This window comes from Nicotiana tomentosiformis, chromosome 2 (assembly GCF_000390325.3).
Source record: "Nicotiana tomentosiformis chromosome 2, ASM39032v3, whole genome shotgun sequence".
Classification (NCBI taxonomy): Eukaryota; Viridiplantae; Streptophyta; class Magnoliopsida; order Solanales; family Solanaceae; genus Nicotiana; species Nicotiana tomentosiformis.
This window is the reverse complement of record NC_090813.1, coordinates 127,486,057-127,630,235: the sequence shown is the minus strand read 5'-3', so window position 1 is coordinate 127,630,235 and position 144,179 is coordinate 127,486,057. Positions and strand designations below refer to the sequence as shown.

Below are 144,179 nucleotides of genomic sequence, written 5' to 3'. Positions count from 1 at the left end.
ATTAAGGAACTTTTTGGAAGAAAACCTATAATTGGTATTTTTAGATTTTGACCACGAAATTAGACATGGAATTAGGAATAAATTATATATTGACTTAGTGGTATTATGAGTAATGTTTATCTTCGAATATTTTCGGAATCTCAGCACGTGGGCCCGAGGGGTGACTTGGTTGACTTTTTGAGCGGAGTTAAAAATTATTATAAATTGATTAATTATGAGTAAGGGAGTATATTTTTATTGGTTTGTACATTGTTTGACTAGTTTCGGATTGGTGGGCATTGGTTTGAGGTGTTAGAGAGGCGTTAGAGCCGGTTATAGAACTTCGTTGAGAGGTAAGTCTCCTATCTAACTTTGTGAGCGGGAATTTGCTCCATAGGTATTAAAATTGTTATTTGCTACTCGTTGTGGGCACTATGTACGTACGAAGTGACGAGAGACCATACGTAGCTAAAAGTATGTTTATGTCCGATTAGACTTAGGACTTTATTCTGTAATATTTGAATTATTTAAACTCATTTTACCAGCTTAATTAACTGAATTTATAATTAAAATTGATTTTGGAATATATTAGGACGAGCTTTATTACCTTGAGTTGTTTTGATGAGATATTTGATAAACGGTAAAAGTCATATTTACTTTATGCTCCTGCATTTCTGTTGTAAGCACGTGACCCGTAATTCGATAAGTTTCTTTCTTTCTGGTGGATTGGGCCGAACGCCTCGGCAGTATGTTGAGATGCACCCCTGGTTCGCGCTGGTCGACTCTCGGCAGTGTACACACCACTCTGGATCGGGCCGTACGACCTCGGCATAATCATGTGTTATACCGCTAGCAGTCCGATCATTCACGAGATCCCCTTTCTATTGAGGCCTGGCATTTTATATGGTATTCCTTATCCGTTTGAGATTGCACTTGATATTTCAGATCTGTTGAGATGGCACATGAGATTTGAGAGATTTATATCGTTAAAAGAAAGTTTTGGAGGATTATGTTAGTTACAGTTTTTATCTCACTACTACTATTGTGCTTCATATCTGTTATGAGTTATCATATTGGTTTATAGGACTACTAGTAAGTGTCGACGTCGACCCTTCGTCATTACTTTTCTGGAGTTAGGCTAGATACTTACTGGGTATACGTTAATTTATGTACTCATGCTACACTTCTGCACTAAATGTGTATGATCTGACAGGTTCATTTGGTGGCCATCTTGGCGCGTAGGCGCAATTGCTGAGGAGATATTATGGTGAGCTAGTTTCTATGCTACGCACCGAAGCTCACAGAGTCTCCATCTTATTTATTTATATATTTATCCTGTCTATTTTATATTCCAGACATATGTTGTATTATTTTTTCACTCTTTAATAGACGCTCATGCATTTGTGATACCGGATTTTGGGATGTTCTAGAAGTTGTTTGTGGTTTTGCTTAGCATTTACACACTTTTATTATGTATTCTATTTAAATTCTAAGCTTCCATGATTTTATTGCGTTGATTTCTTTATCTAATAAAATTCACGATTTTAAAAATAATAAAAGGCGTAATTAAGTTGGTAGTTCACCGTTGGCTTGTCTAATAGTGACGTTGGGCGCCATCACAACCTATAATGAGTTTTGGGTCGTGACAACTCAAGTGTGGTCGGCCTAAACATCCTACTAGCAAATAATATGATAAAATAAAATAAATTAAAGAGAACTAACTAAAAGGAATATTCAGTTCATGCCCATGTTCTTTTACCTTTCCATTCATGTATTTGACCAAACCCAATTTCTAAAGCATGTGAGAAATATTTAATTACTAATGGGCTTTCCCCAACTCCCCATAAACGATCTTCGCACGACTCGAGCTCAAAACAACTCCCAACTTAAAACAGACTACATAGTTTTGAAGTAGGAAAATCGAGAAATGAATGGAAGAAAATAGATTTTTCATTTTTATTTTCGGTTTTCTGAAATTTAAAAGAAATTTAAAAATCTGAAAATGGAAACCAAATAAGAATTCTTTCTCCTTGAACTCTCGCTTCTCTTCTCTATTTTTTCCGTGTGTAAATTATTTTTTGAAAAACCCTAATCCCTCTTTATATAGGCCGAACAGTACAAATAAAGGGTGGAGATTCATCCTCAATCAATCTCACGCCTTTCATTTATCATACACTGCCTTGGAGAGAAAGGAACACATATTTGCTTTTGGAGAATTCGATTTGGATATGGAATATTCGATGTTAGAGTTTGTTAGGGCTATGTGGCAAAAAGAGAGGAAAGGGGGACCGAGGAAGGGACCACGTGAAGCGCGTCACTGGGAAAGTACTTTCATGCGAGGAGTAGTGGCGGCAGGGAGTGGGAGGTTGGGTAGTGCGACTGTTAGGTTTAGGAAATAGGATTAGGGTTTGGGATTAAAAATGATTATATAAGACACGAAGAAAAAGTCTTGGCTATTGAATTTAAAAAGGATGGAAGGTCAAGATTTAATCCTTTATTCTGATGGGTCAAATAGGTCTCATGGGCGCGGATCGGGGGTCCGATAGGCTGGTGGGTTTAAGGGGATGATGGGTCAGTTATTTTTTAGCTCAAATACTATGGGCTGAACGAATTTAGACTGAAAATGGACTCCTTAAATTAAAATGAGACAAAACCAACCCAAAATTTACTCTCCTTTCCAATGATAAAGTAACATAAATAGCAAAGTATTACTAGAACACTAATTGTCTTTAACTAAAATAAAATTTATATTAAAATAAAACCACTATTGTTTGAAGATTATATTAAAATAAATAAAAGTAGATAAAAAGTTGATCAAAATGATAGCAGAATTAGAATAATATCACTACAACAAGACTAACGGCCTTAACTTAAATAAAAATATATAATAAGATTAAAAAAATTATATTTTTTTGTATTTTTCATTTATGCCTTAAAATTAAAAATAAAAGTAGACTAAAATCCTATTAAAATAACTCAAGTAAATGTTTTAAAATATTAAGAATACTAAAAATAATTTTTAAAAATTATGCGGGTAAAAAATTATAGGCTTATAATTTTTAACTGCCCTATTTGTTAACCCAACTTCTTCCTCCTTCAAATTCCTAATTTACTTGTCATCTTCACCATTTCCTTATAGACTCCAATTTGTTGCACTTCCTCCTCATCCCGGGTACTTCTTCTCTTGTCCATTTTCTATCTCTTCAATCCATCATATTATTCATTTCAATATCCAATTCTCTATCGCTAATCAAGTTTCTTGATGAATGTCTCGGTTGTCCCTACAAAAATGCAAGCCTCCTCCATAGACTCACTTTTGATTCTTCGAACTCTTTCTGTATTTCACCCATATGCTCCTATGATGATAAGATTGACTTTGCATTCCAAGTTATATATATAACTTTCAGCACAAGGTCAAACAAATTATAATAGCTATAGTAGCTAATCTAGTATGGATCTTTCAGATGATATCATAGAAAGCATTATTGAGAAGACATTTGAACAACAAACACCAAATGTGATGGCAAGATCGACGAAGATGAGTGGAGGAGCCTTGTTCTGCGGCAGCCAATTCTCTTGAAGAGATGAATGGCCCTTCAATCCTCAAACGAGGAGGAAATTTGAGAAGAAAAAAATTGAATTGCCCTTATATGACGAAGAAGACGACTAAAATGAAAGGGCTACCACAATATACAGATTATATTGGAGTTGGGTTAGAATGAAATTTGGGGCGGGTTTAACAAATGGGGCGAATATAAATTAATCTGGACTTGGGTGCCACATGACCTAATAAAAGTATGCCAGCAGATTAAAGGACCCATACAATATTGTTAAATCTGACATTGAGGATGAGCTTGAAGCTCGATCTAGAGCTCCAATGGAGTCCTTCTAGAGGATTCTATGAGAGAGAGTTTGTGAGAGATAAAAGTAGAAATTGGAAAGTGAAAATCTGACCCCTTTCTCATTACTACACCGAGTATATACATGTGTGGATACAGCTAATGCTGAGCTGGCCACTAACTACACAACTAACTCTACTCAATTACAGTTAACTAACATCACCAACTATACAATTAACATATAATAATATAATTATACAAGTCTTAACACCCCCCTCATGTTGGAGGTGTTGTGTACACTGCCAACTTGCTCAAAATTGCTGAGTGCTTCACTCCTGTTAGAACCTTGGTAAGGACATCAACCAACTGATTGTCTGTTGCTACATGCTGAAGTGAGATAAGTCCCTCTTGTAGCTTGCTTCTGACAAAGTGACAATCCACTTCTATGTGTTTTGTCCGCTCATGAAACACAGGATTTCTTGCTATATGTAGAGCTGATTGGCTATCATAAAAGACTTCTACTGGTTTACCAAAGGACACATTGAGCTCTTCAAGTAATCTGCACAGTCATATCAATTCCCCTACTACTTTTCTGAGTGCCCTGTACTCTGCCTCTGCTGATGACAATGAAATGGTCTCTTGTTTCTTAGATTTCCAACATATAGGACTGTTCCCTAATAGAATTAAGTAACCACTCATTGATTTTCTTGTGTCTGGGCAAGCAGCCCAATCAGAATCACAATAGGCTCTAACATTATAGTTTGGATCATGTGACATGAATATTCCTATGGAGGGGTCACCCTTCAAGTATCTAAGCAGGTGAAAGGCTGCTTTCAAGTGGGGTTCTCTTGGATCTTGCATGAATTGGCTAAGATGTTGTACACTGTAGGCTATGTCTATTCTTGTGTTGGTGAGAAAGTTCAATTTTCTAACCAGCTTTCTGTAATAGGTGGGATCAGTTAATGCAGTCCCCTCTTTAGCTTTCAACTTCACTGTTGGATCAAGTGGAGAGGCTAGGCTACTATAATCTATGCAGTTGTACTCTTTTAGCAAATCAAGCACAAACTTTCTTTGTGAAATTACAACTCCATCAGCTTTATAGAATATTTCCAGCCCCAGTAAATAGTGGAGCTTACCCAAGTCTTTAATCTTGAAACTTTCATGTAGGAATGCCTTCAGTTCCTCTATCTCCTCCTTGTTTGTTCCTGTCAGTATTACATCATCTACATATACTGCCACATATATTGTTGATTCAGTTGTCTTCTTGCAGAAAAGTGAATAATCATACATAGAATGGGTATATCCCTTACAGCACAATGCTTCACTCAATTTTGCATACCACTGTCTGCTTACCTATTTGAGGCCATACAAGGACTTCTTGAGTTTGCATACTAGATGTCCATTGTCTACTACCAAACCTTGTGGCACTTCTATATATACCTCTTCATGGAGGTCTCCGTGAAGAAAGGCATTGTTCACATCTAGCTGAAATATATCCCAGTCTTTCTTGACTGCTGTAGCTGTGAGAGCTCTTACTGTTGTAATTTTCACCACAGGACTGAATGTTTCTGTGTAATCAATTCCAGCTTGCTGGGTATACCCCTTTACCACTAACCTGGTCTTGAACCTTTCTACACTTCCATCTACCTTATGCTTCACTTTATACACCCATTTACATCATATGGCTTATTTCTCAACTGGTAATGATACTAGCTCCCAAGTGTTATTGGCATGCAATGCCTCAAACTCTTGTGTCATTGCTGCTTGCCAGGCAGGATACATAACTGCTTCCTCATATGAGTTAGGCTCTTTGTCACTGTAAGTGCTTCTCATAGGCCACTGATTATCCTGATTTAGATTCTCAGTAGATATGTGAATGTGAGGAGAGGATAAGGCATTAACAGAAAGAGATGCATTGGTGTTTTTGGCATTTGGTTTCAGCTGGGGTAGTTTGTGAACATAATCCCTCTAATATGTGGGAACTTTATGTGTTCTATAAGATTTCCTTGGTGCGAAGACATGTTCAGGTGAGGTATTCCCTACATATCTTACTGGTGAGTCATTTTGTGGATCTTCTGGAGTATGTGAATCAAGTGAATCTATGTTATTGGGGGAAAGGGATGAAGGATCAGATGACAAATCTGAATGTGTGACATTTGAAACCCCTTGATCGTTTGACTCACTAGTTTAACTTTGCTCATTCTCACTAGACATATGATCAATGAAAGGAATGGATTTAAGGATATAGGGAAATGAAGCAGTATCCTTAGACATACTAAAAGGGAAGATATTTTCATTAAAAATTACATCTCTAGATACATGTGTTTTCCTGGTGGCCAGACTGAGCACTTTGTATCCCTTTACCCCAAAGGGATATCCAATAAAAACATGTGGTGTGGTTCTAGGTTCAAATTTATCTCTGTGGACCTTGGGTACTGTAGGATAGCACAAGCACCCAAAACTCCTCATGTGAGAGTAGGTAGGTTTTCTGTTATGTAATAGTTCATATGGTGACTTGCCCTTGAAGTGAGAAGAAGGCAGTCTATTTATTATATAGGTTGCATATAGGATACATTCACCCCAATATCTTAGAGGTAATTTTGACTGGAATAAGAGGGCTCTGGCTGTTTTCAATAGGTACCTATGCTTTCTTTCCACTATGCCATTTTGTTGTGGTGTATAAGGACATGTCTTTTGGTGGATAATCCCTGTAGAAAGGAAGAACCGATTTGCTTCTGTATTATTAAACTCTAGGCCATTGTCTGACCTTATATATTGGATAGTGGTATTGAATTGGTTTTCAATCATTGACACAAAGTTTTTGATGACTTGTAGGGCATTACTTTTGTTGGTTAGTAGGTGAGTCCAGGTGGATCTACTGTAATCATCCACCATGGTGATGAAATATCTGAAATTGTCATAAGTTGGCATATGGTAAGGACCCTAGAGATCAACATGAAGAAGTTGGAAGATCTTGGTAGAATTAGTGGATTGTTTTGGAAATGGTAATCTCCCCTGTCTTGCCATTGGAAAGACAGAGTAGGTAAATGGTTGTTTTGGTGAGAAAGATGCTGGAATACTGGATATTCCCTTCATCTTGATAAATGGCACATGACCCAGTCTGTTATGACACAACACATTTATGTCATTACTTGAAGGAAAGGAAGGATTGATACTATTCACAATGGGGAGTTGCACTTTATTATTTGGGGAACATGTATTTACAGCTGAATGAGATGTGCAATTATCCCTAGACAATGAGCTATTTACAGTGGAATGATGAAAACAATGTGAGTTGTGTGTGCAACAATTGGAAGAAACAGAACTAGCAATTGAACTATTTACAATTGATTCTGAATGGGTGTTTCTGAGACACCTTGGGCAGAGGAGATAGAGTCCATCACTGACTTTACCAATTTCCAGAGGCCTCTTCATTGAAGGGGCCTGCAGAATACATATGTTATCAGTAAAGGCAACTATGCTATGAGGAGTTGAACTAGTTAATGAATGAATTGATATGAGTTTGTATTTGAAGGAAGGTATCTACATAACCTCATGCAAAATGATCTTAGGAAACAATGTCATACTTCTATTTTGTGTTACTCTTACCTTATATCCGTTTGGAAGAACTACCAATAAGGGATATGGTAAGGTTACAATGTTGGTTAATAAGGACATATTGAAGATCATGTGATTAGATGCTCCTGAATCTAATATCCAAGAGTCTGCCTTGTTTTTGAAGCACTCACAGGACAATTTGCTAAAATCAATAGAGGAAGTGCATACTATTATACCTGCAAAGTTCACAGCACCATTGACATAGTTTGTGCAACTGGAGCTTTCTTATCCTGTTCCAATTTGAAAATGTTACAGCAAGTTTAGGATCTGTCCATACTGTTCCTTAGAGAGGTTGACTTGCCCGACCTTATTTCCATCTTCTGATCCATCTTTTCCAGTTGGCATTGCCTCATAAGGAGTCCCCTGCACACTAGCTACTATTCTCCTTCCTTTGCTGAACCTTTCAGCTTGGTTCATGTTCTGTCCTCTATTTGGATTCTGAGTGTGTGGATTTCCAAAGTTCTGAGGGTACCCATGTAACTTGTAGCATTTGTCCTTAGTATGTCCTAGCTTCTTGCAGTAGTCACAAAATGAACGGGGCCTACTGCCTCCAATTGAACTGTTATTGGCAGCATAATTTGTTCTGTAAGAACCAGGTTTTGATGTGTTGACACTTAGGGAAGCAGACTCAAATAGCATTTGATTATTTGATCTCTCTCTGTTTCTCATCCTGAATGAGTAGTGAGAAGGCTTGTGCAAGATTTGGTAGCGGATTCATCATGAGAATGCTTCCACATACGACAGTGTAGACTTCATTAAGTCCCATAAGAAATTGTATCAATCTTCTGTCCTGCTCGGCCTTGTGCATATTCTCCTTGGCACCACACGTACAGATACAACTGTAATGAGTCTTTTTGCTCAAAGTATTTAGTTCTTCCCACAGCTTCTTCAGCTTAGTATAATAACCTGTAATATCCAGCACACCTTGAGACAAGTCGTTTATCTCCTTTTGGATCTGGTATAGCCTAGCACCATTAGTCTGCTCATATCGATCCTCCAATTCTCTCCACAACACAATAGCATTATTAGCATATTCCACACTGTCCGCGATGTCTTTAGAGAGTGAATTTAGAATCCAAGATGTTACCATATCGTCGCATCGCTCCCATTGTCGGAATCTCTGAGATTGAGGCTCTGGTGGTTTACATTCTCCACTTATAAACCCAAGATTAATTTTGACGGACAGACCACGCATAACACTGCGTCTCCAAGACCTATATCCAATTCCACTAAAAGGAACCGAGACGAGCATCGCTCCAGGATTATCTGACTGATGTAGATAAAGAGGATCGCTTGGATCTATTCCAAAGTTTGTCGCAGCGGCGACACCAACAGATGTGTCTTCCTGATCTAATGTGGCCATGAGTGTAAGATTTTATTGAGTTACACACTAATTCCAGTAGAAATTTGAAGAATAGACTGTCAATTTGCGATTTGAAGAAATTAGGGCAAAAAAATAGAAAAAATTGATCAGACCAGAAAAGCAGAATTATGGGAAGGAAAAAATGGGAAAAATTGATGGAGATGATGACGGATAGTCGAGCATGAGCATCCCTTGCTCTGATACCATGTTAAATATGACATTGAGGATGAGCTTGAAGCTCGATCTAGAGCTCCAATGGAGTCCTTCTAGAGGATTCTATGAGAGAGAGTTTGTGAGAGATAAAATTAGAAATTGGAAAGTGAAAATCTGACCCCTTTCTCATTACTACACCGAGTATATACATGTGTGGATACATCTAATACTGAGCTGGCCACTAACTACACAACTAACTCTACTCAATTACAGTTAACTAACATCACCAACTATACAATTAACATATAACAATATAATTATACAAGTCTTAACAAATATTTTGTTAGTTGCTCGGGTAGTTTTAGACCGAATGATAACATTGTGTACATTTTTTGGATCAAAGGGTAGACGGAGGATAATTTTAAACTATTTACCAAATAGTATGGATATATTTGGCTTTCTGAAAATTCAAAATCAGCCAGCAATTCATGAAGATTGAAATCAATTTTCAAAAGCATCTAATTAGGCTAATCCAAGTCAATAATTTTCAATGATCACATGTTAGTCGTTTTTGAGTTTTTACCTTCAATAAGCCCGTCAAGAAGCAATTTTTTGTAACAAAGAAAAAGATCAAATTATTCAAGAGAATAGAATAAAGCCTTTTAACAAGAGATGATTCTAACTCCTAATAAACTAACATAATCTACTAATCCGACGCATCTGATGGAGTAGCATCTGATGGAACATAAAACTCCCCCGAAGACTGAGCATTGTACTCTCTTGAAGACTGAGACTCAGCGTCAGGCAGCACCTTATGAGATCTGGGGAGCCTAACTCCCCATTGAGTCACAACAGGAACTGGAGCTTCGACCTTAGCAGGAATTTTGTAACGATCCGATCAGGCGTTTTATGTAATTGCACCTTGTTACCCTTTTTTTATTGCTTCACACTTGTGTCTTTATGTCTTTATGACTTGCGGGGTTGAATAGAAGTTTAAATTTGAAAATGCTTACCCAACTTTAACTTTTGTAAAAATGATCCCGGAACTGTATTTTTATGAGTCCGATAGCTTCGTATCGTGATTTCGGACTTGGGCGTAAGCTCGGAATTGATTTTGGAAGTCCGTAGGTTGATTTGTGTTGATTTGCCGAAATTTTGCAATTTTAAGTTGAAAAGTTTGACCGTATGTTGACTTTTAGCTGTTGAGCTCGGAATTTGATTTTGGGACTTGGAATAGGTCCGTTATGGAATTTAAAACTTGGTTTGCGCAATTTGGCGTTGTTCGAAGTTGATTTGATAGAATTCGGACGCTTAGTTAAAATTTTAGAAGTTCTTGAAAATCTCTTTGAAAATTATGCGTTTTAGAGTTCAATTCGTAGCTTTAGATGTTATTTTTGTGTTTTGATCACGCGAGTGAGTTCGTATGATATTTCTAGATTTGTGTGGATGTTTGGTTTGCAGCCCCGAGGGATCGGGTGAGTTTCGGACGCTTAGCGGAGTGTTGTAAGAATTGAATTGCTGGTTTTCTGCAACAGGCCCTCAGATCTCGCATTTGCGAGATTCTTGATCGCAATTACGAAGGTAGGCCAAGTCTGCTGGGTTCGCAATTGCGAACCTAGTGTTCGCATTTGCGAAGGTCTTCTAGGATGGGCTAGGTTCGCAATTACGATGATCTTGTCGCAATTTCGAGGGCAACAGGAGTCGCAAATGCGATCCCATCTTTGCATTTGCGGAGAGTTTCCCCAAGCCTTCAGTGCCGTGCCGCAATTGCGAGGCTTTATTCGCGATTGCGAGGGTTTGCAATTACGAACCCATGTCGCAATTGCCACATCTGCAATTGGTCAAATAGCTGAGGGACGGGAGTTTTGAGTTCATTCTCTCATTTTTGAACCCTAGACTCGGTAGGAGGCGATTTGGAGAGGAGATTTTCACCTACGAACCTTGGGTAAGTGATTCTAATCTATTTCTAATCTTATTCCATCAACATATCTTTGATCTTAACATAAAAATCATGTGAATCAAAGTAGAAATTAGTGAAACTTTGTTACGTTTTTGAAATATAAAAAATTGAGTTTTGAGAGTTGATTTGGACTCGAATTTTGAAACAAATTACATATATGAACTCGCGGGGGCATGAGTAGACAGAATCTACCATTGAACCCAGGTTTTAACCGGGCGGGCCCCAGGTTGTCTTTTGTTGACTTTTTGAGAAAAGTGTAAAAATCTTAACTTTATCTATTGCAATTGAATTCCCTAGCATTGTTTGATGCTATTGAGTCGCTTTTGGTTAGATTTGAGTTGTGTGGAGTGGATTTTAAGGGAAAAGCTATTCTCGAGTGTTGAATTGGCCTAGTTGAGGTAAGTGTCTTGCCTAACTTCGTGTATGGGAACTATCCCTTAGGATTTGTATTGTTTGATTCAATTGTGCTAAGTGAAATCCGTGTACGCAAGGTGACGAGTGGGTACACGGGCTGTACGTAGTATTTGACCGGTTTAGGCTACTTAGACTCTTTCCATGCTTTAATTGAAATGCCATATTATGTTCTAAATTCTCATAGTCAAATTATCCTTAGTTGTGTTAGACTATCCTTAAATGCCTTAGTTGACTTGTTTAGTATTTGTTCTACATCCTACTTGCTAAATTGCTGCTATGCTTTTGTTGAACTTGTTGTCCCCTTTATTATTACATGTTATCTCTTCATTGTTAATTATTGTTGTTTGAATTAATTATTCGTATTACCCCTTTACTTGTTGACTCCCATTATTTGAGACTCATTGTTAAATATTATTTTCTTTATTGTGAGTTAGTCTTATCTAATATCGTGGTTATACATTATTTTCTTATTGCTGATTTATTTTGTGTTGAAGTTGTGAAAGCCGTTAATACGCTGAGGCGATGTTGGTTATTGTTGAAACATCTATCTTATTGAGCATTTTTCATCCATTATTGTTGTTGATATTCTTGTATACGTTGTGGTGGAGCCATGAGCTATTGTTATGGAAATATTGATATTGTTGTTGTTAGGAAGTTGTGATATCTGGGCATTTGTGGTGCGAGTTTTTATTGTGATATAATATTGATGCGCATGTGGTGGTATAAGGCTTGGGTTGATGTGCATGCGGCAGTATAAGGCGGGACTTATGTGCGTGATTGCTTGTAGGGGAACTACATGAATCCGCGCGACATCATAAGGTGGGATAAAATTCGTGTAGCTATTTCGGGAAACCTGTTTTCAAAACCTATTTTCAAATGTAAGGCTCACGCGGCAGCATAAGGAAAGATTGTGATTGAAATTGAGAAATGTGAATACGAGGCGAAACCTCGGTTATGATTCTTGATTATACGAGGCTGTACCTCAGTTAGATTTAATCGTATACGAGGCAGTACCTCATTGTGTTTGTTGCTGTTTGTTTCATGTTGTAAGAGTTATGGGTGGAATATTTATTGTTGCTTCATTCTTTATTATTCTAGCAGTTGTGGTCCGTACATGATCATTGTAGCACTTTAGTAGTTTCTTTTATGCTATCTTTATTATTAACTTCTAGTACAAGTTCTTGCTATTTTTTTGTTCCGTATCAGTTATTCTTCACTTTCCATTTCCTATCTATATTATATTTTTATTCTGTCTATTTCATATCCCAGTAGGTGTCTTGACCTGACCTCGTCACTACTCTACTGAGGTTAGTCTTGATACTTATTGGATACCATTGTGGTGTACTCATATTATTCTTTTGCGCATCTTTTTGTGCAGATCCAAGTACGTCCGCTCGTGCTGGTCGATAGAGATTTCCTACTAGCTGCTTTTACTAGAGACTTCAAGGTATGCCTGCTCGGCGTCCGCAGGCCTCAGAGTCACCTTCTCTTATTTTCATTACTGTTGTATTTCCTTTCGTACAGTAATGTAGTAATACTCAAGTTGCATTCTATAGAGCTTATGACTCAGTTCCACCAGCCTTGGGGTGTGTATTTGAGAGATTTTATTTTTAAAAGGTTTTATCTATTACTCAGTCATTTTTAGTAACTTGTTATTATATATCTGTTCCGTTGTTGTTATTTGTTAGGCTTACCTAGCTGTAGAGACTGGGTGCCATCATGACATCTTTCGGAGGGAAATTGGGGGTCATGAAAAATTTCAGCTTCGACAACAACCACTTCATCATCAGCATGAATTTAAACACCAACACGAAATGCAGTAGCCAAGTCAATCAAACCAGAAGCAACATCCACATGAGGAGAAGAAGCAACCATAGGAGCAGGAGAAGTGACATCCACAGGAGCAGGAGCCTTCTCCTTAAGCTCAACTTTTAGGCTTCCTTTAAGTCCCTCAATTTCCAATTGTTTTCCTGAACTTCTTCCTCAAGAGATTTGATCTTGTCTCTCAAAGATTGATTTTTATAAAGGTTCTCAATCTAGAGTTTAGTACCCTTACGACCCAAAGAATAATGAATATCATCCAATCTCTCTATTATATAAGCAAAACCATAAGATGCAACCCAGCTGACAAATCTCTCCACATCGCCAAGTTCAGCTGAGTATTGATAACGCATCCTTCACAGATATCACCTTCTTTAAAATTTATGCATATCAGACAACTAGGAGGAGGTGTGAGATTAGTCATTGTTTGAGAAAATTGTGGAGCTAGTTTTTATGAAAAAAATATTTGTATCCCAAACTATTGGGAAAAGATAATACTTGTTCACCTAATTGAAGATATGTGATCCTTTAGCCCCAAAACTATCATAAATCCATATTTAATTTGGGGTCACGGGTGACCCGAGACCGTTTCGATGCTTCTATTTGAACGCTATAAAATTGAGTTTATGAACACTGAAATATTTGAATTTTGATGCTTGATTCTTGATTTTTGGTGTTGTTTTGGTGATTTAAGCTTACGAACGAGTTCATATGAGGTTTACATACTTTTTTGGAATGGGGACCGAATGGATTAGGGGAGTTTCAAATTGGTTTCAACTGTTTTGGCAAGTATCAGAATTGCTGGTGTTGCAGTAATCGCAATTTCGGTGAGCTGCTCACAAATATGAGGTTCGTATTTGCGAACAATACCTCACATTTGTGAAGTCTAGGAATGGGATGCCAGCTTCGCAACTGTGAAACTGGAATCACATTTGCGATGCTCGCAATTGCAAAGCGGGTGTTGAATTTGCAACTTTTGTGGCTCAAGAGCCTCTTTACAATTACGACCACTGGTTTTCATTTACAAGTTTCACAATTGCAGTATTTGCAATTGGGATAAAAATAAGAAATTTGGGGATTAGATTATTTTATTCTATGTTTTAGACATAGACTTCGTAGGAGGTAATTTTTGGAGAGGATTTTCTTCCCAACTTCAAGGGTCAGTAACTTTAACTTATTTTTGCCATATCTGCTTTGCCATAACTCCTCTATTGCGATCATAGGTCCAAAATTGCTGTCTTTCTATCTAAAACTACTCTGCGACAACCGAAATATTATGTGGTCCCTTTTTCACTGTGCTTGCATTATTTCATTGGGACACATGGCACCCCAATCATGATTGATTTCTACCCGTCCCAGATTTAGACCCGCCCCAATTCTTGGGACCAAACTTGTTCTTTAATTCACTTTCCCTCAGAATAAACTTTCTTCTTCGTATAATGATTATTCCACAGAACCCAGACGTTTTTCTCTCTCACGCTCTTTTCTGAGTTCACTGTTGTGATAGGTTTCGATTCGAAATCATAAGGACGTCCATTAAAATCTGAGTTTGAGTATATGATAGAGCTGGAAATCGGAGCAATTACTGTTACCCATTGTTGAAATTTGTTGTTTGAGCTTAGAAGCATATCTTCTCTTCTTATGCTCCATCAGGTTAGATTGGATAATTGATAACATAACCAGTGAAACTTCTCATACCATAGAAACAACCAAAGAATACGAGAGATTAACTCACTTAGACCTTTAATGCACCAAAATAAGATATAGATGAACTTACTTGGAGGCATAAAATATTCAGAATGTACCCAAGAGTGTTGGGAACTTTAGCAAGGGCCTTTCCATCTGGGATGTAAAACAAAAATATAGAATCAATACAAAAATACCACAAGAGCAGACTGGAATAAATATGGTTCCACTGCTGTTAAAGTAGCTACATATTAAGAATATCTTCTACAACAACTATATATAAAACATAATTCAAATACCAAAAGAGCAGACTGAAATAAACACAGTTCCACTGCTGCTAGAGTACCTACATATTAAGAATATCCTCTCCAACAACTATATATAAAACATAATCCAAATAACTGTCTTCTTTGTATAATGATTATTCCACAAAACCAAGACAATTTTCTCTCTCACGCTCTATTTTTCATGCTCTTTCATGAATTCACTATTGTGTCTGGTTTCGATTCGAAATCAAAAGGACGTCCATTAAAATCTGAGTTTGGGTGTATGATAGAGCTGGAAATCGGAGCAATTACTGTTACTCTTTGTTGAAATTTGTTGTTTGAGCTTAGAAGTAAATAACTAAGCTACTGGCCTTCACAAACTCAACATCACAGTCCACTAAAATTCAAAGTGTTAATTTTTGGCTATAGATATCAGTTGGGTATTAATTCTTAGACTTCAAAATATGGTTTAAAAATAGTTTTGGTACTTGGGTATGAAGATTAAATTAAGGATCTCCTGAAGAGCTCTTCGAAGACCCACTAGGAGTGAATTTGTTTTAAAATCTGAAAGTTCGTAATTTGTTGTTTGAATCAGTTGGTTAATGTACTTTGAGCCTAAATACATCTATGCAAACTGATTTGAGAATGATAACCTTGAAGAAGGAGCTGTAATACATTTGAACTCTTTTGAAACCTTGGTTCGAAATTGGGGTGTAATTAGATTTTGAAATTTTATTTTATTTTAAACGGGTGTTATTAGATTTTGTTGGGGATATTAATAGGATCTTAAATTTGAAATTTGAGGGGGTTTGGAATAGATTTGAGATGGATTTGGTTGGATTCTCATAGCAAATTCAAAGGTTGAAGAGCATGTTTGGTCCAAAAATTGGGGCGGGTAGAAAACAATCTGGATTAGGGTGCCACATGTCCCAATAAAATCATGCCAACACATTAAAAAGGGATCACACAATATTCTGTTAGTCGCGAGGGTAATTTCAGACCGAAAGATAACGTTGTATGTAATTTTGGATAAAAAAGTGCACGGAGGGTAAAAGTAAACTATTTGCCAAACCATATGGATATTTTTAGCTTTTTTCCGTATATACACACACAATGCACATACCCAAATAGTCATGTAAAGTAGAAGAATTTCACCTTTCAATGAGAAAGAACCACTAGAGCGATCCAACCTCCTAAATATTATTAACATTTATGTTTCATTTTGGAACTTATAATTTTTATTAATTCTTTTATAATATAAATACATCTCTAATTTAAATTTTATTTATGTTATTTCTAAAAAATGTATTCCCACCGGAAAAGATACACGCGCAACAAACATATACTAAGAGCCTGTTTGGCCAAGTTACCAAAAACTACTTATTTTTAAAAGTACTTTCCCTTAAAAGTTGTCATGATCCAAAATCCAACTAATCGTGATGACACCTAACCCAACCCGCTAAGTAAGCCAATTAGCAAGAAACCAATTCAAATGAGATTTATTGAGAAAATAAATAATGAAATAACTGAACTTTTATACACTTCCCAAGGACTGGTAGTATAAATCATGAGTTTATAAGATTTAGTGTTTACAAAGCTGGTATGAAATAAATACATCATAAGTTTGAAATATACATGAATAGATTAATTATTCTAAAGCTACCAGGAACAATTGGTAGCTATGATCGGAATACAGGTACGTCTTCAATGCCAACTCCCGCCATACACATCAACATCAACATTCAAAATCTGCACTCAAGGTGCAGAAGTGTAGTATGAGTACAACCGACTCCATGTACTCAATAAGTAACAAACCTAAACTTAGGTTGAACGCAGTGACAATCTTGGATAATGGTCGGAGTCCAACACCAATAGCTAATAATAACTCACAACAATATAATAAAAGTAGCACAAGAAACAACTCAAAGATATGATGCTCACCTCGTTCACAATTACGGAAAAATAGGCATGTTTTTCAAGTATAACAGTAAAACCCAAATCTTTCACCGAAATCACTAAAATATGAGTAAGTCGGAAATCTGTGATTTTTCTCAAAAACTTTCAACAACAGATAAGATATTCCAATCTTAGATAGCATGAGGAAAGTACATCTCTATTCCTACATGTCAATGTGCATGTGAAGTCATAAATGTCACAATACCGTGTAGCATGAGAAAATGCATCTCTATACATGGTGTCAAATATACATGTCAATGCAATGCATCACAGTGATGAACTCACGCACTCATACTCTCAAAGTACTCAATCTATCTTTCTCGCACTCCCACTCATCATGCTCAATCCCTCAGTACACTCAGTCACTTAGCATTGTACGGTACTTGCTGTGTCGCAGAGCTCAATCCTATGATAAATCAATAAATACTGCGCTCACTGCTGGTATGTAAAACTCCAGAGGGGCAGATCATGCCCAAGTGCTAATAAAACCTGATGCGGCGCGCAACCCGATCGGATCATAAATCAATAATACCTGTTGTTGCATGCATCCCAATCCCATTATGAGTCAATAATACCCGTTGCGATGTGCAGCCCGATCCTATCATGAGTCAATAGTACCCCTGCGGCGCGCAACCTGATCCCATCAATATCACTCACAAATAGGCCATCAGTCTCACTCATCCATCAATATCTCTAGTCTCTCGGGCTCACAAATCTCATGCCAATCAGCCCAAACAATGCTAACATGATGTGACAACAAATGATAACAGAGACTAAGATATGATATGCAAATGAATGAATATGACTGAGCATGTAATTACAATTTAAGCAAATAACTCAACAACATAAATGACCTCAGTGGGTCCTGACAGAATAAGTACATGGTCGAAACATGATTTCTAACATGGATCACAGTTCAATTACTCGAACACGTAGGAATTTCATAGATAGAAACAAGATAGATAGCTACACAGTACCAGAGAATCAACCGAGTCATAATTCACACGGCGCACGCCCACACGTCCATCACCTAGCATGTGCGTCACCTCAACACCAAACACATAACACGTATATTCAGGGGTTCATACCCGGAGCACCAAGTTCAGAAGTGTTACTCCTCGAACAAGTCGAATCCAATATCGAACAAGCCAAACAATACTCTAGAAATGCCATCCTGCGCGTATCAACCTCTGAACGGCTCGAAACTAGCTAAAAGAAACTCAAAACATCAAATAATACCAAAGGAAACAATCCCAATCGATAAAGGATGAATATTTAATCAAAAGCCCGAATTCAACCAAAAGGTCAAACTTGGGCTCGCACCTCGGTACCCGACAAAGATCACAAAATCTGACAACCCATTCAATTACGAGTCCAACCATACTAGTTTCACTCAAATCCGACTCCGAATCGATGTTCAAATCTCAAACATTTACTCTATGAAATTTTAGACAAACCCCCCCAAATTTTCTTTTGAAATCATCAACCGAATACCACAAACGAGGATAGATTCATGAAACATAATCAAAATCGAGTACAAAACACTTACCCCAATATATATAGTGATAATTGATTCAAAAAGCGTCTCAATCCGAGCTCCACAGCTCCAAATATGACAAAATGACTCTAACCCTCGAAATGGGATTTAATAGAGTCTACCCAGTTATTATACTTCGCGAACACGGAAAAACCCTCGTGTTCGCGTAGAACAAATCCCACCAGTTGCAATTCCTTTGATGCGAACGCAACATCTTAGTAGCGAACATGGTGGTCAATTCCCTTAGAGCTATACGACCGCGTTCCACATTTCGCGACCGCGAAGAACAAACGTCTGACATCCTCATGCCCTTCTTCCTTCTATGCGAATGCGTCGCTAGACACGCGAATGCGCTGAACATTTTCCTCAACGTTCATGAACGTGTATCTGAACTCACGAACGCGATGAACAATTTTCCCCCTCCATCAAACAACTCTCCACAATCGCGAACAAGGAAACCATATGCCCAGCAATCAGCAGAAACCAGCAATGCCAAAATGAAGAAAAATGGTGCGAAAACCATCTAAATCACGCCCGAGTCTCTCGGGACCCCGTTCGAACATTTCAAAAAGTCCCATAACATAATATGGACCTACTCGAGGCCTCAAATCAGCCGTAACAAAATTAAAACCACGAATCACGCCTCAAATCAAATTTAATGAACTTTAAATCTTGCAACTTCCAAAATCGTGCCGAACCTCATCAAATCAACTCGGAATGAACTCAAATTTTGCGCACAAGTCCCAAATGACATAGCGAAGCTATTAAAATTCCCGGAACCACAATCCAAACCCTATATCCTCAAAGTCAACTCACAATCAAACCAATGAACGTTGAAAACCTTCAAATTACCATTTTTCACCAAATAGCGCCGAAACCTTCTAGAAATATCCAAATGCAAATCCGGGCATATGCCCGAGTCCAAAATCGCCATCCTGACCTAACATAACCATAAAAACTCCGAACCGAGGTAAAATACTCAAAATTTAAACTTGGTCAACTCTTCCAACTAAGCATGAAATTCATTCTTCCAAACAAATTTCGAAACACCTGAAAACCAAATCCAACGATTCACACAATTCATAATACATCATACAAAGCTACTCAACACTTCAAATGGCTGAAAAAAATGCATATGCTCAAAAGGATCGGCAGGGTCATTACATTCTCCCTCACTTAAACATACGTTCATTCTTGAACGTGCCTAGAGTCGTTCCAAAGCCATCAAACCACCGTGTAACCTTATCATGCACATACCCGGGGGTGATCCCACGTCACCCCAATCCATGTAAGCCTGACAACACAACATAATTGAAGATCATTACTTTAACCTTAGTCTGTAAGCCTTACAACCCAATCTCCAACATCCGAAATTCCTTACAAGACCCGAATCTTGCATCTACACACTGTATAAGTCTGAACAAGCTATATCAAGCCATAACCATAAATCAAGACGTAATCACTTGATATACCACATGACTCGCATACTTGTAGCAATAATTCTTGATCAAAGTAGCTGCTCAAAATAGACCAATACCGGTAATAAATCTCATATCAAATACAACCTCATTCAAAACATTTATACACAGTCGATGATGAAGGAAACATAACGAAACTCATAACCACCCATCATATTAATAAGTCGTGGAGCTCACCCTTCTTCGACAAGAATTATAGCCAATTTCTAAGCCGATCAGTGACATTATCCTTCCAAATATACCGCAATCAAATCTGATAGCATCCATTCCAGGTCCAACGACCTTATCTCATCAAATACAGCCACTCTACTGATACGCCATACCAATACAACCTTAAGTCTTCAAACCATGCAATCCGTGTACCAATACGCAACAATTCTAATGCACCCAAAAATGAAAAAATGATTCAAATGAGAGAACTGTCTCGCAAGCTCAACAAGTACCACCATAACCGCAATGCTATGAACCCATCATCATACATAGTAGAACCAAGACACGCGAATCTAACACAAAGGATCATATCCCAACATAACACTGTTGCAATGCGTGACCCTATCCAAACACCGGTCATATGAATTATCTCAAGCCACAATGCTCAAAATCAACAACCACATGCAATTCGACCTCAAGTGCACGAAGTGCATGACCACAACCATGGAAAAACAAATAACACAATATACCACGGCCTAGAAAGAACGTAACCAAGGCACAATCAACCATTCAACGCCCCAATCACCATCTCGCTTATATTCCGCTACAAGGCCCAAACAGAATCGCACCATGTGTGCACATAACCCACGAATCACAAACCCTCGTAGGATAGAAGAGGAACGCATAGAACATATCAGAACATGAACAAGCTCAACTCTAATCGAGTGACTCACCCCTCAACACTAACTGTGCTGAGCCAACAAGTCCGACCGGGTATAGAATACACATCATCATTGGGCCTACCAATGGACCCCAAAATGAACCCGGTCATTCCCAGATAGATAAATAACCATCCAAAAGTCCACAATGACCTAACCATAATACACACTACCAATTGGCTAACTTTGGCCACATCTTCACAGTCCACAACCACAAAACAATCTGCTTTTGAGAGCTCCCAATCTCCAATTCCATATAACACATGAATCACCATAATTGATCCCAACTTCACCACTCGAATGGCTAACACATCTCTCACACATAATCATCTCCACGAGAAATACTTCTATAATTCTTACATGATATATATAGCAAAATCTGAACATCAGCAGTCGATCAACTAGGCGAGTACCGCAATACCAATGAAGCATCCATAAGTCAAAACAAAGTGTGCCGTCTAAAATGCGCACCATTCTTAGAATACCAAGTAGTAATAGCCTTCATCTAGTCATCTGAAACCGTCCATGTCGTCTAAGAATTCATGACCATTTTTTCAAAACTGAACCGTGGCCTTGCACATGCAAATCTCAATCCTACATAATACACCGCATTTATCATGCCATCATATGAAAATCACAAAAAATTCATAATCAACTCTGAGTGACCTGCAGAATACATACTCGATCAGTTAGAAACCTTCCATTTTATCCCATCTAGGAGAAAATTGCAATTCACAACATGCTCCTCATGCCGGTAGGAAATATCCAACTCAAGCCGTGGTAGAAACCATCGGGATCTCTTCGAAACCCACTTGTACATAACCAAGCCATCAGAACTGAATCTTTCTAACTCAACCAAGCAACGCAGGTCGCCAAACTCAAGAGTATTGCCACCAAATCACCTATAGAAACTCACCACATCGTAAGTACCACAAAGAACCGATCATATCCATTACCGTGCAGATCCAATTTACTACTAGGTTGTCCTATTTCTACGAGTTCCTTATGAATTACCCTCAAGTTGACACTTCTCCTTGCCAGAACACCACAGTCATTACCCAAAGCTCACCACAAGAGATCCTAGCATAAAACCACTCCACCCTAAGGCCCATAAGCCGTTGTATTTCCTCTTAAGGACCTCAAAAGTACCACAACAGAGACACCCACTCTGAAGAGACCTTTTATGAATCTAAAGTCATTTCCTTCGCTTTACTGATACTGAAATGTAGAATCCATAACGATATAGAAATACCGCGAGTCTCGACACCATCCAATGTAAATCTCAGATTCTTGCCATATACAAATCCGAAAAATTATCAATTGCTACATTTAAATCTCGAACCCATTAGAACTTTCTCGAGAGTCATCTACTCTGCTCAAATCTCAATTGCACCGCCCAACCGGACCGAACGACATGTGCACCATTAGAACGACAACACCTAAAGAAGTAATTCACACCCCTAATCAACCGAGTAAATTCCTACTCCATGCGCACTACATCCTTCACGAATAAAAATTCAAATCATTCCCTGATTTCCATATACCCATAAAGTGTAATACACCATGCATCCAGAAATTTCTTTGCTTAAGTCATCCTCAAAACCAACCTCTACAGGTCATAGCCGATCCACAAGTATGACTCAGAATGAAACGCATACAACACATAACTATGCAATCAAATCATCGATAGCAAACTCCCCCACTTGGATCAAAGCCATAGATCAAAATACTCGATAACTCACAATTCCCATACTCTTTTACTGCCATAATACTACAGTTCAAATTCAACTAAATCCTTCCTTAGCTCATCTAACACAAACCATATAATACCTCAAATCATCTGCTAAGCTCACATTCATCCTCGTGTGGGTCAGGTCAACTTTCTCAACCAATCAAAACTCAAATCGAAACACTTATACTCACTGGTAGAAAAGAAAGCCTTCACACAACATCATAGGGATCGCACATCAGTAGATTGTCCCCAGATGATAACCCACCTGCTTAGATTCAAACTGCCATCTCTCTATACACTCTCACAGCCATAACTATGATGCAATCACTTAATCTTTCTGAGTCTAAACTTATCAACACGACTTGAGAATATACTTCGTTCCACAAATAAATAACATGAAAGACTTCCTCAATACGATCATAACTCGAGACTATACAACACATCAAGACAGAAATCAAACACCTAATAGTCCTTTTTTTAACATCCCAAGCAAACTCTTCTCGTCACATTCAAACCATCTGAACGCATACCGCAATCACGTCAAACTCATCACATAGCCATCCAACCACTCACCGAGCCATAAATTCCACTCATAGGGATACTATCACACATAGAAGTCCTAAAACACATGCTCATACAACTGAAACCTGGGCTCAAGTCCTCCAGACTGTATGGTGGGAGTTGGCAATGAAGATGTGCCTGCGTTTCAGTCATAGCTGCCACTTATTCCTTGTAGCTTTAGAATAATTAATCTGTTGATGTATATTTCAAACAGATGAAGTATTTATTTCATACCGGCTTTGTAAACGCTAAATCTTAGAAGCTCGTGATTTGTACTATCAGTCCTTGGGAAGTTTATAAAAGTTCAGTTATTTCATCATTTAGTTTCTCAGTAAATCTCTGAATTGGATTCTTGCTAGTTAGCTTACCTAGCGGGTTGGGTTAGGTGCCATCACGACTAGTTGAATTTTGGGTCGTGACAAGTTGGTATCAGACCTCTAGGTTCATAACTTCTACGAGTCATGAGCATATGTCTAGTAGAGTTTTACTGATCGGTATGATGGCATCCATACCTATTTTCGAGAGGCTGCAAGGCATTTAGGATAAACTTCCCATCTTTCTTTCCTTATCGTGCGACATTGATTCAGCTTGAAGCGTATCTCTTGAATTCCTTTCACCCATTCGTATGCGCATATGAGTGCTCGGTATCATCTGTGCATCGATATATCGTGGTTTCCATGGATGAGACGCGAGATGTGTTGCTATGTTTTGGAACATCAACATCAGCATCCAAAATCTGCACGCAAGGTGTAGAAGTGTAGTATGAGTAAAACCGACTCCATGTACTCAATTAGTAACAAACCTACCCTTAAGTTAAACGCAGTGACGAGCTTGGACAATAGTCGGAGTCCAACACCAATAGCCAACAACTCATAACAATATAATAAAAGCAGTACAAGAAACAACTCAAAGATATGATGCTCAGCTCGTTCACAGTTACAAAAAAAAAGGCATGTTTTTCAAGTATAACAATAAAACCCAAATTTTTCACCGCAGTCACCAAAATATAAGTTAGAAATCTGTGATTTTTCTCAAAAACGTTCAACAAAAGATAAGAAAGTTCAATCTCAGATAGCATGAGGAAAGTACATCTCTAGGCCTACATGTCAATGTGCAAGTGAAGTCATGAATGTCACAATATCGTGTAGCATAAGGAAATGCATCTTTATGCCTGTATGTCAAATATACATGTCAATGCAATGCATCACAGTGATGAACTCATGTACTCGTACTCTCAGAGAACTCAATCTCACTGTCTCGCACTCCCACTCATCATGATCAATCCCTCAACACACTCAGTCATTCAGCATTGTACGGTACCTGCTGCAACGCGTAACCCGATTCCATCATGAATCAATAAATATTGTGCTCACTGCTGGTATATCAGACTCCTGAGGGGCGGATCCTGCCCAAGCCCTATTAAAACCTGTTGCGGCACGCATACCGATCCCATCATGAGTCAATAGTACTCGCTGCGGCACGTAACCCGATCCCATCAATTTCACTCACAAATAGGCCCTTAGCCTCATTCAGTCATCAATCTTTCTAGTCTCTCGGGCTCGCAAATCTCATGCCAATCAACCCAAATAATGGTAACATGATGTGACAACAAATGATAACAGAGACTGAGATTTGATATGCAAATGAATGAATATAACTAAACATGTAATTGTAATTTAAGCAAATAACTCAATAACAGAAATGACCTCAGTGGGTCCCGACATAATAAGTACATGGCCTAAACATGATTTCTAACACGGATCTCAGCTCAATTACTCTAACACATAGGAATGTCTTGGGTAGAAACAAGATAGATAGCTACATAGTACCACAAAATCAACCGAGTCATAATTCACACACTGCACGCCCATACGTCCGTCACCTAGCATGTGCTTCACCTCAACACCAAACACATAACATGTATATCCAGGGGTTTGTACCCTCAGCACCAGGTTTAGAAGTGTTACTTACCTCGAACAAGTCAAATCCAATACCGAGCAAGCTAAACAATACTCTAGAAACACTATCCCGCGCGTATCAACCTCCGAACGGCTTGAAACTAGCCAAAAGAAACTCAAAACATCAAATAATTCCAAAGGAAACAAGACCAATCCATAAAGGTTTAATATTTAATCAAAAGCCCAAAGTCAACCAAAAATTTAAACTCGGGCCCGCACCCTGGAACCCGATAAAACTTATAAAATCCGACAACCCATTCAATTACGAGTCCAACCATACTAGTTTCACTCAAATTCGGGCATACGTCCGAGTCCAAAATCACCATCCGGACCTAACGGAACCATCAAAACTCCGAACCGAGGTCAAATACTCAAAAGTCAAACTTAGTCAACTCTTCTAACTTAAAGCTTCAAACATGAAATTCCTTCTTCCAAACAAAATATGAAACACCTGAAAACAACAACTGACGATTCACACAAGTCATAATACATCATACGAAGCTACTCAACACTTCAAATGGCCGAACGAAATGCATATGCTCAAAACGACCGGTCGGGTCGTTACATTCTCCCCCACTTAAACATACGTTCGTCCTCCAACGTGCCTAGAGTCGTTCCAAAGCCATCAAACTGCCGTGTAAACTTACCATGCACATTCCCGAGGGTGATCCCATGCCACCCCAATCAATGTAAGCCTAACAACACAACATAACTGAAGATTATTACTTTAACCTTATTCTGTAAGTCTTACAACCCAATCTCCAACATCCGGAATTCCTTACAAGACCCGAATCTTGCATCTACACATTGTATAAGTTTGAACAAGCTATATCAAGCCATAACAATAACTCAAGACGTAATTACATGATATACCACATGACTCGCATACTCGTAGCAATAATTCTTGATCAAAGTAGCTGCTCAAAATAGACCAATACCAATAATAAATCTCATATCAAATAAAACCTCATTCAAAACCTTCGTACACTGCCGATGATGAAGGAAACATACCGAAACTCATAACCACCCATCAGATTAATAAGTCGTGGAGCTCACCCTTCTTCGACAAGAACTATAGCCAATTTCTAAGCCGATCAGTGACATTATCCTTCCAAATATACCGCAATCAAATCTGATAGCATCCATTCTAGGTCCAACGACCTCATCTCATCAAATACAACCACTCTACTGATATGCCACACCAATACAACCTTAAGTCACAAACCGTGCAATCCGTGCACCACTACGCAACAATTCAAATGCACCCAAAAATAGAAAAAATGATTCAAATGAGAGAACTGTATCGCAAACTCAATCAGTTCCACCATTACCGAAATGCTATGAACCTATCATCATACATAGTAGAACCAAGACACACGACTCTAACACAAAGGATCATATCCTAACATAACTCCGCTGCAATGCGTGACCCCATCCAAACACCAGTCCTATGAATTACCTCAAGCCACAATGCTCAAAATCAACAACCATAATTCGACATTAACTGCATGAAGTGCATGACCACAACCATGGAAAAACAAATAACACAATATACCACGGCCTAGAAAGAACGTAACCAAGGCACAATCAACCATTCAATGCCCCAATCACCATCTCGCTTATATTCCGCAACAAGGCCCAAACAGAACCGCACCACGTGTGCACATAACCCACGAATCACAAACCCTCGTAGGATAGAAGAAGAACGCATAGAACATATCAGAACATGAACAAGCTCAACTTTAATTGAGTGACTCACCCCTCAACACTAACCGTGCTGTGCCAATAAGTCCGACCCGGTGTAGAATACACATCATCATTGGGCCTACCAATGGATCCCAGATAGATAAATAACCCTCCAAAAGTCCCCAATGACCTAACCATAATACACAAAACCAATTGGCTAACTTTGGCCACATCTTCACAGTCCACAACCACAAAACAATCTGCTTCTGAGAACTCCCAATCTCTAATTCCATATAACACATGAATCACCATAATTGATCCCAACTTCACCACTCGAATGGCTAACACATCTCTCACACATAATCATCTCCACGAGAAATACATCTATAATTCTTACATGATATAAATAGCAAAATCTGAACATCAGCAGTCGATCAACCAGACGAGTACCGCAATACCATGAAGCATCCATAAGTCAAAACGCAGTGTGCCTTCTTAAATACGCACCATTCTTAGGCAATACCAAGTAGTAATAGCCTTCATCTAGTCATCTGAAACCATCCATGTCGTCCAAAAATTCATGACCCTTTTTTCGAAACTGAACCGTGGCCTTGAACATGCAAATCTCAATCCCACATAATACACCGCATCTATCATGCCATCATGTTAAAATCACAAAAGTTTCATAATCAACTCTGAGTGACTTGCAGAATACATACTTGATCAGTTAGAAACCTTCCATTTTATCCCATCTAGGAGAAAATTGCAATACACAACATGCTCCTCATGCCGGTAAGAAATATCCAACTCAAGTCGTGGTAGAAACCATCGGGATCTCTTCGATACCCACTTGTGCATAACCAAGCTATCAGAACGGAACCTCTCTAACTCAACCAAGCAACGCAGGTTGCCAAACCCAAGAGTATTGCCACCAAATCACCTATAAAGACTCACCACATCGTAAGTACCCCAAAGAAACGATCATATCCATTACCGTGCTGATCCAATTTACTACTAGGTTGTCCTATTTCTCCGAGTTCCTTATGAATTACCCTCAAGTTGACACTTCTCCTTGCCAGAACACCACTGTCATTACCCAAAGCTCACCATAAGAGATCCTAGCATAAAACCACTCCTCCCTAAGGGCCATAAGCCGCTGTATTTCCTCTTAAGCACTGCAAAAATACCATAACGGAGACACCCACTCTAAAGAGACCTTCTATGAATCTAAAGTCATTTCCTTCACCTTACTGATACTGAAATGTAGAATCCATAATGATATAGAAATACCGCGAGTCTCGACACCATCCAATGTAAATCTCAGATTCTAGCCATATACAAATTCAAAAAATTCTCAATTGCTACATTTAAATCTCGAATCCATTAGAACTTTCTTGAGAGTCATCTACTCTGCTCAAATCTCAATTGCGCCGTCCAACCAGACCGAACTACATGTGCCCCATTAGCATGACAACACCCAAAGAAGTAATTCACACCCCTAATCAATCGAGTAAAATCCTACTCCATGCGCACTACATCCTTCACGAATAATAATTCAAACTATTCCTTTATTTCCATATACCCATAAAGTGTAATACACCACGCATCCAAAAATTTCTTTGCTTAAGTCATCCTCAAAACCAGCCTCTGTAGGTCATAGCCGATCCACAAGTATGACTCAGACTGAAACGAATATAACACATAACCATGCAATCAAATCATCGATAGCAGACTCCCCTACTTGGCTCAAAGCCATTGATCAAAACACTCGATAACTCACAATTCCCATACTCTATTACTGCCATAATACCACAGTGAGAATCAACTAAATCCTTCCTAAGCTCATGTAACACAGACCATATAATACCTCAAATCATCTGCTAAGCTCGCATTCATCCTCGTGTCAGTCAGGTAAACTTTCTCAACCAATAAAAACTCAAATCGAAACACCTATACTCACTGGTAGAAAAGAAAGTCTTTACACAACATCATAGGGATCACATAGCAGTAGATTGTCCCCAGGTGATGACCCACCTGCTTAGCTTCAAACTGTTATCTCTCTATACACTTTCACAGCCATAACTATGACACAATCACTTAATCCTCCTTAGTCTGAACTTATCAACAAGACTTGAGAATCTACTTCGTACCACAAATAAATAACATGAAAGACTTCCTCAATATGATCATAACTCGAGACTATAAAACACACCAAGATAGAAAACCAATAGTCTTTTTTAACATCCCAAGCAAACTTTTCTCGTCACATTTAAACCATATGAACGCATACCGCAATCACGTCAAACTCATCACATAGCCATTCAACCACTCACCGAGCCATAAATTCTACTCATAGGGATACTATTAGACATAGAAGTCCTAAAGCACATGCTCATACAACTGAAACATGGCCTCAAGTCCTCCAGACTGGCCCAACTCCAAAACATAGCAATACATCTCGCGTCTCATCCATGGAAACCACAAGCCATAGATGCACAGATGATACCGAGCACTCACATGAACATACGAATGAGTGGAAGGAATTCAAGAGATACGCTTCAAGCTGAATCAATACCGCACGATAAGGAAAGAAAGATGGGAAGTTTATCCTAAATGCCTTGTAGCCTCTCGAAAATAGGTATCTATGTCATCATACGGATCAGTAAGACTCTACTAGACATATGCTCATGACTAGTAGAAGCTATGAACCTAGAGCTCTGATACCAACTTGTCACGACCCAAAATTTAACTAGTCGTGATGGCACCTAACCCAACCCGCTAGGTAAGCTAACTAGCAAGAATCCAATTCAGAGATTTACTGAGAAACTAAATGATGAAATAACTGAACTTTTATAAACTTCCCAAGGACTGGTAGTACAAATCACGAGCTTCTAAGATTTAGCGTTTACAAAGCTGGTATGAAATAAATACATCATCTGTTTGAAATATACATGAATAGATTAATTATTCTAAAGCTACCAGGAACAAGTAGCAGCTATGACACGAACGCAGGCACATCTTCATTGCTAACTCCTACCATACATAGCAACATCATCATCCAAAATCTGCACGTAAGGTGCAGAAGTGTAGTATGAGTACAACCGACCCCATGTACTCAATAAGTAACAAACCTAGCCTTAGGTTGAACGCAGTGATGAGGTTGGACAATAGTAGGAGTCCAACACCAATAGCCAACAACTCATAAAAACATAATAAAAGTAGTACAAGAAATAACTCAAAGATAAGATGCTCAGTTCGTTCACAGTTACAAAAAGAATAGGCATGCTTTTCAAGTATAACAATAAAACCCAAATCTTTCATCGCAGTCACCAAAATATAAGTTAGAAATCTGTGATTGTTCTCAAAAACTTTCAACAAAAGATAAGAAAGTTCAATCTCAGATAGTATGAGGAAAGTACATCTCTAGGCCTACATGTCAATGTGCAAGTGAAGTCATGAATGTCATAATATAGTGTAGCATAAGGAAACACATCTTTATGCATGTATGTCAAATATACATGTCAATGCAATGCATCACAGTGATGAACTCACGTACTCATACTCTCAGAGAACTCAATCTCACTATCTCGCACTATCACTCGTTATGCTCAATCCCTCAACACACTCAGTCATTCAGTACTGTACGGTACCTACTGCAGCGCGCAACCCGATTCCATCATGAATCAATAAATATTGTGCTCACTGCTGGTATGTCAGACTCTGGAGGGGCGGATCCTGCCCAAGCCCTAATAAAACCTGTTACGGCGTGCATCTCGATCCCATCATGAGTCAATAGTACTCGCTGCGGAGCGCAACCCGATCCCATCAATATCACTCACAAATAGGCCCTTGGCCTCATCAGTAATCAATCTTTGTAGTCTCTCGGGCTCACAAATCCCATGCCAATCAACCCAAATAATAGTAACATGATGTGACAATAAATGATAACAGAGACTGAGATTTGATATACAAATGAATGAATATGACTGAGCATGTAATTGTAATTTAAGCAAATAACTCAATAGCAAAAATGACCTCAGTGGGTCCCGACAGAATAAGTACATGGCCTAAACATGATTTTGTAACGACCTGGCCGGTCGTTTCGGGAGTTATAGCCCTGTTTCCCCCATTTATATTTCCTTTATGCACTTAAGCTATATTATGATATACCAGGTTATGTGTAAACAATCTCGGATTTGAATTCTGATGGTTCCATTAGCTCTGTTAGGTTATTTTGGACTTAGGAGTGCAGACAAAATGTGATTTGGAGGTCCGTGGTGGAATTAGGCTTGAATTGGCAAAATTTGGCGATTTCGGTCGGCAGTGAAAAATTTGATATCGGGGTCAGAATGGAATTCTGGAAGTTGGAGTAGGTTCGTAGTGTCATTTGTGACGTGAGTGCAAAATTTAAGGTCATTCGGACATTGTTTGGTTGGTTTCGGCATCGGTTGCCGAATTTGAAAATTTAGAAGTTCTTAGGCTTGAATCCGAGAGTAATTTGATGATTTGATGTTGTTTTGAGTGATTCGAAGGTTCGACTAAGTTTGTATGTTGATATATGACTTGTTGGTATTTTTAGTTGAGGTTCCGAGGGCCTTGGGGTAATTCCGGGTGGTTAACGGATTTGTCGAAGTTGGAAAATGCAGCTGAAGCTACTGCTACTGCTATTTTCGCACATGCGGAAGAAAGAGTCGCAGGTGCAAGGACGTTGGAGCGCGTGCGGAGTGCACAGGTGCGGGAAAGACTGGGCTAGGCAAGATGTGCAGGTGCGAGTTGGAGGTCGCATCTGCGAGCCCGCAGGTGCCAAACCTTGGGCACAGATGCAGAGAAGGGAGATGCTAGGCAGGCTTCGCAGAAGCGGAAGAAACGCGCAGGTGCGATGGGTTTGTCGTAGATGCAAAGTCTTGGTGCGTAAGTGAGTTGCGCAGGTGCGGCTCCTTGGACCGCAGGTGCAGTCACGCGGGTGCGAGAAATGGCCGCAGGTGCGGGGAGCCTGGGCAGAGGGTACATATTGCACCCTTCACGAATTTTGGTGCATTCTTCACCATTTCTATTCGATTTTTGGACCTTTTGGGAGAGATTTGAAGAGGGAATCAAGGGTGTTTCATTGAGATTTGGAGCATTTGGAGGCCGAGTCCAGAGGCAAGAACATTGCGGGGTAGAGATTTGACCGGTTTGAGGTAAGTAACGATTGTAAATCTAGTCCTGAGGGTACGAAACCCCGGATTTTGTATTATTCTACTATTTTTAGTGACGCACATGCTAGGTGATGGGCATGTGGGCATGCACTGTTAGGGATTATGACTTGATCCGTCCCGTAGAAACTGTAAAGTTGCATACTTTGTTGGAACTATATGATACTTATATGTTTTAGAAAGAATTTCTGTAAATTGGACTGAATGCCATGTTTGGGCCTTGCGCCAATACTGTTTGGACCCTTAGGGGCTTCCTCTTACTATCCTCTCATTGTTTTCGATTGAAAATTTATACTCAGTCATGTTTATACTTGTTTACTGCATAACTCAGTTTTATGACTCTATTTTGATGCATATAAATGTTTTGGGCTGAATGCCCTGTTTTTCTGAAATGCCCGAGTGGCTTGAGAGGTTTATGAGTGAGTGAGGTCGAGGGCCTGATTTGTGAGGATATATATGGGATCGGGTTGCACGCCGCAACATGTTGATATCGGCCGAGGGCCTGATTGTGAGGATGAGTGTGGATCGGGGCTGCCCGCCTGCTGCATACTTTATTATTATAGCACGTGAGTTGTCCGTGCAGCACGTGAGTTGTCCGTGCAGATTATAGCGCTTGGGCTGAAGGAGCCCCTCCGAAGTCTGCACACTCCCCCAGTGAGCGCAAGTACCTACTGAGTGCGAGTGCCGAGTGCCGAGTGCTGAGTGACTGGGAGGTATAAGTGATTGCGAGGTATGCCCGAGTGACAAGAGTGATGGTGAGGTATGCCCGAGTGGCACGAGTGACTGTGAGGTTTGCCCGAGGGGCTGTATATGAGTGATGTTTTGGCTGATGGGCTGTTTATGATCTCATCATTTTTGCTCACCTTTGCATTTTTTTCTGTTTGAAAACTGTTGAAAAATATCTTTAAATGATTTTTACTGGAATTGGGTTTAAACGAGATATTTTGATTCAAACCCTGATTTTAAAAGCATGTGGTATTTTACTGAGATTTCCTGATGTGAACGTTATATGCTTTATTGCTCGTCACTACTGCTCAGTCTTTATTTATTGTTGTTACTTAATGAGTTGGCGTACTCACGTTACTCCCTGCACCTTGTGTGCTGATCCAGGTGTAGCAGGATACGGTAGTGGTTGTTGATTATTTTGGTTGCAGATTTTCTCGGGGATAGCAAGGTAGCTGCTTGGCGACCGCAGCCCCTGCTCTTCTCCCTCTTATCTTCCTCTAGTTGTATTTAGCTATTTTCCAGGCTGAGTTAGCCTTGATATTGTTAGACAGATTGTAGTAGATGCTCATGACTAGTGACACCCCGATGTCGGGCTTTTCCTTCCGCACTTTTGTTTTGATTTGAACTCCTTTGCGAAGGTTTTTATGTTAAATAGCACTGAAATTATCTTTGAAATGAAAATATCGGTTTGTTTTGGAAATGAGTCGGCTTGCCTAGTTCCACGATAGGCGCCATCACGACAGGGGTTTGTTTGGGTCGTGACATATTTCTAACATAGATCTCAGCTCAATTACTCTAACACATAGGAATGTCTTGGGTAGAAACAAGATAGATAGCTACACAGTACCACAAAATCAACCGAGTCATAATTCACACGCTGCACGCCCATACGTCCGTCACCTAGCATGTGCGTCACCTCAACACCAAACACATAACACGTATGTCCAGGGGTTCATACCCTCAACACCAGGTTTAGAAGTGTTACTTACCTCGAACAAGTCTAATCCAATACCGAGCAAGCTAAACAATACTCTAGAAACACCATCCCACGCGTATCAACCTCCGAACGACTCGAAACTAGCCAAAAGCAACTCAAAACATCAAATAATTCCAAAGGAAACAAGATCAATCCATAAAGGTTGAATATTTAATCAAAAGCCCAAAGTCAACCAAAAATTTAAACTCGGGCCCGCACCCCGGAACCCGACAAAACTTATAAAATCCGACAACCCATTCAATTACGAGTCCAACCATACTAGTTTCACTCAAATTCGGGCATACGTCCGAGTCCAAAATCACCATACGGACCTAACGGAACCATCAAAACTCCGAACCGAGGTCAAATACTCAAAAGTCAAACTTAGTCAACTCTTCCAACTTAAAGCTTCAAACATGAAATTCATTCTTCCAAACAAAATATGAAACACCTGAAAACAAAAACTGACGATTCACACAAGTCATAATACATCATACGAAGCTATTCAACACTTCAAATGGCCGAACGAAATGCATATGCTCAAAACGACCGGTCGGGTCGTTACATTCTCCCCCACTTAAACATACGTTCGTCCTCCAACGTGCCTAGAGTCGTTCCAAAGCCAACAAACCGCCGTGTAACCTTACAATGCACATTCCCGGGGGTGATCCCACGTCACCCCAATCAATGTAAGCCTGACAACACAACATAACTGAAGATTATTACTTTAACCTTAGTCTGTAAGTCTTACAAACCAATTTCCAACATCCGGAATTCCTTACAAGACCTGAATCTCGCATCTACACATTGTATTAGTCTGAACAAGCTATATCAAGCCATAACCAAAACTCAAGACGTAATCACCTGATATAGCACACGACTTGCATACTCGTAGCAATAATTCTCAATTACAGTAGCTGCTCAAAATAGCCCAATACCGGTAATAAACCTCATATAAAATAAAACCTCGTTCAGAACCTTCATACATTGCCGATGATGAAGGAAACATACAGAAACTCATAATCACCCATTAGATTAACAAGTCACAGAGCTCTCCCTTCTTCGACAAGAACCATAGCCAATTTCTTAGCCAATTAGTGACATTATCCTTCCAAATATACCGCGATCAATTCCGATAGCGCCCATTCTAGGTTCAATGACCTCATCTCATCAAATACAGACACTCTACTGATATGCCACACCAATACAACCTTAAGTCACAAACTGTGCAATCCATGCACCAATACGCAACAATTCAAATGCCCCAAAAAATGGAGAAATGATTCAAATGAGAGAACCGTCTCGCAAGCTCAACAAGTACCACCATAACCGAAATGCTATGAACCCATCATACATAGTAGAATCCAGTTACACGAAACTAACACAAAGGACCATATCCCAACATAACTCCACTGCAATGCGTGACCCCATCCAAACACCAGTCCTATGAAATACCTCAAGCCACAATGCTCAAAATCAACAACTACACGCAATTCGACATCAAGTGCACGAAGTGCATGAACACAACCATGGAGAAACAAATAACACGATATACCACGGCCTAGAAAAAACGTAACCAAGACTCAATCAACCATTCAGAACCCTAATTACCATCTCGCTCGAATTTCGCTAAAAGTCCCAAACAGAACAGCAGCATGTGTGCACATAACTGTCACGACTCAAAATTCAACTAGTCGTGATGGCTCCAAACCCAACACACTAGGTAAGCCAATTAACAACTATCCAATCCCAATGAGATTGATAAGACAATTAAGTAAAAGAAAATATCTAAATCCTATATATTTCCCAAAGACTGGTAGTACATATAATGAGCTTCTAAGAATAGAGGTTACAAAGCTGGAATGAAATAAATACATTATATGTTCGAAAAGTACATAAACAGATTTATACATTCTAAGGCTACCATGAACAAGAGGCAGCTACAACCGGAGCATAGGTACATCTTCAAATCCAGCTCCGACAGTCTCAGCAACATCAGCAACCAACATTTGCACACAAGGTGTAGAAGTGTAGTATGAGTACAACTGACCCCATGTACTCAGTAAGTAACAAACCTAACCTTAGGTTAAAAGTAGTGACGAGCTAGAACAAAGGTCGGGTCCAATACCAATATCCCACAACAATTCATAACAGCACAGTACAAGTAATAAAAGAAGTATCTCAGAAATAAAATGCTCAGCTCGTTCACAGTTCCCGAAAATAGGCATCCTTTTCAAGTATCTAAGTGAAAACCCAAATCTTTTACCGAAATTGCCAAAAATATGAGTAAGTTTGAAAACTGTGATTTTTACCAAAAATCCTTTCAACAATCAATAAGATATTTCATTTTCCTTTCAGATAGCAAGTGTAAGATGTCTCTCTATGCCCATATGTCAAAATGTATGAGAAGTCATAAATGACGTGATACTATACATCATGAGGAACAATTCATCTCTATGCCTGTATGTCAAATGTACATGCCAAATGCGATGCAAATCAGTGATAAGGACCATATGCATACTCTCAGAGTATCAATTCACTCATTCCTCCCAATCACTCAGTCCTCCCAATCAATCAGTCCTCACAGTCACTCAGTCCTCCCAATCACTTGGCACTCGCACTCAGTAGCTACCTGCGCTCACTAAGGGTGTGTACAGATTTTGGAGGGGCTCCTTCATCCCAAGCGCTATATCAAGCCAATCATGGCATATAAAAATAAAACATGATGCGGCGCGCAGCTAGATCCCATAAATATTCTCACAATTAGGCCCTCGGCCTCACTCAATCATCATCCTCTCCAGTCTCTCGGGCTCAAGATGTCATGAAAATCAGCCCAAAAGTGATAATATGATGTATCAATAAATAGCAACAAAGACTGAGATATGATATGAAATGAATGAACATGACTGAGTGTGAAATTACAATTTGAGCATATAATTCAACCACAGAAATGACCCCAGTGGGTACCAACAATAACAAAATATGTCTAAGTATGATTTTTAATACGAGTCTCAACTCAATTTTCTCTAACACATAAAGAATGTACGGATATCAATAGATTATTCAACTATACAACTCCATGGAATTTGACCAAGTCACAATTCCTACGATGCACGCCCGCACGCCCGTCACCTAGCATGTGCATCACCTCAAAAGCAATCACATAACACATAATCCGGGGTTTCATACCCTCAACACCAAGTTTAGAAGTGTTACTTACCTCGAACAAGACGAATCCAAATACCGAGCAAGCAAAGTGATGCTCCAAAAATGCCATCCCACACGTTCTGACCTCCAAACGGCTCGAAAGTAACCAAAAATGACTCAAGTACATCAAACAATGCCAAAGGAACCAATCCCGATCGAAAAGGATCAAATCTTAAATCAAAACCCCAAAATCTGCCAAAAGCCCAACACCAGCTCGCACCTCGGAACCCGACAAAAATTACAAAATCCAACAACCCATTCAATTACGAGTCCAACCATACTCGTTTCACTCAAATCCGACTGCAAATCGATGTTTAAAACTCAAAAATTCATATTATGAAACTTTAGGCTAAAACCTCCAATTTCTCTTTAAATTTCATCAACCAATATCCAAAAATGAAGATAGATTCATGGAATAAGATCAAAACCAAGTGTAGAACACTTACTCCAATCCTTGTAATGAAAATTACTCCAAAAGGCGTTTGGAAACGTTTAATTCTGCCCAACACTTTCGCATATGCGGTTAAAATGTCGCATGTGCGACCTTCGCTTTTGCGAAAAAACTTTGCTTCTGCGAAAAATAGCCTTGCCCAACAACTCCCTCACCTGCGGTATTAAACGTTGCATCTGCGAAGACCCTCGCACCTGCGCTTCCACTCGACGCACCTGCGCCCTTTTCTAAGCTCCCGCGGGCCTCATCATCCAGCTCTCATCCCGCTTCTGCGACTGCATTGTCGCTTCTGCGACCATCACACCTGCACAAACCAACCGCAGGTGCGGTCACACCATAACCAGCAGCAACCAGCAATGAAAACATGAAGCAAATGATCCGAAATCGATCCAAAACACGCCTGAGCACCTCGGGACCTCGACCAAGTATACCAACAAGTCCCATAACATAACACGGACCTACTTGAGGCCTCAACATATACATAATAACATCGAAATGACGAATCACACCTCAATTCGAAATCAATGAACTTGAAACTTGAAACTTCCACAACCGATCCCGAAACCTCTCAAATCACGTCTGATCGACCTCAACTTTTGCGCACAAGTCCCAAATGACATAACGAAGCTATTACAACTCTCAGAACTACAATCCGATCACGATATCCACAAAGTCAACTCTCAATCAAACTTTTGAACTTTCCAAACCTTCAAATTTCTAATTTTCGCTAATTTGTACCGAAACCTTCTAGAAACATCCAAATGCAAATCCGAGCATACGCCCGGGTCCAAAATCACCATACGGGCCTACTGGATCCATCAAAACTCCGTTCCGATTTCAAATTCACAAAAAGTCAAACTTGGTCAACTCTCCTAATTTAAAGCTTCAACAATGAAATCCATTCTTCCAATTCGATTCCGAATAACCTTAAAACCATAACCGACGATTCACATAAGTCATAATACATCATACAGAGCTACTCATGCCCGACTATCGAGCGAAGTGAAAATGCTCAAAACGACCGGTTGGGTCGTTACATTCTCCCCCACTTAAACATACGTTCGTCCTCGAACATGTCCAGAGTTTTTCTCAAAGTCATCAAACCGCCGTGTAACCTTACCATAAACATACCCGGGGGTGATCCCACATCACCCTATCCCATATAGGTCTGATAACATAACATAACTGAAATTCTTAATTCAACCTAGCCCATAACCTGTAGAATCCAATTTCCAACATTCGGAACTTTCTATAAGATTAGAATCTCGCATCAACACTTTGTATAAGTCTGAACAAGTTGTATCAAGTCATAACCATAACCCAAGATGTAATCACATGATGTACCGCATAACTCAAATACTCATAGAAATGATTTCTAATTACAGCAGCTGTCCAAAACTACCCAATTCCGGTAATAAACCTCATGTCAAACCAAACCTCATCCTAAAACCTTCGTACCCTACCGATGATGAAAGAAACACACAAAAACTCATAACCATTCATCAGACCAACAAGTCATGGAGCTCCCCCTACTTCAACAGGAACTATAGCCAATTCCTAAGCCGACTTCCGATATTATCCTTCAAAATATACCGCAATTAAATATGATAGCACCCATCCTAGATTCAACGACTTCATCTTATCAAATGCCAACTACTCTACTGACACGCACCACCAATACTACTTAGAGCCACAAACCGTGCAATCCATGAACCCATACGTAATAATTCAAATGTACTCAAACATGGAAAATGACTCAAACGAGAGAACCGTCCCGCAAGCTCAACAAATACCGCCACAACGCAATGCTAAAAGCCCATCACACACCGGAGAACCATAAAACACGATTCTAAAACAAGGTTCATACCTTAACATAACTCCGCTGCAACGTGTGACCCCATCCAAAACCCCATCCAAACACTAGTCCATATTATATACCTCAAGCCACCCAGCTTAAAATCAATATCCATGGGTAGGCAAATGACACAATGCCACACAAAACCTGAAAGAACATAACTATTACGCAATCGATCATGCAATACCCAAATACTCATCTCGCTCAAATTCTGCTATAAGGCCCCAATAGAACCACACCATGTGTGCCTAAAACCAACGAATCACAACTCCTCGTGGCATAGAAGAGTAACTCATAGATAATTTTAAAACATGACTAAGTTCAACACTAACCGAATGGCACATCCCTCAACAGTAGCAGTATGGAGTCAACCAATCCGACCCGGCGTAGAATACACATCCTCATTAGCCTACCAACGGGCCCTAAATCAACCCTGGTCATCTACAAATAGATAAATAACCATCAGAAGGTCCACAATGACTGAATCATAACACTTACTATCATTTGGCTAGCTCTGGCCACAACTTCACAGTCCACAACCACGAAACAATCTGCTTCTAAGAACTCCCAGTCTCCAAATCCATAGAACACATGAATCACCATATCCGATCCTAACTCCACCGCCCGAATGTCTAACACATCTCTCATACACGATCATCCCACGAGGAATACTTCTATAATTCTTCTGTGCCACATAGCACAAATCCGAATATCAGCAGTAGATCAACCCGGCGAGCACTGCAATACCAATGAAGCATCCTTAAGACAAAACACAATGCGCCTTCTGAAATATCATTCACCTAGTCATCTGAAACCGTCCAGGTTGTCTAAGAATTTATGACCTTCCCTTCAAACCTGAACTGTGATCTCGCTCATGTAAATCTCAATCCCACAAAACACACCGCATATTCATGCCATCATATGAAAAATATGAGAACTTCATAGTCCACTCCGAGTCACAAGCAACTACATACTCAATTAGGCAAGGACCTTCCATTTGATTTCATCCAGAAGAAAATCACTATACACCACATGCTCCTCAGGCCAGTAGGAAATATACTCCTCGAACCGTGGTAGAAACCATTGAGAACACTTTGAAACCCATATGCACTTGACCAAGTCATTAAAACTGAATCTCTCTAACTCCTCCAAGCCACGCAGGTCGCCAAAACCCAAGAGCATTGCCACAAAACACCTGTAGAGACTCACCACATCATAAGTACCCAAAGAACTGATTATATCCATTAATGTGCTGATCCAACCTACTACCAAGTTGTCCTAACTCTCCTAGTTCTTTCCGAATTACCTTCAAATTGATAGTTCTCCTCGCCATAATACCATGATCCTCAACCAAAATTCACAACACAAGAGACCCTAGTATAAAACCACAACGCCCTAAGGCCCATAAGCCGCTGACTTCCCTCTTAAGCACCCCAAAGCACCACAACTGAGACACCCATTCCAAAGAGACCTTATGTGAACCTAAAACTATTTCCTTCACATTCTTGATACTAAAATGCATAATGCACAATGATATAAAAATGCCACAAGTCTCGATACCATCCAATGCAAATATCAGATCCTAGCCATATACCAATCCAAAATTCTCAATTGCTACATATAATTCTTGAATCCATTAGAACCATTCTCGAGAGTCATCCACTCTGCTCATATCTCGATTGTACTGCCCCAAACGGGCCAAACGACTGGTGCCCCATTGGCATGACGATGCCTAAAGGAGTAACCCCACCTTAACGCGACCAAGAAAATTCCTACTCCATGCACACTACATCCTTCACGAATAACCACTTAATCAATTTTGTGATTCCCATATACCCATAGAGTGTAATACAACCCGTATCTAAAAATCTCCTTACTCGAGTCATCCTCAATCTCAACCCCTGCAGTCATAACTGATTCACCAGTATACCTCAAACCGAAACCAATACAACACATAATCGTGCAATCAAATCGTGGATAGCAGACTCCCCTACTTGGCTCAAAGCCATAGAACAAAACAATCGATAATATTACGATACCCATACTCTATTACTGCCAAAATTCCACACTGAAATTCAACTAAATCCTTCGTAAGCTCATGTAACACAAACCATATAATACCTCAAATTGTCTGCAAATCTCACATTCATCCTCGTGATAGTCAGGTCAACTGTTACAACCTATCCAAACTCAAATCGCAGAAATATACCCTGCTGGTAGAAAAGAAAGCCTCCACACAACATTATAAAAATCACACATATGTAGATTGCCTCGTAGGTTATAACCCACATGCTTAGACTCAACTAACATATCTTTGTACCCTCTCACAGCCACAACTACTACGCAATCACTTAATCTTCCTGAGTCCGAACTCACCAACAAGGCATGCGAAACTACTTCACTCCACAATTAAACAACATGAAAGGTGCCCTCAACACCCCCATAACTCGAGCCAATACGTCAGATCAAGACAGAAATCAAACAACTAATGGTCCTTTCTAAATCTCAAACAAAATCTTCTCGTCACACTCAAACCATATGAACACATCTGGCAGTCACATCATACTTATCATGTAGCCATCCAACCACTCATCGAGCCACGTGTTTCCCTCATAAGGACACTACCGGACGTATAAGTCCAAAAGCACGTGCTCACACAATCAAAATCTCTGTGCTCAAGCTACAGTCAAAATCTGGCCACAAGTCCTCCAAACTGGCCCATCATTAGCACACAGATTTCACATCTTGCACCTCATCCATGGAATCACAAGCCGTCGATGCACAGCTGATACCGAGCGCTCACATGCACATGCGAATGCCTGGAAGGAATTCAAAGAGTTATGTCTCAAGCTGAATCAATTCGGCATGATAAGGAAAGAAAGATGAGAAGTATATAACCTAAATGCCCTGTAGCCTCTCGAAGATAGGTATGGACGTCATCATACTGATCCGCAAGACTCTACTAGACACTTGCTCGTGACTTGTAGAACCTATGAACCTAGAGCTCTGATACAACTTGTCACGACCCAAAATTCAACTAGTCGTGATGACACCTAACCCAACCCACTAGGTAAGCCAATTAACAACTATACAATCCCAATGAGATTTAATAAGACAATTAAGTAAAAGAAAATATCTAAATCTTATACATTTCCCAAGAACTGGTAGTAGAAATCATGTGTTTCTAAGAATAGAGTTTACAAAGCTGGTATGAAATAAATACATTATCTGTTCGAAAAGTACATAAATAGATTTATACATTCTAACGCTACCATGAACAAGAGGCAGCTACAACCGGAGCGCAGGTACATCTTCAAATCCAGCTCCACCGGTCTCACCAACATCAGCAGCCAACATCTACACGCAAGGTGCAGAAGTGTAGTATGAGTACAACCGACCCCATGTACTCAGTAAGTAACAAACCTAACCTTAGGTTAAAAGTAGTGACGAGCTAGAACAAAGGTCGAGTCCAATACCAATATCCCACAACAATTCATAACATCATAGTATAAGTAATAAAAGGAGTATCTTAGAAATAAAATGACAGCTCGTTCATAGTTCTAGAAAATAGGCATTCTTTTCAAGTATCTCAGTGAAAACCCAAATCTTTTACTGAAATTGCCAAAAATATGAATAAGTTTGAAAACTGTGATTTTTCCCAAAAATCCTTTTAACAATTAATAAGATGTTTCATTTTCCTTTCAGATAGGAAGTGTAAGATCTCTCTCTGTGCCCGTATGTAAAAATGAATGAGAAGTCATAAATGACGTGATACTATACAGCATGAGGAAAAATGCATCTATATGCCTGTATGTCAAATGTGCATGCCAAATGCGATGCAAATCAGTGATAAGGACCATATGCATACTCTTAGAGTATCAATTTACTCAGTCCTTCCAGACACCCAGTCCTCCTAATCACTCAGTCCTCACAATCACTCAGTCCTCCCAATCACTCGGCACTCGGCACTCGCACTCAGTAGGTACCTAAGCTCACTGAGGGTATGTACAGACTTTGAAGGGGCTCCTTCAGCCCAAGCGCTATATCAAGCCAATCATGGAATATAACAATGAAACATGCTATGGCGCGCAACTCGATCACATAAATATCCTGACAATTAGGCCCTCGGCCTCACTCAGTCATCAACTTCTCCAGTCTCTCAGGCTCAAGATGTCATGAAAATCAGCCCAAAAGTGATAATATGATGTATCAATAAATAGCAACAAAGACTGAGATATGATATGAAATGAATGAACATGACTGAGTGTGAAATTATAATTTGAGCATATAATTCAACCACAAAAATGACCCCAGTGGGTACCAACAATAACAACATATGTCTAAGTATGATTTTTAATACGAGTCTCGACTCAATTTTCTCTAACACATATAGAATGTATGAATATCAATAGATTATTCAACTATACAGATCTATGGAATATGACCAAGTCACATATCCTACGGTGCATGCCCACATGCCCGTCACCTAACATGTGCGTCACCTCAAAACCAATCACATAACACATAATTCGAGGTTTCATACCCTCAGCACCAAGTTTAGAAGTGCTACTTACCCCGAACAAGATGAATCCAAATACCGAGCAAGACAAGCGATGCTCCAAAAATTTCATCCCGCGCGTTTCGATCTCCGAACGACTCATAACTAACCAAAAATAACTCAAGTACATCAAACAATGCTAAAGGAACCAATCCCGATTGAAAAAGATCAAATCTTGAATCAAAAGCTCAAAATCGGCCAAAAGCCCAACCCGGGCCCGCACCTCAGAACCCGACAAAATTTACAAAATCTAACAACCTAATCAATTACGAGTCCAACCATACTAGTTTCACTTAAATCCGACTCTAAACCAATGTTCAAAACTCAAAAATTCACATTATGAAACTTTAGGCTAAAACCGCCAATTTCTCTTTAAAATTCATCAACCAATAGCCAAAAATGAAGATAGATTCATGGAATAAGATCAAAACCAAGTTTAGACCCAATCTTTGTGATGAAAATTGCTCCAAAAGTCGACTCAATCCGAGCTTGGAATTGTTAAAATGAAGCCAAAATCGCGAACCCTTGTATTTATCATTTTGCCCAGCACTTTCGCATATGCGGTTAAAATGTTGCATCTGTGACCTTCGTTTTTGCGGAAAAACTTTGCTTATGCGAAAAATAGCCTTGCCCATAACTCAGCAACTACAACCGCTTTTACATCAGGTTTTAGTCAACAAACTCCACGAGGTACCGAACCTCAGACAAATCACAAATCACGGGTCTCAATACCTGAACCCTAACACTTGGCATCCTGTGCCCTCATAACACCTCATAACCGCACTAACGACTCACGTGCCAATAGAGTCATTCTCACGTAGAAGGCAAGTAAACAAGGGTGAGCATCTATGCCCAACAATATCAAGAAAGCCTCTTATCCGATAAGAGTACTTAACTACGTGTATGCTTGTGCAAGTGTCCTAACATAGTCCATACCAGCTAATAAGCATAAGGAAAAAGAACGGACAACACGTAGAATATTTTCTCACAACTTTCACAAGATAAAGCTCACACAGGTAAGTGTACCACTACACAAATATCAACAACAAGAATGCCCCTAGGCCATCACAAATCATCACAAGTCAATCCCTGACACAGCCCACCTTGTCTCGCCACGTATGCAATAATAAAGTAAGTGCCCGCCTTGTCTCGCCACACATGTATAACAATGTTTCCACCTTGTCTCGCCATATGCGCAACCCATATATATATATATATATATATATATATATATATATATATATATATATATATATATATATATATCCCGCCTTGTCACGCCGCATGTGCAAATATTAATAGTAACAATAACACGACAGAAACCTCGTACAACCCCATAACAACAACCGCACGGCAGAAACCTCGTGCATCACAATAACCACAACCTTACGGCAAAAACCTCGTGCATCACAATAACAACAACCGCGCAGCAGAAACCCCCTGCATCACCACAATAAGTACAACATCAACAATGATAATAATATGAGGATACGACAAATACGTCAACTCAAAAATTTCAGAACTCAACGAAATGGAGGAACTAATTCACAAGGAGTGGCCACAATAGAGAACACTAGTCATAATAAGAACATCTTAACAAGAAAGGAAATATTATGTAACAACGGTTCATAATGTATAGTTCGACAACGAGGGAGTCAACACAAGACAAATAATTCCAAATAAGGACGAGTCAACTAAAATATAGGATATCTAATTTCTTTTAAAGTTGGAAAATTAATAGAGATAAATAACAACTTCAATTAAGGATAAGCAGTATAAGGATAATCATTTGCCTCAATTAAGGATGAACAATTACAGAAGAGATACTTATAATTTCAGATAAAGATAAGCAGTTAGGGAAAAGACAACACGACAATAGAAGAGATAACAATTTTAGTTAAGGCACATATGAATCAAATGAACAACAAGAGTAAATCATGAAGAAATTAATTCCAATTAAAGTAGGTAGAAGTGAAACTGGAAATTTAGAAACGTAATCGTAACAAGAACAACTGCATATTCAATGAATATAAGGACCTAAGAATCCCTAAAAGGCCAATTTTTCACAAATAAGTCCGGGAACGTACTCGTCACCTCACGTACACGAACTACAATTAGCATAGAAGACTGAAATCCTAAGGGGTAGTTCCCCCACACGAAATTAGGTAAGATACTTACCTCAAAAAATACAGATTGATACTAAAAAATGACTTCTCGGGTGAAATGACCTCCAGACGGCTCAAATCTAACCAAAATAACTTCATAGCACAAATAAAACTCATAAGAAACTATTACGTATCATAAAGACTCAATCTTTATCAAAATCTAAAAATCGATCCAAAAGTCGACAGCCGGGCCCGCACCTCGGAACCCGACAAATTTTTAAAAACCCGAACACTCATTCCGATATGAGTTCAACCATACTAAAATTATCAAATTCCGATACCAATTCGTCCCTCAAATCATGATTTTTCATTTTGGAAACTTTCTTCAAAAACCGCCTTTTTCCCCCAACACAAAGCACAAATTAAATGATAAAAATAAAAATAAAATCATGGAATATAATAAATTCTAGGTGAAGAACACTTACCCAATCGATTTACTTGAAAAACCCACAAGGAATCGCTCAAAACCGAGCTCTATAAGTTAAAATATGATAAAAATGGCCTAACCCTCGATTTGGAAATCTTATAATCTGCCCAGGTCTTTAAGCATCGCGAACGCGGAAGAACAATCGCGTTCATGAAGAAGAAATACAAAAGCTGCCCAGTTGTGCTTCGCAAACGTGACAACATGTTCGTGAACGCGTAGAGGAAAAGTCTGATGGCCCAACGACTGCTCTTCATGAACGCGTGAAGTAGTACGCGAATGCGAAGAGTGGAATGGCATAGCTACGCGAACGCGTGGGATGAACGCGAACGCCATGAAGGAAAAGGTTGTCTTCCGCGATCGCAGAATGAGGAATGCGAACACGAAGAACAAATATTCCCTCCTCCAAAATTACTCTTCGCAAACGCGAAGGAAGGGACGCGAAGGCGATTAAGGAAACCATATGACAGAAAACAGCAGTTCAAAAATAGAAGGAAATAGCCTGTAGCCCATTCGAAACACAGTCGAAGCCCCCAGTACCCCGTCTAAGCACACAAACAAGTTCCATAACCAAACAAAAACTCTCTTGAGGTCTCAAATCACATCAAACAACGACGGAACTACGAATCGAACCAAGAATCGAACTTATGAACTTTCAAAACTTCCAACTTCGAAAACTCGTGTCGAAACCAATCAAACCTACCCGGAATGACGTCAAAATTTTGCATGCAAGTCCCAAATAACATAACGGTGCTGTTCCAACTCCCGAAATCGCATTCCGACCCCGATATCAAAACGTCCACTTCCGGTCCAAATCTCCAAAAATGTAATTTTTGCCATTTCAAGCCTAAATGAGCTACAGACCTCCGAAACACAATCCGGACACGCCCCTAAATCCAAAATCACCCAACAGAGCTAACAGAACCGACGAAACTCCATTTCAGAGTCGTCTTCACATAGTTCCAACTACGGTCAAAATCCTAAGACTTAAGCTTTCGTTTTAGGGACTAAGTGTCCCAAATCACTCTGAATCATCCGGTAACTGAATTCAACCATGCACGCAAGTCAATACACATAATAAGAAGCTGCTCAGGCTCTTATGCCGCCGATGGGGACTTAAATTCTCAAAACGACCGGCCGGGTCGTTACAGTCAAACTTTTGAACATTCCAAACCTTTAAATTTCTAATTTTTGCCAATTTGTGCCGAAACCTTCTAAAACATTCAAATGCAAATCCGGGCATACGCCCGACACCAAAATCACCATACGGACCTACCAGAACCATCAAAACTCCGTTCCGGGTTCAAATTCACAAAAAGTAAAACTTGGTCAGCTCTCCCCTTTTAAAGCTTCAAGAATGAAATTCATTCTTTCATTTCGATTCCGAATAACCTGAAAACCAAAACCGATGATTCACATAAGTCATAATACATCATACAAAGCTACGCATGCCCGTAAACTACCGAGCGAAGTGCAAATGCTCAAAACGACTGGTTGGGTCGTTACAATAACCCACGAATCACAACCCCTCGTATCATAGAAGAGGAACGCATAGAACATATCAGAACATGAACAAGCTCAACTCTAACCGAGTGCTCAACACTAACAGTGCTAAGCCAAGAAGTCTGACCCGATGTTGAATACACATCATCATTGGGCATACCAATGGACCCCCAAATCAACCCCGATCATCCCCATATAGATAAATAACCCTCCAAAAGTCCATAATGACCTAACCATAACACATACTACCAATTGGCTAACTTTGGCCACATCTTCATAGTCCACAATCACGAAACAATCTGCTTCTGAGAACTCCCAGTCTCCAATTCCATAGAACACATGAATCACCATAGTCGATCCAAACTTCACCACTTCAATGGCTAACACATCTCTCATACATAATTAAAACACAATGCGCCTTCTGAAATGCTCACCCTTCTCAGGCAATACCAAGTAGTAATAGCCTTCATCTAGTCAGCTGAAACCATCCATGTCGTCTAAGAATTCATGGCCTTCCTTTTAAAACTGAACCGTGACCTCGCACATGCAAATCTCAATCCTACACAACACACCACTTCTATCATGCCATCAAATGAAAAGAACGAAAATCTCATAATCAACCCTGAGTCACCCGTAGAATACATACTCAATCAGTAGAAAAACCTTCCATTTTATCCCATCTAGGAGAAAATCACAATATGTAACATGCTCCTCATGCCGATAGGAAATATCCATCTCAAACCATGGTAGAAACCATCGAGATCTCTTCAAAACCTATTTACACATAACCAAGCCATCATAACTTAATCTTTCTAACTCAACCAAGCCACGCAGGCCGCCAAACACAAGAATATTTCCACCAAAATACCTATAGAGACTCACCACATTGTAAGTGCCACAAAAAACCAATCATATTCATTACCTTGCTGATCTAACCTACTACCAGGCTGTCCTATTTCTTTGAGTTCCTTCTGAATTACCCTCAAATTGACACTTTTCCTTGCTAGAATATCATGATCCTTACCCAAAGCTCACCACAAGAGATCCTAGCATAAAACCACTCCGCCCTATGGCCCATAAGCCGCTGTATTTTCTCTTAAGCACCCCAAAAGTACCACAACCAAGATACCCACTCTGAAGAGACCTTCTGTGAATCTAAAGTCATTTTCTTTGCCTTCCTGATATTGAAATATAGAATCCATAATGATATAGAAATACCACGAGTCTCGACACCATCCAATGTAAATCTCAGATTCTAGCCATATACAAATTCGAAAAATTCTCAATTGCTACATTTAAAGTTCGAACCCATTAGAACCTTCTCGAGAGTCATCTACTCTGCTCAAATCTCAATTGCACCGCCCAACCAGGCCGAACGACCTGTAGCCCATTAGCACAACAACACCCAAAGAAGTAATCCACACTTCTAATCAACCGAGTAAATTCCTACTCCATGCGCACTACAACTTTCACGAATAACAATTCATATCATTCCCTAATTCCCATATACCCATAAAGTGTAATACACCATGCATCCAGAAATTTCCTTGCTTATGTCATCCTCAAAACTAGCCTCTACAAGTCATAGCCAATCCACAAGTATGCCTCAGGCCGAAACCAATACAACACATAACCATGCAATCAAATCATTGATAGCAAACTCCCCCACTTGGCTCAAATCCATAGATCAAAACACTCGATAACTCACAATTCCCATACTCTATTACTGCCATAATACCGCAGTGAGATTTTACTAAATCCTTCCTAAGCTCATGTAACACAAACCATATAATACCTCAAATCATCTGCTAAGCCCGCATTCATCCTCGTGTCAGTCAGGTCAACTTTCTCAACCAATCCAAACTCAAATCGCAACACCTATACTCACTGGTAAAAAAGAAAGCCTTCACATAACATCATAGGGATCACACATCAGTAGATTGTCCCCAGGTGATAACCCACCTACTTAGCTTCAAACTGACATCTCTCTATACCCTTTCACAGCCACAACTACGATGCAATCACTTAATCTTCCTTAGTCTGAACTCATCAACAAGACCTGGGAATCTACTTCGCTCCACAAATAAACAACATGAAAGATTTCCTCATCACGATCATAACTCGAGACTATATAACACATCAAGACAGAAATAAAGCACCTAATAGTCCTTTTTTTTTACATCCTAAGAAAACTTTTCTCATCACATTCAAACCATTTGAACGCATACCACAATCACGTTATACTCATCACATAGCCATCTAACCACTCACCGAGGCATAAATTCCACTCATAGGGACACTATCGGAAATAGAAGTCCCTAAGCATATGCTCACACAACTAAAACTACCGAGCCTAAGCTGCAGTCCAAATCTGCCCTCAAGTCATCCTGACCGGCCCAACATTAAAACATAGCAACACATCTCGCATCTCATCCATGGAATCCATAAGCCATCGATGCACAGCTGATACCGAGCGCTAACATGTGGATACGAATGAGTGGAAGGAATTTATGAGATACGTTTGAAGCTGAATCAATGTCGCACGATAAGGAAAGAAAGATTGAAAGTTTATCTTAAATGACCTGTAGCCTCTGAAGATAGGTATGGACATCATCATATCGATCCGCAAGACTCTACTAGATATTTGCTCATGACTCGTAGAGCATATGAACCTAGAGCTCTGATACCAACTTGTTACGACCCAAAATTCAACTAGTCGTGATGGAACCTAACTCAACCCGCTAGATAAGCCAATTAGTAAGAATCCAATTCAAATAAGATTTATTGAGAAAATAAATTATGAAATAACTGAACTTTTATACACTTCCCAAGGGCTGGTAGTACAAATTATGAGCTTCTAAGATTTAAAGTTTACAAAGCTGGTATGAAATAAATACATCATCTGCTTGAAATATATATGAACAGCTTAATTATTCAAAAGCTACCAGGAATAAGTGGTAGTTATGATTGGAACACAGGTACGTCTTCAATGCCAACTCCTGACATACACAACAACATCAACATTCATGTACGCAAGGTGCGGAAGTGTAGTATGAGTACAACTGTTCCCATGTACTCAATAAGTAACAAACCTAACCTTAGGTTGAACGCAGTCACAAGCTTGGACAACAGTCGGAGTCCAACACCAATAGACAACAACAACTCATAACAATATATAAAAGTAGTACAAGAAACAACTCAAAGATATGATGCTCAGCTCATTCACAGTTACGAAAAAATAGTCATGTTTTTCAAGTATAACAATAAAACCCAAATCTTTCATCGAAGTCACCAAAATATGAGTAAGTCAAAAATCTATGATTTTTCCCAAAAACATTCAACATCAGATAAGATATTTCAATCTCAAATAGCATGAGGAAAGTACATATCTATGCCTACATGTCAATGTGAATGTGAAGTCATGAATATCATAATGCAGTGAAGCATGAGGAAATGCATATCTATGCTTGTATGTCAAATAAACATGTCAATGCAATGCATCACAGTGATGAACTCACATACTCATACTCTCAGAGTACTCAATCTCATTATCTCGCACTCCCACTCATCAAACTCAATCCCTCAGCACACTTAGTCACTCGGCACTATATGGTACCTGCTGCGACGCGTAGCCGGATCCCATCATGAATCAATAAATACTGCGCTTACTACTTGTATTTCAGACTCCAGAGGGGCGGATCCTGCCCAAGCACTAATAAAACTTGTTGCGGCGCGTAACCTGATCATATTATGAATAAATAATACCTGATGCGGCGTCAAGCCTTATCCCATCAATATCACTCACAAACAGGCCCTCGACCTCACTCAGTCATCAATCTCTCCAGTCTCTCGGGCTCGTAAATCTCATGCCAATCAGTCCAAACAATGATAACATGTGTGACAAAAAATGATAACAGAGACTGAGATATGATATGCAAATGAATGAATATGACTGAGCATGTAATTGCAATTTAAGCAAATAACTCAACAGCATAAATAACTTTAGTGGGTCCCGACAGAATAAGTACATGGTATAAACGTGAGTTCAAACATGGATCACAACTCAATTACTCTAACACGTAAGAATTTCATGGATAGAAACAAGATAGATAGATACACAGTACCACACAATCAACCAAGTCATAATTCAAACGGTACACGCCCACACGCCCGTCACCTAGCATGTGCGTCACCTCAACATCAAACACATAACATGTATATTCAGGGGTTCATACCCTCAGCACCAAGTTTAGAAGTGTTACATACCTCAAACAAGTCGAATGCAATATCGAGCATGCCAAACAATACTCTATAAATGCCATCCCGCGGGTATCAACCTTCGAACGGCTCGTAACTAGCCAAAAGCAACTCAAAACATCAAATAATGCTAAAGGAAACAAGCCCAATTGATAAAGGTTGAATATTTAATCAAAAGCTAAAAGTCAACCAAAAAGTCAAACCTAGGCTCGCACCTCAGAACCCGACAAAACTCACAAAATCCGATAACCGATTCAATTAGGAGTCCAACCATATTAGTTTCACTCAAATTCGACTCCGAATCGATGTTCAAAACTCAAAAATTCACTCTATGAAATTTTAGAAAAAAAACCCCAATTTCTCTTTTGAAATCACCAACCAAATACCAAAAAACGGGGATAGATTCATGAAATATAATCAAAACCGAGTAGAGAACACTTACCCCAATCCATATGGTGAAAATCTCTTAAACAATCGTCTCAATCTAAGATCCATAGCTCCAAATATGATAAAATGACTCTAACCCTCGAAATGGGATTTAATAGAGTCTGCCCAGTTATTACACTTCGTGAACGCGGAAAACCCTCACGTTCGCGTAGAACAAATCCCTCCAGCTGCAATTCCTCTTACGCGAAAGCAGCATCTCAGTTGCAACCACGGTGGTCAAATCCTTTAGATCTACGCTATCGTATTCCACATTTTGCGACCACGAAGAACAAACGCCTGACATCCTCAGTCCCTCCTTCCTTCTATGCGAACGCGTCGCTAGACTCACGAATGCGTCTCTGGACTCACGAATGCGATGAACAATCTTCCCAGCCATCAAGCAACTCTACGAGATCGCGATGCACACTTGGCGATCGCGAACAAGGAAACCAGATCCCCAGAAATCAACAGAAACTAGCAATGCCAAAATGAAGAAAAACGGTCTGAAAACCATCTGAATCACGCCTGAGCCCCTCGGGACCCCGTCCGAATATTCCAACAAATCCCATAACATAACACGGACCTACGCGAGGCCTCAAATCACCCGTTATAACATCAAAACCACGAATCATACCTCAAATCGAACTGAATGAACTTTGAATCTTTCAACTTCCAAAACTCGTGCCGTACCTCATCAAATCAACTCGGAATGAACTCAAATTTTTTTCACTAGTCCCCAATGACAAAGCAAAGCTATTGAAATTCCTGGAATCATAATCCGTACCCGATATCATCAAAGTCAACTCCCGGTCAAACCTATGAACGTTGAAAACCTTCAAATTGCCAATTTTCGTCAAATAGTTCCAAAACCTTCTAGAAATATCCAAATGCAAATCCGGGCATACGTCCGAGTCCAAAATCACCATCCGGACCTAACGGAACCATCAAAACTCTGAACCAAGGTCAAATACTCAAAAGTCAAATTTGATCAACTCTTCCAACTTAAAGCTTCAAACATGGAATTCATTCTTCCAAACAAATTCCAAACAACTGAAAACTAAAACCGACGATTCACACAAGTCATAATACATCATACGAAACTACTCAACACTTCAAATGGCTGAAAGAAATGCATGTTCTCAAAATGACAAGTCGGGTCATTACAAAAGTACTTTCGAAAAAAGTACTTTGCTAAGTAGCAATTTGTATTTGGCTAATTTATTGAGTAGTGCTTTTTACAAGCAAATTGTGTTTGGTCAATTATTTCAAAAAGTACTTTTGAGTATTAAACTACAAAAAAAGATCGTAAAGGTTTAGTTTGCAATTAGTATTATTTAAAAGAGATAAATGAGTTTAAATATTTATTATAATAAAAATATAATTTTAAGATATTAATTAATATTAAATGTAGTTATTCTAAAGTGATAATATTGAGGTATGTAGTATTACTTATTGTTTACATGATGATTTAAATATATCAAAATTTAAAAGAAGAATATTCTTTTGAAGAAAAGATCTATTTATATAGAAAGAATATTCCAAAGAGAAATAGGAGAAATGATAAAAATATGATAGAATAAAAATGAGAAGAAATGAATGGTAAAAAGAGAAAAAAGTAGAAATATTATATTAATGAGGGATAATTTACAAAATTTAAATTTATTGTAAGGATATTTTTATTTTGAACTGTTGAGTCCCGCATCGGTGGGCTTTGGGTTTCTTGGTCTGCTTATATGGTCGTGGGCAATCCTCAACTCATAAGTTAGCTTTTGGTGTTGAGTTAAGCCCAAAGTCTATTTATCATGAACATATTACTCCCTCCGTTTCAAATTAGAGGAGGTACTTTCCTTTTTAGTCTGTTCCAAAATAAACGACATATTTCTAAATTTGAAAATTCAACTTTAAACTCTTCATTTTACCCAATTTACCCTTACAGCTTATTTGGATGGTTGTTACATATCGTTTCATAATGTATCGTATCGTATCGTATTGTATTATACTATATCGTTTGATGAATACAATTTTTGGATAGATTGTGTCGTTTGTCGTCGTTTTATGATATCACATACTAGCAATATGAAGAATAAACTTGCAATATTATAAAGAAAAATTATGATACGGTATATAAAAAGGTAGGGTAAATGATAAAATAAAATTATTTAATAATAATGAAGGGTGAGATTGAGAGAAAAAGACAAGGTAACGATGCGACCACACCAAATCGGTCGTTACATATATAAAGTGACACATTTCATCGTTACGTAACGGCAGATATAACGATATGATATAATAAAATTTAAGTAACAATCAAAACAAACATCGTATTTAAAGTAACGATACGATACAATAGTTAACAACCATCCAAACAAGCTGTTAATGAGAAACTTTTATAACCACACAAATGTCATGCCCCAAAAGTTTTTACCTCTTAAGCTTTTAAGACCACAAATTTCAAAAGTTTCTTTAAAAAAAAAAAAGTCAAACTATCTCATCTAAATTGAAACAGAGGGGGTAATTTTTTGTTTCTGCTGCTTGGAAGAAGCTAAAATTTGTAACTTCTCCCAAAAGCAGAAAAACTGCTCAAAAGCACTTTTTCATTTGGCCAAACATCTCAAATTTTTCAAAAAGTACTTCTTTTGACCCAAAATATTTTTTTGCTTCCTTGCCAAGTAGGCTCTAATACTAGTAGAAATAAAAAGTACTGCTTTAATGCACTAAGGAACTCATGAATATCTCCGCCGAAAAAGAATAGGTCTAATTCCTTATCGATTATGTAAATTTTATATCCCAATTGCTCTTTTCTTGCTGTACTATGCTTTTTCAGTACATGAATAAATCGATCTTTAGTAAGTCGAAACTCTAATCCGCAGACCGTTTGGTGCTTGAACTCTGGGAAATTTCATCAGTTTATCACCTCCAACCTCTTCCCATCTGCAAAACACCACATTAACAAAGTTATACTCAAACAGGAAATTACAATTAAATATATTTGGAGTCATGTCATGTGCCCGTCTATTTAATTAAGTAAATAATAATTTTGAATTAATCGAACCAGGGTTTAATTATTTGTTACCTGTATCTTGTTACGAAGTAATGAAGAAATGTAGAAATTTCTGCTACCCCGAGTTCCTTTCCAGGACATAGTCTGGTACCTCCTCCAAATATCAAGAAAGAATTTTGGTACTCCAAGCTCTTATCCTACATTTTTGCAGCCATTTTTTGTCATATTAATTTATATATTAAAAAAATAAAATTAGAAGTTTGAGAACTAATCTAGAGGGTTGCTATGGATGCACTACTTTGCCTATATATGTGCGTATGCACAGACATAAAATGTAATTTACTGTTGATTATAAATCCTAAATCTGCCTCGAATTAGAAGCTAAAGAAAAATAATCGTGAATTATAATATTGTTAATTCATAAATTATATAAGTACTAACCAGCCATCTCCATGGGTTGAAGGTATATGGATCGAGATAAAACCTTGAATCATAATTTACCTCTCTTGTATACACATATATCCTCCATCCTTTGGGAATGATATATCCTGCCATAAAAAGAACACATCAAATAACTATTTATGTAGTAATACTTATTTGAGGAAATATGCTAATCTTACGTGAAAACTGTACACATCCCTTTCAGATCAAATTGCGTCTTTTGTCCTTTTACTTATTGTGAGCATGTATAACCTAGAGTAATATATAATGAACAAGTGCAAATTAAATATGGGGCATTATCTTAAATTTCCACGACATTACACCATTTGAGCGCATATATTCCTAATAATCAGTTGTTGGTAGTATATATTACTAAATGAAAGTGTCGTCAATAAGCGCGAGATTTGGTTTTGTAATCAGTACTGTTATTTCAGTTACATGACAATTTTCATAGGGGATCATTAAAAAAAGATAGGAGATATATATATAAATAAAACATAGAGATCTTTGGAGAGTCATATTCTTTCTCTTCCTCACGATAAGCATAAAAAGAAAAAATAGTAAACGACCCAGTGCTGATGGCCATAATTAAAGAATTACCAATTATATTATAAGGATTCAAGTTATATATAATAACTACGTGATATTATTTACAGTAATAGTATAGCTTAACTTATTATTATACACAAGATTTTGTCCCAGACCGACTTACCATTTAATTCCATATCCTGTGTGGTTTTCCTAAGAACACCATTTACAATTGTTGCTAACCTAGAGGTCTCAAAGATTACCTGCATCACAGAAATTTAAAGATTGGATTTCTAACATTATTCATTTCACAATCAATATTATCCAAATATAAATATGTCACACTTACAGCGCGCGTGAATCGCATTGCCTTATAATCATTGTAATCAATAGGATCCTCCGGCCTTTTCTTTTCTCTGATTGCCATGTGTTCTTTCTGTAGAATTATAATTAATCAGATAAATTAATCAAACAATATAATGTCGATATTTAATTGGTAATTTCACTTACTCTAAGTTCATCAATAGCTCTTGGATGATCATGAAGATATTTGATGGCCATCATAGAAGTAGTGGAGACAGTTTCATATCCAGAGTACAAAATGGTTATGATTTGATCAATCATCTCATCATCTGTTAATTTGTATCTATTTGTTTCTTCATTCATCATAAAACCAAGCATGCCTTGTTGGATTTTCTTGGAAGTTCTTCTATCTTCTATTAGTTTCCTCAGTAAGCTGACAATGTTTTTCCTCGCCTGGACACATACAAATTTTTTGTCATTATTAAAGATTTCACGAGTAAATAGGTTATTTAAGATTTTAATCATTTCTATACACGGATAGTGTTAATTTGTATCTAGAAGATGATTACAAGTAATTGTTCATAAAAAATGAGATTGGTGAGTTGAATAATAAGGTAGATTAATAATCTGCTACAATATGTTAAAATACACTTATAATGTAAAAATTCATTATGCTGTTAGGGTATAAATACGTTAATTAATCAGTTAATTACCTGGAATGCACGACGATAATTTGTGTTGGGAAGGTTGATAGGGAGTGAAATAGTCCCTAGTACAAGCTTGAAGAATTCAGGCATTATTTCTTTAGCTATTGAGCTACATTGAATCCCAGCAATTTGTTTCAATGATGAGAGAAATGCCATCTGCATGGGGAGGTTTGTGGGGTGTGGAGGGATTAAAAAAAAGAAGCAATTTGTTAGCACACTACTAGATCACAGTAGAGACAAAAAACGTGAATGATTTCTTTTTATCTGTCTAAGCCTTGTAGGTATTATGAAAAGTAACATATATCTTGTAGAATAGTCATTATCCGTAAAACTGACCCTCACACCGCCGTTATTAAAAAAGAAAAAAAAAGATATATATAGATGAAAACAAATCAAAACAAGATTTCTCTTTAGATTTTGCAAAGCTCATATTTATATACCCACCTCTTTGGTCTTTTCTTGAATATCAATGACATTATTTTCCAAATTGCTCCAATGGGATCTCATGAACTCATCAATTTTTGGCAAAATTTGGTCTCTAATCATAGTAGGGCTGATTAGAGATAGTAATGCTCCTCTCATGTACTTGTGAGCAGCACCATGGACTGCTGCAATATTGTATTTTCCTAAAATGTCTAACATGGATTGTGGGTAACCTGGAACCAGTCCCTTTGCCTCATTAATCAGAATATATCCATTTAACTCTGGATCCATTGACACAATCGTAGGGCAACCAAGTATGTGGGATTTGAAAAAATTCCCATACCTGTTACACAAAAACATATGCATATCACTTAGGTAGGAATTCAATTAGAGGTTATCACTTTTGTCTAAATGAGGGCTCTATATGCTATCAATGGAAATAGCATGTTATCAAAGGGCATGATATAATAAAGCATAGAAATATAAAACACTTGTGAATGTGATTTGTGAAGCATAACTGGAAGATCTGGTCCTTACGCTAGTGAATTGAGAATTCAGTGGCAGAACCAGAAATTCTAACAAGGAAATTAAAAAACAATATTAGAATACCATGGCATTTGATTTTAGACACTTCCCTTATGTTAGGGAGATTCGACAATTTAATATACATAATAATTTTTTTCACCAATATACCAAACAAAATTTTTCGACATTCAGACTACGACCTCATTGATTATAAGTGAAAAAGAAGAAATGTGATATGTGTATACACACACAAACACACACATACATACATACATATATACATACATATATACATACATACCTGGCTCTCTGGTTTTGCATGAAGCTTGGACCTTGTTTTAGGAATTCTGTAGTCTCACCAAAAAGTGGCCAACCCATAGTTCCAGGAGGCAAACTTTTGTTACTGTACCTGATCTCATTCCATCTAAATAAAGCAGTACACAACATGCAAAATCCAAAAATCACTGCAACAGCAACTAAGAAGAAAGCCATTGATGCTCCTAATTAAGAAGCCCCAAATTAAACCACTTTACTTACAAGGCTAATTAATGGTCTAGGCTATCTCTGTTTCATGCTTATATACACCCGTAATTTAAGAATAAATTACTTACCTTTTTAATAAAAAGAAGGAATCAATTCTTAATTACAATTTCAAAACAAAACAAAAAAGGGAATGGATTAATTACCAGCAAATGAGATTGTGTATTAAAAACTATATTAGCAAGTTAGATAGTGTTTTAATAGCAGTCTTAGCAAATCAGATAATGTATTAGTAACAATATTTTAGTAAATTAGATATATATGGTGTATTAATAACGATATAAGCAAATTGGATAATGTACGAATAACAATATTAGTAACAAATAAAATAGTGTTCCAATAACAATATTAGCAAATCAGGTATATATTATAATGTTAGCAAATCAGATAATTATTAATAACAATATTTGCAAATCCAATAATATTAATACTTTTTGAGTTTACGTTTTGTTACATAAATGGACACAGTATACCCTACTTTTTCCAACGGGCTTTATTAAAAAATTAGCTATAAATTGATTTGAACAGAATTGTTAAGCAGTTGTTAAGGCTAATTTAACAAAGTAGACCTGCTTAATAGAATTATTCATGGGAAAAAACAACGATTATGCTCTTAAAAACAGTTGTGGAAGTCTCTATCTCCTGAGTAGCCATAGCCCATGGACCACATCTTCTTCGGAATTGCAATACACGCCTCAATGCCAGCGTAGTTTTAGAATATAAAAGCCAAATATATTCCTATACTATTAGAAATAGTTTAAATATATCATCCGTTTAAGTATTAGTTCAATTATATCCTTAACGTTATACTTTGATACTAATTTACCCCTAATTTAGAACGGAGGGACACGTGGCATCGTTAGAACAACTAAACACATCCCCAATTTTAATACCCGACTCGAATTAAACCCGACCCTGATTTTTACCCATAACCCTGTTAGAAGCTCAAAGTGAGCTCATGCAATGAGTTTCAATGGAGGAAACCCTAGCTGTACAGTAGAGAGAAAAAGGAAAAAGAACCATCGGAGAAAATATCTATTATCATTAGTGAATCTCCTAACCTCCTATTTCCAGAAATACAAGTATTTATACTTGTGTTACAATGTGGCTATATTTACAAAGGTAAAAGGGCTAAAGAATATAAAAGTTATGTTGCTATATGTGTGTGTTATTATGTGGGCCGTTGGGAGAGGAGTGGGCCTGGTCTGAATGAGTCCGGAACTGAGGCCCAATCTGCTCAACACTCCCCCCCCTCTCCCCCCCTCAAGCTTGGGGGTGAGAACACTCCAAGCTTTCCTAGTAAATGATGGTGAGAGAGGCCTGTAAGGGGCTTGGTCATGATATCAGCCAGTTGTTCAACACTTGCAACATAATGAAGGGAGACCAAACCAGAAGTAACATTGTCGTGCACATAATGATAGTCAATCTCGATGTGTTTGGTGCGCTCATGAAAGACTGGATTCTTAGCAATGTGAAGGGCAGCCTGGTTGTCACAAAAAACAGGAATAAGATGAGAAATAGAGACACCAAAATCAACAAGTTACGTGATTAACCATGACACATTAGCACCAACTTGTCGAAGGGCCCTATATTCAGCCTCAGCAGAGGACAGTGATACAGTTTGCTGCTTCTTGCTCTTCCAAGAAACATGGCAACCACCAAGAGTGAAAAAATAACCAGAGACAGACTTCCTGGACATGGCACAAGCTGCCCAGTCTGAATCAGAATAAGCCTTGAGAGTAAAATCAACACCAGGAGAGAGGAGAATACCCATAGCTGGCGCAACAGATAAGTACCTCAGAACATGTATAACAGCAAGCATGTGAGGGACTTGAGGAGCTTGGAGGAATTGACTGAGATGTTGTACTGAGAAAGCAATATCATGTCTTGTGTGCTGTAGAAAATTAGGTTTGCCAACTATATCCTCCTATAAGTACCAGGATCAGATAGTGGCTCCCCCATATCAGTTGAGAGTTTGAGAGAGCCATCGATATGAGTGACAACAGAGGAAAACTTCTAGCAATGAAACTCTGAAAGTAAATCAGCGGTAAATTTGTGTTGAGTAATAAGAAAACCAGCAACAACTTAGTGACTCCCAGGCCCAAAAAATAGCGAATAGACCCCAGATCCTTGATTTTGAACAGAGTATCAAGGAAAGCCTTGACATCATCCAGCTCAGAAACATCATCACCAGCTAGAAGGATGTCATCAACATAAACATCTAGAACCGTGAAGGAACTGCTAGTGGACTTGAGGAATAAAGAACAGTCAGTTTTACTAGGATTGTAGCCTATACCGAGCAATGCCTCAAAGAGCTTAGAAAATCACTGTCTAGAGGCATGCTTGAGGCCATATAGAGACTTCCTTATCTTGCAAACCAATGGAGAAGAGGAAGAGGAAGAAGTAAAAGAAAGCTGTAAACTAGGAGGGATCTTCATATAAACTTCTTCATAAAGATCACCATGTAAAAAGGCATTGTTGACATCTAGTTGATAAACAATCCAATTCCTCAAAGCAGCAATGGTAAGGAGTCACTTAATGGTGGTGATTTTAAACACAGGGAAAAAAGTCTCATTCTAATCAATGTTTTCTTTCTGAGTGTCGCCCCTTATCACTAATCTGGCCTTGTACCTTTCAATTGAACCATCAGACCTTTGTTTGATCTTGTAGACCCATTTACAAGGTATAAGCTTCTTGTGAGAGGGAAAGGGAATGTCCCAAGTGTGATTTGCATCTAAATCTTGAAATTCCTTTAGCATGGCCTCCTGTCAAGCAGGGTGAGAAGCAGCCTGTTGATAAAACTAGGGCTCATGCATGTGCAAAACAGAGGAAGAGACCTTAGAAACTAGAGAAGCAGGAGCTTTGGAGTAAGATATGGACAAACATAATCCCTTAAATGGGGTGGAGGATTACTAATCCTTGAAGAATGTCTGATAGGGAGAGAAACATGAGGAGCATGAGGGATAACAGGTGGAGAAGGAGAAGGAGGATCAGTGGTAAAGGGGGGAGAAATAGAAACAACAGGAGGAGAGGGAATGGAAGAAGGAGGATAAGTAGAAGAAGTGGGAGAAGGTGGAAAGTTAGGTAAATCTACAAAGGGAGTAGGAGAAGAAGGAAAAGTTTGTGAATGAGGAGATGAATAAGGAAATACATGCTCATGAAATACAACATCTCTAGAATATAGGATAGCATGGCTAGAAAGAGTTGGCAACTTGTAACCTTTCTTGCCACAGGGATAGCCAAGAAAGATACAAGGCAGTGCTCTTATCTGAAACTTGTCTCTTCCAAATTTGGGTGTGGTGGAATAGCATAAGTATCCAAAGGATCTATGATGATCATAGTGAGGGGGATGACCATGAAATTTTCATAGGGTATATGTTGTTCAAGACAGTGGAGGGAAATCTATTGATGAGGTATATGGCTGTGAGAACACATTCACCCCAATACTTGGTAGGTAAATATGAATGGAAAAGCAAAGCTCTAGAAGTTTCTAAGAGGTGTTTGTGCTTTCTTTCCACAACACCATTCTGTTGAGGAGTATGAGGGATGGTAGTTTGGTGTAGTGTACCTTGAGTAGTAAAGAAAAATTTGGACTCAGAACTAGTTCCTAGTTCAAAAGCATTATTAGACCATAAAGATTGAACTGAAGTGTGAAATTGAGTTTGAACCATAGAGGTGAAAGCTTTTAAAATCAAAAGAGCATTGCTTTTAGAAGAGAGTAGGTGTGTCCAAGTTACCCTAGTGTAAGCATCTACTAGAGTTAGAAAATACTTGAAATTATTATAAGTAGGGGTATTATAGGGGCCCCAAATATCAATGTGAACCAACTGAAAAAGGGGCTGAAGAATGAATGGTACTATCAGGGAAGGGGAGTCTCTACTGTCTAACCATGGGACAAACAAGACATATAAAAGTCTGTTTGGAAGAGATTTTATCAGAAATGAAAGGAACGAATTTCATCCTATTATAGGGATGTGACACATTATTTGATGCCAAAAATAGTCTGTTTTATTGATGTGAATGTGTGGATCATAAGAGGGACTGGGTGAAATGGGATCATTAACAGAAGTAGAACTAGAACATGTAAAAAATAGTAGAATCAGAAGCATTATATGGTGAAGGTAAAGCACAAAAAAGAGATTTAACATCATCAGCAAGATGGAGGAAATACATCCCATTATTAGCTCTATCAATTTCCAGTGGCCTCTTTAGAGAAGGACCCTGTAAAAAACACTTAGAAATGGCGAGAACTGCATAACAGTTAAACTGTAAAAATAGATGGTAAATGGAAATTAGATTGAATTGGAAAGATGGAACAAGAATAACATTGTGAAGGATTATGTCAGATCTAAGGTATAGAGAACCAGTGGAGACAACTTTTACTTTGTAGCCATTTGGTAAAGTTATCAAGTAAGGTCTAACTAGTAGTGTTAAATTATGAAGTAAATGTTTGTGGGGGGTCATGTGATTAGTGTCCCCTGAGTCTAAGATCCAAGTGTCTATAGTGAATTGAGATGATGCACAAGCATGAAAGTCCACATAATTAACTACATCATTATAGAACAAACATGCAAAATTTGCATAAGTAGTGTTCTCTCCAGAAGACAGGTTATTGTTGTTGGCCCCAAGGTAGATATAAGATTGTTGTAGTAAACTTAGAAGGTGTTGATATTGTTCTTGAGTGAAACTATGTGAATAAATATCAGGAGTTGTGGAACCTTGGGGAGAAGCTGATGAAAGACCAGAGGAAGAATCATCAACATGCACACAAGAGGCTGATATTTTGTTCTTGTTGAACTTGAAATCAGGGGGAAATCCATGAAGCTTGCAACACTTTTTAATAGTGTGCCCAGGTTTCTTGCAATATTTGCAAGATATAGACTGATTAAGTCTCTTTGTCTCAAATTGAATTCTCTGATAGAAAGACCTCTGACCATTGTTAGGTGCAGAAAAAGCAGAGAAAGAGACAGATTTAACAGAAAAACCTGGAGAAGATGCTTTCTCTCTTTGTTTTTCATCATGCTGCAAATCGAGTAGGCTTTACTGACAGTTGGGAGAGGGGTCATCATAAGAATGTTGCTCTTGACTGTGGAGTATGAATCATTTAGCCCAGCAAGGAACCAGAATAGTTTGATTTCCTCTAGGAATTTAGGAAGGGCTCCACATGAGCAAACATGTACGACATAAGTTGTGTTCATCTCATCCTAAAGACTGCGTAGTTTGGTGAAATATGAAGCTATGTCTGAGGTCCCTTGGGAGATAGAACCAATCTCACTTTGGATTTGAATGAATTTTGACCTATTTGATTGACCAAATCTCTCATTTATATCTAACCAGATCTCTCTAGCAGTGCCATACCCTAAGACACTGGTAGCAATCTCTTTAGATAGAGAATTGGTGATCCAAGTAATCACCATATCGTTACACCTTTCCCAATAAGGGTAATAAGGAGAATCCTCAGTAGGTTTATCATGGCGGCCATTAATTAGCCCTAATTTGTTCTTGGTAGAAAGAGACACAAGCATGCTCTTCCTCCAAGCCACAAAACCAGTACCATCAAAAGGAAGGGAGACTAAATGAGTACCAGGACTATCAGAAGGGTGCACGTAGAAAGGATGTGAAAAATCTAAGGTGAAAGTTGAAAACCCTCTGATGAATTAACTTCATCAATAGCCATAATCAAAACTCAATTTTAATACCACAAACACAGAAATAAAAGGCTATAAGGCTAAGATTGATGAAAAAAATACAAGAAATTGAAGCTTGAAGAAGATAATACCGATTTTGCTTCAACAAATCAAAATCACCAGTAAAACTCTTCACGAGTTAACGAAATGACCAGTAGAAGAAATCCTCAGCTACTATTTCGCCATAGATGACAACAGATACTTTGGAACTCTACCAGAGAATGAACCTTCTTCGAAAGTTAGGGTTTCTTCAAACTTGTAGAAAACTACAGAATCTAACCTCGAGGATAGGATCGGAAGGAAGAGGAGAACGAACGGAGTTTATTCACCTGCTCTGATACCATGTTAGAAGCTCATAGTGAGCTCATGCAATGAGTTTCAATGGAGAAAACCCTAGCTATACAGTAGAGAGAAAAAAGGAAAAGAACTACGAGAGAAAATATCTATTATCATTAATGAATCTCCTAACCTCTTATTTCCGGAAATACAAGTATTTATACTTGTGTTACAATGTGGCTATATTTACAAAGGTAAAAAGGCTAAAGAATATAAAAGCTATGTTGCCATATGTGTGTGTTATTATGTGGGCCGCTGGGAGAAGAGTGGGCCTGGTCTGAAGGAGTCCGTAACTGAGGCCCAATCTTCTCAACAAACCCGAACCCAATTTTCCCCAAAACTTATTGAATTGTACAACTAAACACATGAAAATATGGGACCCATACCCACCCTCATCGTCTTCTTCATCTCTTCAAAATTCCCAATTCCTACCATTACTAAACCCGACAGACATACCAGCCCCATCATGCACATAAAGAACCTGACAACGTCATTGATGCTAACTCCATGCATCTTTTTCTGTGCAAATAGAAACGTATGTTAAATTTCTCAAGCCCTTCCAAATTAGAATTTATAGGTAACTCTTTGTGATACCAGATTTTGGTAAAAATGACATAAAATCAACTACCCAGCAGAGTTAGAGAGCTTAAGACTTCAGTAGCATGAAAGCAAAAAGGCAATAAATTAAAGCATATGCTAAAATGGAGATGAGACTTCTTAAATTTCAAAAAAGGTTTATATGGATCACACTCCTTTTTAATCTCCACTATTAAATCTAATGGACCAGATTTATTTGGGTAGAAAGAAAAACGCATATGGCCATATTTAACTTGAAAGATTCAAATTTAAAACAAAATTTGTGATTTCTGTGTGCTGATGTGATTTCTGTGTGCTTGTGATTCCATGGATGAAGTGCGAGATGTGATTTTTGTGTGCTGATGATGGGCCAATCTGGAGGACTTGAGGCCGGGTTATGACTGTGGCTTGATCACGGGGATTTCGGTTATGTGAGCACGTGCTTTGGGCTTATAAGTCCAGTAATATCCCTACGAGTGGAATTTGTGGCTCGATGAGCGGTAGAGTGTCTTTGTGATGAGTATGATGTGATTGCGGGATGTGTTAAGACGGTTTGAATGTGACGAGAAGTATTTCCTTAAAATATAAAGAAGGGGCCATTGGGTGCTTGATTTTCGTTTTGATATGACGTACATTCTCGAATATGAATGTTTTGAAGGATCTTTCACGTTGTTAAATTTTGGGACAAATTAAATTCTCATGTCTTATTAATGAGTTGGACTCAGAAAGATTAAGTGATTGCATAGTAATTGTGACTGCGAAAGGGTATAACAAGATACCAATTTGAGACTAAATAGGTGGGTTATCCCATGCGGAGTAATCTACGTTGGTGTGTTCCTTATAATGTTAGTGGAGAGTTTCTTTACTGCCAGCGGGGAGTATGTGTTGAGATTTGAATTTGAATCTGGTTGAGAAAGTTGACTTGAGTGTCAAGAGAATGAATGCGAGCTTAGTGGATGATTGAGGTATTTTTATGATTGGCAATGTATGAGCTTGAGAAGAATTTTTGTTGAACTGACTGCGATATTATGGCAGTAATAGAGTATGGGTTTTGTGAGTTATCGAGTGTTTTAATCTATGGCTTTGAGCTAAGTGGGGGAGCCCGTTATTGATAATTCAATTCATAGTTATATATTAAATTTTAGTTTTGGTCTAAGGCATACTTGTGGATTAGTTATGACTTGCAAAGTTGAGATCGAGGATGACTCAAGTACTGATATTACTAAATATGGGTTATATTGTGCTTTATGAGTATATGAAAATCATGGGATGACTAAGTTGTTATTTTTGAATGATGTAGTGCGCATGGAGTATGAATTTGATCGGTGGTGTTTAGGCAGGGTTACCTTTTTGTGTGTTGTTGTGCTAATGGGGCACATGTCTTTCAGCCCGTTTGGGCGGTGTAATTTAGATTTGAGAAACGTGGGCGACTTCCGAGAAGGTTCTAATGGGTTAGAGATTTATATGTAGCAATTGAGAATTTTTTTGGATTTGTGTATGGATAGAATCTGAGATTTATATTTAATGGTGTGGACTTGCGGTAATTCTGTATGGTTATGGATTCTACATTCCAGTATAAGAAAGGTAAATGAATAGTTTTAAATTCACATATGGTCTTTCGGAGTTGATGTCTCAGTTGTGGTATTTATGTGGTGCATAAGAAGAATACAATGGCTTATGGGCCTTAGGGTGGTGTGATTTTATGTTAGGGTGTCTTATAGTGAGCTTTGGGTAAGGATCGTAGTGTTCTGACAAGGAGAAGTGTCAACTTGAGGGTAATTCAGAAGAAACTAAGAGAAAATAGGATAACTGGGTAGTAGGCTAGACCAATATGGTAATGGTATGCTCGGTTCTTTTGGGTGATTATGATGTGGTGAGGCTGTATAGATGTTTTGGTGGCAATATTCTTAGGTTTGGTGACCTGCGTGGCTTTGTCGAGTTAGAGGAATTCAGTTATGATAGTTTGGTTATATGCAAATGGATTTCAAAGTGTTCTTGATGGTTTCTACCATGGTTTGAACTAGATATTTTCTACCAGTGTGTGGAACGTGTTATGTATTGTGATTTCCTCCTGGAAGGAAGCAAGAGGACGGATTCTAACTAACTGGGTTTTTTGCTATGTGGCACGAAAAGTTTTTAGAAGAATTCATCGTGGGTTGATTGTGCAAGAAAGATGTGTTAGTCATTGGAGTGCTGGAGTTGGGACCAGTTACGGTGATTCATGTATCCTGAGAATTTGGAGACCGGGAGTTCTCAGAAGCATATTGTTTCAGGGTTGCGACCAGTTTGAGGTGAGTATTTTATTTAAACTCAGTTGAGGCACTAGTTGCATTAATTATTTGTGATAGCTACACGCTACGAGTATGTATATATGTGAGGTTAGAGCCCATGTACGGGCACCGGGGCAATCGTCCGTGCGATTGATGTTAAAGTGAGCTCTAGAAGAGCTGGTTACCATTATTAGATTCGTGTGTCTTGGTTCTACTATATATGATGAGCTTATAGCATTACAGTTGTGGTGGTGCTTGTTGAACTTGCAATATCGTTCTCTTAGTTGAGACATTTTCCATTTTTGGGTACCCGGATTGCGCAGTTGTGGCTTGAGTTATATTGGTGTGGCATGTCTGTGGGATAATTGTCTTTAATAATATATGGTCATTGGACCTAGAATGGATACTATCATGTTTGATTACGGTATATTTGGGAGGATGACATTTAAAGTCGTCTTAGAAAGTGATTATGGTTCTGGTTAGGCGAGAGAGCTCCATGACTTGTTGATCTAATAAGGGGTTATGAGATTCCGCGTGTTTCTTTTATTATCAGCAGTTTACGAAGGTTTTAGAATGAGGTTTGACATGATATGGGGTTTAATACTAGTACCGGGTTAGTTTGGAGTAGTTTCTGTGATCGGGAATGGTGCTGCGAGCATGCGAGTTGTGTAGTATGTTATGTGATTATATCTGGGGTTATGGTTATGGCTTGATACAGCTTGTTCAAACTCATACAGTGTGTAGATGTGAGACTCGTGTCTTGAAAAGAATTTTGGATGTTGGAAATTTAGGTTCTAAGTTTTACTGACTAAAGTTAAAGTAATGATCTTTAATTATGTTGCATTGTGAGTCCTATATGGAATAGGGTGGCGTGGGATCACCCCCGGGTACTTGCGTGGTAAGATGGAATAGTGATTTGATGGCTTGGAAACAACTCTTCGAATGTTCGAGGACGAACATATGTTTAAGTGGGGGAGAATATAACGACCCGGCCTGTCGTTTTGAGTATTACAGCCTCGTTCCCCCCATTTACTGCTCAATTTATGCTTAACAGTTATTGTATGACTTTCCGGGGTAATTGGTTCTGGTATGGTGAGGTTTTGAAATGAATTGAGACACTTAGTCTCCAAGATGAAAACTTAAGTTGAAAAGATTGACCGGATATTGACTTATGTGTAAATGACATCGGAATAGAGTTTCAATGATTCCAATAGCCCCGTATGGTGATTTTGGACTTAGGAACGTGTCCGGAAATTATTTGGAAGTCCGTAGTTAAATTAGGCTTGAAATGGCTAAAATAGAAATTTAAGTTTGGAAGTTTAACCGGGATTTGTCTTTTTGATATCGGGGTCGGAATCCGATTCTGAAAATTTGAATAGGTCTGTTATGTCGTTTATGACTTGTGTGCAAAATTTGAGGTCAATCAGACTTGATTTGATAGGTTTCGACATCGAATATAGAAGTTGAAAATTTTTAGTTTCATTAAGCTTGAATTGGTGTATGATTCGTGGTTCTAGCGTTGTTTGATGTGATTTGAGGCCTCGACTAAGTTCATATAATATTTTAGGACTTGTTGGTATATTTGGTTGAGGTCTCGGGGGCTTCGGGTGAGTTTCGGATGATTAACGGATCAAATTCAAACATAAGGAAATGCTGGAATGTTTCTATTGCTGGTGTCTTCGCACGTGCGCATGAGGGACCGCAGGTACGAGCTTGGTTGCGCAGAAGAGGAATTGGCTTGGCAAGGGCAGGGGTCGGAGGTGCGCACGTAGGACCACAGAAGCGGACTCGCATCTGTGACGAGTTGATCGCAGAAGCAGAAGTGAGAGGGGAGGGGCCTCATCGCAGAAGCAACTTGTGTTCCGCAAATGCGAGGCCGCAGAAGCGGACCTCTTGTCTGCAGAAGCGAATAAGCCGCAGAAGCGGGAACCGCAAAAGCAGCTTAGTGAACCGCAGAAGCAAAAGAACTGGACATAGTACAAAACAGAAGGGTCCGACATTTTTGTCATTTTGGACATTCCAAACATGATGTTGGGGTTATTTTCAGAGAGAATTCACGGGAAAACTTGAGGTAAGTCACCTGTGATTAATTTTAGTCAATAATATTGGATTATCATTGAGTATTTCGACTAGATTACGTGTTTTTGACGTCAAATTAGAGGATTTGGGCCTAGAGATTTGAAAATGAGATTTGGGGATTTTAAGGCCGAGTTGTTGTCGGAATTTGGTAAATTTGGTATAGTTGGACTCGTGGTTGAATGGGAGTTCATATTTTGTAATTTTTGTCGGGTTCCGAGACGTGGGACTCACTGGCGAATTTTAAGTGTAATTTCAGATTTTGTTGGAAAAATTAATATTTTGATATGGAATTAATTCCTATAAGTTGTGTGGACTGAATCAAATTAATTGTGACTAGATTGGAGCTGTTCAGAAGTTAATACACGCAGAATGAAATTTCTGGAGCATTTTTTAGCTTGCTCGACATTGGATTTGGCTTGTTCGAAGTAAGTAACTCTTCTAATCTTGGAGCTGAGGGTATGAACCTTGACTATACGTGTTATGTGTTTGGTGTTGAGGTGACACACATGCTAGGTGACGGGCGTATGGGCCTGCATCGTGTGAACTGTGACTCTGTTTTTTCTGTGGTATTGTGTAGTTACCTTAACTTATTTGTAATCATGAAATCTCTACGTACTAGAGTTATCGAGTTGTAATTTATGTTAAAAACCATGTCTAGGCTACATGCTTATTCTGTTAGGACCCACTGAGGTCATTATTGTTGTTGACTTATTTGCTTACATTGCAATGGCATACTCAGTCATATTCATTCATTGCATATCATATCTCAGTCTCTGTTGTTATTTATTGATACATCATATCATCATTTTGGGCTAGTTCATGTCATTGTGAGCCCGCGAGACTAGAAAAGTTGATGACTGAGTGAGGCCGAGGGCCTGATTTTGAGATATTGATACTATAACACGTGAGTTGTCCGTGCAACACGTGAGTTTTACGTGCGGATTTTAGCGCTTGGGCTGAAGGATCCCCTCCGGAGTTTGCACACACCCCTACTGAGCTCGATTGATTTATATTGAGGGATGGATCTTCCCTGGACATGGATCTTGTCTGAAAAATTTATACTTGGGGATGAATCTTCCCCACGGGCTGGATTGTCCCTACTCGGTACTGAGTGACTGACGGTCAGCTGATGTATATATTTTGGGATGGATCTTGCTTGAGCCGGATTGGCCATATACAGTACTGAGTGATTGAGCATGATGAGTGAAAAGTGTGAGACAGTGAGATTGAGTACTCCGAGAGTGTGAGTACATGAGTTCATCTCTGAGATACATTGCATTGACGTGCACACATGATATACATGCATAGAGATGTATTTTTCTCACGTTGTACGATATCACGTCATTCATGACTTATCACACATGTTGACATATGGGTATAAGGATGTATTTTACACTTTCTATCTGGAGAGAAAAATGGAACATCTTATCTATTGTTAAAAGGATTTTTGGGAAAAAATACTGTTTTCAAACTTACTCATATTTTTGGCAACTTCGGTAAACGACTTGGGTTTTCACTGATATACTTGAAAGGCAGAACTAATTTAAGAAATTATGATTAAGCTGAGCATTCTATCTCTGAGTTACTTCTTTTATTACTTGTTTTACGTTGTTTTGGATTGTTGTTGGCTATTGGTGTTGGACCCGACCTTTGTTCCAGCTCGTCACTACTTTCAACCTAAGGTTAAATTTGTTACTTATTGAGTACATGGGGTCGGTTGTACTCATACTACACTTCTGCATCTTGCATGTAGATATTGGTTGCTGATGTTGCTGTGATCGACGGGAGCTGGAATTAAAGACATACCTGCGTTCCGGTTGTAGCTGCCTCTTGTTCATGGTAGCCTTAGATTCATAAAAAAAATATTTTTATGTATATTTAGAACAAATGATGTATTTATTTTATACCATCTTTGTAAATTCTAATTTTAGAAGCTCATGATTTGTACTACCAGTCTTTGGAAAATGTATAAGATTCAAATAATTTTTTTTACTTAATTGTCTTATTAAATATTATTGGAATTGGAAATTTATTAGTTGGCTTACCTAGCGGGTTAGGTTAGGTGCCATCACGACTAGTTGGATTTTGGGTTGTGACAAGGTGGTATCAGAGCTCTAGGTTCATAGGTTCTAAAAGTCATGAGCAAGTATCTAGTAGAGTCTTGTGGATCGGTATGATGACGTCTATACCTATCTTCGAGAGGCTACAGGGAATTTAGGATAAACTTCCTATCTTTCTTTTCTTATCTTGCGGTATTGGTTCAGCTTGAAGTGTAACTCTTTGAAATTCTTTCCATGCATTCGTATGCGCACATGAGCGCTCAGTATCAGTTGTGCATCGATGACATTCCGTGGATGAAGTGCGAGATATGATTTCTATGTGATGATGATGGGCCAGTCTGGAGGACTTGAGGTCGGGCTATGACTGTGGCTTGAGCATGGGGATTTCAGTTATGTGAGCATGTGCTTTGGACTTGTAAGTCCGGTAATATCTCTACCAGTCGAATTTGTGGCTTGATGAGTGGTGGAATGGCTTTGTGATGAGTATGATGTGACTGCGGGATTTGTTAAGACGATTTGAATGTGACGAGAAGTGTTTTCTTGAAATGTAAAGAAGAGGCCATTGGGTGCTTGATTTTCATTTTGATGTGACGTACAATCTCGAGTATGAATGTTTTGAAGGATCTTTCACGTTGTTAAATTTTGGGACAAATTAAATTCTCATGTCTTGTTAATGAGTTGGACTCATAAAGATTAAGTGATTTCATAGTAATTATGACTATGAAAGGGTATAACAAGTTACCAATTAGAGGTTAAGCAGATGGGTTATCCCCTACAGAGTAATCTACGTAGGTGTGTTCCTTATAATGTGAGTGGAGAGTTTCTTTTCTGCTAGCGGGGCATATGTGTTGTGATTTGAATTTGAATCTGGTTGAGAAAGTTGACTTGAGTGTCAAGAGAATGAATACGAGCTTAGCGGATGATTGAGGTATTTTTATGGTTGGAGTTGTATAAGCTTGAGAAGATTTTTTGTTGAACTGACTGCGGTATTATGGCAGTAATAGAGTATGGGTATTGTGAGTTATCGATTGTTTTAATCTATGGCTTTCAGCCAAGTGGGGGAGCCTGCTATTGACAATTCTATTCATAGTTATATGTTTAATTTTAGTTTTGGTCCGAGGCATACTTGTGGATTAGTTATGACTTGCAGAGCTTGAGATCGAGGATGACTCGAGTACTGATATTCCTAAATATGGATTATATTGCGCTTTGTAAGTATATGAAAATCATGGGATGACTGAGTTGTTATTTGTGAATGATGTAGTGCGCACGGGGTATGAATTTGATCGGTGGTGTTAAGGCAGGGGTACTTCTTTTGTGTTGCTGTGCTAATGGGGCACGTGTCTTTCAGCCCATTTGAGCGGTGTAATTTAGATTTGAGCAAAGTGGGTGAATCCCGAGAAGGTTCTAATAGGTTCAAGATTTATATGTAGCAATTCAGAACTTTTTCGGATTTGTGTATGGATAGAATCTAATATTTACATTTAATGGTTTCTGACTTGCGGTAATTCTGTATGGCTATGAATTCTACATTCCAGTATAAGAAAGGTAAAAGAATAATTTTAAATTCACATAAGGTCTTTCAGAGTGGATGTCTCGGTTGTGGTATTTTATCGGGTGCTTAAGAAGAATACAATGGCTTATGGGCCTTAGGGCGGTGTGTTTTTTTATGTTAGGGTGTCTTATAGTGAGCTTTGGGTAAGGATCGTAGTGTTCTGACAAGGAGAAATGTCAACTTGAGGATAATTCAGAGGAAACTCAGAGAAAATAGGACAACTGGGTAGTAGGCTAGACCAGTATGGTAATGGTATGCTCGATTTTTTTGGGTGATTATCATGTGGTCAAGCTCTACAGATGTTTTAGTGGCAATATTCTTTGGTTTGGTGACCTGCATGGCTTGGTCGAGTTAGTGGAATTCAGTTCTGATAGCTTGGTTATGTACAAATGGATTTCAAAGTGTTCTTGATGGTTTCTACCATGGTTTGAACTAGATATTTTCTACCAGTGTGTGGAACATGTTATGTATTGTGATTTCCTCCTGGAAGGAAGCAAGAGGAAGGATTCTAACTGATCGGGTATGTAATTTGCTGGAGACTCAGAGTGTTAATGAGGTTCTTGTGTTTTCATGTAATGGACTAATAGAGGCGTCGCGTGGAGTGAGACTAAGATTTTTATGTGCAAGTATACGGTTCAGTTTTGAAGGGATGGTCATGAATTCTTAGACAACATGGGCGGTTCCAAATGACTAGATGAATACTATTACTACTTGGTATTGCACGAGAAGGGTGCGTATTTCAAAAGGCGCATTGTGTATTGACTTACGGATGTTTCATTAGTATTGTGGTACTCACCTGGTTAATAGACTGATGGTATTCGAATTTTTGCTATGTGGCACGAAAAGTTTTTGGAAGAATTCCTCGTGGGTTGATTGTGCATGAAAGATGTGTTAGTCATTCGAGTGTTGGAGTTGGGACCAGTTACGGTGATTCATGTGTCTTGTGAATTTGGAGACCGGGAGTTCTCATAAGCATATTGTTTCAGGGTTGCGACCTGTTTGAGGTGAGTATTTTATTTAAACTCAGTTGAGGCACTAGTTGCATTAATTATTTGTGATAGCTACGCGCTATGAGTATGCATATATGTGAGGTTTGAGCCCATGTACGGGCATCAGAGCAATACACAACACGAGCATGTGAGTTATGTAGTATGTTATGTGATTATATCTGGGGTTATGGTTATGGCTTGATACAACTTGTTCAGACTCATACAGTGTGTAGATGTGAGATTCGTATCTTGAAAAGAATTCTGGATGTTGGAAATTTGGGCTCTAAGTTTTTCGGACTAAAGTTAAAGTAAAGATCTTCAATTATGTTGTATTGTCAGGCCTATATGGATTAGGGTGGTGTAGGATCACCTCCGAGTACATGCATGGTAAGATGGAATAGAGATTTGATGGCTTAAAAACAGCTCTTGGCACGTTCGAGGACTAACGTATGTTTAAGTGGGGGGAATGTAACGACCCGACCGGTCATTTTGAGTATTACAACCTCGTCCCCCTCCACCCCCCCCCCCATTTACTTCTCAATTTATGCATTACAGTTATTGTATAACTTGCCGGGGTAATTGGTTTGGGTCCGGTGGGGTTTTGAAATGAATTGAGACACTTAGTCTCCAAGATGAAAACTTAAGTTTAAAAGATTGATCGGATGTTGACTTATGTGTAAACGACCCCGAAATAGAGTTTTGATGATTCCAATAGCCTTGTATAGTAATTTTGGACTTAGGAGCGTATCTGTAAAATTATTAGGAAGTCCAGTTAAATAAGGCTTGAAATGGCTAAAATAGAAATTTAAGTTTGGAAGTTTGACCGGAGAGTTGACTTTTTGATATCGGGGTCGGAATCTGATTCTAGAAATTTGAATAGGTCCGTTGTGTCGTTTATGACTTGTGTACAAAATTTGAGGTCAATCGGACTTGATTTGATAGTTTTCGACATCGAATGTAAAAGTTAATAATTCTTAGTTTCATTAAGCATGAATTGGGGTATGATTCGTGGTTCTAGCGTTATTTGATGTGATTTGAGGCCTCGACTAAGTTCGTATAATGTTTTAGGAAGTTAACCAAATATACCAACATGTCCTAAATCACTCGTTGTTCTATCTTGCCCAACGTGTTTTACATCAACGTGTTCTAAAACACTTGCTGCACTTTGTTCTATCTTGCCCGAAGCATTTATACTTGAGGATGGATCTTCCCCACAGGCTGGATTGGCCTTACTCGGTACTGAGTGACTGATGATCAGTTGATGTATATATTCAGGGATGGATCTTCCCTGGGCCGGATTGGCCATATACAGTACTGAGTGATTGAGCATGATGAGTGGAAAGTGTGAGACAGTGAGATTGAGTATTCCGAGAGTGTGAGTACATGAGTTCATCGCTGACATACATTGCATTGACATGCACACATGACATACAAGCATAGAGATGTATTTTTCTCATGTTGTACTATATCACGTCATTCATGACTTCTCACACATGTTGACATATGGGCATAGAGATAAATTTTACCCTTGCTAGCTGGAGAGAAAAATGGAACATCTTATCTATTGTTGAAAGGATTTTTGTGAAAAATTACTGTTTTCAAACTTACTCATATTTTTGGCAACTTCGGTAAACGACTTGAGTTTTCACTGATATACTTGAAAGGCAGAACTAATTTCAGAAATCATGATTAAGCTGAGCATTCTATCTCTGAGTTACTTCTTTTATTACTTGGTTTACGTTGTTTTGGACTATTGTTGGCTATTGGTGTTGGACCCGACCTTTGTTACAGCTCGTCACTACTTTCAACCTAAGGTTAGGTTTGTTACTTATTGAGTACATGTGGTCGGTTGTACTCATACTACACTTCTGCACCTTGCGTGCAGATGTTGTTGTGATCGGCGGGAGCTGGAATTAAAGACGTACCTACGTTCCGGTTGTAGCTGCCTCTTGTTCATGGTAGCCTTAGATTCATAAAAAAAATATGTTTATGTACATTTAGAACAAATGATGTATTTATTTCATACCATCTTTGTAAATTCTAATTTTAGAAGCTCATGATTTGTAGTACCAGTCTTTGGGAAATATATAAGATTCAGATAATTTCTTTTACTTAATTGTCTTATTAAATATTATTGGAAATGGATAGTTATTAGTTGTCTTACCTAGCGGGTTGGGTTAGGTGCCATCACGACTAGTTGGATTTTGGGTCGTCACAATATTTAAACTATTTCTAATAATACAGGGATATATTTGTCCCTTTTCCGATATAAAAATGCCGAAGAAACACTCCATGGCTCCTCCTAAGTTGTATTAATTACAGTTTAACCCTCAAAAAATTTATCTTGCGACGATACCTTTTTTCACACCCCAATGAAAACTATTTACGTTATATGTAACGTCGATGTATTTTAACATGTTATAATAGTTTACTTATCATTAGGTTATTAATAATGCTTATTAAATAGAATTATCTATAATTATATTTTAAATGAACTAATTGTGTCAATTTATCTTATACTGTGTAAATTTAAATTGTGTATTGAACCAGGGTCGGTGTCACGACCCAAAATCTAACCATGGTCGTGATGGCGCCTATCGTGATACAAGGCAAGCCTGTTTCGCAAAATATTACTACCAATTTTAATTATAAGAATTTAACGAAAACATTTCCAATATTTGACTTTCTCATAAACTAAACCAACTCTAAATATATTATAGAATATACGGTAACGAGCCCCAAACATCGGGGTGTCACTAAGTCATGAGCGTCTAAATCTATGAACTAAGAAATAAAACTGTCTAGCTGTCAATAAAGTCCAAAAGAAGAAATGATAAAAGGAGTAACAAGGTCATGCGGACGCTAGCAGCTACCTTGCAGTCTCCAACGATAGCCGGCCTGAACTCAACGATTGCTGCGCTCTAACTCATCTGGATCTGCACATAAAGTGCAGGGTGTAGTATCAGTACAACCGACTCAGTAGTAACAGAAATAACTAAGGAACTGAGTAGTAGTGACGAGCTAAGTAAAATAATTCAATTATTTCTTTATCACAATTTAAAATAAATAGAAATAAACAGGTAAATTCCATCAACTCAATAAATGCTACAAAGAAATTACGAGGTAAAGTGCAGCAACAGCAAAAGCAATGAAACCTCACAGCAATGTCACTCCATCACTCAGCACTCGGCACTCGACACTCTAACTCAGCACTCAATAGGTACCTGCGCTCATTGGGGTGTGTACAGACTCCGGAGGGGCTCCCAAAGCCCAAGCGCTAAGCACGGACAACTCACGTGTTGCACGGACAACTCACCCCATAATATCAATCCCTGGATCCGCACGGTCAACTCACGTGCTACGCGGACAACTCACGTGCTACGCGGACAACTCACATGCTATGGTATCAATACTTGGATCCGCATGGACAACTCACGTGCCTCAATCAAATACCTCACAACAGGCTCTCGGCCTCACTCAGTCATGTACCTCTCTAGCCTCACCATCATCAACAAATAAGGGAAACACAACCCACGTCAAGTATCATAGTATATCAGCAAAATAATAGGGTCTGAGGTAAACATGTACAATAATATCTATGACTAAGTGAAAATAATATGAGCATGAATAAAGCCTAAGCATGATCTCTAACATGAAGGCAAACAAGTTCAACAACAATTAAACACATAACCACAAATAATAGCCATTAGGCTTCACAACCTCATGGGACAGACCAAGTCTTAATCCCTCGTGGTGCACACCCACACGCCCATCACCTAGCATGGGTATCATTTCCAAACAATCATGTGATGTCAATCTCCGGCTTTATACCCTCAAAGCCAGAGTTAAAACTGTTACTTACCTTAACAGGGTAAAATCCTACTCCGGGATGCCCTTGTCTCTGGACTCGGTCTCCAAAAGCTCTGAATCTATTAATACTATCAACATAGGCTAAAGAATCGAATTCCACAATACAAACTACATAAATAGGCCAAAAATCCGAAATCGGCCAAAACCCGGCCCCACGTCTCGAAACTAGTCAAAAATAGCAGAATAATAATTCTCGTACTCTCCCGAGTCTAACCATATAAAATTTATCAAAATCGGACTTCGTTTGGTCCCTCAAATACTCACTTAAAACTCTACAAAATTCAAACCCTAACTCCCTCAATTTCACCCTAAACCCCTACTAAGATCATGGCTAATTAGTGGAAAAAATCATAAACGCATGTAATTAAACCCAAACGACTTACCTCATTGATGTCTCGTGATTCTCCCTTGAAAAACACTGCCCCAAAGCTCAATACCGTTCAACAATGGTGGAAAAAGGGCAAAGCTTCGCGAAGTGTGATATAGATAGGATCTGCCCTAGGGATTCCGCACCTGCGGACCCGCTTCTTCGCACCTGCACGGCCGCACCTGCGGTCCCAGGTGCGCACCTGCAAAAGTCACTTAAATGCCAAGCTTCGCACCTGCGGGCTCGCAGATGCGACACACCTTCGCACCTGCTAAGCCTTCCCAGAGCCCTCCTTTCCGCATCTGCGCCCCAGGTCTCGCACCTGCGGGCTCGCAGATGCAACCTCCAACTTGCACCTGCGCATCTTGCGTAGTCCGGCACTGCCCGCTCCTGCGGACTCCCTTTGTGCACCAGCAACCCCGCACCTCCGACTCCTTCTTCCGCAGGTGCAGAAATAGCAGAACAGCAGCATCGACTGCATTTTCCAAACTCCAAACTTCCCGTTAGCCATTTGAATTCATCCCGAGCCCCTTAGGACCTCAACTAATAATTCCAATAAGTCATATATCACTGCCCGAACTTAGTCGAACCTTCGGAACACCCAAAACAACACCAAAACACCAAATCAACCCCGGATTCAAGCCTAAGAACTTCTAAACTTCCAAAATTCGCCAACGACGCCGAAACCTATCAAACCACGTCCGAATGACCTCAAATGTTGCACACACGTCACAAATGACACCACGAACCTACTCCAACTTCCGGAATTTCATTCCGACCCCGATACCTAATTTTCCACTGCCGACCAAAATCGCCAAGTTTCTAACTTTTGCCAATTCAAGCCTAATTCTATCACGAACCTCCAAATTACATTCCGTACACACTCCTAAGTCTAAAATCACTCAACGAAGCTAACCGAATCATAAAAATTCACATCCGTATTCGTTTACTCATAAGTCAACTTCTATTTGACTTTTCTAACTTAACTTTCTAACTAAGAGACTAAGTGTCTCATTTCACTCCAAAACTACTCCGAACCCAAACCTACCAACTCGATACAACTTAACACAGCTGAACAATACATAAATAAGCAGAAATGTGGAAAACGGGGATACAACTCTCAGAACGACTGACCGGGTCACTACAACCGGCTAAATGAAGTTGGTGGCTTAAAGCCAAACTTCAATAAAGAGGCCTTAAATTGTCTTAAAATTTTTAAATGCAAAATTAATTTTTTATAACCGATTTCTTCTAATAATTCTTTTTCACTTGATAATATAGCTAATCTATTTAATTTCATTTTAGAAAATATTGATCTTAGGTAAGAATTTATTAATTTTAATTTTGAAAAACTCTTTTCCGCTGCAGCGATTGTTATAAAAACTGTTAACATCATTCTATAAAAAATATTGGTATTTGAAAATAATTAATTTTTTATCTGGTTGAATACATCAATTACAATATTATCTTTTACGTGTACTATTTTTCTTTATATTTTAAGTTAAAAAAAAGTCCAAGCTATCAATATTAGTATGACTATTACATGTTAAAGAACATTCAGCTTTTATCCAATTTTAGCTGTAAAAATAATAAAAATTAAATCAATACCTTTTGATTCAAGAATTTAATCTCGATGTCATAATTGATTTGACGTTCCTTAGCAATGCTTAAAACGTAGAGGAAAAGAAAGATAAGAAGAGACTCGGTAAGAAGATGTTTTCTGTTCTTGAATCTAGTTTTTAAGAATCGTACTCCCAAAACTTAGATAAAGAGAATATAAAAGTCTAATCCAATTCTTTGAAGAAAAAAAGTAAAATAAATAAATTTAAAAGTGGTCCATTAATGAAGTTAGTGGTCAAAGTGTAAATAAGGCAAGAAAATATTTCGTTTTAGAGTGATCCCCATGAAGATATACTAGTATTAGTACCCACGCGAATGCGCGGACATTAACTATATCAAATATTTGAGTTATTTGGATTATATGTATATAATCTTATAATTTAAACCTTCTCGATAAATATAGATAATCATTGGATATTAATTAAGAAACACTACATGAAAAAGATTGACAATTTCTCAAATCTCCTAGTTATAATTCCATTTTTTTGGTACCATTCTCGCCGGTGTCATTGGATCCTAAAAATAGTCATGAAACAAAATATTAACTCATATTTATGGCAAAATAATCAAAGGTTGAGACTATGAAGGACTCTTTGAATACGACTTGACTCTTTCACTATTACTTGAACTCTTATTTAGTGTGTTGATATCTTTCAAAAAATATTTCTATTTTAAAATTTCATTTTCTAAAACTTTATTTTTCATTAATAATTATTTTTATAATAATGTAAGTGAAAATATTATCCTTAATTCAAAACTCATTTTAGTCGACTATCTAAAAATTTAAAAAATTATTTAGCTAGTGAATTTCTTTTCCCCAGTATGACTCCATTTTGATATTTGACATTAACCATGTTAAATATCAAAGTTATTTGAATTATGTCACGACTCAATTTCACCTATAGGCCGTGATGATGCCCAACACTACAGCTAGGCAAGCCAACCAATAATTTAAATCAATATTATATTATGTAAAATTAACCGAGTAATTAAACTCTTCTTACTTGCAAGATTTAAAACAATATGAAAAGATCAGGTAAATTAAAATAACTAAGAAAATAATTAAATCTAAACATTCTACTAGTGTTTGTGCCAAGACCTGGTGTCACAAGTGTATGAGCATCTAGTAGATTATACAAAACTCCAAATACTGTCTGAAATAAAATAGACAGAATGTAAATACAAGAAGAGACACCGGTAGCTGCAGAACGGCTCAAAAAAGCAGCTCACCACTACGCCTCTAGATAACGTGGGTGTAAGATGATAGGTCCTCCACTAGTACTTGCCTCAGGTCTTGCACAAAAAATGCATCAAGTGTAGTATGAGTACGTAAACAACGTGTACCCAGTAAGTATCAAGCCTAATCTCGAAGTGGTAGAGACGAGATGGTCGACTTTGACACTCACTAAGGGTGAACAATAATAAATAGAATGAAATAGAATTATTTAAATCAGCATGATTCACAGAGTTAATCAATTATTTTATTCAATTAGCAGAAATAATAAAAATCCTTCAAATGCAACAATTTTTAATCTATTAATTAAATCAACATGCTGCAAGAAAAATAGCAAGGTATCGTGTAATTATTATTAGGCACGATTTCTGCCTAGGTTGTACGACCCGTTCCAGAGTGAAGTGTACACTACCGAGGGACGTACGACGCGATCTATAGATGCATCTATCCTGCCGAGGCGTTCGGCCCGCACCACAAGAAAGGAGAATATTTTTTTATGTACCTCCGGAAGGAGAGTATATTTATTATAAGATCAATTCGAGAGGATGAACAATTCTTTTAACAATTATTTAATTTAAACAGAAAACTTAAGCATATGAGATTTTCACCTTTTAATATTTTTCCCTAACAATTCACGATAGATATATCAAATAATTTTAATTAAACAAAGAATATAATTTTCACACGTAATTCATGCTTTGAGTCCTAAACTACCCGGACTTTAGCATAGATAGTAGCTACGTACAGACTCTCGTCACCTTGTGTGTACGTAGCCCCCCACAATTAGCAAAAATTATTAATTTAATCACCTATGAGGAAATTTACCCTCACAAGATTAGGCAAGAGACTTACCTCAACTTGCTCCGATTTAATCCAATAGTAGGCCTTTTTCTCAATTATCCAACTTTGAATGGCTTGAATCTAGCCAAAATAATTCGATACAATCACTAAAAATTAAAGGAATCAATTTATAAGAAAATACTATATATTTCAATAAAATTTTAAATTAATTAAACATTCGTATGTGAGGCCCACGTCTCAAAATCCGGTGAAATTTATGAAATTCGACAATCAATTCAATTACGAGTCCAACCATACCAGTTTCACTCAAATCCGACTCCGAATCGATACCGAAATCTCAAAAGTTTGTTTCTATGAGAATTCTAAATTTTTTCCAAAATTTCAATCTCAAAACACTAATTAAATGGTGAAAACAATGATATATTCGTGAATATTGACCAAATCCGAGTTAGAATCACTTATCCTAATGTCTTTCCTTAAATATCTATCAAACGTCGCCTCTGCTCAAGCTCCAATTTGTTAAAAATGGAGAATGGGACGAAGTCCCCTCCTTTATAGTTCTGCCCAGGCAGACTTCGGAACTTCCTCGATCCTGAGCCTCGATCGTGACTTCGATCATGGCCCTCGATCCTTGGCCTCGATCGTGGCTTTGATCATGGCCCTCGAGCCTGGGGCTCGATCGTGGCTTCGATCATGGCCCTCGAGCCTGAGGCTCGATCGTGGCTTTGATCATGGCCCTCGAGCCTGGGCCTTCGATTGTGACCCTCGAGCCCTGCCTTCAATCATGACCCTCGATCGTCGCTTCGATCTTGGGCCTCGATCCTGGGCTCGTCCATGACTTCGATTTCAGCCCCGAATTTCCAGTAGAAAGGAAACATTACAGCAGGTGTTTCAAGTCCAACTTTTGATCCGTTAAGCATCCGAAACTCACCCGAGGCCCTCGGGACCTCAACCAAATATACCAAAAAGTCTTAAAACATCATACGAACTTATTTGAAACCTCAAATCATATAAAACGACGCTAAAACCACGAATCATGCTCCAATTCAAGCTTAATAAAACTTAAAATTTCCAACTTCTACATTCGATGTCGAAACCTATCAAATCAAGTTCGATTGACCTCAAATTTTGCACACAAGTCATAAATGACATAACAGAGCTATGAAAATTCGGAACTGGATTTCGACCCCGATATCAAAAATTCAACTCCCCGGTCAAACTTCCAAACGTAAATTCTTGTTTTAGCCATTTCAAGCCTAATTTAACTACAGACTTCCAAATAAAATTCCGAACACGCTCCTAAGTCCAAAATCACCATACAGAGCTATTGGAACCGTTAAATACCGATTCCGGGGTCATTTTCTCAAAATGTTGATCGAAGTCAAACTTAGCATTTTAAGGCCAACTTAAGGAACCAAGTGTTCTGATTTTAGCCTGAACGCTTCCAAATCCCGAACCAACCATCCCCGCAAGTAATAAATTAATAAAAGCACATACAGGGAGTTTTATTTAGGGGAACGGGATTCTAAAAGTCAAAATGACTTGTTGGGTCATTACATTCTCCACCTCTTAAACAAACGTTCGTCCTCGAACGGGTTTAGAATTGTATCTAGAGTGCTGAATATGTATGGATATCTGCTCCGTATGTGTTTCTCGGCCTCCCAAGTCGCTTCCTCTACTGGTTGGCCCCTCCACTAGACCTTTACTGCAGAAATCCTCTTGGACCTCAACTGGCGAACCTGTTTATCAACAATGGCAACTGGTTCTTCTTCATAGCCCAAACTATTATCTAGTTGAACTGTGCTGAAGTCTAACACATGTGATAGGTCGGCATAATACTTCCAGAGCATAGATACATGGAAAACCAGATGAACTCCTAATAGGCTGGGAGGCAATGCAAGCTCATAAACAACCTCCCTAACTTGTCTCAACACCTCAAATGGGACTATAAACCTTGGGCTCAATGTCCCCCTTTTCCCAAATCTCATGATTCCCTTCATCGACGAAACTTTCAAGAGAACTTTTTCACCCACCATAAATGATAAATCACGTGCTTTCTAATCCGCGTAACTCTTCTGTCTGGACTGTGTTGTACGAAGTCGCTCCTGATTCAACTTTACCTTTTCCAAGGAATCCTTTACCAAATCAGTACCATATAACTTAGCCTCACCAGGCTCAAACCATCCGATGGGCGAACGACATCGCCGACCATATAAAGCCTCAAATGGATCCATCTCTATGTTGGATTGGTTACTGTTATTATAAGCAAACTCGATCAAAGGCAAGAAACGATCCCACTGACCTCCAAAGTCAATCACACATGCCCTGAGCATATCCTCCAAAATATGAGTTGTCCGTTTTGATTGCCCGTCGGTCTGCGGATGAAAGGCTGTGTTGAGCTCTAGACGGGCCCCCAATTCACTCTGTACTGCTCTCGAGAAATGTGAAGTAAACTGAGGGCCTCTATCTGATATGATAGAAATTGGCACACTGAGCAACTGAACTATCTCCTGAATATCTATATCTGGGCTAACCTCTCTGAAGTATACGTAGTCACAATAGGAATAAAGTGTGCCGACTTGGTCAACCTGTCGACAATGACCCAAACTGCATCAAACTTCCGCAAGGTCCGCGGCAACCCAACTACAAAGTCCATAGTGATGCGTTCCCGTTTCCACTCTAGTATAGTCATCTGCTGAAGTAGGCCACCTAGCCTCTGGTGCTCATTTTTAAATTGCTGGCAATTTTGACACCTAGATACATACTCAACTACGTCCTTTTTCATTTGTCGCCACCGATAATGCTGCCTCAGGTCACGATACATCTTCGTAGCACCTGGATGAATAGAATACCGAGAACTGTGTACTTCCTCTTGGATCTTTTTCCTCAATCCATCCACATTAGAAACACATAGACGATCCTAGAGTCGCAGAACACCATCCGCTCTAATAGTAACTTCCTTGGAACCACCCCGTAGTACTGTTTCTCGAAGAACCATTAAGTGTGGATCATCATACTGGCGAACCTTGATCTACTCAAATAGTGAAGACTGAGCTACAACACATGCAAGAACTCAGTTGGGATCTGAAATATCCAGCTGCACAAGTTTGTTGGCCAAGGACTGAATATCCAAAGCAAATGGCCTCTCCTCTGCTGAAATGAAGGCCAAACTATCCATACTCTCCTCCTTTCTACTCAAGGCGTCTGCAACCACATTTGCTTTGCCCAAATGATATAGGATAGTAATATCATAATCTTTCAGTAACTCCAGCCATCTGCGCTGCCTCAAATTTAGGTCTCTCTGCTTGAACAAATGCTGCAAACTGCGAAGATCAGTGTAACCTTCACAAGACACCCCATAAAGATAATGCCTCCAAATCTTTAGAGTGTGAACAATCGCAGCTAACTCCAAATCATGTACCGGATAATTCTTCTCGTGGGGCTTCAGCTAGCGTGAAGCATATGCAATAACTCACCCTTCCTGCATTAATACACAACCCAAGCCAATGTGTGAAGTGTCACAATACACTGTATACATCCCCGAACCGGAAGGCAACACTAACACTGGTGTTGTAGTCAATGCTTCCTTGAGCTTCTGAAAGCTCACCTCACAATTTGGTAAAAGGTGCTACAATAGATGAAAAAACTTCAACGGACCGGCGATAATAACCTGCTAAACCTAGAAAACTCCTGGTCTCAGTCGCCGAAGTGGGACGATGCCAATTTTGAACTGCCTCAATCTTTTTGGGATCAACCTTAATACCCTCGCCCGATACAATATGCCCCAAAAACGCTACAGACTCTAGCCAGAACTCATATTTGGAGAACTTAGCATATAGCTTTTGTTCCCGCAACGTCTGAAGCACTACTCTCATATGCTGCTCATGATCCTACTTATTGTTCGAGTAGATCAAAATGTCATCAATGAAGACAATGACAAACGAATCAATATATGGCCTGAATACGCTGTTCATCAGATCCATAAATGTTGTCGGGGCGTTAGTTAAACCGAATGACATCACCAAAAACTCATAATGGCCATATCTAGTTCGGAAAGCAGTCTTCGGAACATCCGAATCCCGAATCTTCAACTGATGGTACCCCGACCTAAAGTCGATCTTAGAGAACACCCTAGCACCCTGCAACTGGTCAAATAGATCATCAATAAGAGACAACGGGTACTTGTTCTTAATAGTGACTTTGTTCAATTGGCGATATTCAATACACATCCACATTGTTCCATCCTTCTTCTTCATAAATAATACCGGTGTGCCCCAAGGCGATACACTCGGTCTAACGAACCCTTTGTCTAGTAACTCTTCAAGTTGTTCTTTCAGTTCTTTCAATTCTTTCGGAGCCATGTGATACAGTGGGATAGATATAGGTTGGGTATCTGGAGCCAAGTAAATACATAAATCAATATCACGATCAGGTGGCATACCTGGAAGATCTGAAGGAAATAACATCGGAGAACTCCCGAACTACAAGCACGGAATCAATAGCTGGAGTCTCTGCAGTAGTATACCGAATATAGGCTAGATAAGCCAAACAACCCTTCTCAACCATGTGTTGATCCTTCATAAAAGAAATAGCCCGATTAAATGAACTAATAGCCGAACCCTTCCATTCCAGCCTAGGCAACGCTAGCATAGCCAAGGTAACAGTCTTGGCATGAAAATATAGAATAGCATGATATGGAGATAACCAGTCCATGCCCAGAATAATTTCAAAGTCAGTCATCTCAAGTAGTAGAAGATCTGCTCTACTTTCATAACCATAAAATGTAATAATACAGGACCGGTAGATCCAGTTAACAATAACAGAATCGCCCACAGGAGTGGACACATAAATAGGAGTACTCAAGGACTCACGAGAAATACCCAAGAAATGAGCAAATAAATATGACACATATGAATACGTAGATCCTGGATCAAATAATACTGAGGCATCTTTGCCACAAACAAAAATAATACATGTAATCACGGCATCTGAGGCCTCTTCATTTGGTCTGACCGGAAAAATATAGAACCGAGCTGGAGTGCCAACTGGCTAGCCTCCACCTCTAGGATAGCCCCTACCCACCTGTCCTCCACCTCTTGGTGGTCGGACAACTAGTGGAGCAACTGGTCTGGTACTAGTTTACCCCGAAGTCTGGGGCAGAATCTCCGTATGTGACTGGGATCCTCGCACTCGTAACAACTCTTTGGTGTGATGGGGGATACTGACTAAGTGTCTGGCCCTGGCGACCAAAATACCCACTGGAAGGACCCTGAATAGTTGGTGGGCGATAAAAACTCTCTGGTATAGAACTGAGATAAGGTCGCATTGGAGCATCTCAAGGAGGCGGTGGTGCTGGATATGGGGGCCTGCTGGATTGCCCTCTCACGAACTGTCCTCTTCCCCCAGACGGGGCACCTCTGAACTCTCCAGAATACCCGAACCACTTATCTCTCATAACCTTCTCTCGGCTCCGCTGACGTACACCCTCAATCCTACGGGAAATCTCCACGACTAGCTCATAAGAAGTACCCATCTTAACCTCTCGAGCCATAATGGCCTGAATGCCAGTATGTAAACCCGCAACAAACCTCCGCACTCTCCTCGCCTTAGTAGGGAGTATCATAAGTGCATGGAGAGATAACTTAGAGAACCTCGCCTCATAATCGGTCACTGACGTCTGACCTTGCTGGAGCTGCTCAAACTGAAACCCCAACTCTTCCCTCTGGGAGGGTGGAATATACATGTCCAGGAAAATACAGGTGAACCTGTCCCAAGTCATGGGAGGAGAAACTACTGGTCTGCCAAGAATATAAGACTTCTACTATCTACTGGCTCTGCCCTCTAGCTGAAAAGTAGCAAAGTCTATCCCATGAGACTCCAATATCCTCATGTTGTACAGTCTATCCCTGCACCGATCGATGAAATCCTGGGGATCCTCATGTCGCTCACCCCTAAAGACAGGAGGATGTAGTCTAGTCCATCTGTCCAATAGTTTTTGTGGATCAGCGGCTGCAGCTGGCCTAGGCTCAGGTGTAGCTGCATCCACTGGCTGGGCTCCACCCATGGGTAGTGCACCTTAGGTCTGATATACAGCAACTGCCTGCCCATGAGACTGCGCGGTAGGGGTCTGTGCTCCCCCGCCCGCCTGAAATATGGCTGGGTCTGCCGGAAATAAACCGGCCTGAGTCATAGTCTCCATGAACCGCAGCATATGACCCATGACATCCTGAAATCCCGGTGCAGATGTGAAATCCACCGGAGTTGGCTCTTCCACAGGCACCTCATAACTTGTGAGACCTATGTGAACCTAGTTCTCTAATACCATGTTGTCACGACCCAATTTCCAATATAAGTCGTGATGGCGCCCAACACTACAGCTAGGCAAGCCAACTAGTAATTTAAACTCATATTATATTATTTAAATTAACCGAGTAATTAAACTCTTCTTACTTGCAAGATTTAAAACATTATGAAAAGAACTAGTAAATTAAAATAACCAAGAAAATAATTAAATCAAAATATTCTACTAGTGTGTGTGCCAAGACCTGGTGTCATAAGTGTATGAGCATCTAATAGATTATATAAAACTCCAAATACTGTCTGAAATAAAATAGACAGAATGTAAATACAAGAAGTGACATTGGTAGCTGCAGAACGGCTCAGAAAGGCAGCTCACTACTACGCCTCTGGATAACATGGGTGTAAGATGATAAGTCCTCCACTAGTACTTGCCTCAAGTCCTGCACAAAAAGTGCAGCAAATGTAGTGTGAGTACGTAAACAATATGTACCGAGTAAGTATCAAGCCTAATCTCGAAGTGGTAGAGATGAGATGGTCGACTTTGACATTCACTAAGGGTCAATAATAATAAATAGAATGAAATAGAATTATTTAAATCAGTATGATTTACAGAGTTAATCAATATTTTTTTTCAATTAGCAGAAATAATAAAAATTCTTCAAATACAACAATTTCTAATCTATTAATTAAATCCACAAGCTGTAAGAAACATAGCAAGGTATCGTGTAATTATTATTATTATTAGGCATGATTTCTGCCGAGGTCGTACGGCTCGTTCCGGAGTATCGTGTATACTGCCGAGGGACGTGCGGCGCGATCCATAGATGCATCTATCCTGCCGAAGCGTTCGGCCCGCTCCACAAGAAAGGAGGACATTTTCTTATGTACCTCCGGAAGGAGAGTATATTTATTATAAAATCAATTCGGGAGGATGAACAATTCTTTTAACAATTAATTAATTTAAATAGAAAATTTAAGCATATGAGATTTTAATCTTTTAATATTTTTCCCTAACAATTCACAATATATATATATATATATATATATATATATATATATATATATATATATATATATATATATATCAAATAATTTTAATTAAACAAAGAATATAATTTTCACACGTAATTTATGCTTTAAGTCCTAAACTACCCGGACTTTAGCATACATAGTAGCTACGTACGGACTCTCGTCACCTCGTGCGTACGTAGCCCCCCACAATTAGCAACAATTATTAATTTAATCACATATGAGGAAATTTCCTCCTCACAAGATTAGGCAAGAGACTTACATCAACTTGCTCCGATTTAATCTAATAGTAGGCCTTTTCCCCGATTATCCAACTCTGAATGGTTTGAATCTAGCCAAAATAATTCTTTACAATCACTAAAAATTATAGGAATCAATTTATAAGAAAATACTATATTTTTCAATAAAATTCGAAATTAATTAAAAATTTGTCTGTGGGGCCCACGTCTCGAAATCCGGTAAAAGTTACAAAATCTGACAACCCATTCAATTATGAGTCCAACCATACTAGTTTCACTCAAATCCGACTCCGAATCGATATCGAAATCTCAAAAATTCGTTTCTATAAGATTTCTAAAATTGTTCCTAAATTTCAATCTCAAAACACTAATTAAATGGTGAAAACAATGATATATTCTTGTATATTGACCAAATCCGAGTTAGAATCACTTACCCCAATGTCTTTCCGTGAAAATCTATCAAAAGTCGCATCTGCTCAAGCTCCAATTTGTTAAAAATGGAGAATGGGACGAAGTCCCCTCCTTTATAGTTTTGCCCAAGCAGTCTTCGGAACTGCCTCGATCCTCGGCCTCGACCGTGGCTTCGATCATGGCCCACGAGCCTGGACCTCGATCATAATTTTGATCATGGCCCTCAAGCCTGGGCCTCGATCGTGGCTTCGATCATGGCCCTTGAGCCTGTGCCTTTGATTGTGACCCTCGAGCCCTACCTTCTATCATGACCCTCGATCGTGGCTTCGATCTTCGGTCTCAATCCTGGGCTCGATCATGACTTCGATTTTAGCCCCGAATTTCCAGCAAAAAGGAAAAATTGCAGCAAGGTGTTTTAAGTCCAACTTATGATCCGTTAACCATCCGAAACTCACCCGAGGCCCTCGGAACCTCAACCAAATATACCAAAAAGTCCTAAAACATCATACGAACTTATTTGAAATCTAAACGACGCTAAAACCACGAATCATACTCCAATTCAAGTTTAATGAAACATAAAATTTTCAACTTCTACATTCGATGTCGAAACCTATCAAATCAAGTTCGATTGACCTCAAATTTTGCACACAAGTCATAAATGACATAACGGAGCTATAAAAATTTTCGGAACTGGATTCCGACCCCGATATCAAAAAGTTAACTCCCCGGTCAAACTTCCAAATTTAAATTCTTGTTTTAGCCATTTCAAGCCTAATTTAACTACGGACTTCCAAATAAAATTTCGAACACGCTCCTACGTCCAAAATCACCATACAGAGATATTGGAACCGTCAAATCCTGATTCCGGGGTCATTTTTCCAAAATGTTGGCCGAAGTCAAACTTAGCATTTTTAGGCCAACTTAAGGAACCAAGTGTTCCGATTTCAACCCGAACACTTCCAAATCCCTAACCAACCATCCCCGCAAGTCATAAATTAATAAAAGCACATACATGGAGTTTTATTTAGGGGAACGGGGTTCTAAAAGTCAAAAATGACCGGTTGGGTCATTACAAATTATATGTAAATAACCTTAAAATTTAAACCTTCTAAATAATTATAGATAATCGTTAGATATTAATTAAGAACACTAAATGAAAAAAGACTAAAATTTTCTCAAATCTCGTAGTGATAATTTTATATTTTCACCATTCTCATGGTGTCATTGGAACCTAAAAATAGCCACAAAGCGAAATAATAACTCGTATTTATGGCAAAGCACAAAGGTTGACACAATATGAACGATTCTTTGGTTATGACGTGACTCTTTTACTACGACTTGAACTCTTATTTGGTATGCTGACATCCTTCAAAAAATATTTCTATTTTAAAATTCCAATTTCTAAAACTTTATATATATTTCAATAATGATTATCTTTATAATGATGCAAGTGAAGATATTATCCTTAATTTAAAATCTACTTTAAACGGGTATCTAAAAATTTAAATAATTTTTTAGCCGGTGAAACGTTATTTCAGTATGACTCCGTTTTGAGTTTATCGATATCTCTAGCCATAGATTTTAAATTTTGAATACGCTATGTAAACAATTTTTTTGTTCTTTGAAGCACTAAATGTTAAATTAGTTGATTGTTATTATATAACATTGCATATATTATCTTAAAATTGCCAAGTAGTTTTTTCTCGATACCATACTTGGCTTAACCTCAATGCGAACTACTCAAATTGCATTTAAATTCAAATTGAAATATTATATCAGTTTGATATTAATAGTGTTTTTTTAAAAACGACACACAGTGTAAATTAAAAAAAATATTCTAAGATATCCTTATCTTATAATCTATGTATTTGGGTTTAAAACAATATTTGAAATCGATAAGATCAGCTTTCAGATTTTTATTGTCACGACCCAAACTCCAACTAGTCGTGATGAAACCTAACCTAACCCGCTAGGTAAGCCAATTAATAATTAACCAATTTAATGAGATTTAATAAGAAAAGAAATGATAATACAACTGCTTTTATACAATAATTTCCAAGGAATGGTAGTACAAATCATGAGCTTCTAAGATTTAGAATTTACAAAGCCGGTATGAAATAAAGTACATCATTTGTTTGAAATTAACATGAACAGATTTATATTCTAAAGCTACCAAGATCAAGAGGCATCTATGACCGGAATGGATGTACATCTTCAAATCCAGCTCCCGCCGTGCACAGCAACATCAGCATCCAACATTTGCACACAAGGTGCAGAGGTATAGTATGAGTACAACCGACCACAAGTACTCAATAAGTAACAAACCTAAGCTTACATTGAAAATAGTGACGAGCTGGAACAAAGGTCGGAGTCCAACACCAATAGCCAACAACAGTTCATAACAACATAATAAAAGTGATAAAAGAAGTAACTCAGAGATAGAGTGCTCAGCTCGTTCACAGTTCCAGAAAAATAGGCATGCTTTTCAAGTATGTCAGTGAAAACCCAAATCTTTTACCTAAATCACCAAAATATGAGTACGTTTGTAAAACTGTGATTTTTCCCAAAGCCTTCAACATGTAAATGTTTCATTTTCAAATGGCACGAGGAAAGTACATCTCTATGCCTACATGTCAATGTGTATGTGAAGTCATGAACGACGTAATATCGTACATAATGAGGAAAATTGCATCTCTATGCATGTATGTCAAGTATGCATGTCGAATGCAATGCAACTCACTGATAAACCACATGCATACTCTCAGAGTATCAATTCACTCAGTCCTCCCAGTCACTCAGTCCTCCAAATCTCTTGGCACACGCTCTCGGCACTCGAACTCGGCACCCACACTCAGTAGGTACCTGCGCTCACTGGGGGTGTGTACACTGTACAGATTCCGGAGGGACTCCTTCAGCCCAAGCGCTATAACAAGCCAATCATGGCATAAATAAATAAAACATGTTGCGGCGTGCAGCCCGATCCCATCAATATCCTCACCATCGGGCCCTCTTCCTCACTCAGTCATCAATCTTTCTAGTCTCTCGGGCTCACAATTTCATGAAAATCGGCCCAAAATAATGATGTGATGTATCAATAAATGGTAACAGAGACTGAGATATGATATGCCAATGAATGCGTATGACTTAGTATGTAATTGCAATGTAAAGAAATAACTCAACAGTAGAAATGACCTCAGTGGGTCCCAACAGGATAAGCATATAGCCTAGACATGGTTTCTAACATGGATCACAGCTCAATTACTATAACACGTAGAGATTTCATAGATATAAATAAGATTAGGTAACTACACAGTACCACAGAAATAACCGAGGCACAATTCACACGGTGCACACCCACACGTCCGTCACCTAGAATGTGCGCCACCTCAACACCAAACACATATCACGTACATTCAGGGGTTCATACCCTCAACACCAAGTTTAGAAGTGTTACTTATCTCGAACTAGCCAAATCAAATACTGAGTAAGCCAAGCGATACTCCAAAGATGCCATCTCGCATGTACCGACCTCCGAACAGCTCGAAACTAGCCAAAAGCAACTCAAATACATCAAATAATGCCAAAGGAAACAAACCAAATCGATAAAGGTCGAATCTTTAATCAAAAGCCCAAAATCAACCCAAACGTTCAACCCGGGCTCACGTCTCTGAACTTGAGGAAAGTTATAAAATACGACAACTCATTCAATTACGAGTCCAACAAAAGGGCCACTTATCCGGCGTCGCTTTTTCGACAAAACTCCGCTCCTGCGGAAAACACTAGAACTCCACCCTTCCGCACCTGCGCAACAAGACTCGCTTATGCGCAAGCACAGGTGCGCCATAAGCTATGCTCATGCACACATTCTCACTTTTGCGATCACTCCTACCGCTTCTGCGCTACCGCAGATGCGGTCCACTTCCCCGCTTCTGCGGATGCCCTGTTCCACAGGTGCGGTCACACCAGGTTCATCAAGGGCCAGCCATCCCACATGAATGAAAGATGATCTGAAATATGTCTGTAACTCATTCGGACCCTTCGGGACCGCGTCCAAATATACTAACAAGTCTCATAACATAATACGGACCTAGTCGAGGCCTCAAATCACACACAACAACATCAAAACGACGAATCGCACCTCAAATCGAACTTAAATGAACTTGAACTTTCAACTTCCAAAACTAGCGCCGAAACACATCACATCAACCCGGAATGAACTCAAATTTTGCACACAAGTCCCAAATGACATAATGAAGCTATTTCAAATTTGTGGAACCACAATCTGAATCCGATATCCTCAAAGTCAACTTCCGGTCAAACTTATGAACTTTCCAATCCTTCAAATTTCCAACTTTCGCCAATTAGTGCTGAATCCTTCTAGAAATATCCAATTGCTAATCCGGGCATACGGCTGAATCAAAAATCACCATCCGGACCTAACAGAACTATCAAAAATCCAATCTGATGTCAAATGCTAAAAAGTGAAACTTGGTCAACTCTTCCAACTTAAAGCTTCAACAATGAAATTTATTTTTCCAAATCGATTCCGAATAACTTGAAACCAAAACCGATGATTCGCACAAGTCATAATACATCATACGGAGCTACTCCTGCCCTCAAACTATCGAGCAAAGTGCAGATGCTCGAAACGACCGGTCAGCTCATTACACCTTCCCCCACTTAAACATATGTTCGCCCTAGAACGTGCCGAGAGTCGTTCCAAAGCCACCAAACCACCGTGTAACCTTACCACGCACATACCCAGGAGTGATACCACGTCATCCTATTCTATATAGGCCTGACAATGTAACATAACTGAAGATCATCACTTCAACCTTAGCCCGCAAACCACATAATCCAATTCCCAACATCCGAAATTTCCATAAGATCTGAATCTCACATCTACATACTGTATAAGTGTGAACAAGATGTATTAAGCCATAACCATGACCCAATATGCAATCATATGATATACCACATAGCTCAAATACTCATAAAAATAATTTCGACCACAATAACTGCTCGAAGCAAACCCGGTACCGGTAATAAACCTCGTATAAAAAAACCTCATTCTAAAACCTTTGTACACTGCCAATGATGGAAGAAACACACAGAAACTCATAACCACTTATCAAGTCAACAAGCCATGGATCTCCCTCTCTTTCAACAAGAACTATAGCCAATTTCTAAGCCGATCAGAAACATTATCCTTCTAAATATACCGCAAATCATATCTGATGGCAATCATTCCAGGTCCAACAACCTCATTTTATCAAATACAAGCTATTCTACTAACATGCCACACCAATACTACCCAGAGCCACAAACCGTGCAATCCGTGCACCAATACACAACAATCCAAATGTACTCAAACATAGAAAATGACTCTAATGAGAGAATCGTCCTGCAAGCTCAACAAGTACCACCACAATCACAATGTTACAAACCCATCTTACATAGTAGAACCAAGACACACAAATCTAACATAAAGGATCATATCCCGACATAACCCAGCTGCAATGCGTGACTTCATCCAGACACGGGTCCATATGGAATACCTCGAGCCACCATGCTCAAAATCAACACGTACACACATTTCATCATCAAATACCCAAAGTATATGACCATAACCACGAAGACACAACTAGCACGATATACGACAGTCAGGAGAGAACATAACCAAGGCGCAATCAACCATTCAAGACCCTAATACCCATCTTGCTCACATTCCGCTATAAGGCCCAAATAGAACCACACCATGTGTGCTCATAACCAACAAATCAAAATCCCTCGTGGCATATAAGGGTAACTCATAGAACATATCAGAACATAAATACGCTCAACTCTGACGAATGGCACATCCCTCAATAGTAGCAATACAAAGTCAACCAATCCGACCCGGAGTAGAATACACATCCTCATAGGGCCTACCAGTGGACCCCAAATAAACTTTGGTCACCCACAAATAGATAAATAACCCTTTGAAAGTCTACAATGACTTAACCATAACACATACTATCATCTGGCTAGCTTGGGCCACAACTTCACAGTCCACAACCATGAAATAATCTGCTTCTGAGAACTCCTAGTCTCCAAATTCATAGAACACACAAATCATCATATTTGCTCCCAACTCCACTACCCGAATGTCTAACACATCTCCCAAACACGATCATCCCCCGAGGAATACTTCCACAATTCTTCCGTGCCACATAATAAATATAAATATCAGCAGTCAATCAACCAAGCGAGTACCATAATACCAATAAAGCATCCGTAAATCAACACTCAGTGCGCCTTTTGAAATGCGCAACCTTCTCAGGAATTACCAAGAAGTTATAACACTTATATATATATATATATATATATATATATATATATATATATATATATATATATATATATATATATATATCTGAAACTGTCCATGTTGTCCAAAATTCATGACCTTTCCTCCAAATATGAACTGTGACCTTCCACATGCAAAATCTCAATCTCACACAAATATCGCATCTATTATGCCATCATGTGAAAGTACGAGAATCTCATAATCCACTCTGATTCGCCAGCAGAATACATACTCAATCAGTCAGAAACCTTCTATTTGATCCCATCCAAGAGAAAAATCACAATACGGAACATGCTTCTCACACCGATAAGAAACATCCATCTCAAACCGTGGTAGAAACCATCGAGAACCCTTCGAAACCCATTTGCACATAATCAAGCCATCAGAACTGAATCTCTCTAACTTAACCAAGCCACGTCGGTCTCCAAACCCCAGAGTATTGCCACAGAACACCTGTAGAAACTCACCGCATCATAAGTACATAAGGAACTGATCGTATTCATTGTCGTGCTGATCCAACCTACTACCAAACTGTCCTATTCCTCTGAGTTCCTTCTAAATTACCCTCAAGGTGACACTTTTCCTTGACAGAACACCATGATCCTTAACCAAAAATCACCCCACGAGACCCTAGAATAAAATCACACCGCCCTAGGGCCCATAAGTCATTGTATTCCCTCTTAAGCACCCCAAAAGTACCACAACCGAAACACCCACTCTGAAGAGACCTTCTATGATTCCCAAACTGTTCCTTTCAGCTTCCTAACGTTGAAATGTAGAATCCATAATGATATAGAAATTTCACATGTCTCGACACCATCCAACTTAAATCTCATATTCTAGCCATATACAAATCTGCAAAATTCTCAATTGCTACATATAAATCTTGAATCCATTAGAACATTTTCGAGAGTCATCCACTCTGCTCAAATCTTAATTGCATCGACCAAATGGGCCGAATGACTTGTGCCCCATTAGCACAACAACACCCAAAGAAGTAATCCACATATTTAAGCAACTAAGCAATTTTCTACTCCACATGCATTACATCCTTCACGAATAACAACTCAATCATCCCATGATTCTCATATACCCATAAAGTGTAACATAACTCGTATCCAAAAACGTTTTTACTCGAGTCATCCTCGATTTCAACCTCTGCAAGTCATAACCGATCCATAAGTATATCCCAGACCAAAACCAATGCAGCACATATCCATGCAATTAAATCATCGATAGCAGACTCCCCCACTTAGCTTAATGCCATAGAATAGAATATCTGATAACTCACCATATCCATACTCTATTACTGCCACAATACTGTAGGGAGATTCAACTAAATCCTTTTTAAGCTCACATAACCCAAACCATATAGTACCTCAAATCATCTACTAAGCACACATACATCCACATGACGATCATGTCAACTTTCTCAACCAAATTCAAATTCAAATCTAAATACATATACCCCGTTGGTAGAAAGGAAACTCTCCAAACAACATAATAAGGATCACACCTCTGTAGATTACTCTGCAGGAGATAACCCACCTGCTTAGCCTCAAATTGACATCTTGATATACCCTTTTGCAGTCGCGATTACTACGCCATCACTTAATCTTCCTGAGTCCGACTCACCACAAGACATGAAAATATACTTCATTCCACAATTAAACAACATGAAAAATCTTCCGACACACTCAACTCGAGACTATACATCACATCAAGACAGCAATCTAGCACCCAATAGTCCTTTTTACATCTCAAGAAAACTCTTTTCATCACGTTCAAACCATCTGAACACATTCCGAAGTCATATCATACTTATTATATAGCCATCCAACCACTCATCGAATCACAAATTCCACTCATAGGGACGCTATCAGACATATAAGTCCAAAAGCACATGCTCACACAATTGAAATCCGCGTGCTCAAGCTACAGTCATAACCCGGCCTCAAGTCCTCCTTACGGGCCCATCATTAGCACACAGAAATCACATTTTGCACCTCATCCATGGAATCACAAGCCGGCGATGCACAGCTGATACCGAGCGCTCACATGCGCACATGAATGTGTGGAGGGAATTCAAAGAGTTATGTGTCAAATTGAATCAATGTCGCATGATAAAGAAAGAAAGATGGGAAGTTTATCCTAAATGCCATGTAGCCTCTCGAAGATAGGTATGGATGTCATCATACCGACTCGCAAGACTTTACTAGACACTCTCTCATGACTTATAGAACCTATGAACCTAGAGCTCTGATAGCAACTGTCACGACCAAAAAATCCAACTAGTCGTGGTGGTACCTAACCCAACCTGCTCGGTAAGACAATTAACAATTAACCAGTTTAATGATATTTAATAAGAAAAGAAATGATAATACAACTACTTTTATACAAGAATTTCCCAAGGACTGGTAGTACAAATCATGAGCTTCTAAGATTTAGAATTTACAAAGCTGGTATGAAATAAAGTACATCATCTGTTTGAAATTTATATGAACAGATTTAAATTCTAAAGCTACCTAGATCAAGAGGCAGCTATGACCGGAACGCAGGTACATCTTTAAATCTAGCTCCCTCCGGGCACAACATCAGCATCCAATCTCTGCACGCAAGGTGCAGAAGTGTAATATGAGTACAACCGACCCCATGTAATCAATAGTAACAAACCTAACCTTAGGTTGAAAGTAGTGACGAGCTGGAACAAAGGTCAGAGTCCATCACCAATAGCCAACAACAGTTCATAACAACATAATAAAATTAATAAAATAAGTAACTCAAAGATAGAGTGCTCAGCTCGTTCACAGTTCCGGAAAAATAGGCAGACTTTTCAAGTATGTCAATGAAAACCCAAATCTTTTACCGAAATCACCAAAATATGAGTACGTTTGTAAAATTGTGATTTCCACCAAAACGTTAAACAGGTAAATGTTTCTTTTTAAAATGGCATGAGGAATGTATATCTCTATGCCTACATGTCAATGTGTATGTGAAGTCATGAATGACGCAATATCGTACATCGTGAGGAAAAATGCATCTCTATGCATGTATGTCAAGTGTGCATGTCGAATGTAATGCAACTCAGTGATAAACCACATGCATACTCTCAGAGTATCAATTCACTCAGTCCTCCCAGTCACTCAGTCAGTCACTCAGTCCTCCAAATCACTCAGCACTCACTCTCGGCACTCGAACTCGGCACCCGCACTCAGTAGGTACTTGCGCTCACTGGGGGTGTGTACACTGTACAGACTCCGGATGGGCTCCTTCAGCCAAAGCGCTATAACAAGCCAATCATGGCATAAATCAATAAAACATGTTGCGGCGTGCAGCCCGATCCCATCAATGTCCTCACCGTCGGGCCCTCGTCCTCACTCAGTCATCAATCTCTACAGTCTCTCGAGCTCACAATGTCATGAAAACTGGCCCAAAATAATGATGTGATGTATCAATAAATGGTGATAGAGATTGAGATATGATATGCCAATGAATGCGTATGACTGAGTATGTAATTGCAATGTAAGGAAATAACTCAACAACAGAAATGACCTCAGTGGGTCCCAACAGGATAAGCATATATCCTAGACGTGGTTTCTAACATGGATCACATCTCAATTACTCTAGCACGTAGAGATTTCATAGATACAAATAAGATTAGGTAACTACACAGCACAGAAATAATCGAGTCACAATTCACACGGTGCACGCCCACATGCTTGTCGCCTAGCATGTGCGCCACCTCAATAGCAAACACATATCACGTACATTCACGGGTTCATACCCTCAGCACCAAGTTTAGAAGTGTTACTTACCTTGAACAAGCCAAATCAGTTACCGAGCAATCCAAGCGATGCTCCAAAGGTTCCATCTCGCGTGTACTGACTCCTAATGGCTCGAAACTAGCCAAAAGCAACTCAAATACATCAAATGATGCCAAAGGAAATAAACCCAATCGATAAAGGTCGAATCTTTAATCAAAAGCCCAAAATCAACCCAAAAGTCCAACCCGGGCCCGCATCTCTAAACTTGACGGAACTTATAAAATCCGACAACCAATTCAATTACGAGTCCAACCATATTAGTTTTACTCAAATCTGACTCCGAATCGATGTTCAAAACTCAAAAATTCACTCGATGACACTTTAGGCTAAAACCCCTAATTTCTCTTTAAACATTCATAATCCAATTACCTAAATCGAAGATAGAATCACGAAATATAATCAAAAACCAAGTAGAGAACACGTACCCCAATCCATATGGTGAGAATTGCTTCAAAAATCGCCTCAATTAGAGCCTCAAATCTCAAAATATCATAAAAGAGCCAAAACCTCGAAATATATAGAATCTGCCCAGCAATCTCACATTTACGCACAAAAAGACCGCTGATGCGGCGTCTCTTTTGTGACAAAACTCCGCTCCTGCGGAGAACAGTGGAACTCCACCCATCCGCACCTGCGCAACAGGACCCGTTTCTGCACAAGCTTCCACTTCCCCGCTTCTACGGATGCCCTGTTCCAGCTTACTTCGCTTCTGTGTTCACTTGGACGCATTTGCGGCTCCGCACCTGCGCCCAATATTCCACAGGTGCGGTCACACCAGGTTTAGCAAGGGCCATCCATCCCACATGAACGAAAGATGATCTAAAACACGTCCGCAACTCACCTGGGCCCCTCAGGACCCCGTTCGAATATACTAACAAGTATCATAACATAATACGGACCTAGTCGAGGCCTAAAATCACACACAACTACATCGAAATGATGAATCGCACCTCAAAACAAGTCTCAAATGCATAACGAAGCTATTTCAAATTCCCGGAATCACAATCTGAATCTGATATCCTCAATGTCCGGTCAAACTTATGAACTTTCCAATCCTTTAAATTTCCAACTTTCGCCAATTAGTGCCGAATCCTTCTATAAATATCCAATTGCAAATCCGAGCATATGCTCGAGTCCAAAATTACCATCCGGACCTAACAGAACTATCAAAACTCCAATCCGATGTAAAATGCTATAAAGTAAAACTTAGTCAACTCTTTCAACTTAAAGCTTTAACAATGAAATTCATTCTTCCAAATCTATTCCAAATAACCTGAAACCAAAACCGACAATTCGCACAAGTCATAATACATCATCCTGAGCTACTCCTTCCCTCAAACTACTGAGTGAAGTGCAGATGCTCGAAACGACCGTTCGGGTCGTTACATTTATACTCAACAAAGATGAAACAAAAGAAGAAATTTGTTGTCATCTCTTATTTCTGGTTTTTAGATTTTTCATACATTTTTTTAAAATTTATTTTCTTTTATATTTTGTTACAAAAAAGTAATTTATTTCGCTATAAAAGGATGAGTTTTAATAGAAATTGTCACGACCCAATTTTACCTGTAGGTTGTGATGGCGTCCAACACTACAGCTAGGCAAGCCAACTAATAATTTAAGCATAAATTGATTAAACTATTATTTCAAGAAAATAATAAAATACCAACTTCTACCAATGTGTTTGCCAAGACCCGGTGTCACAAGTGAATGAGCATCTAGTAGATTATACAAAACTCCAAATACTATCTGAAATAAAATAGACAGAATATAAATATCAGAAGAGACACTGGTAGCTGCAGAACGGCTTAGAAAGGCAGCTCACCACTATGCCTCTGGATGACGTGGGTATGTGATGATAGGTCCTCCACTAGTACCTGTCTCAGATCCTGCACAAAAGTGCAGCAAGTGTAGTATGAGTACGTAAACAATGTGTACCCAGTAAGTATCAAGCCTAATCTCAAAGTGGTAGAGACGAGATGGCCGACTTTGACCCTCACTATAGGTCAATAACAATTGAAATAAAACTAGGATATTTAAATCAATGTGATTTACAGAATTTATTTAATCAGCGGAAATAATCAAATTCCTTCAAATGTATCAATTTTCAATATATTGATTAAATTTCTTTAATTCAGATAAATTCTAATTTATCAATTAAATCTCATTTACAGGAGTAACAGTTAATTCCTTAACAAGCAAGAATAATAATTCATTAAATTCTAAAGATTTTCTAATTTACTAATTAGCTTTACAAGCTGAAATAAATTATTAAAACATCGTGTAATTATTATTATTATTAAGCACGATTTCTGTCGAGGACGTACGGCCCGATCCAGAGTATCGTGTACACTGTCGAGGGACGTGCGGCGCGATCCATAGATGCATCTATCTTGCCGAGGCGTTCGGCCCGCTCCACAAGAAAGGAGGACATTTTCTTATGTGCCTCCGGAAGGACAGTATGTTTATTATAAGATAAATTTGGGAGGAGAACAATTTCTTTTGACAATTAATTGATTTAAATAGAAATCAAGCCTATGAGATTTCCATTCTTTAATATCTTTATCAAACAATTCACAATATATTCATATATATCAATTAATATTAATTAATCAAAGAATACAATTTACACAAGTAATACATGCTTTGAGTCCTAAATTACTCGGACTTTAGCATTTATAGTAGCTACGCACGGACTCTTGTCACCTCGTGCGTACATAGCCCCCCACAATTAGCAATAATTATTTAATCTTAATCACCTATGAGGTAATTTCCCCCTCACAAGATTAGACAAGAGACTTACCTCGTCTTGCTCCAATTTAATCCTCTATAAGGCCTTTTCCACGATTATCCAACTCCGTCTGGCTCGAATCTAGCCAAAATAATTCGATACAATCACTAAATATTATAGGAATCAATTCTATAAGAAAATACTACATTTTAAAGAAAAGATCTGAAATTAATTAAAAATTCGCCCACGGGGCACACATCTCGGAATCCGGCAAAAGTTATGAAATCCGACAACCCATTCAATTACGAGTCCAACCATACCAGTTTCACTCAAATCCGACTCCGAATCGATACTGAAATCTCAAAATTTCGTTTCTATGAGATTTCTAAACTTTTCCAAATTTCAATCTCAAAACACTAATTAAATCGTGAAAACAATGATATATTCTTGTATATTGATCAAATCCGAGTTAGAATCACTTACCCCAATATTTTTCCCTTGAAAATCTGCCAAAAGTCGCATCTGCTCAAGCTCAAGTTCGCCAAAAATGGCAAATGGGACGAATGTCCTCTGTTTTTATAACTGCCCAGCAGTTCGAAACTGGGCCTCGATCGCGGCATCGAACATGTGCCTTCGATCAGGGCATCGAGGGTTGGGCCTCGATCCTAGCCCTCAAGCCATACCTTCGATCATGCCATCGAGCCTTACCTTCGATCGTGACTTCGATCACAGGCTCGAGCCTGGACCTCGGTCATGGCCTCGATCAGGGTATCGAGGTTGGGCCTTCGATCATAGCCTCAATCATAACATCGAGCTTGAGCCTTCGATCAGGGCATCGAGCATGGGTCTCGATCCTAGCCCTCGAGCCTTATCTTCGATCATGCCCTCGAGCCTTGCCTTCGATCGAGGCTTCGATCCTGAGCCTCGTCCCTGGTTTTGACTCAGGCCTCGATCTGAGGCTCGATATCTGGGACTCGATCTGAGGCTCGATCACAGCCCAGAATATGCAGCAGAAGAGAAAATTGCAGCAGCTTTTTAAGTCCAACTTTTGATCCGTTAACCATCCGAAACTCACCCGAGGCCCTCGGGACCTCAACTAAATATACCAACAAGTCCTAAAACATCATACGAACTTAGTCAAACCTCTAAATCACATCAAACAACGCTAAAACCATGAATCATACCCCAATTCAAGCTTAATGAAACTAAGAGTTTTCAACTTCTACGTTCAATGTCGGAACCTATCAAATCAACTCTGATTGACCTCAAATTTTACACACAAGTCATAAATTACATAACGGAGATATGAAAATTTTCGGAATTGGATTCCGACTCCGATATCAAAAAGTCAACCCCCCCGTCAAACTTTCAAACTTTATATTCCTATTTTAGCCATTTCAAGCCTAATTTCACTACGGACTTTCAAATAAAATTCCGATCACGGTCCTAAGTCCAAAATCACCATACGGAGCTGTTGGAATCATAAAAATTCTATTCCGGGGTCGTTTTCTCAAAATGTTGACCGAAGTCAAACTTAGCACTTTAAGGCCAACTTAAGGAACCAAGTGTTCCGGTTTTACCTCAAACACTTCCAAATCCCGAACCAACCATCCCCGCAAGTCATAAATCATTACAAGCACCTACGAAAAGTTTTATTTTAGGGAACGGGGTTCTAAAAGTTATAATGACCGGTTGGGTCATTACAGAAATTGTCTATATAAGAAATTTATTTAATATTTCTTATATTTCCCTACAGTTCTTTCATATTTTTTCTTTTGGCTTTATCTAATCAACCTAAATAGGTTCTCACCCAACCACTTAAACTAAAAAACTGAATGATGGGTAATTTATATATAATCCATATATAATATATGTATAATCGTGTATTATTTGTATATCATCTATGTATATTAGCTATAAAAAATAAACAATACATCTGGCGGGATATTTATGTAAATATTCCATAGGATTTCGATTTCTTGATTTATCCATGATACGACTTCTATTATAATAATTTTAAAAACTCTCTACTAAAATTCAAAAATATCTTATCTTTTTATTTTTAAAATTACATTATATTTTAAAAAATAATCCCATTTCGAATAATTTGTTTACATTTAAAAAAGAAATTCACGTCATACCAATTCTTTTTTAAAAAATATACTTTTTGTTACACTTGAAAATCATTATAGAAACTATCAATCAAAAACCAATATTCCTCTTGTTGAATTCGAGAAAAAAACCTTTCACATAATCTAATGATTCAAAACTAATATTCTTCAACGAAAAAATATTATACCTTTGCAATGTTGGTTTGACTGCAGCTAAATGAAGAGGTTTCAGCTTATACCCTTCAATTCCTAGAAGGTGCTAAATTGAAATTAATGATAGCACTTGTATAACCAATGTTTTGTTAGTTATTTGATGTCCATTTATACAAATTGACTCTTCAAACAAACATTCTTCAAAAGAAAAAAAAATATTTTGAATATTGACTGATTTTTGTGATGTTTCTTTCTCCAGCATGTAGGTTTACTTCAATATATATGTAAGTAAACTTTTATTCGATTTTTAAACTCATTTTTGTTATCTAGATGAACATAGACGTGTGTATATATATATATATATATATATATATTACTCCATGTAACGATAAAACTCTTTCACATTTAAAACCCTATAAATATAGTTCTTTAAAACACTATAGCTAGATTTGAATAAAGTGATTGTTTTTGGTCATAAAGCGAATTTTTAAAAAAATAAATGTAATATATATATTACATTTATGCGTTTGTTTTTTATTTTTTGCGTTTTAAAGAACTATATTTATAGGGTTTTAAATGTGAAAGAGTTTTATCATTATATGGAGTAATTTGTTTTTTATTTTTTGCCAGAGGCGAAGTAGTATTTAAATAATTAGAAAAGATAACAAAAGTTCCTAATATGATTGCGTTTGAACATTAACTGAATTAAGTATGATAACATGATAATAAAAGATAATTTTTTTATTTTAATTCAAATTTAAAAACTTTATCTATAAATTCAAAATTATCCTTTAATTAAAATTCAGATTTTTAAATATATATATATATATATATATATATATATATATATATATATATATATATATATATATATATATAAATTTGACTATAGAATAAAGTTACCATATACTATTGGCATTTATTAGCTGGCCACTTGGCTTAACCACAATGACAATTATATATGGTAACTTTATTCTTTTAATATAGATATAGATTTAGCAAAGGGAAGATTCCTTTTTCCAAGTTATGCTAATAATAGTCCCACATAATTGTACTTCTCCTTTAAACACTAAATAGGTTTTAAGGAAAATTAAGGCAAAAAATTAACACATGCAGTACTATAATTGTAAACCTAATAGTAAAGGAAAGTTTGCCTCCTATATCAAAGGTATACATCCTATTTATTATAAATCAAAATTATTTTAAAATATTATTTTCTATAGCTACTTTTTATATTTTATAGCAAAATAGATATTTATATTATATACTACCATTGAGGCGTGAAATATTCTATTTATGTTTTTTCTCTCTCTTTCTTTCAATTAACACACGATTCTCTCTCAGAATCATTCTTCTTTCTCTCTCTCTTCCTTCTCTCTCTCTCTTCGAACAAAATACCTGCTTCTAATCATGAATTCTCTGGCCGAATCCTCTAGGGTTACTGTAATTAAAAATACTTCTAAACTGTTGGGAGAAAGATGGAAAATACGGTAACAGTTGAAATACACTGAATACAAACATTGAAATAAAACATAATATAAACAGTGAATATATTTAATTTTAAAATATAGTAAAATACAATAAAATACACTGAATACAAATATAAATACAATAAATAAAATGAAATATACTGAATACAACAGTAATAACATGTATTAGGAATAACTAAAATGATGTTAATACAAATACATTTGAATACACTGAATACAAAATAGTGAATACAGTAAATACAAACATTGAATCTAATGAATGCAATAGTAAAATAACAAATATTGAAACACACTAAATGCAACAGTTAAATACAATAGTATTATACAACTGAAAAATTATTCTAATTAATTGGGTTGATAATGAGGTGTGTTAGAATTGATTTTGTTGAGTTATATTAGGAGTGTATCACTCTAATTGATCCTATTTCCGTTATTAGACAATTGTGCAGACCTATTTTTAAGGTGATTCCCGTTACTGTATTCATGAATACATGGAGTGAATACATGTGAATACAGTCGCGTACAACTGTTACCCGCTATTTTTTAGGCGAGTTTTGCTACTGTATTCATGAATACAGTAGCGCGAATACAACCAATACACTACCGTAACAACTGAATAGTAGCTATAGGAAGTTAATAACCACTAAACAATAGTGATTTCTGAAAATTTTCCTTAGAATATTGGGGCTCCAAAATATAAGGGGCCTAAAGCACTCACTTGAGCTCCTTTACCGTTAAGTCGCGGATCTACATGGTCTCTTGTGGGTACTCAAGCACCCATTATCTTTGACCAGATTTAATTATAAATTTGCATAGACAATTATAAAAATATTTATGTAACGCCTAAAATCCATTAAAGGTCGTGACGGCTCCGGACACCACTGTCAGGCAAGCCAAAAATAAATACTTAATTTGGTTCTCATTTTTAATATTTTAGAAATCATATTTTTATTCAATTAAACAGTAAAATATGGAATCTACAGTGTAAATAATAATATTTTACAACAATTTTAATACAGAACAACCCAAATCACCCCAAAATCGGGTGTCACAAGTGCATGAGCCTCAACTAGGAATGCAAAATAAATACAACATCTATCCGGAATACAAATTCGAACAGGAGAAATATAAATATTCTGAAGGAGACTTTGCTGGTTACAGACTCGTAACGTGGAATGCAGCTCACCTAAGTCCCCGCAATAATCGCGCCTCTTAAGGTGTCATGACCCAAATTTCGCCTCTGTATGACGTCGTGACGCAACCTAGTCTCTACGACTAGGTAAGCCTAACATTTGCGGAATAATGAAATGAAAACATAATTTTAACAACTAACTGTTCAAAAATACACAGCAATCCCAAAACCCGGAACATCGTGAATCACAAAGTACAGAAGGAAAATCTAGTGTCCCTATACATCAGAGTCTAACAAAGAAAAAATACAGAAGATAATGGACATGAGAAAGAGTAGAAGGGGACTCTGAGGTCCACGGACGCGGCAGATATACCTTGAAGTCTCCAAAATTGTCCCGGCTCACTGATAGTGCGGCTGATAAGGAGCACATGGATCTTCACACGAAAAATATGTGCAGAAGAGTAGTATGAGTACACCACAATCGTTACCCAGTAAGTGCCAAACCTAACCTTGGTCGAGTAGTGACGAGCCAACTTAGGTCCCTACAGGTATATATATAATAAAACAAGATAGAATGAAATACCGCAGTATACTGAAATTTAACAAGAATGAAATCATAGAGGACAATAGCTCGGTACACAGATATAATAACAGGGGATCTCCCGAGAAACCGTCTCGTAGTCCCAAACATAAATGTGCAGTAGAGGGGGATCTCCCGGGACACCATTCCGTAGTCCCAAAGTAAATATGCAATACAAGGGGGTCTCCCAGAATACCGTTCCATAGTCCCAAAGTAAATATGCAGTACAGGGGGATCTCCCGGAATACCACTCCGTAGTCCCAAAGTAAATATGCAGTACATGGGGATCTCCCAGAATACCATTCCGTAGTCCCAAAGTAAATATGCAGTACATGGGTATCTCCCGAAATACCATTCTGTAGTACCAAGTAAATATACAGCGCAAACAATAGAAATACAACTACATCGAGAAATCGTTTTATTTAGACTAAGTACCAGTCAAGGCAAAAGCAGGAAATTCACTAAGCATGTTGCACATAGTTCACATAAGCAATTAAGATACGTAGACATGTTGTATTAGACTAAAGAGGATAGCTACACATATTGGAATAACTCAATTAAGAATGAAAATAGATTAATACTCATAAAAATGGTATAACTCAAAATAAAAGGAAAACAGGTTGCAGCTCAGTAAGAAAATCAGGTTTTTCGACAACTAGCCCGTGTACGTACTCGTCACCTCACGTACACGACACTCATATATCAAAAAATAGTACAAATCCTACGGGGAGTCCCCCCCTACACACACACAAAGTTAGGCAAGCCACTTACCTCGAACCAAGCTCAATCAATCGTTCATAATGCCTTTCCCACGAATATCCGGCACCGAATGACCCAAATCTAGCCAAAATCAATTACACATCATAAATACAACCATAATAGACTCATCTTATTAATGAAATCAACACTTTTAAAAAAATTCGAAATTAACTCAAATATCTCCCGTGGTGACCACGTCTCGGAATTGGGTAAAAGTCACAAAATACGAACACTCATTCACTCACGAGTCTAACCATATAAAAATTACTCAAATCCGACCACAAATCCCCTTTCAAAACACAAAATCTTTGTTGAAGAAGTTCTTCCAAATGTTTCTCAATTTCAACCCCAAAATCCGAAATTAAATGATGAAATCAACCATAGATTAGTGGAATATAACCATAAAGGAGTTAGGAATCATTACCCAAAAACTTCCTCCGAAAATCTCTCCAAATTTCGCCTTCTACCGAGCTCTCAATCAAATTTTGAGTTATGAACCAAAAACCCTCGATTTTGAACTTTAATTCTGCCCAGATATTTTTCCTTAATCGCGGGAACACCCTCGCAATCGCGAAAAATAACTTTGCTGCCCCATTATTTTACTCTACGCAAACGCGTAACTCTCCACGCTAACGCGATGAAATAGCTCCTCAGAGTTACGCGATCGCAAAGAGCAACACCCAATTCCACTACTGCCTTATTTTTTTTTTGTGAACACGGCCTAGCCCACGCATTCGCGATGAATAACCTGATGAACCTATGCGATCGCATCCCATTCTTGGCGAACGCGAAGAGATAATCCAGCTGGTCTCCCAATTACTCTACGCAATCGCGAGCCTTCTCACGCGATCGCGTTAAAGAAAACCCGCTGCAGAACACCAGCAAAAACTGCCAACTCTTTAAGTCCAAAAATGACCCGTTGAGAATCCGAAACACGCCCGAGGCCCCTGGGATCCCAACCAAACAAATCGACTAATCCTAAAATACCATACAAACTTAGTTGATCCCTCAAATCACATCAAACAATGCTAAAACTCGCGAATCACCCTCCAATTCATATCTTAAGAACTTGAAACTTCAACATTCTACAACCGATGCCGAGACCGACCAAACCACGTCCAATTGACCCCAAATTTTGCACACAAGTCATATTCAACACTATAGACCTACTGCAACTTCCTGAATCATATTCTGACCCCGACATCAAAATTTCCACTACCAGTCCAAAACTCAAAAATTTCGATTTTCGCCATTTCAAGCCTAAATGAGCTACGTTCCCCAAAAACACATTCCGAACACGCCCCTAAGCCCAAAATAACCCAACGGATCTAACAGAATTCCATTCTGGAACCATCTTCACACAATTCTGACTACGGTCTAAATTCTAAGACTTAAGCTCTCATTTAGGGACTAAGTGTCCCAAAACACTCCGAAACTCAAAACCAATCATCCCGAAAAGTCACAATAGCAGAAATAGATATGGGGAAAGCAGTTAATAGGGGTTCAGGGCTCTAACTCTCAAAAGGACCGTCCGGGTCGTTACATCCTCCCCCTCTTAAAACAATCGTCCGTCCTTGAACGAGCATAGAGACATACCTGAAATGGTGAAAAGATGAGGATAACGGTTGCGCATATCCTACTCGGTCTCCCAAGTCGCCTCCTCAACCAGCTTTCCCCTCCACTGAACCTTCACGGAAGCAATGTTCTTTGACCTTAGCTTTCTGACCCGCCTATCTAAAATAGCCACTGGCTCTTCAACTTAAAATAGATCCTTGTCCAATTGGACTGAGCTGAAATTCAATACGTGAGCCAGATCACCGTGATACTTCCGGAGCATCGAAACATGAAACACCGGATGGACTCCTGCTATGATGGGAGGTAAGGAAAACTCATAAGCAACCTCCCCAACATGCCACAACACCTCAAAAAGACCAATGAACCTTGGGTTGAGCTTGCTCTTCTTTCCGAATCTCATAACGCCCTTCATAGGCGAAACCTGGAGCAAGACCCGCTCTCCAACCATGAATGAAACATTGCGAACCTTTCAGTCTACGTAACCCTTCTATATGGACTGGGCTGTGCGAGGTCTATCCTGAATCACCTTCACCCTTTCCAAGGCAGCCTGAACCAAGTCCGTACCCAATAATCTGGCCTCGTCGGGCTCGAACCAACCCACAGGGGACCGACACCGCCTACCGTACAGAGCCTCATACTGTGCCATCTGAATGTTGGACTGATAATTATTGTTGTAAGCAAACTCTGCAAGTGGCAAGAATTGGTTCCAAGCACCCCCAAAATCTATCACACACACACAGGAGCATACCCTCTAATATCTGAATAGTGCGCTCGGACTACCCGTCCGTCTGACGGTGAAATGTTGTGCTCAACTCAACCCGAGTACCCAACTCATGTTGTACAGCTCTCCAGAACTGTGATGTAAACTGCGTACCCCGGTCAAAGATAATAGATACTAGTATGCCATGAAGCCTGATGATCTCACAGATGTAGATTCGAGCTAGCTGCTCGGAAGAATAGGTAGTCATCACAGGAATGAAATGAGCTGACTTGGTCAGCCTGTCCACAATCACCCAAACTGTATCAAACTTCTGCTGAGGCCGTGGGAGATTAATAGCGAAGTCCATAGTGATCCCCTATGGAATCTCGATCTTCTGAAGAAACCCACCTAGTCGATGATGCTCATACTTCACCTGCTGACAATTTAGACATCTAGCCACATACTCTACTATGTATTTCTTTATCCTCCTCCACCAATAATGTTGCCTCAGGTCCTGATACATATTCACGACACTCGGATAAATGGAGTACCGCGAGCTGTGAGCCTCCTGAAGAATCAACTCACGCAAACCATCTACATTGGGCATACACAGCCTGCCCTGCATCCTCAATGCACCATCATCTCCAATAGTGACCTCCTTAGCATCACCATATCCTTAAGGACAAGCAGATGGAGGTCATCATACTGACGCTCCCTAATACGATCATAAAGGGAATACAAAGAGACCACACAAGCCAATACTCAACTCGGCTCAGAAATATCCAATCTCACAAACTGGCTGGCTAAGGCTTGAACATCCAACGCCATGGGCCTCTCTACTGCTGGTAGATATGCTAAGCTCCCCATACTCTCTGCCCGGTGACTCAAAGTATCGGCCACCATGTTGGCCTTCCCAGGGTGGTACAAAATAGTGATATCATAATCCTTAAGAAACTCTAACCACCTCCTCTGACGCAAATTAAGATCCTTCTACTTGAACAGATATTGCAGACTCCGGTGATCAGTGTAAATCTCACAAGGAACACCGTACAAATAATGGCGCCAAATCTTCAGGGCATATAAAATAGCTGCTAACTCAAGGTTGTGGATAGGATAGCTTTTTTCATGCACCTTCAGCTATCTGGACGCGTAGGCAATCACCCTACGGTCCTGCATCAACATTGCGCCGAGACCAATCTACGATGCATCACAATATACAGTATAAGACCCTGAACCTGTAGGCAATACTAATACTGGTATTGTAGTCAAAGTTGTCTTGAGCTTCTAAAAGCTCTCCTCACATTCCTCTGTCCACCTGAACGGAGCACCCTTCTGGGTCAGCCTGGTCATTGGTGCTGCAATAGATGAGAATCCTTCTACAAAATGACGGTAATACCCCACCAAACCAAGAAAACTCCGGATCTCTGTAGCTGAGGAAGGTCTGGGCCAACTCTACACTACTTCAATCTTCTTCAGATCCACCTGGATCCCCCCACTCGATACTATATGACTCAAGAATGCCACTGAGTCTACAGTCCTCAGGTGCTGCTCATGATCTTCCCGAGTCCGGGAGTACACCAGAATGTCGTCAATAAACACAATGACGAATGAATCAAGATAAGATCAGAACACACTGTGCATCAAGTGCATAAAAGTTGTTGGGGCATTGGTCAGCCCAAAGGACATCACAAGGAACTCGTAGTGACCATACCGAGTCCGGAAGGCAGTCTTCGGGATATCTGGCTCCCGAATCTTCAACTGATGATAGCCGGAACGTAAATAAATCTTGGAAGACACTCTGTCACCCTGTAACTGATCAAATAAGTCATCAATACGAGGCAATGTATACCTGTTCTTCACTGTGACTTTGTTTAACTGGCTGTAATCAATACACATCCGCATAGACCCATCCTTCTTCTTCACATATAAGACAGGAGCACCCCAAGTGACACACTGAGCTGAATGAAGCCCTTATCAAGAAATTCTTGTAACTGCTCCTTCAACTTCTTCAATCCAGGAGGAGCCATACGATATGGAGGAATAGAGATGGGTTAAGTGCCCGGCAACAAATTAATGCCAAAATCAATATCTCTATCGGGCGGCATGCCCGGAAGATCAGATGGGAACACATCTGGAAAGTCCCTCATTACTGGAACTGACTCAACTGTAGGGTTATCAATACTGACATCTCTCACATAAGCTAGATACGCGTCACACCCATTCTCAACCATTCGTTGATCTTTAAGAAATGAAATAACTCTGCTGGGAGTATACTCTAAGGTACCTCTTCACTCTAACCGCAGTAAACCTGGCAAAGCCAGCGTCAAGATTTTTGTGTGACAATCAAGAATAGCATAATGGGGCGACAACCAGTCCATGCCCAAAATAATATCGAAGTCCACTATACTGAGCAATAATAAATCGACTATGGTCTCAAAAACACTAAGAGCAATCAAACATGACCAATACACACGGTCCACAATAAGAGAATCTCCCACAGGAGTAGACACATAAACATGGGAACTCAAAGAATCCCAGGATACGCCCAAATACGGGGAAAAATAAGAGGACACATAGGAATATGTAGAGCCTGGGTAAAATAATACCGACACATCTCTATGACAGACTGGAACAATACCTATAATGACAAAATTAGAAGCAACTGCCTCTGCATGAGCAGGAAGGGCATAATATTTGGCCTGTCCTCCCCCTCTAGGGCGACCTGTACCTCCCCGACCTCCACCTCGGGCTAGCTGAGCAGGTGGGGTGGCAGCTGGTGCTGTAATCACAGCCTGAGGACTGGGTGGAGCATGTTGTAGCTAAGAGGTCTGTAGAGGTGCACCCCTCCTAAATTTGGGGCAATCCCTCACCATATGGCGAATGTAGCCACACTCAAAATGAGCTCTGGGTTGGCGTGGCTATTATGGCTGGCTCGGGCTAGGTCTGCTGGACTGGCCGGTAGGAACACCATGTGCAGGAGGCACACTAGATACTGGTGGTGCATAATAAGACTCCTGGGGCCGTGAAGGGACCGAAATACCACTGGCGGCTAGAAGAGCTGAATGTACGGGGTGACTCACATAACCCCTACCATGGTGAGCTGCTGGGGCACGAGCACCATAATAAGAACCAGTCTCTCGTGACCTCTTGGCCTTCCTCTCCTCTATATCCCAGGTAAGCATGCCCTCCAATCTCCTGGCGATACTCACAACCTGCTAATAAGAAATATCCATCTCCAAGTCCCAGGCCATACTAATCTGGATGCTGGGGTGGAGTCCCTCAATAAACCGTCGAACCCTCTCTCGAACTATGGCAACCAAGGCCGGTGCACTGAAGCAAACTGCATACTCTGACACAGCCATAGACCCTGATGCTCTGAGGGACATACTCTCTCAAAAACATGTCCGAGAACTGAGTCCATGTAAGTGAAGCTACCTCAGCCGGACTACTCAACTCATAAGCACGCAACCACTGATAGGCTTCTCCTCTAAGATGGAATGTAGTAAAATAAACCCCGCTCATCTCCGCTATGCCCATAGTACGAAGAATACGATGACACTCCTCCAAAAAACCCTGAGCATCATCTGTAGATAATCCGATGAAGGTAGGTAGGTGGTACTTCTTACACCTCTCAAGTCTGAGCTGCTCCACCTCAGAAGCTACTGCCCTAACCTCGGGCTGAGCTGGAGCTACCAACTGCATTGGTACAATCTCAGGAACCTGGTCGACCTGAACCCGCTGCTCTGGAGTACCGGCGATGGGAGTCTGTGCTCCTCCCCTGGCCTGAGATGTGGAAGGAGCAAGTGGAATGAATCCATCCTGAGCTAAGGTGTTGAACATGCTCAGAAACTGGGCTAGAGTCTCCTGGAGGGTTGGTGCAGAACAGGTACCTCAGGTGTCTGCCCTCCAGCTGAAGCTACTGGGGGCTCCTCTATAACAGCTCATGCGGGTACTCTGGATGCACCACATGGACGTCCTCGGCCTCTACTCCGGCCTCGGCCCCGCCCTCTCACGGCTCTAGCAGGGGGCGCGGGTGCATGTTCATCAGATACGCTTGTACGTGTCCTCACCATCTGTGAGAGAATAGAATACAAAAGTTTAGAATCTTTGAAGTCAACAATTTTCGCCCGACAAAGAATCAAAGTAGTGAAATTTTCCTAACAGTTCCATAGCCTCCCGAATATAAGTACAGACGTCTCTGCACCGATCCGCGAGACTCTAATGAACCGGCTTGTATCTCACGACACCTACGAACCTAGAGCTCTAATACCAACTTGTCACGACCCAAATTTCCCCTCCATATGACGTCGTGACGCCACCTACTCTCTACAACTAGGTAAGCCTAACATTTGCGAAATAATGAAATGAAAACATAATTTTAACAACTAACTGTTCAAAAATACATAGAAATCCCAAAACCCGGAACATCGTGAATCACAAACTACAGAAGGAAAATCTAGTGTCCCTATACATTAGAGTCTAACAAAGGAAAAGTACAGAAGATAATGGACATGAGAAAGAGTAGAAGGGGACTCCGAGGTCTGCGGACGCGACAGATATACCTTGAAGTCTCCAAAGCTGTCCCGGCTCACTGATAGTGCAGCTGATAAGGAGCACCTGGATCTGCACACGAAAAATATGTGCAGAAGAGTAGCATGAGTACACCACAATCAGTACCCAGTAAGTGCTAAGCCTAACCTCGGTTGAGTAGTGACGAGGCCACGTCAGGGCCATATATATATATATATATATATATATATATATATATATATATATATATATATATATATATATATAATAAAACAAGATAGAATGAAATACCGAGTAAAATAAAGACTGAAATTTAACAAGAATGAAATCATAGAAGACAGCAGCTCAGTACACAGAGATAACAACAGGGGATCTCCCGAGATAACGTCTCGTAGTCCTAAACATAAATGTGCAGTACATGGGGATCTCATGGAATACCGTTCCGTAGTCCCAAAGTAAATATGCAGTATAGGGGGATCTCTCGGAATACCGTTCCATAGTCCCAAAGTAAATATACAGTACATGGGGATCTCTCGGAATACCATTCCGTAGTCCCAAAGTAAATATGCAGTACATAGGGATATCCCGAAATACCGTTCCGTAGTACCAAGTAAATAAGCAGCGCAGACAATAGAAATACAACTACATCGCAAAATCTTATGATATAGACTAAGTACCAGTCAAGGAAAATGCAGGAAATTAACTAAGCATGCTGCACAAAGTTCACATAAGCAATTAAGACACGTAGACATGTTGTATTAGACTAAACAAGATAGCTACACATATTGGAATAACTCAATTAAGAATGAAAATAGATTAATACTCAGAAAAATGGTATAACTCAAAATAAAAGGAAAACAGGTTACTGCTCGGTAAGAAAATCGGGTTTTTCTACATCTAGCCCATGTACGTACTCGTCACCTCACGTACACGGTGCTCATATATACAAAACAATACAAATCCTACGGGGAGTTCCCCCACACAAAGTTTGGCAAGCCACTTATCTCGAACCAAGCTCAATCAATAGGTCATAATATCTTTCCCATGAATATCCTGCTCCGAATGGCCCAAATCTAGCCAAAAGAAATTACATATCATAAATAAAACTATAATAGACTCATCTAATTAATGAAATCAACACTTAAACAAAAATTCCGAAATTAACTCAAAAATCGCCTGTGGGGCCCACATCTCGAATTCAGGTAAAAGTCATAAAATACGAACACCCATTCACTCACGAGTCTAACCATATAAAAATTACTCAAATCCGACCACAAATCCCCATTCAAAACTTGAAATCTTTGTTAAACAAGTTCTTCCAAATATTTCCCAATTTCAACCCCAAAATCCGAAATTAAATGATGAAATCAACCATAGATTAGTGGAATATAACCATAAAGAAGTTAGGAATCATTACCGAAAAACTTCCTCCGAAAATCTCTCTAGCTTTCGCCTTCTACCGAGCTCTCAATCAAATTTTGAGTTATGTACCAAAAACCCTCGATTTTGAACTTTAATTCTTCCCAGATATTTTTCCTTAATCGCGATCGCGGAAACACCCTCGCGTTCGCGAAGAACAACTTCGCTGCCCCATTATTTTACTCTACGCGGACGCGTAACTCTCCACGTGAACACGATGAAATAGCTCCTCAGACTTACGCGATCGCGACTGACCTCACGCGATAGCGAGGAACAACACCCAATCCACTACTGCCTTATTTCTTCTTCGCGAACGCGGCCTAGCCTGCGCGTTCGCGATGCATAACCTGACGAACCTACGCGATCGCACCCCATTCTTGGCGAACGCGAAGAGATAACCCAGCTGGTCTCCCAATTACTCTACGCGATCGCGAGCCTTCTCACGGGATCGCGATGAAGGAAACCAGCTACAGAACACCAACAAAAACTAACAACTCCTTAAGTCCAAAAATGACCCGTTGAGCATCTGAAACTCGCCTGAGGCCTCCGTGACCCCAACCAAACATACCAACCAATCCTAAAATACCATACGAACTTAGTCAAGCCCTCAAATCATATCAAACAATGCTAAAAATTACGAATCACCCTCAAATTCAAATCTTAAGAGCTTAAAACATCAACATTCTACAACCGATGCCGAAATCGACCAAACCACGTTCCATTAACCCCAAATTTTGCACACAGGTCATATTCAACATTACGGACCTGCTCCAACTTCCGGAATTAGATTCCGGCCCCGATATCAAAATTTACACTACCGGTCCAAAACTCCAAAATTTTAACTTTCTCCATTTCATGCCTAAATGAGCTACGCCCCCCCCCCCAAATACATTTCGGACACGCCCCTAAGCCCAAAATCACCCAACGGAGCTAACGGAACCGTCTTCACATAATTTTGACTACGGTCCAAATTCTAAGACTTAAGCTCTCATTTAGGAACTAAGTGTCCCAACACACTCCGAAACTCAAAACCAATCATCCCGGCAAGTCACAATAGCAGAAATAGATATAGGGAAATCAGTTAATAGGGGTTCGGGTCTCTAACTCGCAAAACGACTGGTTGGGTCGTTACACAAGGCCACTAGACATATGTGCACTTGCACAAAAATGTACAGCAAGTGTAGTATGAGTACGTAAATCAATGCGTACCCAGTAAGTATCCCGCCTAACCTCGAATAAGTAGTGATGAGGGATTGACTTCGACACTTACTATAGGCTATAAATAAAATATCAATGATATAATTATGCATGGGTTACGTAGAATGGCTGTAAGCTCAATTATCATGATATAAGTAAAAAATTCTTTTGTTCATAAGAAATTTTCAAATTTATTTTCGTCACTTAACTTCTTCTTTTTTTGTATCTCGGGCCAATGAAAGCAATATCAATTATTATCAATTCCAAAAATATATCATGCGCAAATCATGCCGAGGTCGTACGGCCTGATCCAACATAAATATTTAAACTGTGCACTGCCGAGGGTCGAACGACGCAAACCATAGATGCATCTATTTAACCTGTCGAGGCGTTCAACTCACTCCACAAAAGAGAAAATACAATTTAAAACAACCAAATCCAAGATTTATTAAGGCAACTATTCAAGAAATATAAATTCTCATTTACGGTCAAGAAGAATGGAGTTTAACCTTTTAAAGTTCCTTTACCAAGTTTCGATATGATTTAAGCAATTTAAATTTACAAGAAGAATGCAAGCATCGCAATTATAACATGATCTGGGTCTTAGACTACCCGAACATAAGCATATTAGTAGCTGCGCACGGACTCTCGTCACCTCGTGCATACGTAGCCCCCACAAATAGAAGCAAATATTGAATTTTTTCACCTATGGGGTTAATTCCCTCTTATAAGGTTAGAAAGGAGACTTACCTCACTCCGACGTTCCAAAACCGGCTCCAATGCCGCCCTAACACCTCAAACCGGTGACCGACGATCCAAAACTAGTCAAATAAGACGCAACCCAAATATACTCTAATACTCATAATTAATCAATTTATAACAATTTCCAACTCTGCACAAAAAATCGATAAAGCAACCCTCGGGCCCTCGGGCTCACGGGCCCGGATTCCAAAAATGTTTGAAGACAAACGCTACCCATAGCACTACGAACTCAAATATATAATTTATTCATAATTTCATGCCAAATTCGTGATCAAAATCCAAGAATACCAATTTCTAGGTTTTTCTTCAAAATCTCAAATTTTTATAAATTTTCATGTTTGAATCCATGTATAAATCTTGTATTTAACTCACAATACACGGGAATCACTTACCTTGACATAGATGATGAAAATCCCTCCTTGAAGCTCTCTAAAATCGCCCCAATCAAGTGAAAAATGGGGGGAAAATGAGCCAAGTCCTATTCTTAAATCAATCTGTCAAGCCGACCTTCCGCACCTGCGGCTCTGCATCTGCGGAAGACCCATCGCAGATGTGGATCCAGCTCACACCAACAGCCCTCACTTCTGTGCGCAAGGTAACGCTCCTGCGCTCTCGCTTCTGCGGTTACCAAGCGCTTCTGCGCTCGCGCACCTGCGCGCTTATGCCCGCTTCTGCGGCCCAGGCCTTTTGGCCACCCTCCGCTTCTACGACCTTCATGGCCGCTTCTGCGGCTCCGCACCTGCGGCCCTAACCTCGCAGGTGCCGTTACACCAGAAGACAGCAACCTCAGCATTTCAACCATCCGAAATCTACCCGAGGTCCTCGGGACCCCAACCAAATATACCAACACATCCCAAAACACATTACAAACTTGGTCGAACCTTTAAATCACATCAAACAACACTAAAAATACGAATCACCCTCCAAGTCTAACTTAATGAATTTTGAAACTTCAAACTTCTACCTTCGATACCGAAACCTATCAAATCACGTCCGATTGACCTCAAATTTTGCACACAAGTCATAATTGACATTACGGACCTACTCCAACTCTCGGAATCATATTCCGACCCCGGTATCAAAAAGTTCACTCCCGGTCAAACTTTCCAAAAACCTTCAAATTTCCATTTTTCGCCAAATGACGACCTACGGACCTCCTAATCCACTTCCGGACGCGCCCCTAAGTCCAAAATCACAATACGCAGCTATTCCCAGGCTCGGAATCCCAATCGGACATCGATAACATTGAAATACACTTCAACCCAAATTTATGAAATCGTTCCATAATGCCAACTTCTATAAAAGGCGCCGAAACACTCCCGGGTCATCCAAAACCCGATCCGGATATACGCACAAGTCCAATATCATCATACGAACCTGTTGGAACCTTCAATTCCAGATTCCGAGGTCGTTTACTCAAAAATCACCCTTTAGTTAATTCCTCCAACTTAAAGCTTCCGAAATTAGAATTTCTTTCCAAATCAACTTCGAACTTCCCGAAATTAAATTTCGACCATGCGTACAAGTCATAATACCTGAAGTGAAGCTGCTCGGGGTCTCAAACCGCTGAATGGTGCGCTAGAGCTCAAAACAACTGGTCAGATAGTTACAATTTAGATAAATATTGAGTGAGTATCCACAACTGAACTCTTTTTTCCTCTTTTTTCGAAGTTTTTATCGTCGAGCACCCATAATTTTAAAATTCTAAATCCACCGCTGATTAAGCCACCACTGCATTGAACTTACACTCCAAATTAAAGCAATCATCTGCTTTATGCATAGGATTTAAGTTATATATGAAGGGTTTTTGCACTATCAATGATTCTTGACCACGATAAGGTTAGTTACGTTCTCTTGTAAAAAGAAAAAGGGACCAAATATATATGAAAAAGGGAAATGAATTTATTCGGAACATTATTAGTAAAATTAGTCACTAAGCACCCTGCTTAGTGGTATATTAGCTTAAAAAAAGGTTATCCCGAAGAAACAAAGAGAAAAAAGAATATGGATACATAAGATGGAAACAATTAAAGAGAGAGAAAAAAAAGATGACAATTACAGAGGTGGTGGATTTATGGCAACGGTAACTCTGAGAAGTAGGACTATAGATTAAATGATGTTATTTTGTATGGTCATCCTACCACTATTAGTGCTACATTTGTACTACATAATATCCTCCTTTTGAACCAAAAGAAGAAAGCGCTGAGAAGGAAAAGGGACCAAAGAGGGAAAAAGAAAAGAAAAGAAAAGAAAAAAAATAAAAAGGACAAAATATCGACATGTCACATTCAGAATATGTCACGACCCAAAATCCCACCACAGACGTCGTAATGGCACTTAGTCTCTAAGAATAGGTAAGCCGATTACAAATACAATTCAAGCCTTTCTTTTTTATAAAGATATAATTTAATACAAGTGTCGAAACCAACAGCGGAAAAAATTCTTTAAAAACCTTCCAAGACTGGTAATACTGAGTCACGAACTCTAACTGAATTTATGAAATGATCTCAAGGATCGAATATACAATATTGTTCGAATAATAATTTACAGTACAAAAAAATGAAAAGACTCCAAGGGACTGCGACAACTAAGCAGCTCTACCTTGAATCCTTGCGATCAACACACTAACTTTGTCTGATTCCGATATCTCCAATACCTGGCTCTGCACAAAAATATGCAAAAGTGTAGTATGAGTATACCACGGTCGGTACCCAGTAAGTATCAAGACTAACCTCGGTGTAGTAGTGACGAGGTATAGTCAAGACACTCACTAATCAATTAACATGTAGCAGATATAATAATAATAATAATAATAATAATAATAATAATAATAATAATAATAATAATAATAATAATAATAATAATAATAATAATAGTAACAAATGGCAATGATGGCAACAAGAATAAATAAATGATGTAAACAACAAGGCAACAAGAACACCATAAATATTGCTCAAACAAATAAGGAACACAAATACAACCAATCAATCAAGTCCCTCAAATATACATCTTTCCAATGTAAGTAATTCAAGTATAAATCTTTCAAATATAAGTTTTTCAATAAAAATCCTTATAATATAACCTTTTCAAATAAATATATATTTCGAGTATACTTCCTTCAAATAAAAGTAAACTTGTGACACCTCATTTCATAATCATAAAAAATCGGGTCTCAACCCACTTCCATATTTCCACGATACCTCGTGCCCATATTTCTATCACAACTTCACGGACAACTCACGTGCCAATAATATCAATGTATATAAGCTCCACATGATCAATATATTTCCACTAAAGTGAGTTTACAATTTTTAAATCAAGTAAGAAATCAACAAAGAAATGAATTTATTTTAGAAATTATTTGGGTGAAGAAAATAACATTGCACTTAAATTAAAGTATCAGATAAACTACTGATTTGGATGTAAAACTATTTAATTTAAAATATAATGATAATTTCCTTTATTTAAATCAGCTCAATCATCGAAAATCAGTAAGAAAAATCAGAAATATACTTTTTCAGAGTCTCGTGCTAAAAAGCCAAAGCCAACACAATATAACTAGGAGCAAAAAATACATAATAATAAAGTCAAGTAGTACATCATGGAAGAAGATAAGAATTTACATATTAAATGAAACAAAATCACCCAAGACAAGAACATAAATAAAGTAATATCAACAGGGCACTCCCGAGGTACCGCCTCGTAGTCCCAAATCATAAATAAATTGACAATATCTCATTTTTTTATATCACCGCGGGAGCCTTTACATTTAATTTTAAAGTAATTATTTTTTCCAAAATAGCATCCCGCGTTTTAGCTACTCTTATCACACCACATGACTTCTAGTAGTTCCCCTACTAGCCACGCGTTTCAAGCCACCCTTATCTCAGCGCATGCGTTTCAACACTCTGACCTTATATCACCGCATGCGTATCAATATCACAATATTTCATAAATTGCACCTTAAGTGCCCAAATATCACAGCATAATTCAACTTGCACCTCAAGTACTCACATATCACAAATTGCACATCAAGTACACAAATATTATGACATATCACATATTGCATATCAAGTGCTCAAATATTATAACATATCACAAATTGCACATCAAGTGCTCAAATATTACAACATATCACAAATTGCACATCAAGTGCTCAAATATTATAACTTTCCACAGAAATCAACAATACATTATTTTTCCACAATAAGGAGCCCATGGCTCGACCATAATGTGCACAAAATTTTAACAAATATATTCGGGAATGAACCACTCAATAAAATAATATTTCATGTAAACATCAAGGTGGCAATCTGTGATGACCCAAAAGGTCATCTTATGTTTTAGAACTCGATTCTGCGCTCTTAAGTCTTAAAAATCTCATTTTTACCCTCCTCGATTTGCGTTCTAGTCCGGGGCATGTTTCTGGAAAGCGTTTATGTTGAAAATTGAAGAAAATAAGAATTTTTACCTTAAAGTTGATTTTAGTTGACTTCGATCAATATTTTTGATAAACGGACCCGAATTCGTATTTTGACAATCCCGGTGTGTCTGTATCGAAATATGGGACCTGGACGTATGCCCGGAATCAAATTCAGAGGTCCCTAGCTCGAGTTATGAATTTTTGATAAATATTAAAAGTCTGAAAATCTAATGTCTTTAAGAATTGATTGATGTTTGGCATTGTCGATATCGGGTCCGTATTTTAGTTTCGGAGCCCGGTATAGATCCAATATAATATTTATGACTTATCTATGAAATTTGGTGAGAAACGGAGTTGGTTTGACGTGATTCGGACGTCCGGTGGTGAAGATAGAAATTTTAAAGTGTCCTTGAGAATTTTATTTAATTTAGTGCTAAATTCGTAGTTCTAGGTGTTATTTTGGTGATTTGATCGTGCGAGCGAGCAAGTTTGTATGATGATTTTAGAATTGTGTGCATGTTTGGTTTGGATCCCCGAGGGCTTGGGTGAGTTTCGGATAGGCCACGGGATGTTTTGGACTTGGAAAAATCTGGTATTTTGTTGCAGCACGTGTTCTGGCATGTCCTTCTTCGCGTTCGCGAAGGTACTCTCGTGAACCCGAAGGCCTGGTCGCGAACGCGAAGTGATGGGCGATTTACCCATCGCGAACGCGACAGGCTCATCGTGAACGCGAAGCACTTGGGGACCTGGGGGAGGGTTGGTCTTTTCTTCATCGCGAACACGAGCAATGTCTCGCGAACGCGAAGGACAGGGGGGAGTAACCTTCGCGAACGCGAGCAAGGTCTCGCGAATGCGAAGGCTTGGCAACTCTGCTCTTCACGAATGCGACAGTGGCCTAGCGAACGCGACGCACACTGTCGCCCAGTGCATAAAACAGAATCAAAACGGGACTTAAGCCATTTCTTCAACTTTTCAAAAACCAAACGGGCTAGAGGCGATTTTCAAGCTACATCTTCTTCCCCAAAGTATTGGTAAGTGATTCTAAACTATTTTCTTTCAATTACCTATTACATTTCATGAATTAACAACCTAAAATCTAGAGTTTTCATGGTAGAATTAGGGGTTTTGGGTAGAAACTAGGGATTTCGGAAATTTGGGGATTGAGACCTCAATTTGAGGTCGGATTCCAAAACCAGTTATATATCCGGGCTCAGGGGTGAATGGGTAAATGGATTTTGGCTCGAACCTCGAGTTTTGACCAAGCGGGCCCGAGGTCAATTTTTGACTTTTTGGAGGAAAATATGGGAAATCTAAATTTATGCAATGTAATTGATTCCTTTAGCAATATTTGATATTATTGAGTCATTTTTGAATAAATACGAGTGGTTTGGAGGTGAATTCTAGAGGAAAAGCTGTGATTGAGTATTGAGTGGCCTTCGGAACGAGGTAAGTGTCGTGGTTAACCCTAACTTGAGGGAATTAGGAACCTCAGATTATTTACTATGTGAAATTCATGTGAGCGGTGTATATGTGAGGTGACGAGTACTTATGCGCCACCAATTTACCTGTTTTCCCTATTTCTCCCGCTTTTCTTATATTGTCTCTTTCCATGCCTAATTTCTACAGGTTTAGTCTAATGTTGTTAAATTAATCGTTCTTATCATGTTTACGGATCTTCTGATGATAATTGAGTATTTATTTCGAAGTTGAGATTGATATTGTGGAATCAAATATTGAAATAAAGCTTGTACTTGTTATTCTATCTCCCTGTTGTTATTTATTCATTGCATTATGGTAAGGGAGAGTGTTAATGCACGAAGGGTGATGTTGTGCCATGATATGAGAGTTAATGCACAAAGGGTGATGCCGTGTCATTTCTATTATTTTCATGGTGAGATTGAGAGTAAAAGAACGAAGGGTGATGCCGTGTGGTTTTCCTTTACTGTATTCGTTGTTTCTGTTGATTCATATAATATTAGTTGTTCAAGTTATCATTCTGTTGTAGTTCCTTATCTCGTATTTCCCCATCATGTTTCCCCCTCCCGATATTTCCTATCTCGCTCTTCATTACTGTTATTTGTATATACACTGTTAAATTGTACAGGTTCATTTGTAGGTGCCTTGCCCTAGCCTCGTCACTACTTCATCGAGGTTAGGCTCGACACTTACCAGTACATGGGGTCGGTTGTACTGATACTGCACTCAACACTTTCTATGCAGATTTTGGTACCAGCTCGGGTTGATCGAGATTTTGCTATTGGACTGCTATCCGAAGACTCAAGGTAGATCTGTCGGCGTTCACAGACCTTGAAGTCCCCGTCTATCTTTTATGTTCTACTGTTTCTTTCATTCAGACAATTGTATTTCCTTCAGACTATTACTTGTAGTGAATTCTAGAATGCTCGTGAATTGTGACTCCAGATCCGGGTGGTAGAAATTAATGCAGTTTTTATATTATTCCGCACTCACTATATATCATCTTAGCTAATTATTGTTATTTACTTAATGGAATAAGGATTGGTTTAATGATTCTCTAACGTTGGCTTACCTAGAAAGTGAAATGTTAGACGCCATTGCGGTCCCGACTGTGGGGATTCCGGGTCATGACACAATCACACCAAATCATTATATAAAAACAAATCTAACAAAACAAGGATTTAGATAAGACAATTAAAGGATTTAATAAGTGTCAATAATTTCTAATTTAATACATAAGTGCGTCTAAGGATTTAAACCAATGTAATTTGCACATATAAACCAAGTACGTACTCGTTACCTCGCGTACATGGTTTTCAATTACACAAATTGCATATAAGACTCAATGCCTAAGGGGAATATCACTCCACTCAAGGTTAGCCAAGATACTTACCTTTTTGAAGTTAGGCCGATATTCCAAAACCTCCTTCTTATTTGAATTGACCTCCGGACAGCTCAAATCTAACCAAATTAATTCAATTCAGTGAATACTAATTATAGGAATTAATTCCATATAAAAATACTAATTTTCCAACAAAATCCAAAATTTAACTCAAAAATAGCCCGTGGGGTCCACATCTCAGAATCCGACAAAATGCACAAAATCCGATAAACCATTCAATTACGAGTCCACCCATACCAATTTTATCAAATTCCGATAACAAGTCGACCTCCAAATCTAAAATTTTCATTCTTAAAAAGTTTTGCAAAAATCTTGATTTCTTCCATTTAATTCCGATTTAAATGATGAATATAACCATGGATTTATGAAATATAATCACTTTTGGATATAGGACACTTACACAAGTCGAAGTCGTGAAGAAATCCTCAAAATCGCCCAAGAACCGTACTCCAAAAATCCAAAAACGAAATGAAGGAAATGACCATTTTTGGTCCTTAAGTTTCTCTCCATCCGTCACTAAAAGTCCATTTTCTGTCACTAAAAGTTCATTTTCGTCACTAAAAGTCCACACCAAAACTTGCTTGCACCAGCAGTTATTGAGGTGACGAGTACTTATGCGCTGCAAATTTACCTGTTTTCCCTGTTTCTCCCATTTTTCTTATATTGTCTCTTTCCCATGCCTAATTGCTACAGGTTTAGTCAAATGTTGTTAAATTAATCGTTCTTATCATGTTTACGGATCTTATGGTGATAATTGAGTATTTATTTCGAAGTTGAGATTGATATTGTGGAATCAAATGTTAAAGTAAAGCTTGTACTTGTTATTCTATCTCCCTATTGTTATTTATTCATTGCATTATGGTAAGGGAGAGTGTTAATGGACGAAGGGTGATGTTGTGCCATGATATGAGAGTTAATGCACGAAGGGTGATACCGTGCCATATTGTGAGTGTAAAAGCACGAAGGGTGATGTCGTGCCATATTGTGAGTATTAATACACGAAGGGTGATGTCGTGCCATGATATGAGAGTTAATGCACGAAGGGTGATGTCGTGTCGTTTCTATTGTTTTCATGGTGAGATTGAGAGTAAAAGCACGAAAGGTTATGCCGTGTATTTTTCCTTTACTGTATTCGTTATTTTTGTTGATTCAAAGTATATTGGTTGTTCCAGTTATCATTCTGTTGTAGTTCCTTATCTCGTATTTCCCCCAGCACGTTTCCCCCTCCCGATATTTCCTGTCTAGGTCTTCATTACTGTTATTTGTATATACATTGTTAAATTGTACAGGTTAATTTGTAGGTGCCTTGCCTTAGCCTCGTCACTACTTCATCGAGGTTAGGTTCGACACTTACCAGTACATGGGGTCGGTTGTACTGATACTGCACTCTGCACTTTCTGTGCAGATTTTGGTACCGGCTCGGGTTGATCGAGATTTTGCTATTGGACCGCTATCCGAAGACTCAAGGTAGATCTGTCGGCGTTCACAGACCTTGAAGTCCCCGTCTATCATTCTTGTTCTACTGTTTCTTTCATTCAGACAATTGTATTTCCTTCAGACTATTACTTGTAGTGAATTCTAGAATGCTCGTGAATTGTGACTCCAGATCCGGGTGGTAGAAATTAATGCAGTTTTTATATTATTCCGCACTCACTATATATCATCTTAGCTAATTATTGTTATTTACTTAATGGAATAAGGATTGGTTTAATGATTCTCTAATGTTGGCTTGCCTAGCAAGTGAAATGTTAGACGCCATCACAGTCCCGGCTGTGGGGATTCCGGGTCATGACACAATCACACCAAATCATCATATAAAAACAAATCTAACAAAACAAGGATTTAGATAAGATAATTAAAGGATTTAATAAGTGCCAATAATTTTTAATTTAATACATAAGGGCGTCTAAGGATTTTAACCAATGTAATTTGCACATATAAACCAAGTACGTACTCGTCACCCCGCGTACATTGTTTTCAATTACACAAATTGCAAATAAGACTCAATGCCTAAGGAGAATTTCCCCCACTCAAAGTTAGCCAAGATACTTATCTTTTTGAAGTTAGGTCGGTATTCCAAAATCACCTTCTTGTTTGAATTGACCTCCGGACAGCTCAAATCTAACCAAATTAATTTAATTCAGTGAATACTAATTATAGGAATTAATTCCATATGAAAATACTAATTTTCCAACAAAATCCAAAATTTAACTCAAAAATCACCCGTGGGGTCCACATCTCGGAATCCGACGAAACGCACAAAATCTGACAACTCATTCAATTACGAGTTCACCCATACCAATTTTATCAAATTCCCAAAACAACTCGACCTCCAAATCTAAAATTTTCGTTCTTGAAAAGTTTTGCAAAATTCTTGATTTCTTCCATTTAAATTAGGATTAAATGATGAATATAACCATGGATTTATGAAATATAATCACTTTTTGATATAGGACACTTACCCAAGTCAAGTCGTGAAGAAATCCTCAAAATCGCCCAAGAACCGTACTCCAAAAATCCAAAAACGAAATGAAGGAAATGACCATTTTTAGTCCTTAAGTTTCTCTCCATCCGTCACTAAAAGTCCATTTTCCGTCACTAAAAGTCCATTTTCATCACCAAAAGTCCACACCATAACTTGCTTGCACCAGCAGTTATTGTTTATACTAAAAAGGCTCTAACTCCATCATACGAACTCGGAATTCGACAATTCTTGTTCCTATGAGTCACAAATAATAATACGAACCTAGTCGTTAAATTGTAACTCAATTAGGAGCTCATTTTCTCAATGCGATACCAATTTTGCTCGTTAAACAATTAACTCATGTTTTGCGCTAAAACCTCAATCGCGACTTGATGAAATTAGACCAAACATTCCAGATCACTCCTATAATTCATTATCAAAATCCCGAAAGTCTCGAAATCAAATTTCGATATCTAGAACTAAAAAGGGACCTTTGGATCATTACATGCTTATGCTGAAAACATCAAACTCTTCCGAAACTCTTCCCCGATAACATGTAGTATATCCACCATAACTTCTTGTACTCAACTCCAACTACCAAACGGTCTAAATTTATGCAAACTAGATACAAAGGGCTACAACTTTTATGTTTTGCTCATCGTCCAACTCCTTATATATTGCGAGATATAAGCTCCCAAAGTCAGCACTGTACAACAGAAATTTCTGGCGATGCAGACTACTGTAGCCAAAAACTGCAGTACCAGCTTCAGTCAATCGATCATAACTTTTTCTACAAATGTCCTAATGATAAATGGTTTAACTTTCTGGAAATTAGAATAAAAGGGCTACAACTTTCATATTTTGAAAATGTTTCGAGTCCTTAAAAATTTTGAGATATATGCTTCCAAAATCGGCTCTGCGATTGTACCAGTTGCTGTCCAAAAACAACTTCTGCAGCAGAAAAATTCCAGCAGCTCCTTTTGTCCGAAATCCATTCCGTTAACCTTCCGAAATTCACCCGAGGCCCTCAGGACCTTAACCAAATATACAAACATGTCCCAAAATACAATACGAACTTAGTTGAGGCTTCAAACCATGCCAAACAACGCCGAAATTATGAATCGCGCATCGAATATCGAATTATGAGTTTTCAAATCTTCCAACTTCTATATTTTGCGCCGAAACGTATCAAATTAATTCCGATTGACCTCAAATTTTTCACACAAGTCATAAATGACATAACATATCTATAAAAAATTTCAGAACTGGATTCCGGCTCCGATATCAAAAAGTCAACTCCCCGGTCAAAAATTTAACTTTCGTCATTTCAAGTAAAATTTCAATACCGACTTCTAAAAAATATTTCCGGACACACTCCTTAGTCCAAAATCACCATACGGAGCTATTGAAATCATCAAAAGTCCATTTAGGGGTAGTTTACACATAATTCACCATCCGGTCAATTATTTTAACTTAAGCTTCCAAAACAAGAATTGTTCTTTCCATTAAATCCTGAATCATCCGAAAACCAAAATTGACCATCCTCACAAGTGATTATACACATTTCAAAGTTGCTCGAGACCTTAAGCTACCGAACGTAACGTAAATTCTTAAAACGACAAGTCGGGTTGTTACATCCTCCCCCTCTTAAAAACGGAACGTAAATTCTTAAAACGACAAGTCGGGTTGTTACATCCTCCCCCTCTTAAAACATACGTTCGTCCTCGAACGTGCCAAGAATTATTCCGAGGACATTAAATTTCTGAGTGTATTATTACACATATACTTGCGGTTGATTCTACGTCACCACAATATAGCATGGGTCCGACAACACCATCTCAGTTGAGATTATTTCTTTTATCCTAAGTTATAAACTTTAAATCCAACTTCTTACACTCCAATTAATTTCAAAAGGCCTTATTATCACATCAACGCACGATATTAATTTCAACAAGCTATAGCAACTCGTGCCTACGCACACATCAACGTATGCCCATAACCACATCTCTGGTCATAATAGTTGTTTATAATTAATTCCATCATCCTCAATTAATCTCATATTAACTAAAATCTCATTTCAAATTTTCACAACACTGACAGCAACACGTGAGGCATGAAGACCTTATAATTATTTATCTGAATCAACGAGTCGCATTTAACACTATTTGGGCACTCACTTTATAGGCTAAAACGCAATGTTTACAGCACGAATAGGGATAAATATGCACAAAAACATATAAAAAAATTATCAAATAAGCCTAACAGGCATGACTCCCTATTAATACTCTAGTTCAAATTTAGTTTCACAAAGGGAGAATTTAAACTCATAAATTTTTTACCACAAGGACCTCGTCCTTATATAACTTCCATCGCGGCTTGTAGCCCTGTTTAAATATATTACATTATATACAAAGAATGCGAGGATCTCGTCCTCAACTCCGAATCACAAGTATTTTGCTTATTGTGCCAACTGAATTTTTCAATTTCTTTTCTTTCTTCTTTTCAATAAATGTCGTAAACAATTTTCTTAACACATAATGAACCCCTCATTCCAATAGGGTATAAAATTCATAAAATTGAAATCAATTATTCCGAAATCACATCAAAAACCAATGTAGTGAGTAATAAAAATCACTTTTGGACTTATAGCCATCAATGGTGTACAAAAATAAAAATGATAGACACGGGCTAACATCATCAAATCTCCCAACAGGGATAAACATATAAGTGAGTCACAAAGTTACGAAGCTCTCCCATAAGCGGAGCATAATATGAGGACTCGCCTCAATATTCAGAACTGAATCAAATTAAGGAAAAATATTCTTTTATAATAGATCAAGATCATACTTGTAACGATACCATCTGGTGTAGTGGCTTCAGCCACGCCATAGCAAATATATTGACCGGTTGGGCCTCCCCCTCTAGGGTTCCCTTTACCCGCCTGTTCTCCACCTCTAACTGGTTGTGCACGTGGAGTATTAACTGGAATAAAGCTTGTAGCTTGAGTGCTCTGATGAAATACACCCCTCCCAAGTATGGGATAATTTCTCATGATGTGTCTAATATCACCACACTCATAACAACCCCTCTGCGGGTTCGGCTGCTCACATTGAGTTTGTGCCGGATAACTGGAATAACCATTATAGGAACCTTGTGCTGGTGGTGCATTAAAAGAACTTACTGGAACATCTCGAGTGTTCTGAAATTGTTTCTATGACCTCGTTGATAATGAAATGTAGAATTATTAAGAATGTGGGAATGCCGCAAGTCCCAGCATCATCTCATACAAATCTCATCTCTTAATCATATACAAGTTTCAGAGAAACTTTCAATACCACATAAATACATCTCAGGCCAAAACTCATATAACATATGACCCCGCAATCTGATTGTTGATAGTGGATTCCCTTCACTTGGCGCGAAGCCATAGGACACAGTCCGATGATCCACAATTCTAACCTTCACCGCTCGTATGACACCAGTCATAAGACACCTCAAGTCATTTATTTGGCGCATGTCATCCACGTGACAGTTAAACTCGCTTCCTCCAGTGCCTTGACTGCTAGTATGTACCCTTCACTAAATAGAAATCCCATACGAACCACATAGTCCCTAATACCACCAACTATCTTCAGAACTACATCCACCTCGTGACCCTACCACAATTGTGATGATTAAGCAACTAATTAAACCTTATTAAGATCGTACTTATCAACCAGATGTCAGAACCTGTTGCACCCCCATGTGCACAACTGAATGATCTCTCAATACTTTCGCATCCTCGATCTGGACGATACGTTATAGCAATGGTTGAGCAACCCTGGTTCTCTTATAACCCCTTTGTAGTATCACGAACCGTTGGCGCATAGTTGATACCGAGTGCGCAATTTCATACACGAGTGGATAGAAAAGAACATATGATATATGCTTCAAGCAGAATAAATGTCGTACGATAAGGAATGAAAGAAGTGAAAATTTCCTAACAGTTATGTAGCCTCTCGAATATAAGTACAGACGTCTCCGTACCGATCCGCAAGACTCTACTAAACTCGTTCGTGACTCGTAGAACCTATGAACCTAGAGCTGTGATACCAATTTGTCACGACCTAAAATCCCACCACAGGCGTCGTGATGGCACTTAGTCTCTAAGACTAGGTAAGCCGATTACAAATACAATTCAGGCCTTTTTGTTTTATAAAGATATAATTTAATACAATTGTCGAAACAAACAGCAAATATTTTTAAAAAAAACCTCCCAAGACTGGTAATACTGAGTCACGAACTCTAACTAAATTTATAAAATTATCTCAAGGATCGAATATACAATATTGTTCGAATAATAATTAACAGTATAATAAAATAGAAAGACTCCAAGAGACTGTGGCAACCAAGGAACTCTAGCTTGAATCCTTGCGATCAACACACTAACTCTGACCGAGTCCGATATCTCTAATACCTGGCTCTGCATAAAAATGTGCAGAAGTGTAGTATGGGTACACCACGGTCGGTACCCAGTAAGTATCAAGACTAACCTCGGTGGAGTAGTGACGAGGTACAATCAAGACACTCACTAATCAATTAACTTGTGCAGTGTAGCAGTATATAATAATAATAATAGAAACAAATGGCAACAAAAATAAATAAATGATATAAACAACAAGGCAACAAGAATACCATAAATATTGCTCAAACGAATAAGGAACACAAATACAACCAATCAATCAAGTTGCACATCAAGTGCTCAAATATTATAACTTTTCACAGAAATCAACAATACATTATTGTTTCACAATAAGGAGCCCATGGCTCGACCAAAATATGTATAAAATCTTAACAAATCTATCCGGGAATGAACAACTCAACAAAATAATATTTCATATAAAAATCAAGGTGGCAATCACACCAAATCATCATATAAAAACAAATCCAAGAACACAAGGATTTAGGTAACATAATTAAAGGATTTAGTAAGTGCCAATAATTTTTAATTTAATACATAAGGGCGTCTAAGAATTTTAACCAATATAATTTGTACATATAAACCAAGTACGTACTCGTCACCTCGCGTACATGGTTTTCAATTAGACAAATTGCACATGAGACTCAATGCCTAAGGGGAATATCCCCCACTCAAGGTTAGCCAAGATACTTACTTTTTTGAAGTTAGGCCGGTATTCCAAAATTACCTTGTTGTTTGAATTGACCTCCGGACAGCTCAAATCTAACCAAATCAATTCAGTTCAGTGAATACTAATTATAGGAATTAATTCCATATGAAAATACTAATTTTCCAATAAAATTCAAAATTTAACTCAAAAATTACTCGTGGGTCCTACATCTCGGAAACTGAGGAAACTTATAAAATTCGACAACCCATTCAATTATGAATTCATCCATACCAATTTTAACAAATTCCGATAAGAACTCGACCTCCAAATCTAAAATTTTCGTTCTTGAAAAGTTTTGCAGAAATCTTGATATCAACCATAACTTCTTATACTCAACTTAAACTGCCAAACTGTTTAAATTTCTGCAAACTAGATACAAAGGGCTACAACTTTCATGTTTTGCTCATTGCCCAACTCCTTATATATTGCGAGATATAATCTCCCAAAGCCATCCATGTGCAGCAGGATTTTCTGGCGATGCACACTGCTGTAGCCAAAAACTACAGTACCAGCTTCAGTCAATCAATTATAACGTTTTGTACAAATGTTCGAATTATAAATGGTTTATCATTCTGAAAACTACAATCAAAGGGCTACAACTTTTATGTTTTAATAATTTTCATATTCCTTACAAATTTTGATATATAAGCTTCTTAAGCAGGCTCAACGCATCAGAAATTTCTGGCGAAACTAATTTACTAGCCTTCATTCAGTCGACCATAACGTTTAGTACAAATCTCCAAATGATGAATGGATTAACTTTCTGGAAATTAGAATAAAAGGGCTACAACTTTTATGTTTTGAAAATGTTTCGAGTCCTTAAAAATTTTGAGATATAAGCTTCCAAAATCGGCTCTGCGATTGTACCAGTTGCTGTCCAAAAACAGCTTCTGCTGCAGAAAATTTCCAGCAGCTCCTTTTGTCTGAAATCCATTCCGTTAACCTTCCGAAATCCACCCAAGGCCCTTGGGACCTTAACCAAATATACCAACATGTCCCAAAATACAATACGAACTTAGTTGAGGCTTCAAACCATGCCAAACAATGCCGAAATTACGAATCGCGCATCAAATCGAATTATGAGTTTTCAAATCTTCCAACTTCTATATTTTGCGCCGAAACGTATCAAATCAATTCCAATTGACCTCAAATTTTTCACACAAGTCATAAATGATATAATAGATCTATAAGAAATTTCATAACTAGATTCTGACTCCGATATCAAAAAGTCAACTCCCCGGTCAAACTTCCCAAAAATTAAACTTTTGTCATTTCAAGCAAAAGTTCACTACGGACTTCCAAAATATTTTTCGGGCACGCTCCTAAAACTCCATTTCGGGGGTCGTTTACATATAATTCACCATTCGGTCAATTATTTCAACTTAAGCTTCCAAAACAAGAATTGTTCTTTCAATTAAATCCTGAATCATCCGAAAATCAAACTTGACCACCCTCGCAAGTCATAATACACATTTTAAAGTTGCTCGAGACCTTAAGCCACCGAATGGAACGTAAATTCTTAAAACGACAAGTCGGGTTGTTACAGAAGATCCCTCGGATACAAGTTTTTAACAATTCAAGTACTTGAATTATCGGAGGAAAATGTGTTTGCAATGTAGTAAAAATCTGAGTTACTAGTTAAATATGGATATGAATAATTATCATAAGGTGTTTACAGTGGCAGATCTAGACTACGGCATATCGATTCACGAGAACCCAGTAGCTTTTGCTCAAACTTTGTTTATATATTAAGAATTCTATTATATATCTACAAATATTTAATTGTGAATCGAATTATTATATTAAATTTACTTGATGTTAATGTAGGAACTGGTAAACGTTAAATCCTAAATCCGTCCGTAGGGGTTTAGTAGGTTGTACACAAAGAAAAAACGTGCAATGGTGCAAAAGAAATTTGTGTACAAGTGTGTAGAGTCCATTATTCAAATGGTCACTCAACTATCACAAATTATCTGCTAAAGTCATTTTTTCTTTCTTTTGTAACAACAAAGTCACTTAACTATGCCTATAGCACTCAGAAGGTCACTCAATTAGATTTTTCAAATTTTGGATTGTCAAATACCTATTTTACTCTCTAAATTATAAACATTTATCTTCGTTTTATTTTTTTAAATTTTTAATATTATGAGTTTTCTCTTTTAAATTTATATTATGGACTTACCTATATAATAAATAAATTTTATTTATAAATTAAAAAAATAAAAAGTATTCAAGCATATATAATGCTGGAATAACAAAATAATGAGCAAGTATAAAAATTAATTAGAATAATTTGTTCGTAATAATTTTAGTATTAATAACAAAAATAAAAAAATTATTTACACAATTGAGAATGAAAGAAAATAAAGGTTGTAAAATATATATTTCATGCACGTAATATAAAAATAATTATTTAAATAAAGATATTTTTATAATATACATTATATATGGTTGAAAATTATGTTCAATTATATTATTATTCCGTCATTATATGAGCTGAAAACTAATTTTTTATTTTTTATTTTATAAATAAAATATATTTTTCTATTGGTAAGTACATAATGTAGATTAAAAAGAGAAAAAACTTACAATATTTTAAAAAAATAAAAAATAATTGATAATTTAGAGGGTAAAATAGGTATTTGACAATCAAAATTTTGAAAAATCTAGTTGAGTGACCTTCTAAGTGTTATATGCATAGTTAAGTGACTTTGTTGTTACAAACAAAATAAAAGTGACTAGCAGATAATTTGGGATAGTTGAGTGACCATTTGAGTAATGAACTCCGAGTCTGCATTAACCCCTTTTAAACATAGAAAGATTGATGTTTCTTGCGCGTACTATGGAATATAACATATAGATCGATGATCTAAAGTACTTAGAGATTACCAGGGGTGGCTCAACGGTATCCGGGGTCTAAAGTCAAACTTCAACGATGGGACTAAGTTTTTTCATATTTAAAAACTCATTTAATAAAATTTTATTTTGAAGTTAATTTTTCTAACTTTTTGAGATGTCAAATTTTTAATAATTTGTTTATAATTGATTTCTTAACTAGGATTATATATATTTCTACTTTCTAGGATTATTATTCAATTCTTTTAGGATTTCCTAATTTTTTAAAAGTTCTTTGTTAAACTCTTACCAACTTCTTTTTCTTCTTGGATTTCATTCTCTTCTACCTCAATTATATTAGTGATTTTTTTATCTATCATAAATTCTTCCTATTTTTGGGGATTGTATTAAAGTTTTAATTTTTCTCTCCTTTTTTGACATTTTTAATATGCGAATTCATATTTTCTTGTTGACATATTAAAATTCTAATAAATTTAAAAAGCTAACACATATACTTACAAACAAAAGATATAAAAAAAAAAAATTAGATGCAAAGTAATAAGAAAAGTATGGAACAATTGAATCTGGTTTAACAAATAGTCATGGATAACTTGTACTTTTGTTGTTTCAATAATTTTAGTGCAATTTCGGGAAAGCTTGACAAAAAATGAATTGCTTTCTACTATCATATTTGACAGAATATTTTATGAGACAGTGGACTTATAAGTTTGGAAAGGAATATAAAAGATTAAGTAAAAACTAGTTTAAAGAGAAAGTAATAAAAGTAACGTGAGACATATGATAATAATGATAATATATAAAGGAGACAAGACATATATTCACACGTAAGTAACTATTCTTATTCCCAAATTATCTCTATTGGTCTCATAGTTCTCTTATTTATAAAAAATATACTTTTTTTTAAATACTAAATATTTTTTAAAATATTCATCAAATACAAATACAACTATCAGAAAATTTTGGCACCTCCTAGATGTGGGGCCTCAAGCAGTTGATTGAGCTTTACCATTGAACCGCCCGAAGATTACCCGCTCTCTTTCTATTCATGCTCTTTTGAATAATGATGCCTGGGTATGTATAATGGAGCCGTGAAAGGGCAAACCAAATTCAAGTTTTAAGATATAGGAAAACCTCAACGAGTCAAAGCAAAAGCAAATGTAATAATCTGCTAATCATTTTCAAGTATCAGATAGTCTACAATAGCAACAAATGACATTTACTCCTAACAAATGACAAAAAAATGTCTATGCAATATTTGGTAAAATCCGATACTTAAATCTACGATAGGTCATCACACCTTTATAAAAAAATAAAAAAGTATTTTTAGTGCAAGACAAAAGATTCAAATAATAGAGCTTTTTTTTGGTTCAATTCTTTTGGGAGAAGAAGCGGTTAATAGAAGGCATGACTTCGGGAGGGCGAGTCCGAAGGGAACTTTCGAAGGCCATGTTGGGAGTACCTCTCTCCTTCCTCTTGGTTTTCAAGAACTGCCATACTACGACGAGCTTTGTTGATCCTGCAGTACAATAATTCGAGATTAAGTTCAATGCACTAATTTAAAACTGTATGAAAATATTTTCACAGTTAGCTAAATTGCGTATAAAATAATTACATATAAATCTCTATTATAAGCAATTATAATTTTGTAACCTGATATCAGGGTTGATGAGGATGTTCCTTGTCAGCTGAAAAATGCACATTCCAGTAACGAATGACATGGCCACCATTAATGGATATACCTGTTACGTACCAAAAACAAATTCATGACTTGGTTGGACCCCCTCTATTTAGTTGTGATTAGGTTTACAACAAAATAAATCCAAATGAACATATTAGTTGTAACGATCCGGCCGGTCGTTTTGAGTATTAGAGCCCCGTTCCCCAATTTACTGCTCATTTTGTGCTTTACAGTTGTTATGTGACTTGCCGGGGTAATTGGTTCGGGTCCGGTGAAGTTTCAGAATAAATTGGAACACTTAGTTCCAATAATTAAAGCTTATGTTGAAAAGTTGACCGGATATTGACTTATATGTAAACGACCCCATAATGGAGTTTTGATGGTTCCAATAGCTCTGTATGGTGATTTTGGACTTAGGAGTATGTCCGAATATTTAATTGGAAGTCTGTAGTTGATTTTGGCTTGAAATGGCGAAAGTTGGAAATGGAAGGTTTGGAAGTTTGGCCGTGAGTTGACTTTATTGATATCGGGGGCGGAATCCAGTTCTGAAAATTTTGATAGGTCTGTTGTCATGTATGACTTGTGTGCAAAATTTGAGGTCAATCGGACTTGATTAGATAGGTTTCGGCATCGAATGTAGAATTTGGAATTCGTTAGTTTTCATTAAGCTTGAATTGGGGTGCGATTCCTGTTTTAATGTTGTTTAATGTAATTTGAGGCATCGACTAAGTTCGTGTCATGTTATGGGACTTGTTAGTATACTTGGTTGGGGTCCCATGGGGCTCGGATGAGTTTTGGAAGAGTTTGGTATTCTGAGCATAAGCATGTAATGATCCGAAGGTCCATTTTTAGTTCTAGAGATCGAAATTCGATTTTGAGACTTCCGAGAGTTTGATAATGAATTATAGGAATGATCCGGAATGTTTGGTCTAATTTCATCAAGTTGCTTTGGGTTTTAGCACAAAACATGAGTAAATTGTTTAACGAGCGAAATTGGTATCGCATTGAGCAAATGAGCTCCGAATTGAGTTTCGATTGAACGACTAGGTTCGTATTATTATTTTTGACTCATAGGAACAAGAATCGTCGAATTCCGAGTTCGTATGATGGATTTAGAGCCTTTTTAGTGAAAAGGTAAGTTGCTGGTGCAAGCATGTTCTGGTGTGGACCTTTAGTGACAGGAAATGGACTTTTAGCGACCAAATTAGTGTTTTTATTGAGCAGTTTTTTTTTTTAACTCATTTCAACTTTTTTGGGCGAAAGAACACTGGTTGAGGCAATTTTTGAGCGAGAATTCAAGGAAAAATTTGAGGTAAGTCCCTTGTAATCATTGTTAGTCAATAATATTGAATTATCATTGAGTATTCCGACTAGATTACGTGTTTTTGAGGTGTAATTCGAGAAATTGGGCCTAGAGATTTGAAAATAAGATTTGAGATTTGGAGGTCGAGTTGATGTCGGAATTTAGTAAATTTAGTATGGTTGGACTCGTAGTTGAATGGGCGTTCATATTTTATAACTTTTGTCGAGTTCCGAGACGTAGGCCCCACTGACGATTTTTGAGTTGAATTTCAAATTTTGTTGGAAAATTAGTATTTTCATATGGAATTAATTCCTATAATTTGTGTTGACTGTATCAAATTAATTGTGATTAGATTCGAGGCGTTCGGAGGCCGATTCGCGAGGCAAAGGCATATTAGAATAAACAATTACACGATTTGAGGTAAGTAACATTTCTAAACTTGGTTCTGAGGGTATAAATCTCTGAATTACGTGTTATATCGATTGTTTGGAGGTGACACACATGCTAGGTGACGGGCGTGTGGGCGTGCACTATAGAAATTATGCTTTAATTGATTCTATGGAGTTGCATATTCAAATAATCATGTCATTATCCACATATCCTCCACGTGTTAGAGGAAATTAAGCTGATACTCATATTAAAGATCATGTTTAGGCTACGTGCCGATATTTATGGGATCCACAAGGTCGTGTTGTTGTTAAATTATATGTTTAAATTGTAATTTTGTACTCAGTCACATCTATCATTTGCATATCATATCTCAATCTCTGTTGTCATTCATTGATACCTCATATCATCATTTTGGGCTAGTTTCATGTCATTGAGAGCCCGAGAGACTGGAAATTTTGTGTGATATTTATGGGATCGGGTTGCACGCCACAACATATTTTATTTATTTATGCCTGGATCTGGATATTATAGTGCTTGGGCTGAAGGAGCCCCTCCGGAGTCTGCACCACCCACAGTGAGCGTGGTTGATTTTATATTGAGGGATGGATCTTCCCTGGGCATGGATCTTGCCCGAAGCATTTTATATTGAGGGATGGATCTTTCCTGGGCATGGATCTAGCCGAAGCATTTATATTGAGGGATGGATCTTCCCTGGACATGCATCTTGTCCGAATCATTTATATTTGGAGATGGATCTTCCCTTGGGCTGGATTGATGTGTGTGTATATATATATATATAGCGATGGATCTTCCCTGTGCTAGATTGGCTATATACAGTATTGAGTGATTGAGTATTTTCTATTAGTACACGAGGTTTCCACTGAGGTGCATCATATACAACATGTACATTGGCATGTAGATATAGAGATGTCATATTCCTCATATCATTCAGGATTGATCTATTTTACTTGTACTGAATTTAACTGTTGAACTTGAAAGCATGCCTACATTTATGTACTGTTATTTCTATATTGGATTGTACATGTTGAGCTCGTCACTACTTATAGTCCAAAGGTTAGTCTTGTTACGTATTGAGTATATGGGATCGTGTTCAGATCTAGGTACTTCCGGATACGGCGGTTGCTAGATTTCAGAGTTTCATCTGTTGGAGACTATCGAGGTAGCTGCTTGGCATCCGCAAACCTTGACTCTCTTTCCTTTTAGTTATTTGAACTATTATATATTTCCAGACAGTGTTTGTATCAGTCACACTATGTTATAATTTAGATGCTCATGTACTCAGTGACACCGAATTTTGGGAATGTATTTATATCAGTATGTGTAGGGTTTTTCTACTAAATTTAAATATTATGTTTTCAACCTTAAGAGAAATTGTGGTTTATTGAGATTGTCGACTGGCCTGGTATTGAGATAGGCATCATCACGACATGTGAATTTTGGGTCGTGACAAGTTGGTATCAGAGCCTAGGTTATATAGGTCTCACGAGTTATGAGCAGGTTTAGTAGAGTCTTGCTGATCGGTACGGAGACGTCTGTACCTATCTTTGAGAGGTTGCCGAACCCTTAGGAAATATTTCACTTTCTTGCATTCTGTCGTGCGAATTTGTTGATTCGGGAAACTAAACTTCTCTTATTCTATTATCTCTCAAATGGCGAGGACACGTACTACCGGATCGGACGGTCATCCACTAGTGCCACCAGTTAGGGACGCGAAAGGTCGGGGCCGTGGTAGAGGGCGGGGCCATAGTAGAGGTCGAGGTGTAGCTCGTACAACAGTTAGAGCAGCACATGTAGAACCACCAGTTGCTCCAGCTCAGGACAGGTTCCAGATATAGTCGAACTGACGGGGCCAGCTCAGGCACCAGCTATGCCTATTGTGATTCTAGGCCTTCAGGAGGCTTTAGCACAGATATTGACTATTTGCACTAACCTTCCTCAAGTGGTTTCGGCTCAGGTTGCACCAGCCACTTATCAGGCCGGGGAGGTACTCATACCCCTATCGCCCGTTCTCCATAGCAGGTAGTGCGGGGACTTCAGATACCGGGGGCACTACCAGTCCAGCCAGTTACAGCTGCTCAGGCCTAGGTGGGTCCTATTATTAATGACGAGGAGAAGAAGATATTAGAGAGGTTTGTGCCACAGACCCGCAGAGAGGAACTACACAGGCAGTTTAAGTATTTACATCAGGAGGACCTGTCCGTGACTTAGTATGAGATGCGGTTTTCAGAATTGGCTCATTATGCAGTTTGGTTGGTTCCCATTGAGAAGGAGAAGATTAGGAGGTTCATTAATGGCCTCAACCATTAGCTTCGTTTTGTTATGGCTCTGGTAAATACAACGGGTGCTAAATTCGACGAGGTGGTTGATAGTGCTCGACGACTAGAAATGGTCCGTACTCAAGAGCATGAGGAGAGGGAGGCCAAGAGGTCTTGTGATCCGGGTAATTCCAGCAGTGTTCCTTCTGGGGGACAACCCTATTATAGTATGGGTCGTCCTTATAGGCCCGCTCAAATGGCTCATCCAGCTCATAATGGCGCATCAGCTAGCCATAGTTCATATAGTTCTTGACCAAGTTAGTCTTCTCTTAGTGCACTTCCATCTCAGAGTTCATCTCGTGCACCATCAGTTCAGGATTCATCTGTACCAGGTTCTTTTGGTTCTCGGGGTCCACCTTAGTACTTGCCGACATTCTCAGATAAGGGTTGTTTTGAGTGTGGAGATTTGGGTCACATAAAGAAATATTGCCCCCGCCTTTCAGGAGATCAGCAGTGAAGTCAGACTACGACTTCAGCACCAGTTGCTTCACCACCCTCCCATCCAGCTCGGGGTGGTGCTTAGTCAGCTAGGGGTCGCCCAAGAGGTGGAGGTCGATCAGGTGGCTGTCAGGCCCGATTCTATGTTATTCCTGCCAGGCCAGATGTTGTTACTTCAGATACAGTAATCACATGTATTGTCTAAGTATGCTACAGGGAAGATTCTATATTATTTGACCCTGGCTCCACATATTCGTATGTATCATCATATTTTGTTCGTTATCTGGACATGCCCCATGAGCCCTTAGTTTCACTTGTTCGTGTATCTACGCCGGTATGCGATACTATTATTGTGGACCGTGTGTATTGGTCATGCGTGGTAACTATTGGGGGACTGGAGACTAGAGTTTATCTCTTATTGCT

The 144,179-nt window shown here is 38.6% G+C and overlaps 3 protein-coding genes and 1 pseudogene across 3 annotated transcripts; all 4 read right to left on the bottom strand.

Moving 5' to 3' along the window:
- Window positions 1-8,079: 8,079 nt before the first annotated feature.
- LOC138905587 (uncharacterized) lies at window positions 8,080-8,799 on the bottom strand. The gene has a single exon (XM_070194107.1). The coding sequence runs from the start codon at window positions 8,797-8,799 to the stop codon at window positions 8,080-8,082; it is 720 nt and encodes a 239-aa protein (XP_070050208.1).
- A 46,584-nt stretch (window positions 8,800-55,383) lies between these two features.
- Window positions 55,384-59,039, bottom strand: LOC104103228 (cytochrome P450 85A1-like). Its single transcript, XM_009611119.4, has 9 exons — window positions 58,849-59,039; window positions 58,044-58,365; window positions 57,606-57,755; window positions 57,100-57,345; window positions 56,939-57,025; window positions 56,774-56,852; window positions 56,062-56,168; window positions 55,693-55,817; window positions 55,384-55,550 (listed from the first exon to the last, which is right to left on the bottom strand). Exons 1-9 carry the CDS (start codon window positions 59,037-59,039, stop codon window positions 55,463-55,465), a joined length of 1,395 nt encoding a protein of 464 aa, XP_009609414.1. The 3' UTR covers window positions 55,384-55,462.
- Window positions 59,040-60,324: 1,285 nt separating this feature from the next.
- LOC138905586 (uncharacterized) lies at window positions 60,325-115,616 on the bottom strand. The gene is made up of 11 exons (XM_070194106.1): window positions 115,263-115,616; window positions 114,995-115,126; window positions 113,764-113,867; window positions 64,422-64,736; window positions 63,218-64,125; window positions 61,972-62,177; window positions 61,719-61,852; window positions 61,466-61,595; window positions 61,163-61,336; window positions 60,661-61,014; window positions 60,325-60,570 (listed from the first exon to the last, which is right to left on the bottom strand). The coding sequence occupies exons 1-11, from the start codon at window positions 115,614-115,616 to the stop codon at window positions 60,325-60,327; spliced, it is 3,057 nt and encodes a 1,018-aa protein (XP_070050207.1).
- Window positions 115,617-138,978: 23,362 nt separating this feature from the next.
- LOC108946869 (uncharacterized) lies at window positions 138,979-139,329 on the bottom strand (annotated as a pseudogene).
- Window positions 139,330-144,179: the final 4,850 nt, after the last annotated feature.

What these genes read in the sequence shown, in the direction of transcription:
- LOC138905586 (XM_070194106.1), bottom strand. Translation starts at nt 115,616, where the DNA reads ATGCAGTTGGTAGCTCCAGCTCAGCCCGAGGTTAGGGCAGTAGCTTCT. An exon ending in CACCCCATTTAAGGGATTAT is followed by an intron (nt 61,853 to 61,971) that starts GTTTGTCCATAT and finishes CCTGCTTGACAG; the next exon opens with GAGGCCATGCTAAAGGAATT. An exon ending in CCTCTTCCTCTTCTCCATTG is followed by an intron (nt 61,337 to 61,465) that starts GTTTGCAAGATA and finishes TTATTCCTCAAG; the next exon opens with TCCACTAGCAGTTCCTTCAC.
- LOC138905587 (XM_070194107.1), bottom strand. Translation starts at nt 8,799, where the DNA reads ATGGCCACATTAGATCAGGAAGACACATCTGTTGGTGTCGCCGCTGCG.
- LOC104103228 (XM_009611119.4), bottom strand. Translation starts at nt 59,039, where the DNA reads ATGGCTTTCTTCTTAGTTGCTGTTGCAGTGATTTTTGGATTTTGCATG. An exon ending in TTCAAGAAAAGACCAAAGAG is followed by an intron (nt 57,756 to 58,043) that starts GTGGGTATATAA and finishes CTCCCCATGCAG; the next exon opens with ATGGCATTTCTCTCATCATT. An exon ending in ATTATCGTCGTGCATTCCAG is followed by an intron (nt 57,346 to 57,605) that starts GTAATTAACTGA and finishes GTATGTGTCCAG; the next exon opens with GCGAGGAAAAACATTGTCAG.